Source organism: Phyllobates terribilis, unplaced genomic scaffold (assembly GCF_046119375.1).
Source record: "Phyllobates terribilis strain yellow unplaced genomic scaffold, ASM4611937v1 Scaffold_251__1_contigs__length_2838608, whole genome shotgun sequence".
Lineage (NCBI taxonomy): Eukaryota > Metazoa > Chordata > Amphibia > Anura > Dendrobatidae > Phyllobates > Phyllobates terribilis.
In genome coordinates, this window is record NW_027363011.1 from 39,677 (window position 1) to 183,855 (window position 144,179).

Here is a 144,179-nt window from a genome sequence, read left to right on the forward strand (position 1 = left end):
CCCATGTGCAGCTCACCCCCCCATGTGCATCTCTCACCCCCCCATGTGCATCTCTCACCCCCCCATGTGCATCTCTCATCCCCCCCATGTGCATCTCTCACCCCCCCATGTGCACGTCTCTCATCCCCCCCACCCCATGTGCATCTCTTATCACACACACACACCTCCCATTCCCCCCACTCCTAGTAAATTGTATTTTGAAAAAAATAAAACTTGTTATACTTACCCCCATGCGATCCCTGCAGAATCCTGGCGCTCGTCCAAATCGCTGACACCAGGTTCTCCTGACTTCCGGCCATGTGACGGCGCCGTCACATGACCGGAAGTCAGGGGAATCATGAAGGCGCTGCCGCAGGAGCGCAGCGCAGCGCTGAGATGTAGTGACCCGGCGCTTAGCATGGGGCCGGGGCCCCATGAGGAGAGAGACTCACAAGAGGGGGGCCCCAACGGGGCTCCAAGGGGGCCCCTACCGGCTGGGCCCCACACTGGAGTCAGGGCAGACATACCCTGATGGCGGCCCTGCTGGAGGCTGGAGGGGGCCCCGAGTGCTGGAGGCTGGAGGGGCCCCCTCTCCCTCGGGGCCCCCGTTCAATGAACCGGCTGCACGGGCGGTAGTTCCGCCCCTGCCTAATCCCTATATCCCAGTTATGTACAGCATAATTCCCTATATCCTAGTCCCTATATCCCAGTTATGTACAGCATAATTCCCTATATCCTAGTCCCTATATCCCAGTTATGTACAGCATAATTCCCTATATCCTAGTCCATATATCCTAGTTATGTACAGCATAATTCCCTATATCCTAATCCCTATATCCCAGTTATGTACAGCATAATTCCCTATATCCTAGTCCCTATATCCTAGTTATGTACAGCATAATTCCCTATATCCTAATCCCTATATCCCAGTTATGTACAGCATAATTCCCTATATCCTAGTCCCTATATCCCAGTTATGTACAGCATAATTCCCTATATCCTAGTCCCTATATCCCAGTTATGTACAGCATAATTCCCTATATCCTAGTCTCTATATCCCAGTTATGTACAGCATAATTCCCTATATCCTAGTCCCTATATCCCAGTTATGTACAGCATAATTCCCTATATCCTAGTCCCTATATCCTAGTTATGTACTGCATAATTCCCTATATCCTAGTCCCTATATTCCAGTTATGTACAGCATAATTCCCTATATCCTAGTCCCTATATCCCAGTTATGTACTGCATAATTCCCTATATCCTAGTCCCTATATCCCAGTTATGTACAGCATAATTCCCTATATCCTAGTCCCTATATCCTAGTTATGTACAGCATAATTCCCTATATCCTAGTCCCTATATCCTAGTTATGTACAGCATAATTCCCTATATCCTAGTCCCTATATCCTAGTTATGTACTGCATAATTCCCTATATCCTAGTCCCTATATCCCAGTTATGTACAGCATAATTCCCTATATCCTAGTCCCTATATCCCAGTTATGTACAGCATAATTCCCTATATCCTAGTCCCTATATCCCAGTTATGTACAGCATAATTCCCTATATCCTAAGCCCTATATCCCAGTTATGTACAGCATAATTCCCTATATCCTAGTCCCTATATCCCAGTTATGTACTGCATAATTACCTATATCCTAGCCCCTATATTCCAGTTATGTACTGCATAATTCCCTATATCCTAGTCCCTATATCCTAGTTATGTACAGCATAATTCCCTATATCCTAGTCCCTATATCCTAATTATGTACAGCATAATTCCCTATATCCTAGTCCCTATATCCCAGTTATGTACAGCATAATTCCCTATATCCTAGTCCCTATATCCCAGTTATGTACAACATAATTCCCTATATCCTAGTCCCTATATCCCAGTTATGTACTGCATAATTCCCTATATCCTAGTCCCTATATCCCAGTTATGTACAACATAATTCCCTATATCCTAGTCCCTATATCCCAGTTATGTACAACATAATTCCCTATATCCTAGTCCCTATATCCCAGTTATGTACTGCATAATTCCCTATATCCTAGTCCCTATATCCCAGTTATGTATAACATAATTCCATATATCCTAGTCCCTATATCCCAGTTATGTACAGCATAATTCCCTATATCCTAGTTATGTAGAGCATAATTCCCTATATCCTAGTCCCTATATCCCAATTATGTACAGCATAATTCCCTATATCCTAGTCCCTATATCCCAGTTATGTACTGCATAATTCCCTATATTCTAGTCCCTATATCCCAGTTATGTACAGCATAATTCCCTATATCCTAGTGATGTACAGCATAATTCCCTATATCCTAGTCCCTATATCCCAGTTATGTACTGCATAATTCCCTATATCCTAGCCCCTATATCCCAGTTATGTACAGCATAATTCCATATATCCTAGTCCCTATATCCCAGTTATGTGCAGCATAATTCCCTATATCCTAGTCCCTATATCCCAGTTATGTACAGCATAATTCCATATATCCTAGTCCCTATATCCCAGTTATGTACAGCATAATTCCCTATATCCTAGCCCCTATATCCCAGTTATGTACAGCATAATTCCATATATCCTAGTCCCTATATCCCAGTTATGTGCAGCATAATTCCCTATATCCTAGTCCCTATATCCCAGTTATGTACAGCATAATTCCATATATCCCAGTTATGTACAGCATAATTCCCTATATCCTAGTCCCTATATCCCAGTTATGTACAGCATAATTCCCTATATCCTAGTCCCTATATCCCAGTTATGTACTGCATAATTCCCTATATCCTAGTCCCTATATCCCAGTTATGTACTGCATAATTCCCTATATCCTAGTCCCTGTATCCCAGTTATGTACAGCATAATTCCCTATATCCTAGTCCCTATATCCCAGTTATGTACAGAATAATTCCCTATATCCTAGTCCCTATATCCCTGTTATGTACAGCATAATTCCCTATATCCTAGTCCCTATATCCCAGTTATGTACAGCATAATTCCCTATATCCTAGTCCCTATATCCTAGTTATGTACAGCATAATTCCCTATATCCTAGTCCCTATATCCCAGTTATGTACAGCATAATTCCCTATATCCTAGTCCCTATATCCCAGTTATGTACTGCATAATTCCCTATATCCTAGTCCCTATATCCCAGTTATGTACTGCATAATTCCCTATATCCTAGTTATGTACAGCATAATTCCCTATATCCTAGTCCCTATATCCCAGTTATGTACAGCCTAATTCCCTATATCCTAATCCCTATATCCCAGTTATGTACAGCCTAATTCCCTATATCCTAGTCCCTATATCCCAGTTATGTACAGCATAATTCCCTATATGCTAGTAACTATATCCCAGTTATGTACTGCATAATTCCCTATATCCTAGTCCCTATATCCCAGTTATGTACTGCATAATTCCCTATATCCTAGTCCCTATATCCTAGTTATGTACTGCATAATTCCCTATATCTTAGTCCCTATATCCCAGTTATGTACTGCATAATTCCCTATATCCTAGTCCCTATATCCCAGTTATGTTCAGCATAATTCCCTATATCCTAGTCCCTATATCCCAGTTATGTACAGCATAATTCCCTATATCCTAGTCCCTATATCCCAGTTATGTACAGCAAAATTCCCTATATCCTAGTCCCTGTATCCCAGTTATGTACTGCATAATTCCCTATATCCTAGTCCCTATATCCCAGTTATGTACAGCATAATTCCCTATATCCTAGTCCCTATATCCCAGTTATGTACAGCATAATTCCCTATATCCTAGTCCCTATATCCCAGTTATGTACAGCAAAATTCCCTATATCCTAGTCCCTATATCCCAGTTATGTACTGCATAATTCCCTATATCCTAGTCCCTATATCCTAGTTATGTACTGCATAATTCCCTATATCTTAGTCCCTATATCCCAGTTATGTACTGCATAATTCCCTATATCCTAGTCCCTATATCCCAGTTATGTTCAGCATAATTCCCTATATCCTAGTCCCTATATCCCAGTTATGTACAGCATAATTCCCTATATCCTAGTCCCTATATCCCAGTTATGTACAGCATAATTCCCTATATCCTAGTCCCTGTATCCTAGTTATGTACAGCATAATTCCGTATATCCTAGTCCCTGTATCCCAGTTATGTACAACATAATTCCCTATATCCTAGTCCCTGTATCCCAGTTATGTACAGCATAATTCCCTATATCCTAGTCCCTATATCCTAGTTATGTACAGCATAATTCCCTATATCCTAGTCCCTATATCCTAGTTATGTACAGCATAATTCCCTATATCCTAGTCCCTATATCCCAGTTATGTACAGCATAATTCCCTATATCCTAGTCCCTATATCCCAGTTATGTACAGCATAATTCCCTATATCCTAGTCCCTATATCCTAGTTATGTACAGCATAATTCCCTATATCCTAGTCCCTATATCCTAGTTATGTACAGCATAATTCCCTATATCCTAGTCCCTATATCCCAGTTATGTACAGCATAATTCCCTATATCCTAGTCCCTATATCCCAGTTATGTACAGCATAATTCCCTATATCCTAGTCCCTATATCCTAGTTATGTACAGCATAATTCCCTATATCCTAGTCCCTATATCCTAGTTATGTACAGCATAATTCCCTATATCCTAGTCCCTATATCCTAGTTATGTACAGCATAATTCCCTATATCCTAGTCCCTATATCCTAGTTATGTACAGCATAATTCCCTATATCCTAGTCCCTATATCCTAGTTATGTACAGCATAATTCCCTATATCCTAATCCCTATATCCCAGTTATGTACAGCATAATTCCCTATATCCTAGTCCCTATATCCCAGTTATGTACAGCATAATTCCCTATATCCTAGTCCCTATATCCTAGTTATGTACAGCATAATTCCCTATGTCCTAGTCCCTATATCCTAGTTATGTACAGCATAATTCCCTATATCCTAGTCCCTATATCCCAGTTATGGACAGCATAATTCCCTATATCATAGTCCCTATATCCTAGTTATGTACAGCATAATTCCCTATATCCTAGTCCCTATATCCCAGTTATGTACAGCATAATTCCCTATATCCTAGTCCCTATATCCCAGTTATGTACAGCATAATTCCCTATATCCTAGTCCCTATATCCGTTATGTTCAGCATAATTCCCTATATCCTAGTCCCTATATCCTAGTTATGTACTGCATAATTCCCTATATCTTAGTCCCTATATCCCAGTTATGTACTGCATAATTCCCTATATCCTAGTCCCTATATCCGTTATGTTCAGCATAATTCCCTATATCCTAGTCCCTATATCCCAGTTATGTACAGCATAATTCCCTATATCCTAGTCCCTATATCCCAGTTATGTACAGCATAATTCCCTATATCCTAGTCCCTATATCCCAGTTATGTTCAGCATAATTCCCTATATCCTAGTCCCTATATCCCAGTTATGTACAGCATAATTCCCTATATCCTAGTCCCTATATCCCAGTTATGTACAGCATAATTCCCTATATCCTAGTCCCTATATCCTAGTTATGTACAGCATAATTCCCTATATCCTAGTCCCTGTATCCCAGTTATGTACAACATAATTCCCTATATCCTAGTCCCTATATCCCAGTTATGTACAGCATAATTCCCTATATCCTAGTCCCTATATCCCAGTTATGTACAGCATAATTCCCTATATCCTAGTCCCTATATCCCAGTTATGTACAGCATAATTCCCTATATCCTAGTCCCTATATCCCAGTTATGTACAGCATAATTCCCTATATCCTAGTCCCTATATCCTAGTTATGTACTGCATAATTCCCTATATCCTAGTCCCTATATCCTAGTTATGTACTGCATAATTCCCTATATCCTAGTCCCTATATCCTAGTTATGTACTGCATAATTCCCTATATCCTAGTCCCTATATCCCAGTTATGTACAGCATAATTCCCTATATCCTAGTTATGTACTGCATAATTCCCTATATCCTAATCCCTATATCCCAGTTATGTACAGCATAATTCCCTATATCCTAGTCCCTATATCCCAGTTATGTACAGCATAATTCCCTATATCCTAGTCCCTATATCCTAGTTATGTACAGCATAATTCCCTATATCCTAATCCCTATATCCCAGTTATGTACAGCATAATTCCCTATATCCTAATCCCTATATCCCAGTTATGTACAGCATAATTCCCTATATCCTAGTCCCTATATCCCAGTTATGTACAGCATAATTCCCTATATCCTAGTCCATATATCCTAGTTATGTACAGCATAATTCCCTATATCCTAATCCCTATATCCCAGTTATGTACAGCATAATTTCCTATATCCTAGTCCCTATATCCTAGTTATGTACAGCATAATTCCCTATATCCTAATCCCTATATCCCAGTTATGTACAGCATAATTCCCTATATCCTAGTCCCTATATCCCAGTTATGTACAGCATAATTCCCTATATCCTAGTCCCTATATCCCAGTTATGTACAGCATAATTCCCTATATCCTAGTCTCTATATCCCAGTTATGTACAGCATAATTCCCTATATCCTAGTCCCTATATCCTAGTTATGTACAGCATAATTCCCTATATCCTAATCCCTATATCCCAGTTATGTACAGCATAATTCCCTATATCCTAGTCCCTATATCCCAGTTATGTACAGCATAATTCCCTATATCCTAGTCCCTATATCCCAGTTATGTACAGCATAATTCCCTATATCCTAGTCCATATATCCTAGTTATGTACAGCATAATTCCCTATATCCTAATCCCTATATCCCAGTTATGTACAGCATAATTCCCTATATCCTAGTCCCTATATCCTAGTTATGTACAGCATAATTCCCTATATCCTAATCCCTATATCCCAGTTATGTACAGCATAATTCCCTATATCCTAGTCCCTATATCCCAGTTATGTACAGCATAATTCCCTATATCCTAGTCCCTATATCCCAGTTATGTACAGCATAATTCCCTATATCCTAGTCTCTATATCCCAGTTATGTACAGCATAATTCCCTATATCCTAGTCCCTATATCCCAGTTATGTACAGCATAATTCCCTATATCCTAGTCCCTATATCCTAGTTATGTACTGCATAATTCCCTATATCCTAGTCCCTATATCCCAGTTATGTACAGCATAATTCCCTATATCCTAGTCCCTATATCCCAGTTATGTACTGCATAATTCCCTATATCCTAGTCCCTATATCCCAGTTATGTACAGCATAATTCCCTATATCCTAGTCCCTATATCCTAGTTATGTACAGCATAATTCCCTATATCCTAATCCCTATATCCCAGTTATGTACAGCATAATTCCCTATATCCTAGTCCCTATATCCCAGTTATGTACAGCATAATTCCCTATATCCTAGTCCCTATATCCCAGTTATGTACAGCATAATTCCCTATATCCTAGTCTCTATATCCCAGTTATGTACAGCATAATTCCCTATATCCTAGTCCCTATATCCTAGTTATGTACAGCATAATTCCCTATATCCTAATCCCTATATCCCAGTTATGTACAGCATAATTCCCTATATCCTAGTCCCTATATCCCAGTTATGTACAGCATAATTCCCTATATCCTAGTCCCTATATCCCAGTTATGTACAGCATAATTCCCTATATCCTAGTCCATATATCCTAGTTGTGTACAGCATAATTCCCTATATCCTAATCCCTATATCCCAGTTATGTACAGCATAATTCCCTATATCCTCGTCCCTATATCCTAGTTATGTACAGCATAATTCCCTATATCCTAATCCCTATATCCCAGTTATGTACAGCATAATTCCCTATATCCTAGTCCCTATATCCCAGTTATGTACAGCATAATTCCCTATATCCTAGTCCCTATATCCCAGTTATGTACAGCATAATTCCCTATATCCTAGTCTCTATATCCCAGTTATGTACAGCATAATTCCCTATATCCTAGTCCCTATATCCCAGTTATGTACAGCATAATTCCCTATATCCTAGTCCCTATATCCTAGTTATGTACTGCATAATTCCCTATATCCTAGTCCCTATATCCCAGTTATGTACAGCATAATTCCCTATATCCTAGTCCCTATATCCCAGTTATGTACTGCATAATTCCCTATATCCTAGTCCCTATATCCCAGTTATGTACAGCATAATTCCCTATATCCTAGTCCCTATATCCTAGTTATGTACAGCATAATTCCCTATATCCTAGTCCCTATATCCTAGTTATGTACAGCATAATTCCCTATATCCTAGTCCCTATATCCTAGTTATGTACTGCATAATTCCCTATATCCTAGTCCCTATATCCCAGTTATGTACAGCATAATTCCCTATATCCTAGTCCCTATATCCCAGTTATGTACAGCATAATTCCCTATATCCTAGTCCCTATATCCTAGTTATGTACAGCATAATTCCCTATATCCTAGTCCCTATATCCTAGTTATGTACAGCATAATTCCCTATATGCTTATATCCTAGAACGCACGGAATAAGATTGGACTGAGGACTGGTCCCCAAGAATTATAATTAATAATTGATATACAACCATCAATATAGAAGCACAAGCACTTTAGTAGTTATGGGTTATTTAACCCTTTGCTGAAAGAATTACAATATCCAGTACTGGGTGTTTTTAAAGTGTGTGTGTCCTTCCGTTATATCTAGTAAGTGAAATAAAAGTTATGTTTTATTTTTAGGTCTGTATTCGGGATCTCTATTGGCCTTTGGCAATCTGTGTGTGTATTCAGTAAACCCTAAGCTGACCTCTGAACAGATTTTGTTAGTGTATGGATAAAATCAATGTCAACCCTACAATTCACAGCCACTTCACATAATGTCCGCTTTTATAATGGATATAACTGTTTGTGTCAACTTTTTTAAAAAAGGTTTTCATACATATGGAATATTCCTTAATAAACACATTTATATCCAAAAAATTAATATTTACAAAATCATATAGGGGTGAGAAGGAAATACCCCAATTATTAGAATTTATGTAGCTAATAAAGGATTGTTATTGTTACAATTGTCCCATATAAAGAAAGGGTCATCAATGAAGCTTTTATATAAAGTTATATACTTTTTCTATTTATTATTTTGAATAAAAATCTCCTCAAATACCCCTATGAATAGATTTGCGTAGGTTGGTGCGACCTTTGAACCCATCGCAGTGCCTCGCGTCTGATGGTAATGTTCACCTTCAAATGTAAAATAATTATTTTTTTAAATAAAGGATAGCCCTGTGTAGATGAAGGATTTGTCTACTGGACAATCTGACATCCGTCAAATATTTTTTGAAACATGTCAATCCGATATCATTTAATATATTTGAATATAAAGATGATACATCTAAATGTGAGAAAACCATAATTCGGCTCCCATTGTATCTCTTGTAGAAGTTGAATTAGATGTGTAGAATCTTTTAGATCGTTAGGTAATTTTGACACATGATCCTGCATTAATTTATCAATATATTCTGACAGATTGATAGTCAGAGATCCAATGCCTGATATTATAGGTCTTCCAGGGGGATTGGTAAGACTCTAATGGATTTTTGGAAGGTGATAAAAGAAGGGAGTAGAGGGATTTTTGATTAAGAGAAACGTTTTTTCTTTTAGATTTAATATATTTTCCTCCATTGCTCTGTTGATCAAACTATTATTTATTGGCATCACTTTAGGTAAAGGGCCTGAAGGAATTGTCTGATAGGATTCCACATCTGATATCATCCTGTATGCTTCTCTGCAATAATCTGTGCAGTCATTATTACATAAGGATTGTAGGGCTTTTTTTCTCAGATATTGAAATTTTTTTTTTTGTGTTGGGCCTCTTCTAATTGTAAGTTCTTTTAATTTATCAAGAATTATATCATGGAAGGTGCTAATGTGATGTCCCTTACTCTCGATCGGATAAAAATGGGATTTTGTTTTTACGTTCACTTGAAATTGTAAATCAGTTTGTAATGAAGATAAAACAGGCAGTTCTCTCACTTTATTTATTGTAAAATGTTTTTTTAATCAGTCATTTTCCTCATAAATACCTGAAGATTTAAATAAAGATCAAAGTCTTTGGGTTTGTTTGTGGGATAAAAGGAAAGTTATTTTGATAGCATCATTTGATAAAAGGTAGTCCAACAGATTAAAATATTTGTGGTTATTATTGTTTGGGGCTTGGGGTAGGTTTATTTTCCCTCTTTTCTTCCTCCTCGTGTTCCTCTAGTAGGTTTTTTCTTTCCCCAGGTTTGGGGGAGAAGTATTGGTTAATTGCCCTTTCTTGGGAAACACAGCCGGGGTAAAAAAGGTACCAGACCTTTAGTCCCAGTTGTGGTATTGTCCACTATAATAGTATTGCTTGCTTTTTTAGTAGAGGAAACAATGTATTGAGAGGTCCAGAAGTGGAGTAGAAATGGGATCTGAGAATTTGATTAGAGCAAGAGATTCAATTTCATTAGGTGGAATTAGACTTTTATTTAATTTATTGCCCTTGTCTCAGTTTTATTTTTACTTACACAAGCACTTTCCCTTTCTTCATTTATTCTATTTGTAGTCTAATGTTGTCTAGATGTTTTGTTGCATTAAGAACCAAAATGAAGGTAGAGGTTTTCCATTCAGAAGATGGAAGTATTGTATTTGAATTTTGTATAGGAGGAGTGTTTGTCAAATTTGTTCTCCTATTCATAGTACTTTTTTTAGATTCAACTGTTGCAATTGATAGAGGTTCAATTCTATTTGGTAGGCCTTTCTCAATTATTTTGTTATTTGTTATCTTCGGTTCGATCTTATTATTTTCATTTTTTTTAAATATTTTTTTTTTATTTGTATCAATACATTCATTAGCCTTGTCCTTTAGTTGCATAAGTAGATTTATTCATTTTTTGATTTATTCATTATTGGCTCATGTTCCAATTGTAATATGGATGTGATAGTGTTAGAAATTTTTTTATATTATGGATGAGATTCAAACCTTAACAGGTCCTTGTGAAAAAACAGCTTTTTATCTTAATCAGCCAGAAGTCTACATTTGTTAAGCCAAGAAAAATCCACTATTCTGTTTGTGTTGACTTGTCAATGTATGTGTATTTCTGTGGCTGGTCAAGAAGGACATACGATTATTAGTATAAAGCTGAATGTTAATGTCTCTTTTTTTTTTAAACAATGATGTTTGTTACTATGCTAACTGCATATTGTACTAAAGCCATCTAGATGTTGATTTACAAGAGCCCCCTGCTATACCAACTATATAAATTGATTAAATGCTCAAACAATGAGACATGAGCCCTGTGGAATAATACCCTCCCTAATCCTTGACCTGTGGATGCGTACGTGAATAGTTACAACTGTAACTATTTAGGGGACATATGCCTCTGTAGCAGTGAGAATTGAAAGAGAGAATCAAAAATCAGTCACAGTCTTCTGGGCATCAGCTTGGTAGCACGGCTCAATCCAGAGAGACACAGATTTGGATTCTACACGATTCTGGCCTAAGGATGTACAGCCCTGACTGGAAGGATACGGATCTGCTCCATTGACCATCAGAGAACCCATGAATACATTTGGGGAGACCAGGTTGGGACAATGAAGTCACCTGGCCCCATTGATATGTTATTTGGGGTTGCCAGGTGGGACCTTCTGGTCGCCTGGAACCCATGGAAACTCTCGGAGAGGCCAGAGTGGGACTCTTGGGTCTCCTGGACTTGTACCTCAATGGACTGTCAGCTTCCTAGGCTTGCTGCTACCTCCTTTCTGTGGGCGCCCACCAAAAGTGGTGGCCACTGGTTGAGGTAGTTGACCCTGGAAGTCCCAAAATTACAGTTCTATCCACGACGGGTCAGCGGAAGGAAAGACTGTGTAATGTTGTACCACCTTGGGTATTTGCTTTGACTGTTCTGGTTAATGTCCGTTTGGTGATTCAATAAAATATTGCCACGCTGATTTACCCTCACACTGTGTTGTCTGAGTAGTATTATGCCAACGGAAGACCCCAGGTCTTCAGTCCTTAGCTAAAGATATAAAACTTTTTCAGTTGCAGTTTCATACAATTGTGTTCTCTTTTTATGTAAACATGTTAACATAATGTGCAGACAATTATTTAAATTAGAGTCCCATTCAAGTGTAAACTTATTGTCATTAGGAAATGTTTGTAGAACTGTCCATGTCCATAATGGATCCTCCTGTTTGTCTAATAATTTGTAACATGAGCCGTTCCCTTGATAATAGAGAAATTTCTGGATAATTAGTGCTGCTGGTTTATTGAAGACGTCAATTCAGAAAGGTTTATTAAATATAATTATTGAATATGGAACGTGCAGATCTCTCAGATGTTTTTGATATCAATGAATCTGGCTCTATGTTTCTGCACTTCTATAGAATAATCTGTAAAGATCTAGATTTTGGACCCACTGATTGTTACATCTGGGTGATGCCTTGCCTGTCGCAGGATAATATCTTTGTCCCGGTAGTGTAAAACTTTAGCCAGCACAGGTCTTCGTGGAAGCCCAGGAGGAAGATGAGCACTCTATGAGCTCGTTCTACAGCTTATAGAGGGTTAAGGTTTCAAGCCTGATTATTAATTTCAGCCAGTTTTCAAAGAATTCAGTAGGAAAGGAGCCTTCTATTTTTTTCAGTCACACCAATAAGTGGTATATCATTGAGCCTTGACCTATTTTCAAGATCATCTGTTTCTGCCAGCAGTGCTGATATTTTCTGTTCTGCAAGCCTGTTCTCATTGCTTGCATCAGCTATCTGGTCCTCAATGGCACCGACTTAGCCTTCCACTGCCCCGGCTCTATTTTCTGCAGTTTCTGTCATATACCTGCTACCTCATCTTTAAGACCACCAAAATGTACATTGAAAGCAGAGAGAGAATTTACAATGTACCACTGCAATGAAAACATCTTTTAAAGTAGGTTCCTCAGGTACCTGTATGTCCCATTGGCGCAGATTAGGCCGTGGGGCAGTGAGTATTGTGCTACATGCAAATTTGTGGTCTTTTCATCCCCTTCAAAGCAGCTGCCTCTCCCATCTCCTGCACACCCAACTCCTTCACTTGGAGCCCATGCACAGGTGTGGGGTAGCTGTTATAAGAAGGCCACTGTCACCTGCTGACACCTGTGTTTCTGTGCAGGCAAATTGCTACAGCCTAGCCACCACTTCCCTCCTCCTAGTCTCCCCTGCTCAATCTGTCTCTAGCGTGACAACCATGGTGTCATCTTGGAGCGGAGAGCCTGCTTCTCCCGAAGTCTTTATGTGGCTTTTCCTGGTCATTTTTTTCCCTTGGAGCAAAGTACTTCCACACTCAGACAGTTAACTAGTAGATGTATGCCGATTTTTAGGATGGTCGTCAAGTATTATATTGGATAAATAGCTAGATGCTCGGCAGGAGTTCCTACATCTGCTTGTTTACATATGTCGTCAGGGTTGTTGCCCAAAAGTACTGCTACTTTCTGTGTGAGTGGGATAGTCGTGCAAGAAAATATTGCTACAAAAAAAGGGACTGGCCTCTCCAACATTCACTTCTGCAAGGGAGTAAACTGTCCTGCATTCAGAAGTTGAGGATCCACCTAGGCAATGGTGGTAACAAAATCTTATCAAGTTGGGCCTAATGAAGAACTTTGTAAAGGCTATGGATAAAAATGTAAAAGCATTAATGCATCTGATTGATAACTTTCCAAGGTTAAGTGAAGCAAATATAAAAGAAGGAGTCTTTACTGGACTTCAGATTCGTAAGCTTCTTCAAGATGAGGAGTTTCTTCATTTGTTCCAGGGCAAGAAAAAGGCTGTATGGTTTACATTTGCAGTAACTAACTTTTTGAGAAACTCAAGAGTAGATACAGTAACTATGAAGAGTTGGTGTTATTTCTACTCAAAACATGTAAGGATCTTGGCTTTAACATGTCCTTAATGATTCATTTCTTATATTCTAGACTTTTCTTCTACCAAACTGTGGAGTAGTGAGAGACGAGGATGGTGAGAAATGTAACCAAGATATTGCAGCTATGGAGAAAAGATATAAAGGGAAATTAAATCCATCAATGCTTGCAGATTACTGTTGCATAATTTTAAGAGATGATCTGATACAGGAGTACAAGAAACAAGCAAAAAACAGTTGTCACTGAATAAGGACTAATTTTGTAGTGCAATTTCTGTAACTGTTTAAAATTCGCAATAGGGTTTACACAGGTTTTAGTTATTTGAATTGTTTCTAAGTTTTCTCTAAATAAATATCAGAAAATTGGCATAACAAAATATTCTGCATCTGTATATTTACAAGAATAATAATGTTTCAAAGTACTGGAACCTTTAGTCATTAAATTATATGTAGCAGTAAAAGGAAAACTCGTTGTCCAATTTGAATTCAGGAGGTCAAACTCATTAAGAAATGGCACAGTTCATAACGGAACCTGACAACTTTTAAAAATATGTAAAACAGTGTTACATGATCTGAAAGGTCCATAAGCTAGGTTCTTCAGCTGCTCAGTCAGGACGTCCAGCCTCTGTACAGGTCCCAGTACCTTCCTCTCCTCTTCTGCACCAATCAGTTAGATAAGTGTGGGGCTTGAGAAGAGAGCAGTTCTCTCACTGATCAGGAAGGACACTGTCTCATTGTTCTCAGTCACAGGAAGCTACCTTCAGTCTATAGGACACACTCACATATTAGCACAATTTTTTCTTGCTAAAAGTGTGTCTTTTCAAGTAAAACATTTTCCACATTAAGGATATAAAAAAGACTTCTCCCCGATGTGACTTCTCTGATGTCTATCAAGATAAGCTTTCCGGTGAAAACATTTCCCACATTCTGAACAGGAAAAAGGCTTCTCCCCTGTGTGAATTCTCTGGTGCTTAACAAGACTTGATTTCCTTGTAAAATATTTCCCACATTCTGAACATGAAAAAGGATTTTCCCCTATGTGAGTTCTTTGATGTGTAACAAAATCTAATTTCTGGTTAAAACATTTCCCACATTCTGAACATGAAAAAGGCTTCTCCCCTGTGTGAGTTCTCTGATGTGTAACAAGATATGATTTCATTGTAAAACATTTCCCACATTCTGAACATGAAAAAGGCTTCTCCCCTGTGTGAGTTCTCTGATGTGTAACAAGATGTGATTTCTGGTTAAAACATTTCCCACATTCTGAACAGGAAAAAGGCTTCTCTCCTGTGTGAGTTCTCTGGTGCGTAACAAGACTTGATTTCCCCGTAAAACATTTCCCACATTCTGAACATGAAAAAGGTTTTTCCCCTGTGTGAGTTCTTTGATGTGTAACAAGACCTAATTTCTGGTTAAAACATTTCCCACATTCTGAACATGAAAAAGGCTTCTCCCCTGTGTGAATTCTCTTGTGCTTAACAAGACTTGATTTCTCTGTAAAATATTTCCCACAATCTGAACATGAAAAAGGCTTCTCTCCTGTGTGAGTTCTCTTGTGCTTAACAAGACTTGATTTCACTGTAAAACATTTCCCACATTCTGAACAGAAAAAAGGCTTCTCCCCTGTGTGAGTTCTCTGATGTGTAACAAGATCTGATTTCTTGATAAAAGATTTCCCACATTCTGAACATGAAAAAGGCATCTTCCCTGTGTGAGTTCTCTGATGTATATCAAGTGTCGCTTTCTGGAAAAAACATTTCCCACATTCTGAACAGGAAAAAGCCTTCTCCCCTGTGTGAATTCTCCAGTGCTTAACGAGATTTGATTTCACTGTAAAACATTTCCCACATTCTGAACATGAAAAAGGCTTCTCTCCTGTGTGAGTTCTTCGGTGATTAACAAGACTTGATTTCACTGTAAAACATTTCCCACATTCTGAACATGAAAAAGGTTTTTCCCCTGTGTGAGTTCTTTGATGTGTAACAAGATGTGATTTCTTGTTAAAACATTTCCCACATTCTGAACATGAAAAACGCATCTTCCCTGTGTGAGTTCTCTGGTGACTAAGAAGACTTGCTTTCATGTTAAAACATTTCATACACTTGGAACAAGAAAATCTATTCTTTGCTGTGTGAATTTTTTGATGTTTAAGAAAAAGCTTTTTGAGGGGAAAACTATTTCCATATTCTGACCATGCAAATGGCTTCTTAGCTTTAGGAGCAGTTCGTTTTTTAATCCTTAGTTTGTGACTTTGATTTTCCTTAGTAGTCGGTAATGAATCAGAAGATAGGACCTGTTTCAAAGGATCAGATGACACATCTTTGCTGTAAAGGGATGATGGTATATTTGGAGTAATAGCATTCCCTTCAATTGTATCCTGTGAGATCTCCAGCTCATCTGATTTGAAAATTGAAGATGTCAGCTGTCCCTCTGATCTCCTAGTACAGTCATCTGCCAAGTAAAAAAAATATATTTGAATAAAATATTCTTGAAATTTATATTTTTGAACATTTCTAAACTGTTGGTACAAATGGCAAGTTATGTAAAAATATTGAATTATTCACCAAGACAATGATAGTTCACAGTCTAATAGAAAACCTCATAGCATGATCCAGTAGAGTTTGGTGTTCAACTGTTTGTTCATTCTGCCTCCCAAATATCAAATATGCGAAAATTATACCAATAAAAATTTCTACTCATATCACAAAAAACAAGCCTCCACTCAGGTCCATCATCTATCAACGGAAAAACAGAGGTTTCCACATCATTAGTGGCTCAAAAACTCTTGAAAAGCAACATGGCTTCCATAAACCAATCCAGCAAAATCCGCTCTTCCAAAGTCAAGTATGCTTCCTACTTAACTCAAATGGAAAGCACCACACCCTACTAAAGCTCATGCATAATGCCGGAAGCTGCCTGATACAGCCTTGTTCTCCGCTGGTTAAGTCTTCTGTGTTCAGCTCCCGTGTTGTGTATTTTCTTCTTCGTTTCTTCTTGTGATCCCAGCCCATTTACTGACTACTATTGTGTCTTCTGATTTTGTATTTTCTCTGCCCTCCTGGTTCTGATCAGGCCACCTGACTATTCTTCTTGTCATCTCACACCACAGAACAGCAGGCAACACCAAGTCCAAGCCTAGGGGTCTTTGTGTAAGTACAGATCCATGTACACTGTGTGCAGAATTATTAGGCAAGTTGTATTTTAGAGGATTATTTTTATTATTGATCAACAACTATGTTCTCAATCAACCCAAAAGACTCAAATATCCAAGCTTAATATTTTTGGAAGTTGGAGTGGTTTTTTTTTTTAGATTTGGCTATCTTAGGAGAATATCTGTTTGTGCAGGTAACCATTACTGTGCAGAATTATTAGGCAACTTAATAAAAACCAAATCTAATCCCATCTCACTTGTTTATTTTCACCAGGTAAACCAATATCAGTGCACAAAATTTAGAAATAAACATTTCTGACATGCAAAAACAAAAACCAAAAAAATTAGTGATCAGTATAGCCACTTTTCTTTATGATGACACTCAACAGCCTTCCATCCACAGATTCTGTCAGTTGCTTGATCTGTTTTCGATCAACATTGCGTGCAGCAGCCACCACAGCCTCCCAGACACTGTACTGAGAGATGTACTGTTTTCCCTCCCTGTAGATCTCACATTTTATGATGGACCACAGGTTCTCTATGGGGTTCAGATCAGGTGAACAAGGGGGCCATGTCATTATTTTTTCTTCTTTTAGACCTTTACTGGCCAGCCACGCTGTGGAGTAGTTGGATGCATGTGATGGAGCATTGTCCTGCATGAAAATCATGTTTTTCTTGAACAATACCGACTTCTTCCTGTACCACTGCTTGAAGAAGTTGTCTTCCAGAAGCTGGCAGTAGGTCTGGGAGGTGAGCTTCACTCCATCCTCAACCCGAAAAGGTCCCACAAGTTCATCTTTAATACTAGCCCATACCAGTACCCCACCTCCACCTTGCTGGCATCTGAGTCGGAGTGGAGCTCTCTGCCCTTTATTGGTCAACCCTCTGGCCCATCCATCTGGCCCATCAAGAGTCACCCTCATTTCATCAGTCCATAAAACCTTTGAAAAATCAGTCTTAAGATATTTCTTGGCCCATTCTTGACATTTTATCTTATGTTTCTTGTTCAAAGGTGGTCATTTTTCAGCCTTCCTTATCTTGGCCATGTCCCCGAGTATCGCAAACCTTGTGCTTTTTGATACTCCAGTAACATTGCAGCTCTGATATATGGCAAAACTGGTGGAGAATGGCATCTTGGCAGCTTCACGCTTGATTTTCCTCAATTCATGGGCAGTTATTTTGCGCCTTTTTTGGCCAACACACTTCTTGCGACCCTGTTGGCTATTTGCCATGAAACGCTTGATTGTTCGGTGATCACGCTTCAAAAGTTTGGAAATTTCAAGACTGCTGCATCCCTCTGCAAGACATCTCACAATTTTGGACTTTTTAGAGCCCGTCAAATCTCTCTTCTGATCCATTTTGCCAAAGGAAAGGAAGTTGCCTAATAATTAAGCACACCTTATATATAGGGTGTTGATGTCATTAGACAACACCCCTCTTCATTACAGAGATGCACATCACCAGATTTACTTAATTAGTAGTTGGCTCTCAAGCCTATGCAGCTTGTAGTAGGACATGTATAAAAAGTATCATGTGATCAAAATACGCATTTGCTTAATAATTCTGCACACGGTGTAGAGGGGTTAAAGGGTGATGGGCAAAACTTTGACTATAGACAATAACACATCTAATGAGAAGATCAAAAAAAAGAGTAACTAGTGGTGAAACCTCTCCGGGATAATTAGAGTATGCTTCTTGATAGCTCCTGGCAATTTAAACTATAGTAAGGGCCAATATTTTATGTCAAATGAGTCTCAAAAAGAAATATACATTTAATGAGAACTTTTTATAATAGTGCAGAGCTGAGGTGTCTTAAATTTAGATCTCAGGCATTTGGAAGAGACAATAGAGACCTTTTTTGAAAGACTATCAGGGAATTACAGAGTTAAGTGAGGCAGGCCGATCCCACCACAATCAAACTATCATACAGAATGAACCTGTAAAAAAAAAAGACAGAATAAAAAAAAACACATTACATCCCAAACAGGAATGCATGTTTGTGGGGGAGGGGGGGACTCCAACACTAAACCGGAGTTGCACTTATTTATGGTAGACCGTTGGAGCTACTATGAGTCCTGACCAGAAGAGTAGAGAAAGTATTAGTGCCCCCATTTTAGGATAAATTGTATCTAAATTCTTTAGGATTGATAATATTATTTATGACGTGGAGTGAATCCATGAAACCAGGGCTCGAGTCATGCCAACACATCTCCTGCAGGCGTGAATATATGTATATTACAGCCATCAGCCACGCACAGCTTAGAGATATATCATGGCACAGGTGTAATGTTTTTGTATACTTTATCTATTGGAAGTAATTTGGTTTAAAAAGAAATAGAAAAGTAAGGGTAACGGGAAACTCTGTTATTATACAGAAATTCACACTTGGCCTCACTGCACATTTAATGTTATCGATCATAAAAGTGAGGTTTGGTCATAAAGACTGGACCTGGTCTTGTAGGGACCATATGAGCACATTCAGCAGCACAGAAGGGAGAGAGGGTAGATTCATCCAATAAGATAACAGGAATCTAGGAAGCCAACAGCATCATTACCCTCCGCTTTCTCTTACAGGCCCATCATAATATTTTTCTTCAAGTGATTTTTGTAACTTGTCAGCACATTCTACGTACACTGTTATTTGGATTGGTAGCTTACAAATCTGGGCAGGTAAGAGTCAGGATCTTCCAATTTCAGTTGGTAGGTGGATCTTCCAGGTTGTAAGCTCTATAGAAAAGGAGATTCAATATCCAAAGTCATTTGAGGAGTTTCAATGTCCAAAGTCATTTGAGGAGTTTCAATGTCCAAAGTCATTTGAACAGTTTTAGGTGGAGGACAATGTTTTGGTCTAGATGCAAAATGGTGATTACACAATTGTGATCCAGCTGGACTCTTTGACCGGTAAACCAGCCACAGCCGGTGACGGAGAAGAATCAGTGACTTCTCTGCATTTAGTAGTTACTACTCACCTGGGTAGCCATATGTAGGAATCTCCTCTTTACACCGCTCATCGCCCCTCACATATGTCTCTGTAGTATTAATATGGGTCAGATCTTCCCCCTGAAACAAATGTTGTAAAAGTCACAGACAGATGGAGAAGTCACATCTATGATCAGTAGTGAAGAGCGAGTACCGTAATATTCGTAATCGCTATAATCGTAACGAGCACTTTGTAATAATCGCTCCGAATAGCGAGTACAAGGGAAGTCAATGGGAAATGTGAGTAATTTTCTGATAGACCCTAAAAAGTGGTCTGGGGGCCTGAGGAAAAGGCTGATGGATGGGAAAGTGATGAAACAGAATGAGAAGAGCCTGGAGAATGTGCCTGCATGCATTTCTGACTCACATATGGTTTCTGGGAATAAGTTTGTTGCAGTGTTACGCCACTTTTACAGACACACAAGAACAACTAGCAAACCTAACCTAAATTGCATTTAACAGGCCAAAAAGGTTAAGAAACAGTTTTCCTGCACAATCACTTGTATATAAGGCTAAATAAACCAGAGAAACCAAAAAATATCCCTTTTAGCCTTTGTTCACACATACTGTTGCGGCTTTTTTTCACCTTTTACAATTGAGAGGGTCCTGATACATTTTGTAGGTCCCTCTGTCATACATCATTTTTAGTTCACTATTCCCCAGCACTTTACAAGCACAGCAAGAACGTACTAGTAGGTATGTTGATCTTTGACCTGAGAGGCCTCAGGTGGCTCTGTAACATGCGTTTTGGAGGGACAGCTGTTCCTTAGACATTTGGGCGGTCCCTCCATCATTGACACTCAGATAGTGGAATACATATTCAATAGCAGTTTACAATGTGCCCATTGTAGCGTTGGGCTTGACCCTCCTCCTCCTCCACCACCAGCATGTGATACTGTGGCCCTAAATTCAAATGTTCAGAGGCCCTGCAGGAGGCAGGAATTTTGTGAGAGCCCTCGTGTGGCCCTGTAACATACATTTTGAAGTGCCCTCCTGTAGAGATTTTGGAGGTCCCTCGTGTACATCTGAGAGTGCCCTCACTTACTCATATTGTAAGGCCCTCACTGTATTATTTAACTCATTTAGGGGCAGAAACTACAGAGAAAAAGTCAAGAGACATGGAGTACTAGAAGGTAGCAGTGAGTACGGCCTGCAATCCTCAGGTATGGCTGAACTCAGTGAACTGGAAAAATAAAGCTGCACTAGTCAACTGGATGACGAGCTCAAATATATCACTTGTGCAAGTCAATGGACAAAGGATATATGGTGCCCCAACTCCAGGATGGGTTGGAGAAGCTTCTCCAAATGGCTCCGAGATTTTGATGGTCAATATTTCCCAGATTATATAGGCAGAGAAGACTTCTTGATATTGTACTACTTGGTCCAGTGCAGAATGTGCATTGTATTTCCAAAAATTACTCCTGGGGGCTGTGTCATAAGTGCAGGGAGATTCCTTGACAAGGGCCTCCCTTGTCAAACATTATCTACGATGGAGTACTGTAGTAGTTGTGGCCCTCAATTCAAATTTTCAGAGGGCCATCAGTCGGTCATCAACAGTCAGTGTAAATTTCTATTGAATATGTATCCCCTGTCTCAGTCACAATGTGGCACAAGCCAGGCATGTTTTTTGCCAAATAGGTTGACTGACAGTACATTTCTATTGAATATGTATTATCTACGAAAAAAGACAATTACCCATTAAAAATTTACTTTTAATTTAAACACACTAAAATAATGTACTCAATAGTACAGTTGGGACAAACTAACATATAAGAAAGGAGACAGAGGGATATAAAGATGAAAAAGGAATAGAAATAGTGTCAGCTAGGCCGTAAATAATACGCTATAAGGGATAATAGACTAATCCCTTTCTGGCAGTGGAGTATATCAGCCCCCAATATTCAAATAGTGCCCCCACTGTACCACGGCTATCCTTCACCTAGTCCCCAAGGAACCTTAATAATGCTATTCAACGAGTACACATATGAATTTTGCAAACAGCGTCCTCAGTAGCGTATTCAGCAAATATTCAATAATGACATCAATGGCATATAGAAAGCTAAATGTCCACAGTAATACTAACACCCCAAAAAGTAAAAAAAAAATTGAGGCGTATGGAAATGTAGTCCACCAGCATGCAGAGTCATGCAAGACCCAAAAAAAAAAAAAAAAAAAGGCCAATTAAATCTTGAAAAAAAATATAAAGTCCAGAGATTTTTCAAAAAGCCATATCAGATGACCAGTGTAAAGCAAAATAATAGTCCAGTAATCACCAAAACAGTTACAGGAAATCTAAACGATATTAGAGGTGCTGATGGATACAAAGATGACAATGTCCCAAATAAAGAAAATCCAATGAGAAAAAAACGCTGCTAGTCAGAAAAAAACACGTATACATGTAATAAAAATCAATGACTTATCTTGTTGCATCCAAGAAGTGTTTAGGCTGGTGTAAAGTCAAGTTCCACTTGTTGATCCAAAAATATTCAGTTTGTAGAGATCAAATTCAACGATGCGATCACCAGAGGAAAGAGTTAACATATATCCAAAAAGACATCAGGCTTCACTTCAATATGAAAATATACCAATGGATCAAATGTTCCCATAATCTCTACGCGTTTCGCCCCCCCTCCTTGAATGTGGGGCTCATCAGGGGAAAAAAAGAAAGTTTAAATGAGGGATAGGGTGCATCGATAATAGATGCTACCAAACCGGAATGCAGTCACAGTATTACTGTGGACATTTAGCTTTCTATATGCCATTGATGTCATTATTGGATATTTGCTGAATACGCTACTGAGGACGCTGTTTGTCAAATTCATATGTGTACTCGTTGAATTGCATTAGTAAGGTTCCTTGGGGACTAGGTGAAGGATAGCCGTGGGTACAGTGGGGGCACTATTTGAATATTGGGGGCTGATATACTCCACTGCCAGAAAGGGATTAGTCTATTATCCCTTATAGCGTATTATTTACGGCCTAGCTGACACTATTTCTATTCCTTTTTCACCTTTATATCCCTCTATGTCTCCTTTCTTATATGTTAGTTTGTCCCAACTGTACTATTGAGTACATTATTTTAGTGTGTTTAAATTAAAAGTTAATTTTTAATGGGTAATTGTCTTTTTTGGTAGATAATCTTTACTTACCCTCCTTCCAACGTATGTTGGTTATTTTCTGGTATTTGGTATTGAATATGTATTCCAAATCTCAGTCACAATGTGGCACAACCTGTGACAAGGGCCTCCATCCTCCAATGACAAATATTAGTTTGGTAGGACCACTGTACATTACAGATTTGTCCACTGCACAATGTGCATAGGGTTTGTAAAAATTAGCCCAATGGGCTGAATCATGGTTGACACAAGAAGCCACCATCCCAAGGGCCTCCAATCACAAATAGTAGTTAGGCTGGAGTAGGAATACTGTCCTGGTTTGTCCACTGTACAATGTGCATAGTATGTAAAAATTAGCCCTATGGGCTGAGTCATGATTGACGATGGAAGGAATCTTGTTTTATGGGAAGGGGGTGACGTTAACAGCAGTAGCATGAATCTGCATGTTTGGTGAATTTAGGTTGGCTTGCTGTCATCTGGAGGGATTACAAACTGTGGATATATCCAGTCCTTACTGAATTTAATCAGAGCAAGTCTGTCTGCATTTTCCGTGGAGAGGCGTGTGCGCCTATCAGTGATGATTGCCCCAGTGGAACTGAAAACATGCTGAGACACCACACTAGCAGCCGGGCAGGCCAGCACCTCCAAGGCATATAAAGAGAGGTCGGGCCAAGTGTTCAGCTTAGACACCCAATAATTAAAGGGAACTGAAGCGTCAGAAAGGACACACGTATGGTCACTTAAAGTAACCCTTGACCATGTTCTGCAACTTATCCCTCCTAGGCATTTTTATAGGCAGATAGCCCTTGCTGTTTTGCTGGTATATTGAAAATTGCCCAATTTGGGCACATTTTCCCCCCTCCTCCGTTGGAGCTGGTGTTCGTGTCTCTCCCCATTATCCTTTGATGTTGAAAAGAGCTGGTACCTCTGCTACCAGCATTATCTGAGGGTGATGTTTTCAGCAACTGATCTACAACGGCCCTCTTAAACGATTCCATTGTACAAGCCCTGGCAAAAATTATGGAATCACCGGGCTCGGAGGATGTTCATTCAGTTGTTTAATGTTGTTGAAAAAAAGGAGATCACAGACATGGCACAAAACTAAAGTAATTTCAAATGGCAACTTTAGGGCTTTAAGAAACACTAAAAGAAATCAAGATTAAAAATGTGGTACCCAGTAAGAGTAATTTTTTTCAGACCAAGCAGAGGGAAAAAATTATGAAATCACTCAATTCTGAGGAAAAAAATATGGAATCACCCTGTAAATTAAAATTTCCAAAACTAACAACTGCATCAAATTAGATCTGCTCGTTAGTCTGCATCTAAAAAGGAGTGATCACACCTTGGAGAGCTGTTGCACCAAGTGAACTGACATGAATCATGGCTCCAACATGAGAGATGTCAATTGAAACAAATGGGTGGATTGGACAACCTTTCAGGGTAGGATCTGGTGTCAGTCAGGGCTGTACTCTTAGCCCTTTGCTTTATGCCTTTGCAATTGATCCCTTCCCATCTTGAGGGTAGTGGCCTAAGCAGACGATGTCACCGTCTTTGTTTCTTCGCAAGATGAGGCAATGGTGGTGATGTCAGAAGAGGAGCGCTACTCGGAGGCATCCGGGTCCAAGGTTAACCAGGATAAGTGTGAAAGTCTATGGCTGGGAGGCGGAGATCCCGGGTTTGATCTTCCGGACACCCTCCCCGAACCCCAAGAACACGCCAAAGTCCTGGGCACTGAATTCGGCCAGGGTGATTACCCCATGAAAAACTGGGAAGGCAGAATCAAAAGTGTCGCCCAAAGAGTGGACCAATGGAAGGGTTGGTCTTTGAGCCTGAGGGAAAGGGTTGGCCTGTGCAAAGCTTTCCTGCTCCCCTTGCTAATCTACCTGGGCAGCGTCTGTGTCTTGCCAGAGCCTCTCTGGACACGGGTCTACAGTCTGTTCTTCCAGATGATATAGGGGAATAGACTGAACCTAGTCAAGCGGGAGGTCACTTACCGCACGAGGAGACTAGGGTGGTTGGATATGGTGAACCCGTCGTGTTCCTAGTGAACACCTTCTTGAAAGTTAACGTGGCAAACCTCTGGAAAGAGAGGGCTCCTCCATGGGTATTATCCTGCAAGGGATGGTTTCAGCCATCAATCTTCAGGGGGAAGATTGAAAGATCTTCACACACTGCATGGGCATCTCCCAGCTTATGTTACCCCGGTTCTGAAAATGATCCACCGGTGGGATCTGGGAATGTGGGAGGTGAGGTCCCTCCCGAGGAAACTCCTCGATAGGAGGGTCTTGCTTTCTCATTTCCCACCGTTGGGATCTGGAGGTTGGGGGGAGTTTGTTAAATTCTAGCAGGATCCCCAAGAAGTACTGGGACTTGACTTGGCGCTGCTTCCAAGGTAAGCTGTGTGTAAGGGGCAATTTGAAGTACAGGAGCTCAGAGGACAGGAATTGCCCCCGTGCAGCTTGTGCTAACATGCTGAAAGCATGGAGCCCTTCCTTCTTCATTGTCCCTTTAATACAGAGGTGTACAACAGGGTGGGAGCTTCCATTGGTTGGCCATGGCTGGCTACTCTATCCTATGCCAGGTGGGCCTATGGAGCGTTCGGAGACCTTGGGAGAAGGGACCGAACCACTTTATTCATACTAAGTGTAGTGGTCAGGTATTTCACGTGGAAAGCACGAGTTTTAGTTTTGACGCAGAGTAAAATCCTAAGTGCAAATGAAGTTTGTAGGAACATCCTAGGTGACCTGGTGAAGGCACGTTCTCTGGAGTATGAAAGACTGGCTGACTGGAGGGTGGCCCGTCTCTGGAGGGGCTTTTCCTTCAGGGTGCCTTAGTCTGGTAGTACTCCTATATCCAGGTGGTGGGCTGATGTCTTTTGTTTTGTATTTATGTCTCCTGAATAGGTTTGCAAGCATCGAACTTGAGCCTTGGACGGTGAGCATGTAGGTTGCCTTTGCCCTGGCCTCTGCTTAACTTGGCATGGCAGATGCTACAGACTACAATGTTTTTCTCTGAAGAACTTTCAGAAAAAAAAATTCCACACAGCAGCTGAACGCCCCCTCGCCCTGACTTGGCGCACAGCGGCGGTGCTCTTGGGAACAGTTGACCCAGTTCTCACTCTGGGCAAACCACAACTCCTTGGTGCCTGTTTTGGTGCTACATATCCATCTTCCTCTGTGTTGCTGTCATGGCTATGCATGCCAACGGTCCAGGTCGGATCAGTGGACTCCTAATCGACTACCTCGTCTTCCATCTCATCCTCCTTCCCAGTTGACATTGTAGGCTGACCTGACAGCAACTGTGTCTCATCATCATCAGCCTCCACCTCTGGAGAAAAAAAATGATGTTCCGCCAAGAGTCTTTCTTCTGGCCATAGGTCCTCAAATACATAAGCATAAACGCACGCCAACTCCTCTTGTCCCTCTTCAATGCTGCACAGTGATAGTCCAGAGCCAACCAAAGGATACGTACTAAACAGATCCTCAGAGTGGCCAAGCTTGGGGTCATATGTCTCCTGTGACTGAAAATTGTTGGAGGAAGGAGAACCAGCTTCAGGATTGGATGGGCCAGCCTTCTGTGTATCCACAGTAGACTGTGTGGTCGTGGAAGATTTGTTGCTGCTTGACAAATGCGTAGAGGCCTTGTCTTCTATCCAAGACAGAATCTGCTCTCGCTCTTCTGGCTTCCACACACGTTTACGTTCCAGACAGGGAAATTTTTCCAGGAACATAGTGGATGCATCAAGATTCTTCTGACCTGACACAGACTGAGTGCCTTCTTGCGCACCACTGACACGTCCCTTAACAACAGTCTTTTTTGGCATTTTGGGCTTTGTTGACAGATTTTCAGATGTTGATGGCACAAGTCAAGCTAGCTGTCACAGCCAAAATAGTGGTTAAAATGGCCTGGTGCGTGCTTTGTAGCAGGCAGTAGGAAATGTTTGGACTACTGCTTAGTGTAGGGCACAAAACACTTTTTTAAGTGGACCAATATGGACAGAAGGCAGGCTCTGACCCCTAAAACAGCAGGAAAAATAGACCGGTGGTAAAAAAAAAAAAAAAAAAAAGAAAGGCAGCACAAAAAGCTACTTCTGTGTGTACTGGAAAAATATTGCTTTCCTCTGACAAGAGCTGTTTTAATATGGACGCTGGAAGAACACTACCTAATACACTCCCTACCTAATACACAATCTCTCCCTCCTTGTACTCTGACTTCGTTGTGTGCCTTCAGCTCTGAAAAGAGCTATTTTTTTGAAGGTATTATGGAGCTAGTGAGCGGCTCCTTTAAACACAGAACTAGTTTACATTGCAGGTAGCCCTTAAAAGGGCTTTTGTTTTATCAAGAGGCCTAAACACTCTCCCTAGCAGCTCAGCGATCTCTTCCTATGCTTATAGAATGCAGGCTCCAGATCCAATGTGCACAAAATGGCGGCGGCAGGGCTTAAATAGACCCTATGTTGCTGGGCGGCCAGCCAATCACAGTAATGCCACAATCAAGATGTCTGCGGCATTACTGTGATTGGTTATGAAGCCCAGCATGTTTAGTGGCTGCAAAGGAGGCGCCAAAACTGCAGGGCGGGACATTCGAATATAGCGAAGCGAGTACACAAATACTAGCAATATAATGAGAAACCCGAATACCGTACTATCCGTGCGAATAGCGAATGGCAACGATACACTCACTCATCACTAATGATCAGCTCTAATCCTGCCATCGCCACCATTCTCATTATACAAGTATAAACCATATAATTCTAGTGGATAAAATAAGACCGAACACAAGACCTTCACAGTCGTCTACACATCACAGGAGAGATCTCATGACACCTTCTCTCCATCTACCTGATGATCCTGAGGAATATTGGGGGCTTCTTGTTTACAGTCCTGTGGAAGAAGAGGACGGGGACATCTCTCTGGTGTTGTCCTCTTACTGGATAGATCTAAAGGAAGCACATACAGGGACTGAATTAATTCTTTACATACAGATAATTATAGGTCGTGTGTATTCAGTCCTGTCTGTTACCTGGTGATGTGAGGGGCTGGGGAACCTCCATCATAACGTCCTTATACAGATCTTTGTGTCCTTCTAAATACTCCCACTCCTCCATGGAGAAATAGACAGCGACATCCTGACACCTTATAGGAACCTGACACATACAATGATAGAGTTATCCCTCCAATCCCTTCATAGCTTTACTTTAAAATGTCCCAGCATTCCTCATTCCTAGCAGTGTCACCTCTCCAGTCAGCAGCTCAATCATCTTGTAGGTGAGATCTAGGATCTTCTGGTCATTGATGTCCTCATGTATCAGGGGGTGAGGTGGAGGCCCCGTGATTAGGCTCAGGGGTCTTCCACATCCCTCAGACACAGGGTCCTGACAGCGCTCACTAGAGGTCTTCTTCACTACTGTGTAATCCTGGTTATGGAGAGACACATTAATACATCTCACTACAGACATTTCCAGAGTCCTCACCTCTCCAGTTCTGTCCATCTGTTATTCCCATAGATAAGAATGATGTAATGTGACGTCATCAGAATCTCTCACCTCTCCAGTAAGCCGGAAGAGGATCTCTAGGGTGAGGTGTAATATCCTCTCCACCATCTTGTCTGTGTCCATATCCATCTTTGATGCGTAATTCAGGAAAATTCTCTTATATAGAAGATCTTCACTGAGAGGATCTGATATTGTAGAGACCTGAATGAGAAGATGATGAGCCGATGTAACATCATAAAAATCTTGTGTAATAATACAATTACTGGAGATAATAAGGGAAACATTTGAGGAGATTTAGGTTTTACAGTATTTAGTTTTCTTCTTTACATCTAGTAATAAAACCTATATATTTTAGGCCACAGACAACAAGCAGTTTCTTCCTCAGAATCTGCCAGTGAATACCTTTCTCATAGACTCATCTTCCATAAAGCTAATTCTCATCTCATTTACAGACACTGGAATCGGCATTAGCAATACTGCAGGAGATATTCATTACACGTGACATGAGAAATAACTACTTTATGATGAAGACGAAATCTTCATCTTCCACTACGGCTCTATAAACGTATTTGGCTAGAGTCCGTCACTGACTACATCACCACCGGCCGTCTATATGTTTCCCGTCTTCACCGGACTGTCATCCTCTATCACGTTAGATCTCAGGTCTGATTCACACTTAGAAGTTTGAGGCATTTATAAAAGCTTGTTTGTAAGACCACAAAGACAGGAGTTATTTGATACCACAATTTCCATGTACAGTGTTTTATGGGGTTTCAAAACAAAGTGTGAATCTCAAATTGAAATCATTGTTGTTGAGATTTTCTGCAAATTTCAACGCCTCCTCCTGTGTGCCACCCAACATCAGGAGGAGGTCGTCGATAAATCGACCGTACCATATGATTTTTTGGTCTGTAAATATTGCTCTCATGGTAAATGTATTGCTCCTCCCATTTGGACATTAATCCAATGACTATGAAAATTTGCTGCCCATACTTACTCCCCTCCTTTGTAAAAAAAAAATATATATATATATTGTCAAAGCGGAAATAATTATGATCCAGAAGAAATTTATCTGACATGATAATGAAATCTTTTATTTCTACTGTATACGTGCTATAGGTATCCAAGTGATAGCTCAGGCTAGTTAATGCTACACTGTGTGGTTGAATATAGAGGTACACATGTGGTCAAAATTGTTAATACCCCTCGTTTAACCCTTTACTGGCCTGGAGCATATTAGTACGCCCCAGGCCATCACCCCCGGTTCAGCACAGGCTTCGGCGCTGAGCTCGCACTGAACCGGGCACATTTCAGCTGATTCTTACAGCTGACATGTGCCCGCAACAGCCTCGGGTGGAATCGCGATCCACCCACGGCTGTTAACCACTTAAATGCCGCTGTCAATCTCTGACAGCAGCATTGAAGAGGGCCGCACCGGAAGTGTGCCACTTACCCCGCCCATAGGTGACCCCGTCATGTGATCGCGGGTCACTGATGGGTGGGCATGGCAATCCGGGATCTGCAGCAGACCCCAGTGGTTGTCATGAAAAGATTGCTATGGGCGCCACCTAGTGGTCAGCGCTAATAGCACAGGAGCATTTCTGCTACATAGAGGTGATCTGCTCATCGCCTCTATGTAGCAAAGGCAATCAGACAGTGGCTGCTTCTAGTCTCCTATGGAGACTATAGAAGCAAGCAAAAAGTGTGAAAAAAATGTTTTTAAAAATATTAAAAAATGTAAAAAATATAAAACTTTAAATCACCCCCCTTTTGCCCCATACAAAATAAAATACAAGATAACCCCCCCACACACATATTTGGTATCGCCCGTTCAGAAGTTACCAAAAAAATAATTAATCCGATCAGTAAATGGCGTAACAAGAAAAAAATTCCAAATGCCAGAATTACATTTTTTTGGTCGCCGCAACATTGCAATAAAATGCAATTATGGGCGATCAAAACATCGGATTTACCCCAAAATGGTATCAATAAAAACATCAGGCAAAAAATAAGCCCTCGCCCGGCCCCAGATCCCCAAAAAATGGAGACGCTGAGGGTCTCGGAAAATTGCGCCATTTTTTTCTGGAATTTTTTTTTCACCACTTAAATAAAAAAGAACCTGTACATGTTTGGTGTCTACGAACTCATAATGACCTGGGGAATAATAATGGCAGGTCAGTTTTAGCACTCAATGAACGTGGAAAGAAAAAAAACAACAGTGGAATTGCATTTTTTTGCAATTTCACCGCACTTGGAATTTTTTTCCCCGTTTTCCAGTACACGATAGGGTCAAACTAGTAATGACGTTTAAAAGTAAAACTCGTCCCCCAAAAAATAAGCACTCACATGACCTTATGGACTGGTCATGAAGGGGTTAATGAAAGAAAAACCCACAATTGTCACAGAAATACCTTGAATCTGACAAAAGTAATAAATTAAAACTCTCTGAAAATGAACAAATTAAAGTCAGGATTTTCTTTTCAACACTGTTTCCACAGAATTTTAAAAAAAATAAACTGATGAAATAGGCCTGGACAGAAATGATGGTTCTTCTTAACTTAATATTTTGTTGAACAACCTTTTGAGGCAATCACTGCAATCAAACGATTCCTGTAACTGTCAATGAGACTCCTGCACCTCTCGACAGGTATTTTGGCCACTCCTTATGAGCAAACTGCTCCAGTTGTCTCATGTTTGAAGGTTGCCTTTTCCAGGCAGCATGTTTCAGTTCTTTCCAAAGATGCGCAATAGGATTAAGGTCAGGGCTCATAGAAGGCCACTTCAGAATAGTCCACTGTTTTCCTCTTAGCCATTCCTGGGTGTTTTTAGCTGTGTGATATGGGTCATTATCCTGTTGCAAGACCGATGACTTGCAACTGAGAACAAGCTTTCTGACACTGGGCAGCACATTTCTCTCTAAAATCCCTTCATAGTCTTGATATAGGGAAAATATATATTCTTGTACCGTGTTGGCCAGTAGATAGAAAAATATTTAGATTTGAGAGTCCTCAATGGTTGATACCTTTTAATGGCTAACTGAAAAGATGGTAACAAATTGCAAGCTTTTGAGACTACTCGGGTCTCTTCATCAGGCATAGTATACCACAAAATCTGAAAAGTCACATATTTATACACAATAAGACATACAAAAAATGCAATAGGTAAGGCAGGTGATGAAAAGCATAGTTATTATGGAAGAGATAAACAGTTCTGGCTATAAATATGTTAGCAGTTAATAGATAAGGAGGGTGAAGGTTTTATTGTCCTGTGACTAGGTCCAGTGTAGCGATGACCTCACAAGTCTGAGGAGCAAATTCCTTAGTTGATGTAGAAAGACATAAATCCATGCGACACATTCATTGCTGATCTGAAAGTGAGGCCATCACTACACTGGACCTAGTCACAGGACAATAAAACCTTCACACTCCTTATCTATTAACTGCTAAAATATTTATAGCCAGAACTGTTTATATCTTCCATAATAACTCTGCTTTTCATCACCTGTCTTACCTATTGCATTTTTTGTATGTCTTATTGTGTATAAATATGTGACTTTTCAGATTTTGTGGTATAATATGCCTGATGAAGAGACCGGAGTAGTCTCGAAAGCTTGCAATTTGTTACCTTTTAATGGCCAACTGAAAAGATGGTATCAACCACTGAGTACTCTCAAATCTAAATATTTTTCATAGTCTTGAGATTTCATTGTACCCTGCACAGATTAAAGACACCCTGTGCCAGATGCAGCAAAGCAGCCCCAGAACATAACAGAGCCTCCTACATGTTTCACAGTAGGGACAGTGTTCTTTTCTTGATATGCTTCATTTTTACATCTGTGAACATAGAGCTGATGTGCCTTGCCAAAAACTTCCATTTTTGTCTCATCTGTCCATAGGACATTCTCCCAGAAGCTTTGTGACTTGTCAACATGTAGTTTGGCAAATTCCAGTCTGGCTTTTTTATGATTTTTTTTTCAACAATGGTGTTCTCCTTGGTCGTCTCCCATGAAGTCCACTTTGGATAAAACAACGACGGATGGTCCGATCTGACACTGATGTTCTTTGAGTTTGAAGTTCACCTTTAATCTCTTTTTAAAAGTTATCCTGGGCTCTTTTGTTACCATTTGTATAATCAGTCTCTTTGATTTGTCATCAATTTTCCTTTGCTTGTCAACTCTTTCCTTTGCTTCCTCTAGTCCATGTTGAGTGTGGTGCACAGCATGTCACCAAACAGCACAGTGAGTATCTGTAGCCCTATATACAGGCCCACTGACTGATTACAAGATTGTAGACACCTGTGATGCTAATTAGTGGACACAACTTAATTTAACATGTCTCTTTTGTCACAATATTTTCAGAGGTACCATCATTTCTGTCCAGGCCTCCAGGCTTCATTTTCATAGATTTTCAATTTATTATTACTTTTGTCAAATTCAAGTTATTTCTGTGACCATTGTGGGTTTTCTTTCATTAAACGAGGGGTACTAACAATTTTGACCACGTGTGTATAACATCGCATGATAGCCAATTTTCTTGCTATAAAAAAATGTTCAAATACAGTAGCCACAAATTTAGAGTCCCTAATGTAGCTGGGAATTTCTTGCACTAGTGGTTGAAGATAGAAATCTATCCACACACCCAGTCTCTCTCCCGAGTCCCGTAGAACCTAAGCCCGCTACTATTGGTCTGAGTGGTGGTGGAAATATGTTTTTGTGGATCTTAGGAAATTAATGATATATAGGTATGAAAGGTTGTTCCACATAAAGCTGTTCCGCCAGTTTTTTTATCCAAGGCTCCTGTACTCAAACCTTCTTGTAGTAATCTATATAATTCCATATTGAAATCATTGGTGGGGTCTCTGGTTAGTTCCAAATACACATCAGTGTTTCTTGTTTCTTCAATCAATCAAATTGAGCTTGAGCTAATAGAATTTAATATCACTATTGTGCCCCACTTGTCTGCTTGTCGCACTGTCAAATTCATATTAGTTTTGAGTTCCCTCAGGGCAATTTTTTCTTTTCTAGTTAGATTGTTATTTTTATTTCCATTATGAGTGATTTCATTTGTTTAGAGAAACCAAATCCTTTTCAATAAGATCCTGAACTGGTCTAAAACCATGGAACATGATTGAAGTGGATTAAAGGATGGATTTCCCCTATGAAACAGACTATTCAGAGAGGAATCAGACTTCATAGATTCCCTCTCCAATGATTTCAATTGTAATAACACCTTTTGTTCTGAAAAAGATTTGTTAGGAGTAATATCAGAATTAACTGTTGCAACATCAGTAAGGCTGTGTGCCCACGATGCGTTTTTAATGCATTTCCGCAGCGTTTTTGCAGCTGCGGAAACGCATTAAAAACGCATGGTAGAAGGGCATCAATGTTCCCCAATGATAATCCGCATGTGCTGTGCACATGCTGCGGAAATTTCCGCTGCGGATTATCAGTGTGGAAAAAAACGCAGCCCTACCAATTATTTTGCGGAAGCGCTGCGTTTTCGCCGCCATTGACGTGCATTAGAACGCGCCAATTCCACAAGACTGCATCTGTATTTGCGTAATTGGCACGTTCTAATGTGCGTATGGTACCCGGGTGTAGAGGAGAGGAGAGGAGAGTCTCCTCCACACCCAGCTACCATAGAAACTGTAAAAAAAAAAGAATAAAATAAAAAATAAAAATTATATTTACCTTATGGGGGCCCGCGCTACGCTCCTTCCCCTTTGCCGACAGATCGTGTTGGACTGTAGGACCTGCGCTGACATCACAGTCATGTGACGGCAGGTCTTTCAGTACAGGGAATCGCGATGTGCCGGCAGCCAGGAACGAGCGCAGCTACACACCCCGTGCCATCGGAAGGCAAGTATAGGTTTATTTTTTTATTTTTAACCATTCTAAAGGTCACACTATATAAATCCATGCTGTTTGCAAGGATTTATATAGTGTGACCTAGTTGTCAAGCACTTTCCAAGTGATGTTAAAATCGCCAGGAAAGAGCTTGTCAATCCGCATGCGGAAATGCATGTGAAGTACGCTTCATTTCCGCATGTCCCTGGCAGGAAAAACGCATGAACAATCCGCATGTACAATCCACTTTTGCAATCCGCATGCGTTTTTTTCTGCCAGGGAGATGCAGAAACGCTCAGGAAAAAATCCTGAGCATTTCTGCATCGTGGGCACATAGCCTAATATTTTCATCATCATTATCAGAGCTATCACAATGACATTTCCGCGCCAGTCTATTAACATCCAAAATTGCTCTAAATACATCAAAATCATTGGTAGGGGCAAAACTTAGGCCTTTCGCTAAAAGTGATAATTGTTCCTCTGATAACACAAAACTGGACAAATTCCAAATCAGTAGCTCTAATAAAGGTGGTTTCTGTTCCGGGTGGTATATATGTTTCCACTTGTGTTTGTGGCCCCCCTTCCTCCGTTTTTTGCCATGCTAGTAGATGTATTTTGTGGATGTTCATAATAAAATCTTCCATCTTCGCTAAATTAGCTTTCAGTTTGTCATTATGGCTAGTGAAATCCTCGTTGTGCACAAATTTTTACAATGAGGATTGGATACAAAAACAGAAATAAAAAGTAAGTTCCAGCTCCTCATGTTTCAGGATTAACCCATCAACTTCAATGAACAATCTGTCTCATCATACAGGGCTGTGGCCATTTTTTTTAGCCTTAATCCCCTTGGTATCATCTCGTTTTCACATACATTTCCAATTCTTGTAATAAGAAAAAAACATGCAAAAAGCACAAGACACATGTTAAACATTTGTTTTAAAAGAAATTAAGTCTTTTGAGCACCAGAACAGATGTACACCGCAGGGATGGCACAGGTACGGCTGCTACACCAACCCTGGCAGTCTAACCACTTGCTGCTGTCAAATGCAAACATGGCATCTAAGAATGTTTGACAGAGTTCAGCTCAATGCCGCTCCTCCTCCCAAAGTACTCAATAGTATGGGGCTGCCTAGTTACTACGATACTTAAATGCCTAATAATGGTGTCTGGGCCTGCAATATACAAAAGTCTATTAACACGACTCCAAACACATTAGACTAAAACACACGCCCACAGGAAGAAGCAGGTGCAAAACGCGCGTGGGGGCTTCCGCCTAGCCAGTGGCTGCAACTATCCTAGGTACTAATCCTATACATGTATCTATGCTCTTATATTTTTATATGGTAGTTCTTTTAACCCCTTCAGCTTTTTAGCTGGTATGTCTATTGCACGCAAGGCAGTTTATGCATTTATTTATACGCTGTATTATAAGCATTTACTTATTAATATATACATATTCCTTATAGATTTAATTCTGATTTTTTGTTACTTAAACTACTCTAGTAGTGCATGATCTATTGAACTGGTACCATTGTGGGTCTGATTAATTTTTATATATTTCATTGCACTAGGAGTATGTTGTAATAGAACCACATGTTATATACTATCCACTTGGTGGCTACAATATAATTTTTTATTATTTTTATATCACATAAATTTTTGTAATTGTGACATACACAGGGGTACCATTTCTAATTTATACTGGGTGAGGTGTCACTCTGTCTTGTATCCCCTCCTCTTGAATTTTAATATATTTTTGTCTTTGTAAAATTCTATTAATAAAAATTTACGTTTTACTCTATTGGGTTTATACAGTGCTGGCCAAAAGTATTGGCACCCCTGCAATTCGGTCAGATAATACTCAGTTTCTTCCTGAAAATGATTGCAATCACAAATTCTTTGGTATTATTCTCTTCATTTAATTTGTCTTCAATGAAAAAAAAAACAAAAAGAATTGTCCTAAAGCCAAATTGGATATAATTCCACACCAAACCTAAAAAAGGGGGTGGACAAAAGTATTGGCACCCTTTGAAAAATCATGTGATGCTTCTCTAATTCGTGTAATTAACAGCATCTGTAACTTACCTGTGGCACTTAACAGGTGTTGGTAATAACTAAATCACACTTGCAGCCAGTTAACATGGATTAAAGTTGACTCAACCTCTGTCCTGTGTCCTTGTGTGTACCACATTGAGCATGGAGAAAAGAAAGAAGACCAAAGGACTGTCTGAGGACTTGAGAAACTAACTTGTGAGGAAGCATGAGCAATGTCAAGGCTACAAGTCCATCTCCAAAGACCTGAATGTTCCTGTGTCTTCCGTGCGCAGTGTCATCAAGAAGTTTAAAGCCCATGGCGCTGTGGCTAACCTCCCTAGATGTGGACGGAAAAGAAAAATTGACGAGAGATTTCAACGCAAGATTGTGCGGATGGTGGATAAAGAACCTCGACTAACATCCAAACAAGTTCAAGCTGCCCTGCAGTCCGAGGGTACAACAGTGTCAACCCGTACTATCCGTCGAAATCTGAATGAAAAGGGACTGTATGGTAGGATACCCAGGAAGACCCCATTTCTTACCCCGAGACATAAAAAAGCCAGGCTGGAGTTTGCCAAAACTTACCTGAGAAAGCCTAAAACGTTTTGGAAGAATGTTCTCTGGTCAGATGAGACAAAAGTAGAGCTTTTTGGGAAAAAGCATCAACATAGAGTATACAGGAAAAAAAAAAAAGAGGCATTCAAAGAAAAGAACACGGTCCCTACAGTCAAACATGGCGGAGGTTCCCTGATGTTTTGGGGTTGCTTTGCTGCCTCTGGCACTGGACTGCTTGACCGTGTGCATGGCATTATGAAGTCTGAAGACTACCAACAAATTTTGCAGCATAATGTAGGGCCCAGTGTGAGAAAGCTGGGTCTCCCTCAGAGGTCATGGGTCTTCCAGCAGGACAATGACCCAAAACACACTTCCAAAAGCACTATAAAATGGTTTGAGAGAAAGCACTGGAGACTTCTAAGGTGGCTAGCAATGAGTCCAGACCTAAAACCCATAGAACACCTGTGGAGAGATCTCAAAATGGCAGTTTGGAGAAGGCACCCTTCAAATATCAGGGACCTGGAGCAGTTTGCCAAAGAAGAATGGTCTACAATTCCAGCAGAGCATTGTAAGAAACTCATTGATGGTTACCGGAAGCGGTTGTTCGCAGTTATTTTGGCTAAAGGTTGTGCAACCAAGTATTAGGCTGAGGGTGCCAATGCTTTTGTCCGGCCCTTTTTTGGAGTTTTGTGTGAAATGATCAATGATTTGATTTTTGCTTCATTCTCTTTTGTGTTTTTTCCTTGCAAGCAAATTAAATGAAGAGAATAATACCAAAGAATTTGTGATTGCAATCACTTTCAGGAAGAAACGGAGTATTATCTGACAGAATTGCAGGGGTGCTAATACTTTTGGCCAGCACTGCATACGCTCTGTCTTTTTTGGATGTCTATGTAATTTGGCAGTACCCATTTAATGTATGTGGTCAAATATAAGCACATTAGACTAAGGTTGAATGAAAGCACTGATTTCGGGGGTTTGGTTGACTATATAATGAATTTGGAGGCCTCCCGACAGATAATGTCAGGGCAGAGTAGGATCTGGCATCTTGAATTTCAGAGGCTAATCAGTTTGTTCTTCCTGTAGATAATCCTCCCCTAGAGTAGTCTGGAGGCGACCCTCATACAGATCACAGGAAAGCTGGAATATTTGTGTGTATGGGGGAGTCAGGAGAGATAGCCGTCTGCCAATGACCGTTCAGCCAACACTTAACTCATGTGTATGGGGCCGTTAGTATTACATGACAAGCAGTGATAATGCACTGTACTACTGTAGTGCTGTGTACTATCTGAGCAAGCAGAGGCTTGTATGTTGTATGATCGCACTAAAGAGAGTTGTTTAACCCCTTAGAGCCAATTTTGACCTTATTGACCAAGCCAAATTTTACAATTCTGACCAGTGTCACTTTATGAGGCAATATCTCTGGAACGCTTCAACGGATCCTACTAATTCAAAGATTGTTTTTAGTGACATATTGTACTTCACGATAGTGGTAAAATTTATTCGATATGACTTACATTTATTTGTAAAAAAAATGGAAATTTGGTGAAAATTTTGCAATTTTCAAACTTTGAATTCTTATGCCCTTAAATCAGAGTTATGTCACATGCTTCACAGGAACTGAAGCAACGTGGAAGGAAAAAATAAACATTTAACTTTTTTCACATAAATTTTACTTCAGACCCAATTTTTTTTTTATTTTCACAAGGCTAATAATAGAAAATGGACCACAAAATGTGTTGTGCAATTTCTGCTGAGCATGCAGATATCCCATGTGTGGGGGAAAACCACTGTTTAGGCGCACGGCAGGGTTCAGAAGGGAAGGAGCATTGTTTGACTTTTTGAAAGCAAAAATGGCTATAAATAAGACCGGACACCATGTTGGGTTTGGAGAGCCCTTGATGTGACTAAAAATAGTGGAAACCCCCCTATAAGTCCCCCCATTTTGGAAACTACACCCCTCATGGAATGTATCTAGATATGTGGTGATCACATGATCACATTGAACCCCCAAGTTCAGAGCGTAGAGCAGTGATGATAAAAAATTCAACTATTTCAACAAAAATGTAATTTTAGCCCCAAATTTCTTTGTTTTCACAAGGGTAACAGAAGAAATTGAAGCCCAAAATTTGTTGTTCAATCTCTCGAGTACGCGGATACTACCTATATAGAGGAAAACTATTGTTTGGGTGCATGGCAGGGCTCAGAAAGGAAGGAGTGACGTTTTGGAACGCAGACTTTGATGGAATAGTCTGCGGGTGTCATTTTGCGTTTGGAGAGCCCCTGATGTGCCTAAACAGTGGAAAAGCCCAACAAGTGACCCCATTTTGGAAACTACACCCCTCAAGGATTTTATCCATGGGTACAGTGAGCATTTTGAACACACAGATACTACACATAATTTGATAACATTAGGTCGTCATATGGAAAATTTTATTTTTTTTCACGAAAATATTGTTTTAGCCCCAAATCTGTAATTTTCACGATGGATAATATAGTTGAAAATGGATCCCATAATTTGTTACATAATTTATTCCGAACGCGATGATACCGCATATGTGGTCAAAAACTTCTGTTTGGGGACATGGCAGGGCTAGGAAAGGAAAGAGTGCTATTTATCTGGAATAAATTGTGAATGCCACGTCGCATTTGGAGAGCCCCTGACATGCGAAAGCAGCAGAAACCCCCTGAGGTGACCACATATTTGAAAATTTACTGCCTAAGGAATTAATCTAGGGGTGTAGTGAGTGTTTTGAAGTCATAGGTGCCTCACAGAATTTTAGAACACTGAAACATGGAAATGACATTTTAGTGGTAAAAATATAATTATAGTATTTGCTGCAAATTTTCAGGTACACAAGGGTTAATAGGTGAAAATGGACCCCATAATTTATCGCACAATTTCTTCCGAACACGGTGAGCTCCATATGTCTTTTAGGCCACATGTCAGGGCTGAGAAGGAAGGAGCGCTATTTGGCTTTTGGAGCACAGATTTTGCTAGAATAGTTTGCGGGCGACATTTGCGGAGCCCTGAATGTGTCAGAACAGCAGAAAACCCCCAAAAGTAACCCCATTGTAGACGGCTGCAGTGACTATTTTGTAACATCCACGTCAGGCTTTTTCTGGAGAATTGCAAATCTGTCAGTTTAATGCCCACACATTGTGCCCCCATACAGTGTAGTTCCCCCATATATTGTAGCGCCCTCATGTAGCATCGGCGTCTCTCCCCCCTGCCAGGCAGAGACGCCGTCCCCCTTACCGCCTCGATCCTGCTCCAGCGTCTTCCGGCCTCCCTGCAGCTGCTGCTGGTGCACGCAGCTTCCCTGGCTCTGTGCTTAGGGCGCGCGCGCGCTCCCTCCCTCTTAAAGGGGCCGCGCGCACCGTCCTAAAAAGTCCCCGGCCAATCACCGGAGGGCTTTCCCTATAAGAGGCACCTCCTCCAATATGGAGGTGCCCGTGCAAGGTTGTTGCTTTGTGATTCTTACTTTGCTTCAGCCCCCAGGTCCTCTGCAAGTCAGTCCTGTTTGCCAGTCTGATCTTCTGCTCAGTCCGCTAGCCTGACTTCTCTTCTGCCTGACAGTCTGTCTACAGTCCAGTCCGCCAGTCTGTCTATGGGCTCTGCCCGCCTGCTTACCTGGAAGCACCTGCCTGTTACCTGCCGTGCCTGCCTGCCCGCTTACCTGGAAGCACCTGCCTGTTACCTGCCAGCACGCTTACCTGGAAGCACCTGCCGTGCCTGCCTGCCCGCTTACCTAGAAGAACCAGCCAGCTACCTGTTGTGCCGCCAGCTTGCCTACCCAGAACACTCGCCTGACTATCTGCCTAATCAGCCTGCTTGTCTACCCGGACCACCCGTCAGCCTGCCAGCCGAAGCTTATCCGCTGTACCGGTCAGTTCCTGCCTTCTGACCCGTGGGAGTCACCTGCTCATACATGGTCGGTCCCAGAGTGGCACCTGGTCCCTCTGCTCGGTTCCTCCCTCCACTGAGCCGCCGTGCGACCTCGCCGTGAGAGTTGATACTTACTCACGCCCCTCCTTGCACCGCAGCACAGAGGTTCCACTACTCGGATCCGTAACAGTTTGCACGGGCCATGGAACCCGGTGGCCCCCAGGCTCCTTCGCTTGCTGACTTGTACCAGGAGGTTTCTCGTCAGAGATCCCAACAGGAAACCATCCTGACCTACCTGTGGTCTGTCAACTCCCGCCTGGACACGCTGTCTGTCCCACCTGTGTCCGCCTCAAGCTGAGCGGCACCCGCTCTGGCGGCGCCTCAGCCTACTGGTGCCATGGCATCCAGCTCTGGACCCCGGCTCTCTGCGCCTCCTCGTTTTGGGGGTGACCCCGCCTTATGTCGGGGTTTTCTGAACCAGTGCACGCTGCACTTTGAACTCCTGGCACATCAGTTTCCCTCTGACCGGGCCAAGGTGGCATTCATCATGTCTCACCTCACCGGGGAAGCATTGGCATGGCTAAACCCTATATGGGAGAGAGGGGATCCCCTGGTGTCAGATCTTCCGGCTTTCCTCACTGCCTTCCGGAAGGTCTTCGATGAGCCAGGACGAAGGACTTCTACTGCCTCCTCATTGCTCAGTCTCCGCCAAGGGAGTCTCACCGTGGGCCACTATGCCATACAGTTCCGTATCCTCGCATCTGAGCTTGCCTAGAACAACGAGGCCCTGGTGTCCACCTTCTGGGAGGGTCTTTCTGGACGGAGCAAGGACGAGCTAGCCGGCCAGGACATTCCTACCACCCTGGATGACCTGGTGTCACAAGCTACCCAGATTGACATCAGTTTCTTGGAATGAGCTAAGGAGACTACCCGGGAGAGAAGATTTCCTCATCTTGCTTCTGTTTTCCAGAAACCTGCCTCCCAACCAGCAACTCCCCGGGCACGCTCGCCCGAACCCATGCAGATCGACCAGACCAAGATGGTCAAGTCTCGCCAAGAAACACGCAGAGCCAAGGGGAGCTATTTTTACTGTGGTAGTAAGGAGCATCTGATCCGTTCCTGTCCGGTGAAGCCAGGAAACTCCAGCGTCTAGGACCGCTCGGAGGAGAGGTTGTCCTAAGCAAGAGTAAATCCACTCTGCATTTTCCGTGGAGAGGCGTGTGCGCCTACCAGTGATGATTGCCCCAGTGGAACTGAAATCACGCTCAGACACCACACTAGCAGCCAGGCAGGCCAGCACCTCCAAGGCATATAAGGAGAGGTTGGGCCAAGTGTTCAGTTTAGACACCCAATAATTAAAGGGAACTGAAGCGTCAGAAAGGACGCACGTATGGTCACTTAAGTAACCCTTGACCATGTTCTGCAACTTATCCCTCCTTGGCATTATTACAGGCACAGATAGCCCTTGCTGTTGTGCTGGTTTACTGAAAATAGCCCAATTTGTGCACATTTTCCTCCACCTCCATTGGAGCTGATGTTCGTGTCTCTCCCCATTATCCCTTAGTGTAGAAAAGAGCTGGTACCTCTGCCACCAGCATTGTCTGAGGGTGACGTTTTCAGCAACTGATCTACAACGGCCCTCTTGAACGATTCCATTGTAAAACTCTTTGGTGACTCCAAAAGGAAAGAAGGAAATTTCTCCTTGTACCGTGGATCGAGAAAGGTGGCCAAGCAGTATAGGTTGTTGGATAAAATGTGAATCACGCGAGGGTCTTGCCACAGACACTTACACATGAACTGTGCCATGTGGGCCAAGATGCAAAAAGGCAAATGTTCTGTGTTCCCAAAAGTACCCATCCTCTCCTCACGCTGACTTGCCTTCTCCTCCACCTCCTCGTTCTCCTCTCCAGCCCATCCAGCCTGGACAGACATGAAGCTTGGGTTGGGTGTCCCCTCTATAGCATTACAAGTCCCCTCATCACCCATTGTTGCCTCAGAATATTGAGTGGGCTGGGTAGTAACACCCATTGGAAAATCTGGCTCCATACCAACATGCTGAGCACTCAAAGCTTCCTCTCTGAGATTATGCAGTGATTGTTTCAAGAGACACAGCTGCGGGATGGTTATGCTAATAATAACCTGATCACTGCTCACGAGGTGTGTGCAGTACTCAAAGTTGAAGAGGAAACGAGACTGGTGATTGATGGGCTTAGACCCAAAAAGTCACCAGGTCTGGATGGCTTAACATCCGAGTTCTTTAGGACCTTTAGGGACTATTTAGTCCCTCTCTTGACTCGGGTGTTTAATGAGTGTCTCTCCTCAGGCACTCTGCCGAGATCATTAAGGAGGTCAGCTTTGATCATTTTGTCGAAGGCTGAGGATCCGTCACGCATTGATAATTGGCATCCCATAGCACTTCTCAATGTGAACAGGAAGATTTTGGCTAAGATACTTTTCAACAGGCTGGTGAAGTTTGCACCCCGGCTCCTTTCGAAGGCTCAGCACTGTTGCGTTCCTGGCAGTAGCACTTTTACTGCTGTTCTTGTTGTCCAAGAGGCCATGGAGCAAGGCAGGGCAGGCCTTTGGAAGGGGTTCTTGCTGACCCTGGATCAGGCAAAAGCCTTTGATAGGGTTAACCATGAGTACCTCTGGTCCACTCTTGAGGTATGGTCTGCCTGGAGGGTTTGTGGACTGGCTTAAGACCTTGTATGCAAAGGCTGAGACTTTCCCTCTGGTAAATGGGTGGATTGGACAACCTTTCAGGGTAGGATCTGGTGTCCGTCAGGGCTGTCCTCTTAGCCCTTTGCTTTACGCCTTTGCAGTTGATCCCATTCTCAGAAGGTTCGATTGTGGATCGTTGGCAGGGGTGCGGATGGGCAGGGCGGCGCCGGAGGCTATCCTGAGGGGTGGCCTATGCGGACGATGTCACCGTCTTTGTTTCTTCGCAAGAGGATGCAATAGTGGTGATGCCAGAAGTGGAGCGCTACTCTGAGGCATCCGGGTCAAAGGTCAACCAGGATAAGTGTGAAAGTCTCTGGCTGGGAGGCAGAGAACCGGGGTTTGATCTTCCGGACAACCTCCCCGAACACCAAGAACACGCCAAAGTTCTGGGCACCGAATTCAGCCAGGGTGATTACCCCATGAAAAACTGGGAAGGCAGAATCAAAAGGTGTCGCCCAAAGAGTGGACCAATGGAAGGGTTGGTCTTTGACCCTGAGGGAAAAGGTTGGCCTGTGCAAAGCTTTCCTGCTCCCCTTGATAATCTACCTAGGCAGCATCTGTGTCTTGCCAGAGCCTCTTTGGACACGGGTCTACAGTCTGTTCTTCCAGATGTTATGGGGGAATAGACTGAACCTAGTCAAGCGGGAGGTCACTTACCGCACAAGGAGACTAGGGTGGTTGGATATGGTGAGCTCCGTGGTGTTCCTAGTGAACACCTTCTTGAAAGTTAACGTGGCAAACCTCTGGAAAGAGAGGGCTCCTCCGTGGGTATTATCCTGCAAAGGATGGTTTCAGCCTTTCTTCCAGGAATGGGAGACAGGGGGAAGATTGATGGATCTTCGCACACCGCATGGGCATCTCCCCGCTTTTGTTACCCTGGTTCTGAAAATGATCCACCGGTAAGGTCTGGGAATGTGGGAGGTGAGGTCCCTCCCGAGGAAACTCCTCGATAGGAGGGTCTTGCCTTCTCATTTTCAGAGTCCATTGGTCCTCAAGGACTGCCCAAGTCAGGATCTGGAGGTTGGGTTGAGTTTGTTAAATTCTAGCAGGATCCCCAAGAAGTACTGGGACTTGACTTGGCGCTACTCCCGTGAGGCTTGTGCTAACATACTGGAAAGCATGAATCAATTCATACTTCATTGTCCCTTTAATACAGAGGTGTACAACAGGGTGGGAGTTAACATTGGTTGGCCGTGGCTGGCTACTCTGTTCTATGCCGGGTGGGCCTATGGAGCGTTCGGAGACCTTGGGAGAAGGGACCGAACCATTTCATTCATAGAAAGTGTAGTGGCCAGGTATTTCACGTGGAACACACAAGTCTTAGTTTCGATGCAGAGTAAAATCCTCAGTGTAGATGAAGTTTGGAGGAACATCCTAGGTGACCTGGTGAAGGTACGTTTTCTGGAGTATGAAAGACTGGGTGCCCGGAGGGCGGCCCGTCTCTGGAGGGGCTTTTCCTTCAGGGTGCCTTAGTCCGGTAGTACTGCTATATCCTGGTGGTGGGCTGATGTCTTCTCACCCTAGATTTTTGTTTTGTATTTATGTCTCCTGAATAGAAGGTTTTCAAGCATCGAACTTGAGCCTTGGATGGTGAGTGAGTATGTAGGTTGCCTTTGCCCTGGCCTCTGCTCAACTTGGTATGGCAGATGCTACAGACTACAATGTTTTTCTCTGAAGGACTTTCAGAAAAAAAAATTCCACACAGCAGCTGAACGCCCCCTTGCCCTGACTTGGCGCACAGCAAGGGTGCTCTTGGGAACAGTTGACCCAGTTCTCACTCTGGGCAAATCACGACCCCTTGGTGCCTGTGTTGGTGCTACTTATCCATCTTCCTCTGTGCTGCTGTCAAGGCTATGCATGCCAACGGTCCAGGTCGGATCGGTGGACTCATCATCGACTACCTCGTCTTCCATCTAATCCTCCTTCCCAGTTGACATTGTAGGCTGACTTGATAGCAACTGTGTCTCATCATTAGCCTCCACCTCTGGAGACTAAAAATGACGTTCCGCCAAGTGGCTTTCTTCTGGCCATAGGTCCTCAAATATTTGAGCATCAACGCACGCCACCTTCTCTTGTCCCTCTTCAATGCTGCACGGTGATAGTCCAGAGCCAACCAAAGGATACGTACCAAACAGATCCTCGGAGTGGCCAAGTTTGGGGTCATATGTATCCTGTGACTGATAATGGTTGGAGGAAGGAGAACCAGCTTCAGGACTGGATGGGCCTGTCTTCTGTGTATCCACAGTAGACTGTGTGGTCGTGGAAGATTTGTTGCTACTTGACAAATGTGTAGAGGCCTTGTCTGCTATCCATGACAGAATCTGCTCTTGCTCTTCTGGCTTCCACACACGTTTACGTTCCAAACCGGGAAATTTTTCCAAGAACATAGTGGATGCATCAAGCTTCTTCTAACCTGACACAGACAGAGTGCCTTCTCGCGCACCACTGAAAACACCACGTCCACGTCCCATAACAGGCTTTTTTGGCATTTTGGGTTTTGTTGACAGATTTTCAGATGTTGATGGCACAAGCCAAGCTAGCTGTCACAGCCAAAATAGTGGGTAAAATGGCCTGGTGCATGCTTTGTAGCAGGCAGTAGGAAATGTTTGGACTACTGCTTTGTGTAGGGAACGCTTTTTTAAGTGGACTAATATGGACAGAAGGTAGGCTCTGACCCCTAAAACAGCAGGGAAAATAGACCGGTGCTAAAAAAAAAGGCAGCACAAAATGCTACTTCTGTGTGTGCTGGAAAATATTGCTTTGCCTCTGACAAGAGCTGTTTTAAAATTGACACTGGAAGAACACATAATCTCTCCCTCCTTGTACTCTGACTTTGCTGTGTGCCTTCAGCTCTGAAAAGAGCTATTTTTTGGTGGTATTATGGAGCTAGTGAGCAGCTCCTTTAAACACAGAACTAGTATACATTGCAGGTAGCCCTTAAAAGGGCTTTTGTTTTATCAAAAGGCCTAAACACTCTCCCTAACAGCTCAGCAATCTCTCCCTATGCTTATAGAATGCAGGCTCCAGACACAATGTGCACAAAATGGCGGCGGAAGCAGGGTTTAAATAGACCCTATGAAGCTGGGTGGCCAGCCAATCACAGTAATGCCACAACCAAGATGTCTGCGGCATTACTGTGATTGGTTATGAAGCCCAGCATGTTTAGTGGCTGCAAAGGAGGCACCAAAACTGCAGGGCGGGACATCCGAATATAGCGAAGCGAGTACACAAATACTCGCAATATAACTAGCAACCCGAATACCGTACTATCCGTGGGTATAGCGAATAGTAACGACTACACTCGCTCATCACTAACGATCAGCTCTAATCCAGCCATCTTCACCATTCTCATTATACAAGTATAAACCATATAATTCTGGTGGATAAATCAAGACCGAACACAAGACCTTCACAGCCGTATACACATCATAGGGGAGATCTCATGACACCTTCTCTCCATCTACCTGATGATCCTGAGGAACATTGGGATCTTCTTGTTTACAGTCCTGTGGAAGAAGAGGATGTGGACATCTCTCTGGTGTTGTCTTCTTACTGGATAGATCTGGAGGAAACGCATACAGGGACTGAATTCATTCTTTACATACAGATAATTATAGGCCGTGTGTATTCAGTCCTGTCTATTACCTGGTGATGTGAGGGGCTGGGGAACCGCCATCATGATGTCCTTGTACAGATCTTTGTGTCCTTCTAAATACTCCCACTCCTCCATGGAGAAATAGACAGCGACATCCTGACATCTTCTAGGAACCTGACACATACAATGATACAGTCATCCCCCTGATCCCTTCATAGCTTTACTATAAAATGTCCCAGCATTCCCAGCAGTGTCACCTCTCCAGTCAGCAGCTCAATCATCTTGTAGGTGAGTTCTAGGATCTTCTGGTCATTGATGTCCTCATGTATCAGGGGGTGAGGTGGAAGCTCCATGATTGGGCTCAGGGGTCTTCCCCATCCCTCAGACACAGGGTCCTGACAGCACTCACTAGAGGTCTTCTTTACTACTGTGTAATCCTGATTATGGAGAGACACATTAATAAATCTCACTACAGACATTTCCAGAGTCCTCACCTCTCCAGTTCTGTCCATCTGTTATTCCCATAGATAAGAATGATGTAATGTGACGTCATCAGAATCTCTCACCTCTCCAGTAAGCCGGAAGAGGATCTCTAGGGTGAGGTGGAATATCATCTCCGCCATCTTGTCTGTGTCCATATCCATCTTTGATGCGTAATTAAGGAAAATTCTCTTATATAGAAGATCTTCACTAAGAGGATCCGATATTGTAGAGACCTGAATGAGAAGTTGAGCAGATGTAAAGTCATAAAAATCCTGTGTAATAATACAATTACTGGAGATAATAAGGGAAACATTTGAGGAGATTTAAGTTTTACAGTATTTAGCTTTCTTCTTTACATCTACTGTAGTAATAAAATCTATATGTTTTAGGCCACAGACAACAAGCAGTTCCTTCCTTCGAGTCAGCAAGTGAATACCTTTCTCATAGACTCATCTTCCTTATTGCTAATTCTCGTCTCATTTACCGACACTGGAATCGGCATTAGCAATACTGCAGGAGATATTCATTACACGTGACATGAGAAATAACTATGGCTCTATAAACGTATTTGGCCAGAGTCCGTCACTGACTACATCTCCACAGGCCGTCTATATGAATGTTTCCCGTCTTCACCGGACTTTCATTTTCTATCACGTTAGATCTCAGGTCTGATTCACACTCAGAAGTTTGAGGCATTTATAAAAGATTGTTTGTAAGACCACAAAGACAGGAGTTATTTGATACCAAAGTTTCCATGTACAGTGTTTATGGGGTTTATTTCTGGCCTTAGGCTTTCCTATATTACAAGAAAAACTCCATAAAAAAAGCAGATATTAAAATCAGAAAATAAGAGGAATGATCCAGTGTATCAGGCTATAAACTTAAATAAAACATAGCTTTTATTGAGCCATTAAAAAATGCTGCTACCACCATAATAAGTCTTAGTGCACACAAGGATCACAGCTGTCTCGACCTATGCGTTTCGACGTGCAGTCTTAATCATGGTCTGTCTGAACTGTGGACTAGTGAGCATATAAAGGTAGGTTGTAATTAAAGATAATAGTTATCATGTGCTCACTAGTCTCTGAGGTCAGTATGATTACCATAGACAAAAGGGAAATAAAAAGGTTAGTGACACATTATTACCCTCTAAAATTAATATCATTGACATGTAGAAAAAACAAAAATATTTGTGATTCAAATATAGAATGAATATAAAAACTAGCGATATACCATGTCCAAGGTGTAAACAAAACTGTCATTAATATTGTAGCATTAGATCCTGCCTGAGATTCAATCCAAAGGGTACTCGGGTTTCTAACATAAAAATCCAATATGGTTCCCTATTTAGCAGTTTGCGTCTATGGTCTCCCCCCCCGGATAGGTCTATACACTCTTTCTATGCCTTGAAATTTCAGTGCTGAAACTTCCCATTTATGGAACGTTCGGAAGTGTGTTGACGCTGCTGAAATATTTGTGGCCAAAGGATTAACCACATCAGATATGTGTCCTCTAATCCGTAGTTTTAAAGGGCCGGTAGTACAACCAATGTATTGGATCTTACATGTAATACATTCAACAAGGTATATAAGCCAGAGTGTGCAGCAATTAATAAGGTCATGTATTTTGTATATACGATTATTATGCAGTGAGGTAAACATATCCTTTGTCACTGTGTGTGAACACGCTTTACAGCGGCTCGCTCCGCATTTGAAAAAACCACTAAGGTTTAACCAGGTAGTAGATTCAGAAAGCCTATGGTCTTCACTCAGGAAAAGACTGGGGGACAGGGTGGTACCACAGCCACAAACCGAATATCCTTGGTAAGAATATTATTAAGCCCCAGATCCTGGTGTAACATTGTATGTATTTCTTTATAATGGACACCACTTTGTTATACTGCGGACTATAAGTTGTAGAGAAGTTTCACATCCCAAATCTTTTTTTCGCTCCTTATTTTTGGGAAGATCCTTACGTTCTAGGCTCGATGCCATTTTGTATGATTTTATAAGATTCCAATCAAGATAACATTTTTTTGCCAATCTGTCACAAACTTCTCTGGCTTCCATATCAAACGCAGTATTATCAGTACAATTTTGTTTCGCCCTAATTAATTCCCCATATGGAATATTGCGCGTGATATGCAGCGGGTGGTAAGAATTGGCCTGCAGAATACTGTTACTGGCAGTCTCTTTTCTATAGGGTGCTATTTTTACTGTATTGAGATATTTGTCACCGTTCAATTTAAGATCCAAAAAATGCATTTCTCTAGAATCAAAACAATGTGTGAATCTCAAATTGAAATCATTGTTGTTGAGATTTTCTGCAAATTTCAACGCCTCCTCCTGTGTGCCTCCCCACATCAGGAGGAGGTCGTCGATAAATCGACCGTACCATGTGATTTTTGGGCTGTAAATATTGCTCTCATTGTAAATGTCTTGCTCCTCCCATTTGGACATTAATCCAATGACAGTGAAAATTTGCTAACCATACTTACTCCTCTTCTTCGTAAAAAAAAAAAAAAATGATTGTCAAAGCAGAAATAATTATGATCTAGAAGAAATTTGACATGATAATGAATTATTTTATTTCTACTGTATATGTGCTATAGGTATCCAAGTGATAGTTCAGGCTAGTTAATGCTACACTCTGTGGTATGGATGGATATAGACCTACACATGTGATCAAAATTGTTGGTACCCCTCGTTTAATGAAAGAAAACCCCACAATGGTCACAGAAATAACTTGAATCTGACAAAAGTAATAAATTAAAAACCTTTGAAAATGAACAAATGAAAGTCAGACATTGCTTTTCAGCTTCCACAGAATTTTTAAAAAAATGAAAACTCATAAAATAGGCCTGGACAGAAATGATGGTACTCTTAACTTAATATTTTGTTGAACAACCTTTTGAGGCAATCACTGCAATCAAACAATTTCTGTAACTGTAAATGAGACTCCTGCACCTCTCGACAGGTATTCTGGCCGACTTCTCATGAGCAAACTGCTCCAGTTGTCTCGCGTTTGAAGGTTGCCTTTCCCAGACGGCATTTTTCAGCTCTTTACAAAGATGCTCAACAGGATTTAGGTCAGGGCTCATAGAAGGCCACTTCAGAATAGTCCAATGTTTCCTCTTAGCCATTCTTGGGTGTTTTTAGCTGTGTGTTTTGGGTCATTATCTTGTTGCAAGACCCATGACCTGCGACTGAGACCAAGCTTTTTGACACTGGGCAGCACATTTCTCTCTAAAATCCCTTGATAGTCTTGAAATTTCATTGTACCCTGCACAGATTCAAGACACCCTGTGCCAGATACAGCAAAGGAGCCCTAGAACATAACAGAGCCTCAACCATGTTTCACAGTAGGGACAGTGTTCTTTTCTTGATATGCTTCATTTTTCCGTCTGTCAACATAGAGCTGATGTGCCTTGCCAAAAACTTCCATTTTTGTCTCATCTGTCCATAGGACATTCTCCTAGAAGCGTTGTGGCTTGTCAACATGTAGTTTGGCAAATTCCAGTCTGGATTTTTTATGATTTTTTTTCCAACAATGGTGTTCTCCTTGGTTGTCTCCCATGAAGTCCACTTTGGATCAAACAACGACGGATGGTGCGATCTGACACTGATGTTCCTTGAGATTGAAGTTCACCTTTAATCTCTTTAGAAGTTATCCTGGGCTCTTTTGTTACCATTCGTATTATCCGTCTCTTTGATTTGTCATCAATTTTCCTCCTGCGGCCACGTCCAGGGAGGTTGGCTACAGTCCCATGGATCTTAAATTTCTGAATAATATGTGCAACTGTAGTCACAGAAACATCAAGCTGCTTGGAGATGGTCTTATAACCTTTACCTTTAACATGCTTGTCTATAATTTTCTCTTTCTAATCTCCTGAGACTACTTTTTCCTTTGCTTCCTCTAGTCCATGTTGAGTGTGGTACACACCATGTCACCAAACAGCACAGTGAGTATCTGTAGCCCTATATACAGGCCCACTGACTGATTACAAGATTGTAGACACCTGTGATGCTAATTAGTGGACACAACTTGATTTAACATGTCCCTTTTGTCACATTATTTTCAGGGGTACCATATTTTCTGTTCAGGCCTATTTCATGAGTTTATTTTTTTTCAAAAATCTGTGGAAGCAGGGTTGAAAAGTAATGTCTGATTTTCATTTGTTCATTTTCATGGGTTTTTAATTTATCATTACTTTTGTCAAATTCAAGTTATTTCTGTGACATTGTGAGTTTTTCTTTCATTAAACGAGGGGTACCAACAATTTTGACCACGTGTGTATAACATCGCATAATAGCCAGTGATAATTCTCTTGCTATAGAAAAATCTTCAAATACAGTAGCCACAAATTTAGAGTCCCTAATGTAGCTGGGAATTTCTTGCACTAGTGGTTGAAGATAGAAATCTATCCACACACCCAGTCTCTCTCCCATAGAACCTAAGCCCGCTACTATTGGTCTGAGTGGTGGTGGAAATATGTTTTTGTGGTCCTTAGGAAATTAATGATATATAGGTATGAAAGGTTGTTCCACATAGAGCTGTTCCGCAAGTTTTTTTTTATCCAAGGCTCCTGTACTCAAACCTTCTTGTAGCAATATATATAATTCCATATTGAAATCATTGGTGGGGTCTCTGATTAGTTCCAAATACACATCAGTATTTCTTGTTTCTTAAATTAATCAAATTGAGCTTGAGCTAAATCGAATGTAATACCACTATTGTGCCCCACTTGTCTGCTTGTCTGCTGTCAAATCCATATTAGTTTTGATTTCCCTCAGGGCAATTTTTTCTTTTCTAGTTAGATTGTTATTTTTATTTCCATTATGAGTGATTTCATTTGTTTAGAGAAACCAAATCCTTTTCAATAAGATCCTGAACTGGTCTAAAACCATGGGACGTGATTGAAGTGGATTAAAGGATGGATTTCCCCTATGAAACAGACTATTCAGAGAGGAATCAGACTTCATAGATTCCCTCTCCAATGATTTCAATTGTAATAACACCTTTTGTTCTGAAAAAGATTTGTTAGGAGTAATATCAGAATTAACTGTTGCAACATCAGTAATATTTTCAACATCAATATCAGAGCTATCAAAATGACATTTCACAGTAAGGGTCCGCGCCAGTCTATTAACATTCAAAATTGTTCTAATACAGCAAACTCATTGGTAGGGGGAAAACTTAAAAGTGATAATTGTTCCTCTGATAACACAAAATTGGACAAATTCCAAATCGGTAGCTCTAATAGCGGTGGTTTCTGTTCCGGGTGGTATATGTGTTTCCGCTTGTGTTTGCGGCCCCCCTTTCCTCCGTTTTTTGGCATGCTAGTAGATGTATTTTGCTGGATACTTCTGCTGGTCATAAATTGCTGATTTTCACTTGCCGAGCTTACTGAGGAATCTGAATGTTCATCTGATTTGATGTAGGAAAGGTAGAAGAAAAATCTGTAGAAACAGCCATACCCTTCAAACTTACTTTGGCAGGTTTTGTTGTACGTTAGTAGGGACGTTTTTTTAGAATAGAAAATGGACCTTTATTCCAATCATACACTTTGTTCTGTGAGTAATCCTCACTATCATGTTTGAATTTCGTTTTTTTAAATGTTCATAATAAAATCTTCTATCTTCGCTAAATTAGCTTTCAGTTTGTCATTATGGCTAGTGAAATCCTTGTTGTGCACAAATTTGTCCAATGAGAATTGGATACAAAAACTAAAACAGAAATAAAAAGTTCCAGCTCCTCATATTTCAGGATTAACCCATCAACTTCAATGAACAATCGCTAAGGATGCAGTTCCACTCTGTGTGAAATGTCTCATCATACAGGGCTGTGGCCACTTATTTTAGCCTTAATCCCCTTGGTATCATCTCCTTTTTCACATACATTTCCAGAGTTGTAAAATCCCAGCAGATTATTAATTCTTGAGATTTTTAAATCTCAGGCAGGATCTAATACTACAATATTAATGACAGTTTTCTTTACACCTTGGACATGGTATATCGCTAGTTTCTATATTTATTCTATATTTGTATCACAAATATTTTTATTTTTTCTACATGTCAATGATATTCATTTTAGAGGATAATAATATATGTGTCACTAACCTTTTTATTTCCCTTTTGTCTATGGTAATCATACTGACCTCAGAGACTAGTGAGCACATGATAACTATTATCTTTAATTACAACCTACCTTTATATGCTCACTAGTCCACAGTTCAGACAGACCATGATTAAGACTGCACGTCGAAATGTAGGTCGAGACAGCTGTGATCCTTGTGTGCACTAAGACTTATTATGGTGGTAGCAGCATTTTTTTAATGGCTCAATAAAAGCTATGTTTTATTCAAGTTCAAAGCCTGATACGATGGGTCATTCCTCCTATTTTATTATTCATGAACCAGGCTGCTCTGGCTGGATCTGAGCGAGGCTGAGACTGAGCGGACTTTACTGACCTTTTTCTTTCTCAGATATTAAAATGTTTCAAAAGAAAATTGGCACCAACAATTCTTGTAATAAGAAAAAAAAACCTGCAAAAAGCACAAGACACATTTTGTTGCTTTTTAACAAGTTAAACATTTGTTTTAAAAGAAATTAAGTCTTTTGAGCACCAGAACAGATGTACCCTGCAGGGATGGCACAGGTACGGCTACTACACCCACCCTGGCAGTTTAACCACTTACTGCTGTCAAATGCAAACATGGCATCTAAGAAGGTTTGACAGAGTTCGGTCAATGCCCCTCCTCCCCAAGTACTCGATAGTATGGGGCTGCCTAGTTATTCCGATACTTAAATGCCTAATAATGGTGTCTGGGCCTGCAATGTACAAAAGTCTATTAGGCCGGGCCAGAGGCAGCGTCCAATAAGTTACCTTTTAACGCCTCCAAACACATTAGACTAAAACACACGTAACTTTTTTATTTTTTGGCAAACAGAGCTGTAAGATCGATTATTGTTTGCAGGTCGAGTGGCAGATTTTTTTGGTACCATTTTGCATATATTTTTTTGATCGCTTTTTATGCAGATTTTTCAGACATAAAATGAACAAAAACCAGCAATACAGTAATTTTTTCTATATTTTTTGCGCCATTCGCTGCGCAGTAAAAGTGATCAGACCGATTTGTTCATCGGGTCGGTGCGATTACAGCAATACCAGATTTATAATTTTTGTGCTTTGCTATTTTTACAGACTAAAAATAATATTTTACAAAAATGAATTTGTTTTAGCATTGCCATTTTCTGAGAGTTGAAACTTTTTTATTTTTTTTTGCCGAATGAGCTATATTAGGGCTATTAGCTATATTAGGGCTTGTTTTTTGCGGTTTGGTGGTTTCATTTTTACCATTTTTTTTTTAACACAACTTTTTGATCACTAATCAGTATGATGAATAAGCGATGTTTTGGTGTGCATTTATTTTTATTTTTTTTTACGGTGTCCGCGAAACAGAATAAATAACATGCCAGTTTTATAGAGCGGGTCATTCCGGATCCAGTGATACCAACTGTGTGTACTTTTTTTTTTGTTGTTGTTTATTTTTGTTGCATCACAATCGCTGCGTTTTAAATGGCGAAACGGCTTTTCGTGATGTGTGCGGTTTTTTGTGTCTTTTACATACTTAATTTCACTGTGGGACATGTATAATTTTATTTTTTTTATCACTGCTCTCATAAACTGCAGTGTATGAGAATAGTCAGCTTATAGCTAGATCTCACAGACCACTGTACCCTGGGGTCATCACGTGAAGTCAGGGTACCATAGTAAGCATCGGGACCAGCAATTCTCATTGCGGGGGTCCGGTGGTTACAAAGGGGGTCTTGTGACCCCCTTGTAACAACTTAAATAGTGCTGTCGCGATTAACAGCGGTATTTAAGGGGTTCATCGGTCGCAAAAACGTCTGGGGCCGATACTGCAGGGTGTCAGCTGTCATAATGTTGTTAATGAGCTGACTGCACAATTTTAGTTAAATCACATCCATAACAACTTTATTATACGCTATTATCCTATACACAGCAACGTAGATAGAAATCACAGGTCCCACAGGAATAGCTGTACTTGGGCCCCCAACCTCAAAAGGGCAAAAAATTATCATTATATATATATATATATATTTTACAGACCAAAAGTTTGGACACACCTTCTCATTTAAAGATTTTTCTGTATTTTCATGACTATGAAAATTGTACATTCACACTGAAGGCATCAAAACTATGAATTAACACATGTGGAATTATATACTTAACAAAAAAGTGTGAAACAACTGAAAATATGTCTTATATTCTAGGTTCTTCAAAGTAGCCACCTTTTGCTTTGATGACTGCTTTACACACTCTTGGCATTATCTTGAGGAGCTTCAAGAGGTACTGCATAAGTGGCATAATGGGGGCATTATACTGTGTGGGGAATGATACATACTGCATAAGGGGCATAATGGGGGCATTACACTGTGTGGGGGCATCATACATCCTGCATAAGGTGCATAATGGGGGCATTACACTGTGTGGGGTCATCATACATCTTGCATAAGGGGCAAAATGGGGGCATTACACTGTGTGGGGGCATCATACATCCTGCATAAGGGGCATAATGGGGGCATTACACTGTGTGGGAGCATCATACATCCTGCATAAGGGGCATAATGGGGGCATCACACTGTGTGGGAGCATCATACATCCTGCATAAGGGGCATAATGGGGGCATTACACTGTGGGGGCATCATACATTCTGCATAAGGGGCATAATGGGGGCATTACACTGTGTGGGGGCATCATACATCCTGCATAAGGGACATAATGGGGGCATTACACTGTGTGGGGAGATCATACATACTGCATAAGGGGCATAATGGGGGCATCATACATACTGTATAAGGGGCATAATGGGGGCATTACACTGTGTGGGGGCATCATACATCCGGCATAATGGGGGCATTACACTGTGGGGCCAGTAAAGGGGCCATGTACTATACGTTTCCTCCCTTCCTGTCTCCATAGTTGGGTCGTATGTATCTATTACAGGAAACAGAACAAAAACCTTATGATTCTTATAAAGGGGCAACACAAGACCCCAAAAGAGTCTCCGTGCTGAAGGGGTTAATGCCCCCTGCGCCCAGTAATGGGGTCTCCACATACCTCCACCTGCAGAGCCGCCACCACATATATGGCTGCTCTGTGCGCACAGGAGCTGTGATGAGGTCACAGGAGGGGAGGAGTCAGGGGTCACATGATCAGGGGCCTCAGTGGATGCAGGACTCTGCTGTGCTGGTTGTCATGGTGCTGGATGAGCTGAAGTTTATGTGTGGGGTCAGGAGGGGTTTACAGTGTGGATGTAGCAGAGCCGCGTGTGTACGAGGCGTACGGAGAGGAGCCGCGTGTGTACGAGGTGTACGGAGCGGAGCCACGTGTGTACGAGGTGTACGGAGCGGAGCCGCGCGTGTACGAGGTGTACGGAGCAGAGCCGCGTGTGTACGAGGTGTACAGAGCAGAGCCGTGTGTGTACGAGGTGTACGGAGCGGAGCCGCGCGTGTACGAGGTGTACGGAGCGGAGCCGCGTGTGTACGAGGTGTACGGAGTAGAGCCGCGCGTGTACGAGGCGTACGGAGCGGAGCCGCGTGTGTACGAGGCGTACGGAGCGGAGCCGCGCGTGTACGAGGTGTACGGAGCGGAGCCGCGCGTGTACGAGGTGTGCGGAGCAGAGCCGCGTGTGTACGAGATGTACGGAGCAGAGCCACGCGTGTACGAGGTGTATGGAGCAGAGCCACGCGTGTACGAGGTGTACGGAGCGGAGCCGCGCGTGTACGAGGTGTGCGGAGCAGAGCCGCGTGTGTACGAGGCGTACGGAGCGGAGCCGCGCGTGTACGAGGCGTACGGAGCGGAGCCGCGCGTGTACGAGGTGTGCGGAGCAGAGCCGCGCGTGTACGAGGTGTACGGAGCAGAGCCGCGTGTGTACGAGGTGTACGGAGCAGAGCCGCGTGTGTACGAGGTGTACGGAGCGGAGCCGCGTGTGTACGAGGTGTACGGAGCGGAGCCGCGTGTGTACGAGGTGTACGGAGCAGAGCCGCGCGTGTACGAGGTGTACGGAGCAGAGCCGCGCGTGTACGAGGTGTACGGAGCAGAGCCGCGCGTGTACGAGGTGTATGGAGCGGAGCCGCGCGTGTACGAGGCGTACGGAGCGGAGCCGCGCGTGTACGAGGTGTACGGAGCAGAGCCGCGTGTGTACGAGGTGTACGGAGCGGAGCCGTGTGTGTACGAGGTGTACGGAGCGGAGCCGCGCGTGTACGAGATGTACGGAGCAGAGCCGCGCATGTACGAGGTGTACGGAGCAGAGCCGTGTGTGTACGAGGTGTACGGAGCGGAGCCACGTGTGTACGAGGTGTACGGAGCGGAGCCGCGTGTGTACGAGGTGTACGGAGCAGAGCAGTGTATATATGGAGCCCTGTTTGTATGCTGTATACAGCTGTATACCCCCCAGGTTCGGGCTGACACACCGCGGCTCTTTATCAGACTGTAGAAGAACTGACACTGGACAATCGGTAAAACTGCGCTCGGACGTCTCTTGTTTCTCGCACAGATATTGATAACATAAGATGGAGTCAGACGAACCCTCCTACAAAACCTGATAACAAAGTCATTACTACAGGACTGGATGAGAAAGAGATTTATTCTACAAGAAACGCTGGGGCCACAAATGAGAGAATCCGGGTCCCGTGGCTGAATACTCCGGCCCCCAGCGTGTTAGGAGCAGACGGGGTCTTTGTCCCTGGAGCTTCTCTGCTCGGTATAATGAGACTCTGATCTTGTTCTTATAAAGAGGGTTGGAGTAAAATAGAAGCTGCCTGAATATGAGGACCTTGTCTGATCTCTATGTCCTTGTGTACAGAGCTATGGAGATAGCGCTATTCTCTGTATAATAGATGTGATGTCGCTGGTGCCCTAATATTCCTGTACAATGGTCTCTGTAGAGATAATCTTACCCCAGCATTATGGATTGGGAGAAGGGAAAAAGGGATTGGGGACATTTTATTGTAATTTCCCTTTAAACAAATGTAATAAAAAAATAACTGATTATAGAAAGTGGTTCGTTTTCCCACCATGTTGTCTGTAGGAGAAGTAAAGAGCCGAAGCTGAAGAAGCTTTATCTCCAGAAGTCTACAAAAGAGGGAGGATTGGCAACTCCAAATGTCCTTGTCTAGTTTGGGATTGGGAGTTAGGAAAAGAGGCAGGAGGACATTTTGGGATTTGTTTTGGTGGGTGGGGGCAAGAGATGCAATATTTGTCCGTATAGTGTAAATATATGAATACAGTTAGATCCAGAAATATTTGGACAGTGAATCTTTGTGATTTCAGCTCTGCAGGCCACTAATCTGGATTTAAAGTGAAACAATAGTGATGAGCAAGCACTAAAATGCTCGGATGCAATGAGCCCAATGTAAGTCTATGGGAAACTAGAGCATTTTTCAGGCGGCTCCCTCCGGCGGTCTGCAGGGGGCCTAAAAATTGCCCAAATCGATGGGAACGGTGCTCAAATGACATGGGAACAGCATGGGGAAGACCCCTGGAAGAATTTCTGACTCCCAGGTCACTGCTGTCAACATCGTTGTCAAAGGTATTACACCACTTTTACGGACTCACAATAAAATATACAAAAACGAAACCAAAATGGATTTTCCTGGGAAATATGTTAAGGAACATCCTTTCCAGGGTAAAGACTTGTATATAAGGCAAAATAAATAAGCAAAAACAAAAATACTCCTCCACACCTTGGGCTATGTTCACATGTAGCGTTTTTGATGCGTTTTTGCACTTTTGCATTGCTTTCAACCAAGACAAATGCATTCACTGGGAAATGTCATTTTAACATTTTACAACCTTATCTGGCCATGTGGTGTGTGACACATCATCAGACACATGCATACAGTGCTGAAAAGACATGGGTACAGCATGGGGAAGACCTCTGGAAGCATCTCTGACTCCCAGGTCACTGCGTAAAACCATAGTCATCAGACGTGATCCTATATTACTGCTGTAATAATACAGACATTTTTGGCAACATGACAAATATTAAACGCCATTTAAAATGGGCAAGGCGAGTGGCAAGGGAGGGGGAAGTGGACATGCACGCCAATGCCGTGGGCAACATGAAACTGTGCCTTCTGAGGGAGCAAAACAGGCACCCACATCATGTCGAACTACCTTCCTGTCCCAATTTCTAGGGGGCCGTGTAATACCACTCTTGAAGGCAGAGCAGTGTGAAAAGGTTGTTGGTTGGTGTTAGAAAAACTAACACTTCCTTACTTTAGGTAAGGGTACGGTGAGAATAGAGAGGAAAACAATCTTGAATTGTGTGGATAAAACAAAAGCTTATTTAATGTTCATTCAAAAGTGGTTACAAAAATGAAGAAAATATTTCATAGCACACAAAAAGAAGAATCAGGTTAGAAGAGAGAAAGGAAACAATTATAGGTTCTTACGTATCCAGTATAGAAACATGATCCGTGTTGGAGATACTCGAGGAAGGAGTGATCTCCCCCATTCAATTCTGGCTCTCCTTATATACCATCTCGCCTCATAGACATACATTGGAGAATATTTTTAGTTTCATAACCCAATATGGCGACTTGCTGATATATTAGTAGCTTCTACCATATTAGAACGAAACTAGTAACTCGTGACATATGCATTTTGGCTACGTGAACATCACCTCTTGTTGGTATATTTTAAACATATGGCTAATGACCTTTAAGGATCACTAGTTATCTCCAAATAACCCATATAGACAAGAGTCCTATAGGTTTGACAAACTGAACAGGTTTCTACCAAGGTCCCAGAATAACTGCACATTCTTTCTCTATATTTGAATCTAAGCATGGTTACAGCCCAAGCTTGTTAAAGCTTATGCATGTATCTTTCTATCATAAGAAATTTATATTTTACAGTCCCCCCGATTATGATTTAAAAAATATCATAATCAATCCTAAACTCATTCTCTCACCATTCATATCACATTAATTCTTTATTCTGAAAACCTGGTATCAAAACCTGTATTGAATGTCATCTGAGTTTCCAAAATCTTCTAAATTAACAATAAAAATTCACTCAAAGAGTTATACTTTTTCTTTTTAACATTTCTCTTAAAATATCATCCTCGTTTTTCATTTCTATATCTTTTTGCATATTTTCTTAATTTTACACATAATAAAAATCTGAATAATAATACACAGCGAGACCAAAATAAATATGATTATGATTGGATTTGTTAATACATTTCCTGCAGCCATTTTCGCTGAAGACTGTGACCAACTAGTTACTGATCTTCCTAGATTTTTCCACCAAGATGAGGCTGACATACTTGTCCATTCATGTTCAACATAATTTAAGTTACCTTGTTCATGTCTGAATACAATTTCAGCTTCTTTTAGTTGTTTTGTTAATAAATTTAACAAACCTTTGTCTTTCTTTGTCTCATTTGTCCACATATTCCAAGGGGAATTACATATTTGTGACAAACTGAACTGTATCGGAAGGATTTTCTGATTTCTTGTCCCTATTGACGTAATATTAATACTTCCTTCCTTCTTGGAGATAGTTTTCACATTTCCCTCCATACAAGATGAGAAGAATGCAGAAACAACTTCTTTTTCGGACATAACTTGAAAACAAATTTTGTTCGAGCTTATTGGGGTCAACAAGTCATGTATCGTGTGCACATTGTCAACTCTGGCATGATATGAGGTATGATTATGGAAACACGAGTTATAAATGACTTTATCCTGTCCAGGTAGACACATTACCTTAGAAACAAAATGTAAGCATGAAGAAATGTCTAATTGTTCAGTGTTTGTACCATCAAATGCTAAATCCGTGTACTGTAATAGATAATACAGCAATTGTGTATTAATAACAGGAATGCCCAGAACAGTTATAGGAACCATGGTTTCTTCTTTTCCCGATATTGGGATTAGTGATGTTCCTATACAAATATTCTGTTCACATCCTAACCACTTACTTACCTACAAATCTGTATGATTTAACGCAAAATTATATTCTGCAGGCAAATTTCTCATTATTCCTAAAGGTGTAATTCCACTTTGCAATGCCTGTGCAATCATTTTCAGATTGGTGGAATATTCAATCTGAACTTCTAGACATGCTGTGGCCACTTGGGATTCCTGTTCACTTTCTATTAGAGCTAAAGTAGCATCTTGTAGATGTGACACTGAAGATCCCAGCACAGCAGCCGTGTTCAAAACCAGCTTTTCAAGGAGTTGATTCAAACTTTTCTGAATTTTTACCCCTTTACCTCCAATATACCCAATATTTTCCAAATCTGATTTAAGTGTATGAATGTCCATAGTATTAATTAAACTTCCCACTGTTCCTAATCCCCCAAAATACCTTCTAATATCCCCCTCTTACTTCTAACCTGTGTTGAAGTTCTTTTTCCAAACCATTGTTCTATTCCCATCTCCATGTTAATGAGATGTGATTGACATTGAGGATATCTGGAAGATATTTTCTAATTAGTCATATTGAAAGTCCATATCATAGTCATAAATACTCCATCTCTCAATAGAGGTTTAGATTGGAATTGATTGAATTGGAAAGGAGTAGATGTTTGAAACCTTGTCTGTGTACATACATTATCTACTGCTGACCAAACATTTACATCTTTGCATTGTTTGTAATTATTTTTAGTTAAAACGCAACATTGATAAAGTCCAGAATCCTTAGGGGATGGATTATCTAGAGAAAAAACAAAATTCTTATCCAACCATCTCACATTCCTGGATTGACCTCTGTGTATAACATTTGTTGGACCATTTGAAAAAGTTCCCAAAAATAATTTGGGTGGGAGACGAGACAGGTCCAATGGAGCCACATTCATCACTTTGGAGGGATCGATGATATGCATATGCTCCTCCTCTTGGTTGGAGGACAGGAAGGATCAGGACAAAGCATCGGCTTTAATTTTCTTGTCAGCAGGGCGGTAATGTAGAGTGAAGTTGAAACGGGTGAAGAACAAAGACCATGGAGCCTGACGCGGATTGAGTCTGTGCATTTTGTAGATATGCCAGGTTTTTGTGGTCAGTGTAGATGACCACCGGGTGCAGAGCCCCCTCTAGCAGGGGACGCCACTCCTCCAGTGCTAATTTGATGGCCAGCAGTTCTCGGTCTCCTATGCAGTAGTTGCGCTCGGATGAGGAGAAGAGCTTGGAGAAGAAGCCGCAGGTTACCATTCTCCCGGATGGAGACTTCTGGGTGAGCACCGCTCCTGCTCCGGAAGAGGAAGCATCAACCTCCAGAAAGAACTTTGTTGCAATGCAATCCGGACGGTGCAGCACTAGGGCAGAAGAGAAGGCTTGTTTTAAAGAGCGGAAGGCCTCCTCCGCTTCAGACGTCCATTCCTTAGGATTTGCTCCCTTATGGGTGAGCACTGAGATGTGAGCAGTCCGGGAAGAGAAATGTGGGATGAAGAGGCGTTAATAGTTAGCGAAGCCCAGGAATCGCTGAATCGCCTTCAACCACTCCATTCGGGGCCACTTTAAGACGACAGAGACCTTCTCGGGGTCCATCCGTAGACCAGTCTTAGGGGTAATATAGCCCAGGAATGGAAGAGAGGTTTGCTCGAAGAGGCATTTCTCAAATTTTGCGTATAAGTGGTTCTGCCTGAGCCTAAGCAGAACCTGACGAACATCCCTCCGGTGTGTGGATAGGTCCGGAGAGAAGACCAAGATGTCGTCCACGTATACCACCACGCATGATTATAAGAGATCACGAAAGATGTCATTAACTAGCTCTTGGAAGACAGCTGGAGCGTTACAGAGACCGAAGGGCATCACACGGTACTCGTAGTGGCCGTCCCGGGTATTCAATGCCGTCTTCCACTTGTCTCCCTGGCGGATCCGAACCAAGTTGTACGCCCCGCGAAGATCGAGCTTGGTGAAGATCTTCGCGCCTTTAAGGCGATCGAACAGTTCAGAGATGAGCGGCAGGGGGTACTTATTTTTGATGGGAATCTGGTTGAGTCCCCTATAATAAATACAGGGACGCAGAGAGCCATCCTTTTTCTTTACGAAGAAAAATCCTGCTCCAGCCGGGAAGGTAGATTTCTGGATGAATCCTCTAGCAAGATTTTCTTCGATGTACTCCAACATGGCCCGAGTTTTGGCCAGCGACAAGGGGTAGACACGCCCACGGGGTGGAGAGGCGCCGGGTGCCAGGTCGATAGGGCAGTCATATGGTCTATGAAGTGGCAGTGTCTCTGCTTCCTTCTTGTCGAAGACGTCTGCATAGGACCAGTAAGGTGACGGTAGACCAGGTACATTAGCCGGGGTAGACGGAGGTAGAGCTGGACGAACTGAAACCAGGCAGGACTCATGGCATTTCTGACCCCAACGAAGCACTTCACCGGATCTCCAATTCAGGACGGGCCCATGTTTCTAAAGCCAGGGCAGACCGAGCAGGAGAGTGTGAGAGAGACTGGACAGCACGTGAAAGGAGATCTTCTCAGAGTGCAGCATTCCCACCTGAAGGATTACAGGCTCTGTGACGAGTAGGATGTTTACTGGAAGAAGTCTCCCATCCACAGCGGTGACCGACAATGGTTCAGCCACACGTATAGTAGGAATCTGATACTGCTCCACTACTGCCTGTGAGATGAGGTTCCCCGCGGATCCAGAATCCAGGAAGGCTGTCTCAAAGAAGTGTCTTGCCACTGGAAATATACAAACAGAGTCAATGACTGAGAGGTGTTACTCTTGTCTAGGATGACCCCTCCAAGCGGTCCTAGACACTGGAGTTTCCCGGCTTCACCGGACAGGAGCGGATCAGGTACTCCTTACTACCACAGTAGAAACAGCTCCCCTCGGCTCGGCGTGTCTCTTGGCGGGACTTGACCATCTTGGTCTGGTCAATCTGCATGGGTTCGGGCGAGTGTGCCCAGGGAGTTGCTGGTTGGGAGGCCGGTTTCTGGAAAATAGGAGCAAGACGAGGAAATCTTTTCTCCCGGGTAGTCTCCTTAACTCGTTCCAGGAAACGGATGTCAATCTGGGTAGCTAGTGACACCAGGTCATCCAGGGTGGTAGGAAGGTCCCGGTCGGCTAGCTCGTCCTTGATTTGTCCGGAAAGACCCTCCCAGAAGGTGGACACCAGGGCCTTGTCGTTCCAGGCGAGCTCAGAGGCGAGGGTACGGAAATGTAAGGCATAGTGGCCCATGGTGAGACTCCCTTGGTGGAGACGGAGCAGTGAGGAGGCAGTAGACGTCCTACGTCCGGACTCATCGAAGATCTTTCGGAAGGCAGTGAGGAAAGCCGGAAGATCAGATACCAGGGGATCCCCTCTCTCCCATAGAGGTTTAGCCATGCCAATGCTTCCCCGGTGAGGTGAGACATGATAAACGCCACCTATACGGGTACGCCTATGTTAACAAACAACACGTAGCATTTGAATTTCAGGGGTGTTTTTACCACGGCTGCCCCGTGTGTTATAATGAAAATGACACAAATAAGGTAACAAATACTTCCTATGGGCAGTTATATTCTGCATTTTTAGCTAAAAAGCTTTACTTACAGTGCTGCGGGTACACAGTAAGAGTGATGTGGGAGCATGACTGGAATGAAATGGTTGAAAAAGATTCTAACCTTCAAACATTTCTTCTCCAAATGGAATTCCCAACACCTTTAGACCCACGAGATGCTCTTTATGGCGGCCGAACTAACGCCACTAAACTCTATCATGGCTTGGAGGATGGAGAGACATTGCATTACTACGATTTCACCAGTCTGTATCCCTTTGTAAGCAAAACTAAAACATACCCTGTAGGCCACCCAGATATCATCTATGACCATTTCGGCTTCATTAAAAAATACTTTGGTATTGCTAAAGTCAAGATCTAACCGCCAAGAAATTTGTTTTTCCCTGTGCTGCCTGTAAAACTCAACAAAAAATTAATGTTTCCCCTTTGCTACACATGCGCTGTAAGTTCACAGACCAAGGTTTGCACTCAGTGATGAAGAACGTGCCCTGACCGGTACATGGTGCACTATAGAACTTGAGATGGCTGTAGAAAAGGGGTACAGGATTGCCCACATCTATGAAATATGGCATTTTCCTAACACAACTGATGATCTGCATGCTCTCTACATTAAATTACATCTTTGTGATAAGCAGGAGGCCTCAGGTAATCCTAGCTGGTGCACTGATGAAGTCAAGAAAAAGCAGTACATTGACGTCTTTCTTGAAAAAGAAGGTGTACAATTACAGCCTGAAAATATAGGTGTGAATCCGGCTAAGAGACAGATCTCTAAACTTTTCTTAAATTCTTTATGGGGAAAGTTTGGTCAGCGATCTAATTTATTATGTACCAGCATTGTTAGTGACCCCGATGAGCTTTTTAAGTATGTGTTTATACCTTACTACGACATTTCAATGTTACATTTCATTGATGATGAAACTGCGACCATTAACTAGGAATATGCAAAAGGCCATCACACCGTCAACAAAAACACAAACATTTTTATAGCGTGTCTTACAACCGCGTATGCCCGGCTAGAGCTCTATTCTCTGCTGGACCGGCTGCAGGAGAGGTGTCTTTATCACGACACAGATTCAGTTATTTTTGTGCAGAGGGAAGGTGAGTGGCAGCCGACTTTAGGCGATTACCTGGGGGAACTGACCAGTGAGATACTCGATGACACTCACTTCACAGAGTTTGTATCTGCGGGTCCCAAAACTTACGGATACAAACAAACTCAACACTGGTAAAACAGTCTTAAAAGTTAAGGGCATAACACTAAATGTCGGTAACACTCAATCTATTAATTTTAGCAGTCTGAAAGATTTAATTCTGGACTACCCGCGTAATTCTGACACAGAAACACAGAAGCGTATTGTCGTAGAACAGTCGGGCATTGTGAGAAATAAAAAGTACTAGGACGTTGAAACAAGACCATTGCGCAAAACACAAGAGTGCGTTTACACAAAGCAGCGCCTACTAGACAATTTCACCACCCTGCCATTTGGCTATTAGTTGGGGATTGTGATGGATCCACGGCTACAACTTCCATTCAAATGCATTCTAGCAGGCCCGTCTAATTCTGGAAAGAGCCATTTTGTAAAACAGCTGTTACATAATATTGAAACTCATTTTTCTCACAAACCCGATAGTATTGTTTGGTTTTATTCGTGCTGGCAAAAACTATATGATGAAATCTCTCTCTCTCTTTTCCCCACATCAGATTTGTAGAGGGTCTGCCGCATACATTCGTAGATGATGGTTTATTCCCTCCTGACAAGGTAAATTTGACTATTGTTGATGATCTCATGAAGAGCGCTAGCGAAAACTGTGAGATAGAAAAAGCATTTACCAAGTACGTTCACCACAGAAATCTTGGCATTTTCTACCTGATACAAAACATATTTTGTCAGGGTAAGAAAAACCGCACAATAACTTTAAACACAAAGTACATGGTGCTTTTTAATAATAATAATAATAATTATAATAATAATTTTTATTTATATAGCGCCAACATATTCCGCAGCGCTTCACAATTAAGCGGGGACATGTACAGACAATAAATTCAATACAAGGTGAGACAGTTAAAACAGTTACATCAGGAGTGAGGTCCCTGCTCGCAAGCTTACAATCTACAAGGAAAAGGGGGGACACAATAGGTGAAAAGTGCTTGTTCTTTCAGATCTGGCAATTATAGTAAATCGGGATTTTCATATATAGCTGCATGATCAGGTCATCAACCCATATGTTTAAGTGCAATAATCAAGTATCAAGTGCAGTTATCGTGTGCATGGAGGGTGTAGAGACAGAAACAGTAGGGAGCAGATTCTGAATAGTATTTAGGAGGGAACAGGGGAAGTTAATTTACTGGAAATTTGAGGTGGTAGGCCTGTTTAAAGAGATGGGTTTTTAAAGCGTGCTTGAAGATATGGGGGCTAGGCATCAATCGGATCGTCTGGGGTAGAGCATTCCAGAGAATTGCCGCAGCACGAGAGAAGTCTTGGAGACGGAGGTGCGAGGTTCAGATTATGGAGGATGTTAGCCTTAGGTCGTTTGTGGAACGGAGGGCACGTGTAGGACGATAGACCGAGAAGAGAGAGGAGATATAAGGTGGTGCAGAACTGTGGAGAGCTTTGTGGGTGAGAGCAATGAGTTTATATTGGATGCTGTAGCGAATGGGTAACCAGTGTAATGACTGGCACAAGGTGGAGGCATCGGTGAAGCGGCTGGACAGAAATATGACCCTGGCTGCCGCATTCAGAACGGATTGGAGAGGGGAAATTTTGGTAAGAGGGAGCCCGATCAGAAGAGAGTTGCAGTAGTCCTGTCACGCTGTCTCTGTGTACTGGAGGTAGGGGGCCTAAGCTGACCCTAAGCTGGGGCCCTGACTAATCCCTCTACCTGGAGGTACTGTTAAAGGTACAGAGGTCCAGGCCGCCAGCGTAACCCCTACCTCCTGAGGATCCCTGCACCTAAGTAATCTAGTCCTGAGAAGGACCCCGATCACAACAAAAGGGGACAGGTAATAATATGCCAACACTCAGTACTTAGACAAACGAGACAGTACAAGGGTAAAACCAAAACCACCTTGCATACAAAAACTACACAACTACAACAGAGGGAACACCAACGGAGTAAGGAGATAAATGATAAAGCGAGGAAGGGAAAAATCACTCCAAATACACTTAGCTCTGAAACTCCAAATACCACGATCCGCTCTGTTAGTCTGCATGAAATGCTTTCACCGACAACTTCCCTAACAGAGCAGCAGACATATGAAGGAATCTCACTACTGCAGAATTGATTGCAGCTGGGGGAGGCTGGACCTTGTCTAGCACAGAGAGAGAGTTAACTCTCTCACTGCCAAAAAGCACAAAACACCAAAAACTCAGCTGCGAGAAGTCAGGCTGTGCAATCGTGATGATCTTCGTGGCGACACAACCATGACAAGTCCAGACGAGAGTGAATAAGAGCGACAGTCAGAGTTTTAGAAGTTTCAAAGGTGAGAAAAGATCGGATTCTGGAGATGTTTTAAAGATGCAGGTGACAAGAGCAAGTGAGTGATCGGATATAGGGAGTAAAGGAAAGGTTAGTGTCGAATATGACCCCAAGGCAGCGGGCGTGCTGCTTGGGAGTTATGGTTGAACCCTCCAAGGTAATTTCGATGTTAGGTTAGTAGAGGGGGGAAACACAAGAAGTTCAGTTTTGGAGAGATTCAGTTTAAGATAGAGGGAGGACATGATGTTAGAGACAGCAGACAAACAATCCTTGGTATTTTGTGTTAGGGTAGGGGTAGGGGTGATGTCAGGGGAAGAAGTGTATAATTGGGTTTCGTCAGCATAGAGATGATACTGGAACCCAAATCTGCTGATAGTTTGTCCAATAGGGGCAGTGTATAGAGAGAAGAGAAGGGGGCCTAGAACTGGGCACTCTTCAGTGTATTATTGTAGTGTGACAATGCTATGTCTGGACAGGAGAAGAAGGAGATGGAGGCTAAATATGTGTGCAGATTGTCCATAAGCTGCTGGGTATTAATGGTACGTGTATTCCTATAAGTGTGGTAAGTGGGGGTGTCCCGGGCGAGGAGACAATTCTTGACAGAGAAGGAAAGAAGGTTGTGGTCCGAGAGCGGGAGAGGGGAGTTGGTAAAGTCATCCAGCGAGCAGAGACTGGAAGAAAACAGGTCCAGAGTATTCCCATCTTCATGGGTAGGAGAATTAGTAAACTGTGAGAGACGGAATGAAGAGGTTAGAGAAAGTAGATGAGAGGCAGATTGGGAGAGGGGATCATCGATGGGAATGTTAAAGTCGCCCATGATGAGGGTGGGGATGTCACAGGATAGAAAGTGAGGAAGCCAGGTGGCAAAGTGATCCAAGAACTAGCGGGAGGAGCTTGGAGGGCAATACACGACCGCCACTCGCAGGGAGAAGGGTTTAAAGAGTCTGATGGTGTGCACTTCAAAGGAGGAAACATGAGTGAGGGAAACGGGGGTATGACCTGGAAAGCACATTGTAAGGAAAGGAGCAAACCAACACCTCCACCCTGTCTGTTGCCAAGTCTGGCGGTGTGTGAAAAATTCAGCCCACCAAACGAGAGAGTAGCAGCAGCGGTGGTGTCTGGCCGATGAATCCAGGTTTCTGTGATAGCCAGAAGGTTAAGGGAATTAGAGAGGAAACAATCGTGAATTTAAGTTAGTTTGTTACACACAGACCGTGCGTTCCAGAGAGCACAATGGAAAGCGATAGGAGAGGGCATGCACTGAACGTTAATAAGATTAGCAGGGTTTCTATATGCAGCTGGAGGAGAGTAGTGCATGCTAGTGGACGGGGCCCAGGGTTAGGGGAGATGTCGCCTGCGACTAGTAAAAGGAGAAAAAAGATAAAGAGCAGGTGGTGCAATGATTTGTATGAACGTTTTGAGTGCTGTATGGAGGTAGTGGATGAGAAATGTCAGTAGAGCCTCAGAGTTATACATGGGAGAGGGGAGAAGGGAGGGGTGAATATAGAGAGAGTGCACAGAATGTGTTAAAGGGCAGGTGAGTTGTGAGGAAGCAGAAGTGAAAACAAATAAAAAGCATATTGATAAGACTAATGCATAATGCAGTATGACTGACCGAGAAGCATGTGTTAGGCATGTGCTGGATTCGAAATGGGTCCAGAACCTTCTGTGGTCCCCCATTCCAGTCCAACCAGGGCTGATGCTGCTCAACATCTTCGTCAGTCCCAACGCCTAGCTGGTCCACGAGACGTACAGGTTGTCTCTTGGATTTCTGTGCCTAGCAACATGAAGCATCGGCTGCGAAGGGAGACAGGGCTGCGGCAGCCTAAGTCCAAGATATACCGCACTGAGCATGCCCGTGACTTGGCGGACCGTGATTGGTGGTTTGGAGGCTAGCTGATCCGGTGACCTGGCACCGCCTGATTGGTCGCGGTTGACGTCACCAATGGTGCGACGGTGGGCAGGGCTTAGTCTTTAAAGAGCCCACCTACAAACATGGCGGCGCGCTCTGATCTTTTGAGCAAGTGATGGTGTGTGGACGCTTGGGCGTTTGAGCTCCACGTGTGCTATAGTTGAAATAGGCAGCTTTAGTGGAAATAGGCAGGTTAGTGGAAATAGGCAGGTAGTTTCGCCTCACAGTCTGGCTCTGACAAGGGGGTCGCCATACACCCCGACCAGTCTGTAGACGCCATATTCCCGGTACCGCCTGTGAGCCACGTGGAGCGGTTCTCCTCAGTCCGGTAGCACGTCGGCTGAGAGCACGTATACCCGGCGTGAGTCACACGCATCCTAGCGCCAACTGTGTAGTCCCTTTGAGGTTAACAGGGCTACAGCTACTCCCCCGGTCGCACATCTCCCGTGCAGTTAACGGAGATAGAGTGAACCGCTATACCCATTCCAGTGTGCAGTAACATGGAAGGGTTTAATATTTAAGTTGGTTGTTTTCCTTCTCACCCGGGAGGTGTTCGGCCACAGTCCACCAGGCTGCATTGCGGACCCCGGGGTCGGTTGCGTTCCATTATAATAAAGTTGTTTGCAACCGTCCCCCTAACAGCAGACTCCTGCTGTCAGAAAATCTATTTTGCGCAATGCAAGCAGAGATTTAATTACAGCCATAGGCGAAATTGCTTTAAACATTATAAAAGGCCGAATACCCCTGGAAGAGCGACAAAAAAAATATACTAAAGAAGTGGCGTATAGCTATAAGAACTCTGAGTGATAGATCGCAGCCCATAAAGGAAAAGAAATACCTACTAAAGCAGACTGGTGGGTTTATAGGTCCTCTGTTAGGTTTCGCACTACCGATAATAACAAGTCTGCTCACAGGCAAATAATGGGGCATACAGAGAAAATTTATCTAGTCCCCAAACAGGATCTAGTCAAACTAAGACCCCCTAATACAGATAACATACGAGAGCGTGTTATTCGTGGCCTTGATGATGAAATTAGCGCGGTTTTACAACGTCGTGACATACCCGATGATGTGAAAATTAAAATGTATAGTTCCGTGCTACAACGATACTTGGTACATGCGAGGCACAGCTCAAAAGAAGTAACAACTTTAAATCTCGTTAGCACTCCTGAATCTGATCAGCAGCAATTGCCAAATACAGGCCCTGATAAAAATCAAGAGGTCACTGAAATTGTAAGCCATGTAAACCAACGATAGAAAAAGAATGCTGAATTTTTACTAAACAGGCTGCTGCAAAATAAAAATGTTACATTCTGGAATGATAAAAGCAAATTTATTTTCAAAGGAACTGTAATACCAGGATCTAACTTGCTGGATTTGGTACGTAATACAACACAGAGCCATGCCCTGACCAGCAGGAATCTGCCTCGGGGTTGGGATTCATTTATGCAGGCAATGGCAGAGCTAAATATTTCATCTACAATTGTGGGCAATCGCGCTACTAGACAGCTTTTAGATGGATTAAAAATCTCCATCAGTGAAGGTAGCGATGTATCTACACCCCGGACGCTATCCACACCAACCCGCGCTATTCAGTCTTTACACTCTCCATCATTAGGTATCACACAAGGAACTTCGCTGCCTAAAAAAAGGTCTCTACCAATACTACAATCCATGTGGCTCACGATGTAAGTGATGTATTGGATAAATGATCTGGCTGAATTGTAACACTCTATATTAATCTGCAAGAAATGTAATGATGTATATTATTATTATTACATGCAATTTGGTACATGTGATGTAATACTTTTTATATTATGTTGTAAGAATTGTAATGCTGTATATTAATTGTACTTGTGATACTTTTTATATTATTCTGTAAGGATTTTTATATTATTGAAATGTCTTTGAGATGTATTTATTTTTAGAACAATAAAATCTTTTAATACTTTTACTGTGTCTTTGCTTTTTACATCCGTATAAAACACACACTTTATATACTTGGGGGTAGTTGTAACTTGGCCATATAGATAATATGTCCAAGCAATAAGATCCACACTATCAAATAAACAGTATGGGGATATAAAACTCATATAAAATGATATTTGTAACTTGGCCATATACATAATATGCCCAAGCAATAAGTATCAGCCTATCAAATAAGAACAAACTCTTGGGCTATAAAACTCATATAAAATGAGAATAAAATGTTGAGGCTATAAACTCATATAAACTCATATAAAATGAGAATCTTCATCAGTGAAATGTGATCAGTGCTTGGTGATTGGCAGTGTTGGTTTTTACAAATGTATAAAATATATGACCTAAGAATCACACTATCAAATTAGAGTAAATACTCTGCAGGAACTATGAAAATTCATATAAACTCATACACTATCAAATAAGAGTAAATAATCTGATAGCAACATCAAACTCATATAAAAGTCATATAAAATGCTGAATAAGATACAACACAGGGCCTGATAGGGGAGGGGGAGGAGGGGTGCGGCTACACACTTTGATACACTTTGATAGGGGGCGTGGCACCTGTCAAATTGAGTTTGATGAAAGATAGCACTGCATCACTACTATTGATGCCCAAACTCTTATACATTCTGCATAATGCCCCTATTTGGATCCATAATTCCCATTTTCAGAAAATTCATAGCAAGTTTCGTTCTCTTATATGGAAAAAGAAATCGGCTAGGATAAAATGTGAATAACCACAAAGTGACAAGGAATCTGGTGTTTTGGTGATTCCTAATGCACTAATATACAGTGGGGAAAAAAGTATTTAGTCAGCCACCAATTGTGCAAGTTCTCCCACTTAAAAAGATGAGAGAGGCCTGTAGTTGACATCATAGGTCGACCTCAACTATGAGAGACAAAATGAGAAAACATATCCTGAAAATCACATTGTCTGATTTGGAAAGAAATTTTTTTCAAATTTTGGTGGAAAATAAGTATTTGGTCAATTACAAACAAGCAAGATTTCTGGCTCTCACAGACCTGTAACTTCTTCTTTAAGAGGCACCTCTGTCCTCCACTCATTACCTGTAGTACTGGCACCTGTTTGAATTTGTTATCAGTATGAAAGACACCTGTCCGCAACCTCAAACTGCCAAACTCCACTATGGTGAAGACCAAAGAGCTGTCGAAGAACACCAGAAACAAAATTGTAGCCCTGCACCAGGCTGGGAAGACTGAATCTGCGATAGGTAAGAAGCTTGGTGTGAAGAAATCAACTGTGGGAGCGATAATTAGAAAATGGAAGACATACAAGACCACTGATAATCTCCCTCGATCTGGGGCTTCACACAAGATCTCACCCCGTGGGATCAAAATGATCTCAAGAATGGTGAGCAAAAATCCCAGAACCACACGGGGGGGACCTAGTGAATGACCTGCAGAGAGCTGGGACCAACGTTACACAGGCTACCATAAGTAACACACTACACTGCCAGATGTGTCCCCCTCCTTAAGCCATTACATGTCCGGGCCCGTCTGAAGTTAGCTAGAGAGCATTTGGATGATCCAGAAGAGTATTGGGAGAATGTCATATGGTCAGATGAAACCAAAGTAGAACTGTTTGGTAGAAACACAACTCGTCGTATTTGGAGGAGAAAGAATGGTGAGTTGCATCCAAAGAACACCATACCTACTGTGAGCATGGCGGTGGCAAAATCATGCTTTGGGGCCGTGTACATGAAAGAATGAATGGGGCCATGTATCGTGAGATTTTGAGTCCAAACCTCCTTCCATCAGCAAGGGCATTGAAGATGAAACGAGGCTGGATCTTTCAGCATGACAATAATCCCAAGCACACTGCCAGGGCAACGAAAGAGTGGCTTCGTAAGAAGCATTTCAAGGTCCTGCAGTGGCGTAGCCAGTCTCCAGATCTAAACCTTATAAAAAGCTTTGGAGGGAGCTGAAAGTCTGTGTTGCCCAGCGACAGCCCCAAAACATCACTGCTTTAGAGAAGATCTACATGGAGGAATGGGCCAACATACTATCAACAGTGTGTGCCAAAATTGTGAAGACTTACAGAAAACGTTTGACCTCTGGCATTGCCAACAAAGGATATATAACAAAGTATGGAGATGAACTTTTGTAATTGACAAAATACTTATTTTCCACCCAAATTTGAAAAAAAATTCTTTCCAAATCAGACAATGTGATTTTCTGGATTTGTTTCCTCATTTTGTCTCTCATAGTTGAGGTCTATGATGAGGTCTACCTATGATGTCAATTACAGACCTCTCATCTTTTTAAGTGGGAGAACTTGCACAATTCGTGGCTGATTACCGTATTTTTCGGACCATAAGACGCACTTTTTTTCCCCAATATTTGGGAGGAAAATGGGGGGTGCGTCTTATGGTCCGAACGTTACCTGCGGTGGTGGTAAAGTGGCATCGCAGGGCCCTCCAGGAACGCGGTGGTAGTAGCGGCGGTGGCGTCGTCATCAGTGGCAGCAGAGGTGAGCAGCTGGGGCCAGCCACTGTGCCTGGCTGGTACTGGGGCTGGCACCGGTGTCGGGCTGTGAGCAGCGTGCAGCCTGCGCAGGATTCCGGTGTGCGCAGCCATCTTCCTAGAGCTGTGATCTACAGGAAAAAGGCCGCCCGAGCCGGCGCATGCGTGGACCGGTAGTTCCAGCGGCCATTTTCCTGTAGATCACAGCTCTAGGAAGATGGCCGCGCACACCGGCAACCTGTGCAGGCCGCACTGCTTTGCAGCCTGCACCGACCGCAATCCGGTACTGGCCCCAGCTCGAGACCCCAGCCTCATCCAGAGGCCCCTGCCTCAGTCCCAGCCGGAGGCCACGGCCTCAGTCCCAGCCAGAGGCTTAAGCACAGGAACCAGCCAGGCTAAGGGCCTCAGCCAGGCACAGGCTCCACAGCATCTGACCTCTTCTGCAGCAGCCTCCGACTTCCTGAGGGACCCTGCCTCCTGTGACCCTCACTCCACTGCCCCCCAGGTAAAATGCCGTACCTATTCAGACTATAAGATGGACCCCCATCTTATAAAAAAAAATATTTTTCTATTTTCCACCCCAAAATTTGGGGTGCGTCTTATGGTCCGGTGTGTCTTATATTCCGAAAAATACGGTAAATACTTTTTTCCCCATTGTATTATATGACAGCGCAATTGCAACATTTGGGTGGGTGGCAAAGCGCTGCAAACCCAAATAGTATTAAGGGGTTAATTACCTCAGGAACACCGTGGAATATTCCTATTCATATAGTGCAACTGAATGACCTCGCACACAAGAAATCAATATACCCTACACTTGCTCTACTCTACAAGGTCTGGGATAGGGGTAAAGATATAATGGAAATAGGAGACTGCAATGAATCTACACCTATATGGTTTAATAATAAATATGCAGAGTTCTATAAATTAGAGGGATTCCGGAATTGGGTGGATAAAGGAATATATACGATATAAAACATATTATCTGAAGGGATACTTAAGTCCTTTGATCAATTAAAGGGGGGATTTGGGGTGACAAATAAACAATTGTATAAATATCTACAGTTTCGGCATTCATTTAATGCACAATCAAGATGGACTCCCTTTTGGGTAGAAAATAATACTTTTGTTAAGTTGGTATTAGAGAAGGGAAATCCTAAGGGTCGTATTTCTGATATTTACTGAGTCCTTCTTGATAATTATTTAACAAAATTTCCTTCTCCAGCTAGACAAAATGGATGGAGCTATAGGTCCAATTTCTGAGGATCAATGGAGAGCGGTATTAGAACTGGTACCCCAATTATCTTTACATGAGGCTCAGAGATTTTCCCAGATCATATTAATAATAATCATAGGAAATATAAGACGCCTAGATTCCTATGTAACATAGGATACCGGACTGCCGCTGAATGTCCAAGATGTAAAATGGATGCTGCGGGCCTATTACATACGCTATGGGAATGCCGGGAGTTAGGTAAATACTGGGAAGGCGTTCTGTCTATTATAAAGAGGGTATATAAAATAGATATTCAACCAGACCCAAAAAATGCCTATTAGGTATATTAGAAGATGATATGGAATTTGACCCAATTTCAATAGGGATTTCACATATTTTATTTCAAGCTAGGAAACATATTGCATCCAAATGGATTAACCCCTTACCTCCAGAAATTAGTGAACTCAAAAATAGGATAAATAATATTATCAGATTAGAAAAAGGGGTATATAAAAAACGAAATTCAATTAATACATTAGAGAAAATATGGGGCTTATGGTTGGATACACCTGGAATGCCATCAAGGGGGTTATTGTTGGAGAGACAATGACTTATGGGATTGGCGAGGTCTAATGTTTCATTGCAATGTGTATTGGAATTCCTTAACAAGTGGTATGGGTAATATAGCACACCTATATGTGTATAGGATTATAATGTTTATTACAATATTATGGTTAGATAAGATTTTTCAAAAATGTGAAATGTTAATTGTAAGATATAGTAACTGCAAGTTATCAGACGGGCAAGCTGAAAGGATATACCGGAGAGATGTATGTATGTCATCCCTATGGTATGTTATTTTATTATTGTATGTACTGGTTTCTTGTTTTGTAAAAAAAATAATGAAAAAAATCTCAATAAAAATTTATTGGATTAAAAAAAAATAGAATAGGAAAAAGGCTTCTCCCCTGTGTGGGCTCTCTGGTGCTTAATCAAAACTGATTTTTGGTTAAAACATTTCCCACATTCTGAACAGGAAAAGGGCTTCTCCCCTGTGTGGGTTCTCTTGTGACGATCAAGAATCATTTTACGATTAAAACATTTCCCACATTCTGAACAGGAAAAGGGCTTCTCCCCTGTGTGGGTTCTCTGGTGCTTAATCAAGCCTGATTTCTGGTTAAAACATTTCCCACATTCTGAACAGGAAAAGGGTTTCTCCCCTGTGTGGGTTCTCTTGTGGATATCAAGAATCATTTTACGATTAAAACATTTCCCACATTCTGAACAAGAAAAAGGCTTCTCCCCTGTGTGAATTCTCTTGTGACTATTAAGAATCATTTTACGATTAAAACATTTCCCACATTCTGAACAAGAAAAAGGCTTCTCCCCTGTGTGAATTCTCTTGTGACGATCAAGAATCATTTTACGATTAAAACATTTCCCACATTCTGAACAGGAAAAGGGCTTCTCCCCTGTGTGGGTTCTCTGGTGGCTATCAAGATGCGCTTTCCAGTTAAAACATTTCCCACATTCTGAACATGAAAAAGGCTTCTCCCCTATGTGGGTTCTCTGGTGGTTACTTAGAAACGCTTTCTGGTTAAAACATTTCCCACATTTTGAACATGAAAAAGGCTTCTTCCCTGTGTGGGTTTTGTGGTGCTTAACCAAAGCTGATTTCTGGTTAAAACATTTCCCACATTCTGAACAGGAAAAAGGTTTCTCCCCTGTGTGGGTTCTCTGGTGGCTATCAAGATGCGCTTTCCGGTTAAAACATTTCTCACATTCTGAACATGAAAAAGGCTTCTCCCCTGTGTGGGTTCTCAGGTGGTTAACAAAAACTGATTTGTGGTTAAAACATTTCCCACATTCTGAACAGGAAAAGGGCTTCTCCCCTGTGTGGGTTCTCTGGTGGTTATGAAGATGCGCTTTCCGGTTAAAACATTTTCCACATTCTGAACATGAAAAAGGCTTCTCCCCTGTGTGAGTTCTCTGATGGATACCAAGATGCACTTTCTGGTTAAAACATTTCGAACATTCTGAACATGAAAAAGGCTTCTCCTCTGTGTGGGTTCTCTGGTGATTAACAAAAACTGATTTCTGGTTAAAACATTTCCCACATTCTGAACAGGAAAAGGGCTTCTCCCCTGTGTGGGTTCTCTGGTGGTTATGAAGATGCGCTTTCCGGTTAAAACATTTCCCACATTCTGAACATGAAAAAGGCTTCTCCCCTGAGTGGGTTCTCTGGTGATTAACAAAAACTGATTTCTGGTTAAAACATTTTCCACATTTGGAACAAAAAAATCTATTGTCCGCTGTGTGTATTTTTTGATGTTTAAGAATAGACTTTTCGAGAGTAAAACTATTACCATTTTCTGAACGTGAAAATGATTTCTTTGCTTTAGGAGCAGTTCGTTTTTTAATGCTTATTTCATTTTGATTTTCCTTAGTAGTTGGTAATGAATCAGCAGACAGGATCTGTTTCATAAAATCAGATGATTGATGTTTGCTGTGAAGGGATGATGGTATATCTGGAGTAATGGCATTCACTTCAATTGTATCCTGTGGGATCTCAAGATCGTCAAATTTAAAAATCTCCAGTCCCTCTGATCTCCTGGTACAATCATCTGCCAAGAAAAAAAAACACAATTATTAATTTTGAATAAAATGTCAATGAAATGTATATTTTTGAACATTTCTACTTAAAATGTCTAAACAAACACATCCCTGGGCTACATGCTAATCCAGGGAAATGAAGAGATTTATGCTCAAGTTTAAAAATCTATTTTATGAGACACAAATCTAAAAAATAGAGGATTAAAAATATTTAAAATATTCCTCTATTTTTTAGATTAGTGTCTAATAAAATAGATTTTTAAACTTGAGCATATATCTCTTCATTTCCCTGGATTAGCATGTAGCCCAGGGATGTGTTTGTTTAGATTGATTTAGAAGTGGTATGCAATCTTTATTTATTTTTCTATGGGATTCTTGTGTTAATTGTACTTAAAATGTCTGTAGAAATGGCAAGTTATTGACCGAATGACAGTTCACAGTCTAATAGAAAACCTCATAGGATGAACCAGTAGAGCGTGGTGTCCAACTGTTTGTTCATTCTGCCTCAAAAATACGGAATAAGAAGCCATCAAACAATGTTATGTAGACAAAAATGATACAAATAAAATCTTCTACTCATCCCACAAAAAGAAGCCCCCACTCAGGTCCATCATCTGTCTATGGAAAACAGAGGTTTCCACATTATTAGTGGCTCAAAGGCTCTTGATAATCAGCATGGCTTCTATAAACCAATCCAGCAATATCCGCTTTCCTGAAGTCAGATCTCCCCCTCGCTTCTGAGCCTTGCTGTGCGCCCAAACCACATTTAGCCTCCATGCATTTGGCATTACTATAGTGAGAAGAACCCACTTAATTTACGGTGTGTGTCTCCTGGAGCACAATCTGGGCACTATGTGTTGGGTAAAAAAATGGGCAATGTGCAATTTTTAAGCACCAACATCCATTGTGTGCTAATTTCTGGAAAGTGCCTGTGGAGTCAAAATAGTCACTACTCCTATAGATTAATTCACTGAGGGTTATAATTAGCAATAGTAAGTCACTTTATGGGGATTTCTATTGCCCTGGTTTTCTGACATTTTGTCATATTAGGGCTTCTATAAATGGTGGGTCCCATCTCCTCTGGGATCTGTTCCTGCAACGTTTGCTTCTCTCACCAGGAGCCGCCTTATTCATCCTGCAGGAGGCGCTGGGGATGGAGGAGACGTCAGAACCAGAAGCTCTGGGCGGTGCAGGCTCTGTGCAGCCAGTAAGATTAGGGTGCCTGGGACCAGTAGTACCATCATGTCTAGCAGTATGGGTGTGTGCTGTCCAGCTGAAGTAATCTTCTCCTTGCTTCAGCCAATTGGAAAGCACCGCACCCTACTAAAGCTGGAAGCATATTGCTGGAAGCTGCCAGATACAGCCTTGTTCTCCTCTGGTTCAGTCCTCTGTGCTCAGCTCCCTGCTTGTGTATTTGTTTCTGTTGTGACCTCGGCCCGTTTACTGACTACTCTTGTGTCTTCTGATTTTGTATTTTCTCTGCCCTCCAGGTTCTGACCCGGCTACCTGACTATTCTTCTTCCCATCTCACACCACAGAACAGCAAGTAACACCGTGGCCCAAGCCTAGGGGTCTCTGTGTAAGTCCAGATCCATGTAGAGGGGTTAAATGATGATGAGCAAGATAATCCTGGGATCTGGAAAATGGAGTAAATGTGCCCAGACAGTAGTGTTCAACCGTATATAGGGAATTGTCGGATTCAAGAGAAGTTGGAAAATAATTTGTAAGGTCCATTTGTTTCCTATTATCCTTTGTGAAGAATTCCAAAGATATCACCACATAAAGTGACACACATCAGATTTAAAAATGCCGCTGGCTGTGGGAAGTGGTTAAATCAGAGTATTTTGAGAACTAACTACTATAGTCAAAAACTGACTATAGACAATAAAACATCTACTGAAATGATCAAACTCAACAGTCTCCATCAGTAATAAATGAGTAACTAGTGGTGAAACCTCTCTGGGGTAATTAGAGTATGGGGCTCGGTGGCTCTTGGCAATCTAAACTGTCATAAGGGACAATATTTTCTGTCAAATGCGTTTCAAGAAGAAATATTAGACATTGAAAGAGAACTTTTTATAATAGTGCAGAGATGAGTGTGTCTTAAATTTAGACCTCGGGCATTGGGAAGATGTAATGGAGACCTTTTAAAGACAACCAGAGAGTTACATAGACACATAAGTGAGTCAGGCCAATCCCACCACAATAAAGGTATCATACAAAATGAACCTGTAAAAAAAGATGGAATAAAAGCTATGTTACATCCCCAACAACAACATATGTATGAGGGGAGAGCTCCAACACTAAACCGGAGTTGCAGTCATTTATCGTGGACCATTGGAGCTACTATGAGTCCTGACCAGAAGAGTAAAGTATTAGTTGTCCCATTTCAGGACAGATTGTGCAGTAATCTGAATTCCTTAGGCTTAAAAACATAATAGAATTTATGACATGGAGTGAATCCATGAAACCAGGGCTCGAGCCAACACATCTCCTGCAGGCGGGAATAAATGTATATTACAGCCATCAGCCACGCACAGCTTAGAGATATATCATGGCACAGGTGTAATATTTTCTGTATAGTTTATCACAATCCTGTTTGAAGTTAGTTGGTTTTAAAAGAAATTGAAAAGTCAGGATAAAGGGAAACTCTGTAAGGAAGGAGAAAATATGAGTATCGTGGCATAAAATTTTTATTTTTATTAAATAACCTTAACCTCTTTACCCCCGTGGGTGGTCTGCACGTTAATGACCAGGCCAATTTTTACAAATCTGACCACTGTCACTTTATGAGGAAATACCTCTGGAACGCTTCAACGGATCCTGCTGATTCTGAGACTGTTTTTCATGACATATTGTACTTCATGATAGTGGTAACATTTCTTCAATATCATTTGCGTTTATTTGTGAAAAAAATCGTAAATTTGGCGAAAATTTTGAAAATTTCGCAATTTTCAAAATTTGAATTTTTCTGCCCTTAAATCAGAGAGATAAATCACACAAAATAGTTAATAAATAACATTTCCCACATATCTACTTTACATCAGCTTAATTTTGGAACCAAAATTTTTTTTATTAGGGAGCTATAAGGGTTAAAAGTTGACCAGCAATTTCTCATTTTTACAACAAAATTTGCAAAACCATTTTTTTAGGGACCACATCACATTTGAAGTCACTTTGAGGGGTCTTTATGACAGAAAATACCCAAAAGTGACACCATTCTTAAAACTGCACCCCTCAAGGTGCTCAAAACCACATTCAAGAACTTTATTAACCCTTCACGTGCGTCACAGGATTTTTTGGAATCTTTGGGAAGAAAAAAATGAACATTTAACTTTTTTCACAAAAATGTTACTTTAGACCCCAATTTTTTTATTTTTGCAGGGGTAACAGGAAAAAATAGACCCCAAAATTTGTTGTGCAATTTCCCCTGAGCACGTAGACACCCCATAAGTGGGGAAAAAACACTGTTTCGGCACAAACAGCGGACGCCATGTTGCGTTTTGAGAGCCCCTAATGTGCCTAAAAAGTGGAAACCCCCCACAAGTGACACCATTTTGGAAACCAGACCCCTCAAGGAACTTATCTACATGTATGGTGAGCACCTTGAACCCCCAGGTGCTTCACAGAAGTTTATAACATGGAGCAGTGAAAATAAAATTTTCACATTTTTCCCACAAAAATGTTTTTCAGACCCCAGTTTTGCATTTTCATAAGGGTAACAGGAGAAATTGCACCATGCAACTTGTTGTGCAATCTCTCCTGAGTAAGCTGATACCCCATATGAGGGGGAAAACCACTGATTGGGCGAAGGGCAGGGTTCGGAAGGGAAGGAGCGCCATTTGACTTTTTGAATGTAAAATTTGCTTGAATAATTAGTGGACGCCATGTTGTGTTTGGAGAGCCCCTAGTGTGCCTAAAAAGTGGAAACCCCCCACAAGTGACACCATTTTGGAAACCAGACCCCTCAAGGAACTTATCTAGATTTATGGTGAGCACCCTTAACCCCTGGGTGCTTCACAGAAGTTTAGAACATGAAGCCGTGAAAATAAAAAAATCTAACTTTTTCCACGAAAATTATCTTTTAGCCCTAAATTTTTTAGTTTCACAAGGATAAGAGGAGAAAATGGAACCTAAAAACTGTTGTGCAATTTCTCCTCAGTACGCCAATACCCCATATGTGGGGAAAATACACTGTTTGGGCCCACGTCAGGGTTCAGAAGGGAAGGGCCACTGTGTGACTTTTTGAACACAAAATTGGCTGGAATCAAGAGCGGACGCCATGTCACATTTCGGGAGCCCCTGATGTGCCTAAATAGTGGAAACCCCCACAATTGACTCCATTTTGGAAACTATACCCCTCAATGATTTTATCAAGGGGTATAGTGTACATTTTGAACCCAGAGGTACGACAAAATTTGATAACATTAGGTCATCATATTGAATAAGTTGTCATTAGTCTTGAGCGCAAGTGCTCGCTACTTGAGTTTGCATCGGGTACTCAGTTATGCACCATGTATCACGGGTGCTCGAGTGACATGGTCGAGTCTCTGCCCCGCATGTTTCATGGTTGTTAGACACCCAAAAAAAAACATGCGGGAATTGCTCGTGCATTGCAGGCGATCCCAGCAACGTTTTTTTGGCCGCGAAGCATATGGGGCAGGGACTTGAGCATGTCACTTGACACCCACGATACTCAGTGCATACACGAGCACCCGATGCAAACTCAAGCAGCGAGCACTTGCGATCAACACTGGCCATATCGTCACCATTTTTTTTTTCTTTAATTTTGAAAAAATCCGCCTCTTGAAAAAGCCTCATTTCTAATGGGCAAAATGCGCGTTGAGGCGTGCTATCACCTCCGCACACCCCTCTGTGACACCCAGCATCTGCTTTGGAGCTTAGTGATTTGGTGAGTTTAAGGACACATGTACTTTTAAATTTGACATTCTCTTTGGTTCACATGGGAACCTTGAATGTAATGTGCCTATAATGATATGAATTATGTACTTACTTATCTCCCTTACTACCATCTCATGCTTTTTGGAATATAACATTGAGCTCCCTTTGCACCGCACGGTGGCATGGTGTTTCGATCTATTGCACGCCATGTTAATTATATATATTGGATTTATTGAATCATGTATTTTAAGATTATTTTATAAAAATTATTTTTTTATGCCACGATACTCATATTTTCTCCTTCCTTTCATACCTTTTTGAGTATGCAATTGTTGTGTGTTGGGCTAGTTGTTGTTGGTCTTTGACCGACCTCCCTGGCTAACTATAAAATTATGTGGGCCGTAGTTTGTCTATTAAAGGGAAACTCTGTTGTTATTGTACAGAAATTCACACTTGTCCCTCACTGCACATTTAATTTTGTCGATCATAAAAGTGAACTTTGGCCAGAAAGACTGGACCTGGTCATGTAGGGACCATATGAGCACATTCAGCAGCACAGAAGGGAGAGAAGGTAGATTCATCCAATGTGACTTCTCTGCATTTAGTGGTTACTACTCACCTGGGTAGTCATATGTATGAATCTCCTCTTTACACTGCTCATCACCCCTCACATATGTCTGTATAGTATTAATATTGGTCAAGTCTTCACCCTGAAATAAATATTGTAAAAGTCACAGACAGATGGAGAAGTCACATCTATGATCATCTCTAAGTTGTAGGGCGGCGGTGCAGTAACTGAGGCAGTGACCCAAGTAAGTCCAACATAAGCAGCTTTTATTCAGCAGACTCACGGGTAAACAGAAAAGTACTCCAGTACGCAGCAGGGTTAACGCAAGTCCATAACAATGGTTGCTGGGGGCAACGGCCGCGCCGAGCCGCTCAGAGCCTGACGGGTGCAGAGCCTTCCCAGGCGTGGGTTCAGCTACTCACAGGTCCTCCGGGCTTTCCTGCTATGCTCCTAGAAGGTCCCAACACTGAACAACACTAATCCTTAATGCAGGGGTTTTAAAGGACCTGTGGCAAGAGCCACTGGAAAACCTGGGTTGGAGGGAGGAGGCAGCCCCACTGCCTTCCTGTAGCCACCTCCAAGAAATGAAGGCCCTGCCGTGTTTTACTTAATCTGCCTTAGAGAGATAGCCTGACCAGGTCAATGCTCACCTTCATTCCTGCATTGCAGCCATAGCGGTTGTAACATACCTGGCGGCGTCCTTGCATAGTGGTCCATCTCCCACTGTGCAAGAGCGCGCACTTGATCTCCAGTCCAGAATGTCTCTCTGGCTTCCCTCCATGCTGTCTGTCTGTGTCTGTTTCTGCTGCTTAAGGGCGGCGCCCGATCACTTCCTGCTTTTTGTACCTGCTGTGGGTCACACCCCTTGTGCGTCCTCAGCCTATTGCTGTCTGTCACCTGGTATTTAACCCAGCTGCCCCAATCAATCCCTGCCTGAGCATTGTGTTTCATTCAGTGTTTGCTTTCACTCTGAAGGTGCCAGGTCCCGTTCTGTGTTCTCTTGTCTGCCTATCCTGGAGGCTGTATTTCCAGGCCTGTCTGAACACGCTCCTAGCCTGTTCCTCCCGCCTTCTAGGGGCCGATTACCTAGACCCGCTCCTGTATCTTGTCTGTCCTGTCTGAACACGCTCCTAGCCTGTTCCTCCCGCCTTCTAGGGGCCGATTACCTAGACCCGCTCCTGTATCTTGTCTGTCCTGTCTGAACACGCTCCTTGCCTGTTCGTTCTGCCTCTCTGGGGGCCGTATTCCCAGACCCGCTCCTGTATCCCGCTGCAGTGTCGGTCTCCTCCGTACACTCAGTTCCAGTCTGAACTCTCTTCTATCTTTTACCTGTTTTTTCTGTATGTCCGTTCCTTTCCTTTTTCTGCAGAGTCTGAACTCGTACCTAACTCCTGCTTGTTGTCTCTGTACTCCCGTTTGTGAGTTTGTGGTCCACTCGCTACTTCACTGCAAGTACCCTGTGGGTATCTGGCTCTGCCTTTCCCTTCCTGTCTGTTCCGTGTGTACTGAGCCCTGTCCCCCCTGCTCTGCCTTGCTCACCGCTCTGGCGGTTCTAGCCTGCTCTGCCTTGCTCACTGCTCGGCAGCCTTGCTCCGCTCTGACCCTTTTGCTCACTGCTCCGGCAGCCTTGCTCCGCTCTGACCCTTTTGCTCGCTGCTCCGGCAGCCTTGCTCCGCTCTTGCTCACCGCTCCTGGCGGTCTCGTCCTGCTCTGCTCTTGCTCACCGCTCCAGGCGGCCTCGTCCTGCTCTGCTCTTGCTCACCGCTTCTGGCGGTCTCGTCCTGCTCTGCTCTTGCTCCCCGCTTCAGGCGGTCTCGTCCTGCTCTGCTCTTGCTCACCGCTCCAGGCGGTCTCGTCCTGCTCTGCTCTTGCTCACCGCTCCAGGCGGTCTCGTCCTGCTCTGCTCTTGCTCACCGCTCCAGGCGGTCTCGTCCTGCTCTGCTCTTGCTCACCGCTCCAGGCGGTCTCGTCCTGCTCTGCTCTTGCTCACCGCTCCAGGCGGTCTCGTCCTGTTTTGCTCTTGCTCACCGCTCCAGGCGGCCTCGTCCTGCTCTGCTCTCGCTCACCGCTCCGGGCGGTCTCGTCCTGCTCTGCTCTCGCTCACCGCTCCGGGCGGTCTCGTCCTGCTCTGCTCTCGCTCACTGCTCCGGGCGGTCTCGTCCTGCCCTGCTCTCGCTCACCTCTTTGGGCGGCCTCACTCTGCTGTGTTTGTCCGCCACATCTGTGGTTCTGTTCCAGAGTCCCAGTGTGTACTGGGTCCTATCCCGCCTGTGTTCCTACCTGCTAGTGCCTTCCTGTCTGCACTCTAGCCGTGCTTGCCTGTACCCCCCTGCCTGCATACCCGCCTGCCTGCATACCAGTCGTGCCTGCCTATTCCCACCAGTCTGTGTGCCAGCCTAACCAGTCTGTTCCTGTATTCCCCTGTGTGGGTCAACAGCCGTGTCCGGGGTCTGTCCTGGAGTAGCACCTGGTCCCTCTGCTCGGTTCCTCCTTGGTGCACTGGCGTCGTATGCCGTCGTGCGACCCTGGTCGGATCGGGTGAATACCTAGTTACGCCCCTCCAGGCATTCACTCTCCGGCACGGTCCAGTGGAATCACACGCACACTCCGCTCAGCCAGGGCGTGTGCATTACAGCATGCTCAGGCCATGGTTCCCGTTGAGCCCCACGGCCTTCGCTCTCTGAGACGTTTTCCAGTGAATACGTGCATTAAAAATAAATAAAATTTTTTTTTTCTTTAGCTGAGTTCCAGGCGAAGTACGCACCCGTCCAGATGGATCTTTCTGCACTCGTTCCTGCGGATCCGCCACGGTACTTTGGGGATCCAAAACAAAGTCATGCATTTGTGGAGCAATGCATGCTACACTTCAAGGCCTACCCTCTCTATTTTCCTTCCGATTGGGCTAAAGTGGCCTTTATGATTGACTACCTAGCGGGTGATGCCTTGAAATGGGTCACCCCCCTATGGGAAGCATGGGATCCTGTCGTCCTTGACCTGCAGGCCTTCCTGGTGGCCTTTCGTATGGTCTTCGAGGACCCTAACCCTGAAGCCCCTGCTGAAGCTTCGCTTCCCAATATCCCGGAGCAGCCCCGATGGGTAATGTGTGTGGGTAGCGCACTAGTCCTCCTGCCCGAAGAAACTACTGCCCACCCAGAATCCACACAGGATGACTACGCTCTCTGGAATACTTCTCACAACCTCAAGAGGCAGTCCAGAAGTGCTAGACGTAGAGACAAGCCGTCACGCCAGGGTCTGTCCTCCCTGAGACCTTCTGACCCCAACCTTGAGGTCCCTACTGAAGCTTCATCTCCCTGTATCCCGGAGAAGCCCCAACGGGTAATGTGCGTGGGTAGTGCTCCAGTTCTCCTGCCCGAAGAGACTACTGCCCATCCAGACTCCACACAGGAGAACTTCCTGCACCCGGCATCAGATGCTTCACCCACTTTAACCAGTGTGCATGTCCAAGGATGCTCCGAAGCTGTGATTACCTCCGAGTCTGTGCACCTCTACTACTTGGCGGAGGACCCCCTGTTGCCTCCTGAATCCTCCGGGATACCACTCGATGACAAATGGAGAGAGACTTCTCTACACCCGGTACTCGATACTTTGTCCGCTCCGTCTTGTGAGCCTGACAATGGGTACCCCAAAGTGGTAGTTACCCCCGAGTCTCTACACCCCTCCGACCAGGCGGAGGACCTCCAGTTGTCTCCAGAACCCTTCGGGGTGCTACCTGGTAGCGAAAGGACAGAGACTCTCCTATACTCTGTACCTGATACCTCGCTCGCTTCGTCCAGTGAGTCCAACCTAGTGTACTCCGAAGCACAGGTTACTCCCGAGTCTCTACACCCCTCCAACCAGGCGGAGGACCTCCAGTTGTCTCCAGAACCCTTCGGGGTGCTACCTGGTAGCGAAAGGACAGAGACTCTCCTATACTCTGTACCTGATACCTCGCTCGCTTCGTCCAGTGAGTCCAACCTAGTGTACTCCGAAGCAGAGGTTACTCCCGAGTCTCTACACCTCTCCGACCGGGCGGAGGACCTCCAGTTGTCTCCAGAACCCTTCGGGGTGCCACCTGGTGGTGAATGGACAGAGACTTTCCTATATCCTGGATCTGATACCTCGCTTGCTTCGTCCAGTGAGTCCGACCTAGTGTACTCTGAAGCAGAGGTTACCCATAAGTCTCTACACCCCTCTGACCAGGCGGAGGACCTCCAGTTGTCTCCAGAACCCTTCGGGGTGCCACCTGGTGGTGAATGGACAGAGACTTTCCAATACTCGGTACCCGATACCTCGCCTGCTTCGTCCAGTGAGTCCGACCTAGTGTACTCTGAAGCAGATGCTTTCTCCGAGCCTCTGCACTCTTCTGACCCGGCGGAGGACCTCCAGTTGTTTCCTGAATCCTCCGGGGTACCACCAGATAACAAAGAGACAGTGACTTTTCCTCATCCTGTACCTGATAACCCGTCTATTTCTTCCTGTGAGTTTGACAAGATGTACCTCGAAGCAGAGATTACCCCCAAGTCTCTGCTCCCCTCCAACCCGGTGGAGGACTTCCAGTTGTCTCCTGTACCCTCTGGGGTGCCACCTGAAAATATGTGGAGAGAGACTTCCTTGTGTGCTGTTCCTGGTACTCCACCCGTTTTGTCTGTTGCTGAGGATGGCTGGATAGGAGGTAGCATCCTAGCTAACCAGATGAGACCAGTTTTTCCTGTGGACAGTGGAAGTGATCTCCTTGAAGTGAAGGATTGGCCCTCGAATTCCCTGCGGAAGATTCTGGCCGGCCTGAAGAAGAGGGGGCGTAAGGGGGGGGGTACTGTAACATACCTGGCGGCGTCCTTGCATAGTGGTCCATCTCCCACTGTGCAAGAGCGTGCACTTAATCTCCAGTCCAGAATGTCTCTCTGGCTTCCCTCCATGCTGTCTGTTTGTGTCTGTTTCTGCTGCTTAAGGGCGGCGCCCGATCACTTCCTGCTTTTTGTACCTGCTGTGGGTCACACCCCTTGTGCGTCCTCAGCCTATTGCTGTCTGTCACCTGGTATTTAACCCAGCTGCCCCAATCAATCCCTGCCTGAGCATTGTGTTTCATTCAGTGTGTGCTTTCACTCTGAAGGTGCCAGGTCCCGTTCTGTGTTCTCTTGTCTGCCTATCCTGGAGGCTGTATTTCCAGGCCTGTCTGAACACGCTCCTAGCCTGTTCCTCCCGCCTTCTAGGGGCCGATTACCTAGACCCGCTCCTGTATCTTGTCTGTCCTGTCTGAACACGCTCCTAGCCTGTTCCTCCCGCCTTCTAGGGGCCGATTACCTAGACCCGCTCCTGTATCTTGTCTGTCCTGTCTGAACACGCTCCTTGCCTGTTCGTTCTGCCTCTCTGGGGGCCGTATTCCCAGACCCGCTCCTGTATCCCGCTGCAGTGTCGGTCTCCTCCGTACACTCAGTTCCAGTCTGAACTCTCTCCTATCTTTTACCTGTTTTTTCTGTATGTCCGTTCCTTTCCTTTTTCTGCAGAGTCTGAACTCGTACCTAACTCCTGCTTGTTGTCTCTGTACTCCCGTTTGTGAGTTTGTGGACCACTCGCTACTTCACTGCAAGTACCCTGTGGGTATCTGGCTCTGCCTTTCCCTTCCTGTCTGTTCCGTGTGTACTGAGCCCTGTCCCCCCTGCTCTGCCTTGCTCACCGCTCTGGCGGTTCTAGCCTGCTCTGCCTTGCTCACTGCTCGGCAGCCTTGCTCCGCTCTGACCCTTTTGTTCACTGCTCCGGCAGCCTTGCTCCGCTCTGACCCTTTTGCTCGCTGCTCCGGCAGCCTTGCTCCGCTCTGCTCTTGCTCACCGCTCCTGGCGGTCTCGTCCTGCTCTGCTCTTGCTCACCGCTCCAGGCGGCCTCGTCCTGCTCTGCTCTTGCTCACCGCTTCTGGCGGTCTCGTCCTGCCCTGCTCTTGCTCACCGCTCCTGGCGGTCTCGTCCTGCTCTGCTCTTGCTCACCGCTCCAGGCGGTCTCGTCCTGCTCTGCTCTTGCTCACCGCTCCAGACGGTCTCGTCCTGCTCTGCTCTTGCTCACCGCTCCAGGCGGTCTCGTCCTGCTCTGCTCTTGCTCACCGCTCCAGGCGGTCTCGTCCTGCTCTGCTCTTGCTCACCGCTCCAGGCGGTCTCGTCCTGCTCTGCTCTTGCTCACCGCTCCAGGCGGTCTCGTCCTGCTCTGCTCTCGCTCACCGCTCCGGGCGGTCTCGTCCTGCTCTGCTCTTGCTCACCGCTCCGGGCGGTCTCGTCCTGCTCTGCTCTCGCTCACCGCTCCGGGCGGTCTCGTCCTGCTCTGCTCTCGCTCACCGCTCCGGGCGGTCTCGTCCTGCTCTGCTCTCGCTCACCGCTCCGGGCGGTCTCATCCTGCCCTGCTCTCGCTCACCTCTCTGGGCGGCCTCACTCTGCTGTGTTTGTCCGCCACATCTGTGGTTCTGTTCCAGAGTCCCAGTGTGTACTGGGTCCTATCCCGCCTGTGTTCCTACCTGCTAGTGCCTTCCTGTCTGCACTCTAGCCGTGCTTGCCTGTACCCCCCTGCCTGCATACCCGCCTGCCTGCATACCAGTCGTGCCTGCCTATTCCCACCAGTCTGTGTGCCAGCCTAACCAGTCTGTTCCTGTATTCCCCTGTGTGGGTCAACAGCCGTGTCCGGGGTCTGTCCTGGAGTAGCACCTGGTCCCTCTGCTCGGTTCCTCCTTGGTGCACTGGCGTCGTATGCCGTCGTGCGACCCTGGTCGGATCGGGTGAATACCTAGTTACGCCCCTCCAGGCATTCACTCTCTGGCACGGTCCAGTGGAATCACACGCCGCTCAGCCCGGGCGTGTTCATTACAGCGGTGTCTGTGACTGCAATGCACACCAACGGGTTTAATAGGTCTCTGTACACATTCTGGGGGATATATAACGTCCCTCGTATACGATCCCAGTCACTGCCTCACAAAGTCTGTCATCTCCACCGTCCTCAGTGCACAAGTATAAAACATATAATACTGGTGGATAAAACAAGACTGAACACAAGACCTTCACAAATGTCTACACATCATAGGGGAGATCTCTTGACATCTTATCTCCATCTACCTGATGATCCTGAGGAACATTGGGATCTTCTTGTTTACAATCCTGTGGAAGAAGAGGACGGGGACATCTCTCTGGTGTTGTCCTCTTACTGGATAGATCTGGAGGAAACACATACAGAGACTGAATTCATTCTTTACATACAGATAATTATAGGCCGTGTGTATTTAGTCCTGTCTATTACCTGGTGATGTGAGGGGCTGGGGAACCTCCATCATGATGTTCCTGTACAGATCTTTGTGTCCTTCTAAATACTCCCACTCCTCCATGGATAAATAGACAGCGACATCCTGACACCTTATAGGAACCTGACACATACAATGATACCGTCATCCCCCCAATCCCTTCATAGCGTTACTGTATAATGTCCCAGCATTCCCAGCAGTGTCACCTCTCCAGTCAGCAGCTCAATCATCTTGTAGGTGAGTTCTAGGATCTTCTGGTCACTGATGTCCTCGTGTATCAGGGGGTGTGGTGGAGGCCCCGTGATTGGGCTCAGTGGTCTTCCCCATCCCTCAGACACAGGGTCCTGACAGCGCTCACTAGAGGTCTTCTTCACTACTGTATAATCCTGGTTATGGAGAGACACATTAATAAATCTCACTCCAGACATTTCCAGAGTCCTCACCTCTCCAGTTCTGTTCATCTGTTATTCCCATAGATAAGAATGATGTAATGTGACGTCATCAGAATCTCTCACCTCTCCAGTAAGCCGGAAGAGGATCTCTAGGGTGAGGTGTAATATCCTCTCCGCCATCTTCTTTCTGTCTCTATCCATTCTTCTATAGGAAAATTATATAGATAAATTATTAGTATCTCATATTGTGGGAATCTGAGTGGATTGAAGACGAGTTGGTGTAAAATATATAAAATTTTGTGTAATAAAAAAATTAATAGCATTGTGATGCCGGTATAAAGCAATAATGTGGTAGAGCACTTCATACATCTTGAGGTCACACAGAGATACCGATGTGCTATCAGTTGGGATTATGGAAGTTATAAAATAATTCAGTAATATAACAATATAAAGAAACAGCAGTCTTTGTGCAGCCAATAAAATATGTTAATGGTTTATTTGTATACATCTCACCACTCCACAATAAGTTCTAGAAAGAAGAGGTCTTCTATCTCCACCACCTACTCTACACTGTGTGCACAATTATTAGGCAATTTGTATTTTTGATGATTACTTTTATTATTTAACATCTCCAGTGCTGTTGGTCAATCCAAAGGGTAATAAACCTGAATATTTAAGAAAGTAAAAGTGAGGTGTTATCTTAGGAGAATATCTCTGTGTCCAGAATTATTATGCAACTATATGAAAAATGTAAATTTTCCATCTTAATTGTTTATTTTCATCTGGTATATTGAGAATAAGACCCAAACAACTCAATGTCCAAAAATACATTTCTGACATTTAATAAAAATTTATCAGTGACCAATATAGCCACCCTTCTTCTCAATACCAGTGATAAGCCATCCATCCATGGAGTCCATTAGTTTCTTAATCTGTTGACGATCATCTTTGTGGGCAGCACCAGGCAAACACTTCTCAGAGAGGGGACTGTTCTCCTTCACCATAAATCTCGAGTTTAAGAAAAGCTCAAAAGTTCTCAGGAAGGTTTAGATCCAGTGAGGAAAAAGTCATGTCATTAGTCTTTCATTAAGGCCTTTCCAGGTACTGAGCAGTGAAGACTTCGATGCTGCGATTGAGCATTCTCCCGCAGAACAATCCTGTTGTTTCTTTTTTTAAAGATGCAGATTTTTTCTGTACCTCTGTTTAAAGAAAGCATCATCTAAAAACTGGCAGTAGGTTTGGGATTTGATTTTGAGTCCACATTCAATTAAAAAAAAGTCCAACTAGCTCATCTGTAGTAATACCAGCCCATAGCAATCCCCAACTCCATCTCGCTGGCGTCTGAGTTGAAGTCTAGGTCTGTGCCCATTAATGATTCAGCCACGAGCCATCCATCTGCTCCATCGAGAGTCACTCTCATCAGTCCATAAAACCTTTTTAAAAAAATCTGTCTTCAGCTTTCTTTTGGTTAAGTCTTGATGTTTGCATGCACTTGTGTCTTGTTGGTGGTGATTGATATTCAGCCTCGGTCTTGTCTCTGAGCACTGAACACCTAGTTCTTCTGGGCCTCCAGGGAGGCTGCAATTCTGGAATACGACAGTACTGGAGGATAATATCTTCCTGGTCGCTTCACGTTTGAGTCTTCTGAAATCTTTTGCAGTTAATGTTATGCTGTATATTTTTTTTTCAACCCTGTAGACTTTTGAAGCTTCCGTGGTCACTCCCCAATATCTGAGCAATTTAAGGAGTGCTGCATCCCTCTGTAAGACTTTTAACCATTTTTGACTTTTTAGAGTCAGTTAAAACTCTTTTTGGCCCATTTTGTCTGAGAACAAGAAGCTGTCTAATAACCCCCCCCCCCCCTGATAAAGGGTGTCAATATCCATAGGCCACACACCCCTCATTACACAAATACACATCACCTGATCTACTTTATTTTTCGGACTGTAATACGCACCGGACCATAAGATGCACCTAGGTTTTAGAAAAGGAAAATAGAAAAAAAAATTTAAACCAAAAATGTGGTCATGATGCCCTGTTAAGGGGGAGGGGGTCTACTGCTGACACTGTTATAGGGGTATTGTCCCCCAATTCTGTTAATATGCCCCATCCTGGTATATATGGCCCCCTTTTCCCTGTTATATGTGGCCCTCATCCCCATCCTGATATGCATGGCCCCCTCTTCCCTCTTCCTGGTATGTATGGCACCCTTCATTCTGGTATGTATGGCCCCCCTCACACCCATCCTGGCATGTATGGCACCTTCATCCCTCTTCTTCGTATGTATGGTACCTTCATTCCTCTTCCTGGTATGTATGGCACTCTTCATCCCTGTGTGTATGGCCGCCTTCATCCCTGTATGTATGGACCTCTTCATCTCTGTATGTATGGCCCCGCTCATGCCTCATCCCTGTATGCATGGCCCCCCTTATGCCTCATCCCTGTATGCATGGCCCCCTTTATCCTTGCATGCATGGCCCCCTTCATCCCTGTATGTATGGCCCCCTCATCCTGGTATGCTTGGCACCCCCTGATCTCCATCACGCCGCACAGAAAAAAATAAACAATCATACTCACCTCCTCCCTCCTCCAGCGCTGTGTTCCGCTCTGTGCCGGAATAGTCACTGCTCCCCACGCTGGGACTGCGTGCGTGGGGAGCAGTGACCTTCATTCTCCCTAATAGCGCGCACGCTGTAGCCGTAGCACGGCTCCTGCTGTGCTCGGCTGTCAACATGCCCGCTATCAAAGTCCATTAATATTCACCACACCCATGGGATATTCACTGGGTGTGGGGAGCAGTGAATATTCATTTTCTTTAGTAGCGGGCACAGTGTAGGCTGCAGCAGGCGGCTGCTGCCTCCTGTGCCCCACTACTTCGCCACTGTCACTGTCACTTCCCTCACAGCTACAGTATTTATGTATATCGGACTTTAAGACGCACCTCCGACTTATCTCCAAAATTTTGGAGGAAAAAAGGTGCGTCTTATAGTCTGAAAAATACAGTACTTCATCCAATAACAAATGTTTATATAGCTTGCATTTGTAAAATTTGCATAAAAATGATCATATGGTCAAAATATTCACTGGCCTAATAATTGCGCGCACAGTGTATGTTTCAAAGTGATCAAGAAAACTATTTTTTATTCTCACCTGCTATAATCTATGGGTGCAATGTTCAGGAATCATCCCTCAATCCATAGATCGTGGATTACACATCTCACCCCTGACAAAGCCAAAAAGTGAAAATAGTTGGGCAATAATCTGACACTTGTCTCCATTGTGATTATGATATGTTATAAGCAAGTTTAAATCTCTCAGTTCTTTCAATGTGTATTAGGGGTGCACTGTTTTTCTTATGGTAATACAATAAGAAACACTGGCATGGTGGCAACTAGCAGGGTGCAGTGCATGCTCAGGTGTTACAAAAAATAAATGATTACAAACATATCCTGTAGATAACAGCAAAAGAGGAGAAGAACCCTATTAGTGGTGTGGGCTGTGGGGCACTAAAACTATGGGGGTAACAAAGATGAGGATCATTACTGCATAGGGCTATTACTTTGTAGGGCACTATAGATGGTTATAGCACTATGTGGAAGTGGGGACAAATGGGCAGGACAACTAAGGAGAGTAATGAAAAATATATATATGAAAAAGACAAAATATTAAAAAACACACAAACAATAAATGTTTATATCATTCCCCTCCCCCCAAAGTAAATAGCAAAATGTAATACATTGAAAAAATTATTCGGTATTGCCATGCACGTAACTGCCTGAATTAATAACATTTTGAAATATTTTTTCCCATGTGGTATAAATTGAAACACTAGGAATAATGTTTTTTGATCACTTCAATTCCACATAAAAATGTAATAAAAAGCTATTAAAATGTCATATTTCCTCCAAAATTGTATCAGCAAAAACAAAGAAAACAAGAAATAATCATTGAAACCGGACCATCGATGGAAGAATGAAAATAGTTACAGGTCTCAGAAAATGGCGACACGAAAAAATTGTTAGATACTAAATTTTCAGCCCAGGTGACATCATAGATGTAGCGCATTAGACCGCTGCAGTCAACCACTGATCTCAGAACTGATGACTATTTATTCAGTATGACTCGTTGAGCTCAGTGACTGGCTGCAGTTGTCACACACGCTAAAGACATGACATCACCACTGCAGCCTATAAAGAAGACCCGAGCAGCAGCAGAGAGCCGGCGCTGGAGCAGGGGAAGGTGAGTAATGCTGATTGTAGTATTTGTTACACAGACTTGTAGATTGTGTACAGAAGATTGAAAGGGGAATCCTCTTCTATGATACTCCTCTCTGCTGTTAGTCCAGGGCACATTGTGATGTTCAAAGTTATAATGAGCTTTAGCCTGAGGACAGACAGGAATAATTATGAGATGGCCACATCATGCTGAGGACTTTGCCACACACTTCAAAATAAAGATCTACCAATTAAGGCAAGTCTTTATTTTCCCACCACCACAACCCCTTCGTGTACCAGACCAATTCCCTTTTCCTATTACCTCCCTCTCCAACATCATTGAAGGACAGCTTACTCGCCTCCTCTACAAATCACACCTCACCACTTGTGCACTCCACCCCATCCCACCTCCTCCCCAACCTCACTACCCCACTTATCCCGGCCCTAACCCACCTCTTCTACCTATCAATATTCTGGTACCTTCCTTTCTGCTTTCAAACATGCCACAATCATGCCTGCCCTCAAAAAACCATCCCTCGACCCGCCCGCTATGTCAAACTATCGCCCCATATCGCTGCTACCATTCGCTTCCAAACTCCTTCAGCAACATGTACACACTAAACTTTCTTCCCATCTCTCATCTAACTTGCTCTTCGACAACCTACAATCCGGCTTCAGCCCCCATCATTCCACTGAAACTGCCCTGACCAAAATTGCTAATGACTTACAGCCAAAGCTAACAGACAATTCTCCATACTCCTCCTTCTAGTCTGTCCTCTGCCTTCGACACAGTTGACCACTGCTTCCTACTACAGATCCTCTCTTCCTTTGGTGTCAAAAGACCTCGCCCCATCCTAGAAAGACTCATACCTTTCCAGCTGCACATTCAGCGTCTCCCACTCCCACACTACCTCCTCAGCCCACCCTCTCTGTTGGAGAGGCTCTGTCCTAGGAACCCTACTCTTCTTCATCTATACCCTTGGCCTGTGACAGCTCATAAATCCCATGGCTTCCAGCACCATCTGTACGCTGATGACACCCAGATCTACCTCTCTGGCCCAGACGTCACCTCTCTGCTGTCCAGAGTCCCGGAGTGTCCATCAGCCATATCCGCCTCCTTCTCCTCTCGCTTCCTCAAGCTCAACGGTGATAATAATGTGTGTACAGCGCTGCGGAGTATGGAGGCGATATAGAAGGGAGAGGAATATCCCGATAGAGAGTAATGGGGAATCTCCACATACCTCCACCTGCAGAGTCGCCACCACTTATATGGCTGTTCTGTGCGCACAGGACCTGTGATGAGGTCACAGGAGGGGAGGAGTCAGGGGTCACATGATCAGGGGCCTCAGTGGGTGCAGGACTCTGCTTTGCTGGATTATGGGTGGGGTCTGTATGCCCCCAGTTTGCAGATAATTACAGATTGTTCTCAGTGGGAAACAAGATGATCCTGGAGGTCTGATGTCTTTAATGGCTAACGAAGAGAAATAATGATGTCACCAGCGAGCTGCTGTCAGACATCTTAGGTGTCACCAGTCCATGAGGAAGAGACCGGAGTACCTTATCTATTATCTATCTATCTATCATCTATTATCTATCTATCATCTATCTATTATCTATCTATTATCTATCTATCATCTATCTATTATCTATCTATCATCTATTTATTATCTATCATCTATGTATTATCTATCATCTATCTATCATCTATCTATTATCTATCTATCATCTATCTATTATCTATCTATTATCTATCTATTATCTATCTATCATCTATCTATTATCTATCTATTATCTATCTATCATCTATCTATTATCTATCTATTATCTATCTATTATCTATCTATCATCTATTATCTATCTATTATCTATCATCTATCTATTATCTATCTATCATCCATCTATTATCTATCATCTATCTATCAATCATCTATTATCTATCTATCACCTATTATCTATCTATCTATTAATCATTTATCTATTATCTATCAATTATCTATTTATTATTTATCTATCATCTATCTATTTATCATCTATTATCTATCATATATCTATCCATATATCTATCTATAATCTATCATCTATTTATCATTTCTCTATTATCTATCTATCATCTATCTATTTATCATCTATTACCTATCAGCTATCATCTATATCTATTTATCATCTATTACTTATCATCTATTTATCATCTATTACCTATCATCTATCTATCTGTCATCTATCTATTACCTATCATCGATCTATTATCTCTCTATCAACTATGTATTTATCATATATTTATTATCTATTATCTATCTATTATCTATCTATTATCTATCGTCTATCTATTATTTATCTATGAGGGTCAGTCAATAAGTAATGCCTCCTATTTTTTTTCTCCTTTTAATTGGCAAGAAATTCAAATGCAATTACAGAGGTTGAAAACCACAACATTAACGATTAATTTGTCACTTTTCAATATAATCTCCATCCACTTCCACAGTCTTGGTCCACCGTTTAACAAGGACATGTATTCCAGCATGGTAAAAAGCATTCTTGGGACCCACCGTGCACAAACTTTTCTGTATCCCAGTTGTCCAATAATTTTCATCACACTGCCGTTACTGAGGCAGATAATGGCACACAATTCATCTGCAGTCACCCGGCGGTCACCACGAATGGTGTCATCGACTTGCTGAATGCTGCTTGGAGTCACTGCGGTTACTAGCCTGCCAATCCGCATTTTGTCAGCCAACGGTGATGGCCCTTCAGCTGTGTTACAGCGACGAACCCATCGTCTAACAGTACTGACATCCACTGTTGCATCACCGGACACATTTTTCAGTCTCTCATGAATTCGAATGGGCGTTTCACCTTCTGCATGCAAGAATTCAATCACAGAACGTTGTCTAATACGAACATCGATGTCAGCCATTTTGCAAACGGATACAGTCCTGCCACCTGTTTGTGCAGGAAGTTGCAATTGCTGTGGATTGGAGAAGAAGGTTTGAGGAATTGTGCCAAATTCGAATATTTAACATAACTACCTTATTTAAGGAGAAAAAAAAATAGGAGGCATTACTTATTGACTGACCCTCGTATCATCTATCTATTTATCTATCATCTAACCATATATCTATCTATTATCTATCATCTATCTGTTATCTATTTATCATTTATCTATCTATTATCTATCATATACAGTACAGACCAAAAGTTTGGACACACCTCATTTAAAGATTTTTCTGTATTTTCATGACTATGAAAATTGTACATTCACACTGAAGACATCAAAACTGTGAATTAACACATGTGGAATTATATAGTTAACAAAAAAGTGTGAAACAACTGAAAATATGTCTTATATTCTAGGTTCTTCAAAGTAGCCACCTTTTGCTTTGATGACTGCTTTGCACACTCTTGGCATTCTCTTGATGAGCTTCAAGAAGTAGTCACCGGAAATGGTCTTCCAACAATCTTGAAGGAGTTCCCAGAGATGCTTAGCACTTGTTAGCCCTTTTGCCTTCACTCTGTGGTCCAGCTCACCCCAAACCATCTCGATTTAGTTCAGGTCTGGTGACTGTGGAGGCCAGGTCATCTGGCGTAGCACCCCATCACTCTCCTTCTTGGTCAAATAGCCCTTACACAGCCTGGAGGTGTGTTTGGGGTCATTAAATAAAGATATAAATCACTGCACTCCCTATGAGTGTGCACGAGTAGGGGCCGAACCCTGGTATATCAGATCAAAGAGCCTCGGCACTTAATCGTCCTTTTGCAAGAGAAAATTTATTGACTTTGTGAAATAAATCTGCACACAGAAATAACACCAAAACGTTTCGGTCTTAGCGACCTTCTTCAGTTGACTGTAGAAAATAGGACAATGTCATAGACAATTAGATACAGAACGATATAAATATCATTTCTAGATGACATAGTGAAAAAACAGCATATCATAAGTAGTGAAACAGAAATCCTTCCCATTATATTATACAAGTGTGCACAGTAATGCATAAGCGAAATATATAGCACATAGATACACAGTATACTTTTCCATAATATGTAGGGAAATCACAAAGGAGGGAGGGGGGGGGGGTGGAAGAAGGACAGGGAGAAGGGGACAAAGGTATGGAGCACATAGGTATGGGGGGAAGGGGAAGAAAAAACAGAACACAAGACAGCTGGCAGAAGTGGGCACATACCGGGTAATTCTGCGAGAGATGTGAGCAACAAGTGGGTCCCAATAGGGCTGCCTACAGGTGAGAAGGTGAAAGAAATCAGAGGCAAGGACCTCACAGAGTGCCCCAGAAAGGCGTGCTGTGCCAAAGGCTACCTGCTGAGAAGCGCGTGGGGGCATGGACATCACAACGCGGTCTCCACCGCTAGTTGGAGTAACCATAAGTGCAGAGAGGGAGGTTAATAAAGGGTCTAAAATGCAAAAGACGCGCGAATCTGAAACGCCGGACCGCGCATACCGGAAGTGCCATACTACGCAACCGGAAATGACGTTTGCGGGTCACCGTCTGCGTTCCACAGAGGGAGAGCGCAAACCGGAAGTTCCGGTTTGAAGCGAACAGGAAGTGATGACTGGCGTGTTTATGTAAGTTCGCGTGTGCGCTCTAACTTATGTCTCTTTTGTTGCAGATTCACCTTGTACTGTGGTCCTCTCCCACCTCCCCTTCGTTTTCCATCTATACCTCTCGTTGTTTCCCTCCCCTGGCTATGTACATCGTCCTGGAACGCAAGTGATCCCTTCATGGAACGCACCGGCTTTCATCACTTCCTGTTCGCTTCAAACCGGAACTTCCGGTTTGCGCTCTCCCTCTGTGGAACGCAGACGGTGACCCGCAAACGTCATTTCCGGTTGCGTAGTATGGCACTTCCGGTATGCGCGGTCCGGCGTTTCGGATTCGCGCGTCTTTTGCATTTTAGACCCTTTATTAACCTCCCTCTCTGCACTTATGGTTACTCCAACTAACGGTGGAGACCGCGTTGTGATGTCCATGCCCCCACGCGCTTCTCAGCAGGTAACCTTTGGCACAGCACGCCTTTCTGGCGCACTCTGTGAGGTCCTTGCCTCTGATTTCTTTCACCTTCTCACCTGTAGGCAGCCCTATTGGGACCCACTTGTTGCTCACATCTCTCGCAGAATTACCCGGTATGTGCCCACTTCTGCCAGCTGTCTTGTGTTGTTTTTTCTTCCCCTTCCCCCCATACCTATGTGCTCCATACCTTTGTCCCCTTCTCCCTGTCCTTCTTCTCCCCCCCCCCCTCCTTTATGATTTCCCTACATATTATGGAAAAGTATACTGTGTATCTATGTGCTATATATTTCGCTTATGCATTACTGTGCACACTTGTATAATATAATGGGAAGGATTTCTGTTTCACTACTTATGATATGCTGTTTTTTCACTATGTCATCTAGAAATGATATTTATATCGTTCTGTATCTAATTGTCTATGACATTGTCCTATTTTCTACAGTCAACTGAAGGTCGCTAAGACCGAAACGTTTTGGTGTTATTTCTGTGTGCAGATTTATTTCACAAAGTCAATAAATTTTCTCTTGCAAAAGGACGATTAAGTGCCGAGGCTCTTTGATCTGTTTGGGGTCATTGTCCTGTTGAAAAATAAATGATGGTCCAACTAAACGCAAACCGGATGGAATAGCATGCCGATGCAAGATGCTGTGGTAGCCATGCTGGTTCAGTATGGCTTCAATTTTGAATAAATCCCCAACAGTGTCACCAGCAAAGCACCCCCACACCATCACACGTCCTCCTCCATGCTTCACGGTGGGAACCAGGCATGTAGAGTCCATCCGTTCACCTTTTCTGCGTCGCACAAAGACACGGTGGTTGGAACCAAAGATCTCAAATTTGGACTCATCAGACCAAAGCACAGATTTCCACTGGTCTAATGTCCATTCCTTGTGTTCTTTAGCCCAATCAAGTCTCTTCTGCTTGTTGCCTGTCCTTAGCAGTGGTTTCCTAGCAGCTATTTTACTATGAAGGCCTGCTACACAAAGTCTCCTCTTAACAGTTGTTGAAGAGATGTGTCTGCTGCTAGAACTCTGTGTGGCATTGATCTGGTCTCTAATCTGATCTGCTGTTAACCTGCGATTTCTGAGGCTGGTGACTCGGATAAACTTATCCTCAGAAGCAGAGGTGACTCTTGGTCTTCCTTTCCTGGGGCGGTCCTCATGTGAGTCAGTTTCTTTGTAGCACTTGATGGATTTTGCAACTGCACTTGGGGACACTTTCAAAGTTCTCCCAATTTTTCAGAGTGACTGACCTTCATTTCTTAAAGTAATGATGGCCACTCGTCTTTCTTTACTTAGCTGCTTTTTTCTTGCCATAATACAAATTCTAACAGTCTATTCAGTAGGACTATCAGCTGTGTATCCACCAGACTTCTGCACAACACAACTGATGATCCCAACCCCATTTATAAGGCAAGAAATCCCACTTATTAAACCTGACAGGGCACACCTGTGAAGTGAAAACCATTTCCAGTGACTACCTCTTGAAGCTCATCAAGAGAATGCCAAGAGTGCGCAAAGCAGTCATCAAAGCAAAAGGTGGCTACTTTGAAGAACCTAGAATATAAGACATATTTTCAGTTGTTTCACACTTTTTTGTTAAGTATATAATTCCACATGTGTTAATTCATAGTTTTGATGCCTTCAGTGTGAATGTACAATTTTCATAGTCATGAAAATATAGAAAAATCTTTAAATCATAAGGTGTGTCCAAACTTTTGGTCTGTACTGTATCTATGTAGTGATATTGTGCAACAGGTGGGATATTTTTGCTCTTAGATCTTAAATTTGAAAAAGGAGGACTGGGTGAGTCAGAAGTCATTGAGTAATTTCCCAGGTCTTCTAATGTATTGCCTCTTCCTCCTTCTCCTTCATCAATATGGGTTCTAATGATTTAACCCCTTACCGACGTGGTACGAACTAATATGCACCATGTCAGTACCCCCGGTTTAGTGCGGGCTCAGTGCCTGAACCGGGCACATGTCAGCTGATCTATACAGCTGAAATGTGCCCGCAACATGTCACCCGCGGCTGTTAACCAGTTAAATGCCGCTGTCAATCTCTGACAGCGGCATTTAACATCGCCGCGCTGGAAGTGCGGCATTAGCCCCGCCCATCAGTGATGCCGTCACATGATCGCGGGTCACCAATGGGTTGGCATGACAACCTAGGGTCTGCAGCAGACCCCTGTGGTTGTCATGTAAAGATTACTATGAGTGCCGCCCAGTGGTCAGCGCTCATAGCCAGTGAGCATCTCTGCTACATACAGATGATCTGCTCATCGCCTGTATGAAGCAGAGCCGATCAGGCAAGTGCAGCTTCTAGTCTCCCATGGACTATTGAAGCATGCAAAAAATATTAAAAAAATAAAAAAAATATAAAAGTTTAAATCACCCCCCTTTCGCCCCATTAAATATAAAACAATAAAAAAAACACATACACATATTTGGTATAGTCGCATTCAGAATAGCCCGATCTATCAATCTAAAAAAATAATTAATTTGATCGGTAAATGGCGTAACGAGAAAAAAAATTCTAAACTCCAAAATTAAGTTTTTTTGGTCGCCGCAACATTGCAATAAAATGCAATAACAATCGATCAAAACATCGGATCTACCCCAAAATGGTAGATACGGCCCCAGATCATGAAAAATGGAGACGCTACGGGTCTCGGAAAATGGAGACTTTTTTTTAGCAAACTTTGGATTTTTTTTCACCACGTAAATAAAAAAGAACCTATATATGTTTGGTGTCTACGAACTTGTCATGACCTGGAGAATAATAATGGCAGGTCAGTTTTAGCATTCAGTGAATGTGGTAAAAAAAAAACTGTGGTATTGCACTTTTTTTGCAATTTCACCGTAATTGGATTTTTTTCCCCGTTTTCCAGTACATGATATGATAAAACCAGCGATGGCGTGCAAAAGTACAACTTGTCCCACAAAAAATAAGCCCTCACACGACCATATTGACAGAAAAATAAAAACGCTATGGCTCTGGGAACAAGGGGAGCAAAAAACGAAAATGCAAAAATGGAAAATGCTCTGGTCATTAAGGGGTTAATTGCATGATATTTATGCAAGGCCAGTTTACGGGTGAATAAGTTGACATCCTTCGTCCATACAAAGAGATCAAACCTTGGGGTTGGAGTAAATGACAGCCCTTTCCTTAGAAGTCCTATCTGTATGTCACTAAGTGAAAATCTGTAAATTATCATCATTACCGAGAGACCTATTATTACTTTCTATGTCTATTATTTGTTCCCTAAAAAAGGGAAAGTCTGTCCAGTGGCGCCTATTGATGGCATTGTTGTTGCCATAGTCATGGCGGTTGCAGGTAAAGCTGTCGCTACTGACATTTGGGGGACAATTGGTGTTCCCGTTGACATCATATTTCCAAACACAGCAGGTATAGTGGGCTGAGCTTTCCACTCCCTGAGTTACTGGTTCTGTTCTCATAGTGGTTAATGGAGATGAAAATAAGCAGGAGAGGGGGATTCTGGAAAACAATTTTGAATTGTTCCACAAATTGTCCCCCGCAATGATTTAGAGAAGGACAATTTGCTTTGTCTCTGATTCCTTTTATATCGGCTCTTTCTCTTCATTCCTAACCTAAAATCTCCCTGCCCACTGACAGCGCTATCAGACTCCGATAGATCAGTACGCGAAAGGTCAGTAAACCTGGGTCTTGTTGATCTTTGCTCACTACATTTATTTTTCTATACCTCTCCAGTCTCGAAGTCTTTCAGATCTCATATAAACTTCCCATGCTTCCTTTCTTTGATGTCCCTATTAAATATTTCAAGATTTTTTTGTAATTTTAACTCCAAATTCACAAAATCAGGCTGTGAAGCAAACTGTTCAATTTCTCTCATCTCTTTCTCTAATTTTTGATTCATCAGTAACAGGTTCTTCTCATATTCGAGAAGGTGATTAATCATCCGTAAGGAGCTGTCAGGAGATCTTCCCAACCTTTCATAAACGCCTCATCATCTCTATGTGCATCAGGAAGGACTGGGATTCTCACACCCCCATATACGATTCTCCTCTGAAAATAAGTTTCAAAACTCGCAATTTCCCACCATGTCCTTATCTGCTGCTTGTAAGTCCTGTAGATATTATCAGAGGAGCTATTCAAACTCCCTTGTGAAGAAGAACTGTGTAGAAAAAACTTGTGTTGCTTCCATACACCTCGTACATGCGGCTCCGCTCCGTACACCTCGCACACACGCGGCTCCGCTCCGTACACCTCGTACACACGCGGCTCCGCTCCGTACACCTCGTACACACGCGGCTCTGCTCCGTACACCTCGTACACACACGGCTCTGCTCCGTACACCTCGTACACACGCGGCTCCGCTCCGTACACCTCGTACACACGCGGCTCCGCTCCGTACACCTCGTACACACGCGGCTCTGCTACATCCACACTGTAAACCCCTCCTGACCCCACACATAAACTTCAGCTCATCCAGCACCATGACAACCAGCACAGCAGAGTCCTGCATCCACTGAGGCCCCTGATCATGTGACCCCTGACTCCTCCCCTCCTGTGACCTCATCACAGCTCCTGTGCGCACAGAGCAGCCATATATGTGGTGGCGGCTCTGCAGGTGGAGGTATGTGGAGACTCCTCGTTATTCTCTATGCGGATTATTTCTTCCTCTTCCTTCTATATCGCCGCCATACTCCGCAGCACTGTGCACATTATTATCGCACTCACTATAGTCCTTATTCACACCTGCGATTCCTATCTGTGTGTGCAGTGATTGCGGTTTCCTCCTGTCCTCCAGACAGTAATGTCCTCCCCTCTGTACCGGCCACTGTAATAATTCTCCCTTCTCCCCCTGTGACTCCACATGATAATATTCCCCTATTCACCTGCAGCGGCCACAACTCCTCCTGTGTGCCCCATATATCAGTAATGTCCCCTGTGTGCCCCCATATATCAGTAATGTCCCCTGTGTGCCCCCATATATCAGTAATGTCTCCTGTGTGCCCCCATATATTAGTAATGTCCCCTGTGTGCCCCCATATATCAGTAATGTCTCCTGTGTGCCCCCATATATTAGTAATGTCACCTGTGTGCCCCATATATCAGTAATATCCCCTGTGTGCCCCCATATATTAGTAACGTCCCCTGTGTGCCCCCATATATTAGTAATGTCCCCTGTGTGCCCCCATATATTAGTAATGTCCCCTGTGTGCCCCCATATATTAGTAACGTCCCCTGTGTGCCCCCATATATTAGTAACGTCGCCTGTGTGCCCCCATATATTAGTAATGTCGCCTGTGTGCCCCCATATATTAGTAATGTCGCCTGTGTGCCCCCATATATTAGTAATGTCACCTGTGTGCCCCCATATATTAGTAATGTCAGCTGTGTGCCCCCATATATTAGTAATGTCCCCTGTGTGCCCCCATATATCAGTAATGTCCCCTGTGTGCCCCCATATATCAGTAATGTCCCCTGTGTGCCCCCATATATCAGTAATGTCCCCTGTGTGCCCCCATATATCAGTAATGTCCCCTGTGTGCCCCCATATATCAGTAATGTCCCCTGTGTGCCCCCATATATTAGTAATGTCCCCTGTGTGCCCCCATATATTAGTAATGTCCCCTGTGTGCCCCCATATATTAGTAATGTCGCCTGTGTGCCCTCATATATTAGTAATGTCCCCTGTGTGCCCTCATATATTAGTAATGTCCCCTGTGTGCCCCCATATATTAGTAATGTCCCCTGTGTGCACCCATATATTAGTAATGTCCCCTGTGTGCCCCCATATATTAGTAATGTCCCCTGTGTGCCCCCATATATTAGTAATGTCCCCTGTGTGCCCCCATATATTAGTAATGTCCTCCTGTGTGCCCCCCTATATTAGTAATGTCCCCTGTGTGCCCCCCTATATTAGTAATGTCCCCTGTGTGCCCCCCTATATTAGTAATGTCCCCTGTGTGCCCCCCTATATTAGTAATGTCCCCTGTGTGCACCCCTATATTAGTAATGTCGCCTGTGTGCCCCCATATATTAGTAATGTCGCCTGTGTGCCCCCATATATTAGTAATGTCGCCTGTGTGCCCCCATATATTAGTAATGTCGCCTGTGTGCCCCCATATATTAGTAATGTCGCCTGTGTGCCCCCATATATTAGTAATGTCGCCTGTGTGCCCCCATATATTAGTAATGTCCCCTGTGTGCCCCCATATATTAGTAATGTCCCCTGTGTGCCCCCATATATTAGTAATGTCGCCTGTGTGCCCCCATATATTAGTAATGTCGCCTGTGTGCCCCCATATATTAGTAATGTCCTCCTGTGTGCCCCCATATATTAGTAATGTCCTCCTGTGTGCCCCCATATATTAGTAATGTCCCCTGTGTGCCCCCATATATTAGTAATGTCCCCTGTGTGCCCCCATATATTAGTAATGTCCCCTGTGTGCCCCCATATATTAATAATGTCCCCTGTGTGCCCCCATATATTTAGTAATGTCACCTGTGCCCCCATCTATTAGTAATGTCACGGGCCATATACCAGGATGCACTACATGGGACCATTATACTGTGGTGGCACTATATGGGGAAGACATTATACTATAGTTCACTATATGGGGCCATGATACTGTGGGGCACATTATTCTGTGGGCCACTGTATGGGGCCATTATTCTGTGGGCCACTGTATGGGGCCATTAGACTGTGGGCCACTGTATGGGGCCATTAGACACTGGGGCACTATTTGGGGGGGGGCATTAGACACTGGGGCACTATTTGGGGGGGGCATTAGACACTGGGGCACTATATGTCGGGGGCATTAGACACTGGGGCACTATATGGGGGGGTATTATACTATAGTTCACTATATGGGGTCATGATACTGTGGGGCACATTATAGTATGGTGCGCTATATGGGGCCATTAGACACTGGGGCACTGTGTGGGGCCATTATTGTGGGGCACTACATGGGGTTATTATACAGAGGACTTGGTGACTCTGATGAGCGGTGTAGTTACTGAGGTCACTGCTCATCAGAGCCGCCAGGTCTTGTGGAACGCAGTGGGCCCCGGAGTGGCTGCTGCTACGGCCTATAGAGCGTCGTCCTCTGAACAAGGCTCCATAGCCTTTGGATGTTGGATTCGGGGATCGTCATGGGAATGCCATGGACTACGTCGGACCTGCATGTTTTTTTTTTTTTCAAAAATAAATTGGTGAACCAGGAAGAGTGTCGGGGAGTCTTTCTTCAAATAATTTTTTTTTTTATGTCTGTGTATTTTTTTCTCCATTACTAACCCCAGGGCTTAATGCCAAATGTGTTTTTTGACAATTCACAGCTGACATCAACCTCAACTATCATTACCCCGATTGCCACCGCACCAGGGCAATAGAGAAGAGGTGGGCAAAGCGCGTATTTTCAGGCTGGAAAGGGTCAATAACCAGGATCCTTCTGAGCCTGATATCAGCCCGCAGCTGTCTGCTTCACCTTGCCTGGTTATGAAAAATAGTGGGGGACCCCAAGTGTGTTTTTTTTCATTTATTTATTCGGGTAAACACTCTTTAGTGCCACATGAAAGGCACTTAAGTTTATTATATGTAGGGGCTTGTGAAATTATATATAAAAGCATCAAACTTCTGTGTGTGAATCAGACATGAGATCTAACGTGACATAAGATTACAGTCCGGGGAAGACGGGAAACATTCATATAGACGGCCGGTGGAGATGTAGTCAATGATGGACTCTGGCCAAATATCTTTCTAGAGCCGTAGTAGATGATGAACGTGTCGTCCTCATCATGAAGTAGTTATTTCTCATGTTACATGTAATGAATATCTCCTGCAGTATTGCTAATGCCGATTCCAGTGTCGGTAAATGGGACGAGAATTAGCGTTATGGAAGATGAGTCTTTGAGAAACGTGTTCAGCTCCAGACTCCGAGGAAGAAACTGATTTTTGTTTGTGGCCTAAAATATATAGGTTTTATTACTAGATGTAAAGCAGAAAACTAAATACTGTAAAATAATAAATCTCCTCATGTTTCCCTTATTATCTCCAGGATTTTTATGATGTTCCATCGGCTCATTTTCTTCTTGTTCAGGTCAATATCAGATCCTCTCAGTGAAGATCTTCTATGTAAGAGAATTTTCCTGATTCTCCCATCAAAGATGGATATGGATAGAGACAAGATGGCGGAGAGAATATTACACCTCACCCTAGAGATCCTTTTCCGTCTTACTGGAGAGGTGAGAGATTCTGATGACATCACATTACATCATTCTTATCTATGGGAATAACAGATGGACAGAACTGGAAAGGTGAGGACTCTGGAAATGTCTGGAGTGAGATTTATTAATGTGTCTCTCCATAACCAGGATTATACAGTAGTGAAGAAGACCTCTAGTGAGCGCTGTCAGGACCCTGTGTCTGAGGGATGGGGAAGACCCCTGAGCCCAATCACGAGGCCTCCATCTCACCCCCTGATACATGAGGACATCAATGACCAGAAGATCCTAGAGCTCATCTACAAGATGATTGAGCTGCTGACTGGAGAGGTGACACTGCTGGGAATGCTGGGACATTAGACAGTAACGCTATGAAGGGATTGGGGGGATGACGGTATCATTGTATGTGTCAGGTTCCTATAAGGTGTCAGGATGTCGCTGTTTATTTCTCCATGGAGGAGTGGGAGTATATAGAAGAACACAAATATCTGTACAAGGACATCAAGATGGAGGTTCCCCAGCCCCTCACATCACCAGGTAATAGATAGGACTAAATACACACGGCCTATAATTATCTGTATGTAAAGAATGAATTCAGTCCCTGTATGTGTTTCCTCCAGATCTATCCAGTAAGAGGACAACACCAGAGAGATGTCCCCGTCCTCTTCTTCCACAGGACTGTAAACAAGAAGATCCCAGTGTTCCTCGGGATCATCAGGTAGATGGAGAGATGGTGTCATGAGATGTCCCCTATGATGTGTAGACGGCTGTGAAGGTCTTGTGTTCAGTCTTGTTTTATCCACCAGTATTATATGTTTTATACTCGTGTAGTGAGAACGGTGGAGATGTCAGGATTAGAGCTGATCATAGATGTGACTTCTCCATCTGTCTGTGACTTTTACAATATTTGTTTCAGGGTGAAGATCTGACCTATATTAATACTACAGAAACATATGTGAGGAGTGATGAGCGGTGTAAAGAGGAGATTCCTACCGATAACCATCCAGGTGAGTAGTAACCACTAAATGCAGAGAAGTCACCGATTCTCCTCAGTCACCGGCTGTGGCTGCTTTATCGGTGGTGTAGTCCGGCCGTATCACAATCATGTGATCACCATTTTACCTCTTGACCACAACATTCTCCTTCACCCAAAACTGTTCGAATGACTTTGGGCATTGAAAGCCCTTTTCTATAGAATTTACAACCTGGAGGATCCACCTACCCTCTGTTGGCTTCCTAGAATCCTGATATCTTATTGGATGAATCTCCCTTCTCTCCCTTCTGTGCTGCTGAATGTGCTCATATGGTACCTACAAGACCTGGTCCAGTCTTTCTGGCCAAACTTCACTTTTATGATCGACAACATTAAATGTGCAGTGAGGAACAAGTGTGAATTTCTGTACAATAACAACAGAGTTTCCCTTTATCCTGACTTTACACTTTATTTTAAAACCAACTAACTTCATACAGGATTGTGATAGACTACATAAAAAACATTACACCTGTGCCATGATATATCTCTAAGCTGTGCGTGGCTGATGGCTGTAATATACATTTATTCACGCCTGCAGGAGATGTGTTGGCTCGAGCCCTGGTTTCATGGATTCACTCCACGTCATAAATTCCATTATGTTTTCAATCCTAAGGAATTCAGATTACTGCACAATTTTTCCCATGAAATGGGGGCGCTAATACTTTCTCTACTCTTCTGGTCAGGACCCGTAGTAGCTCCAGTGGTCCACCATAAATGAATAAAGTCCGGTTTAGTGTTGGTGTTCTCCCCCCCCCCCCCCCATACATAAAACTTTGTTGGAGATGTAACATTTTTTTATTCCATATCTTTCTTTACAGCTTAATTCTGTGTGATAGTTTGATTGTGGTGGGATCGGCCTGCCTCACTTATGTATGTCTGTAACTCCCTGGTAGTCTTTAAAAAAAAAAAAAAAGGTCTCCATTGCCTCTTCCAAATGCCCTTACGATAGTTTAGATAGCTAAGAGCAACCAAGCCCCATACTCCAATTACCCAGAGAGGTTTCACCACTAGTTACTATTTACTGATGAAGACTGTTGAGTTTGATCATTTCAATAGATGTGTCATTGTCTATACTCACACTTTTTGACTGCACTAGTTAGTGCCCAAAATAGGGATTGCCTTGCCCATCACCCTTTTACCCCTCTACATGGATCTGGACTTGCACCCCTAGGCTTGGGCCATGGTGTTACCTGCTGTTCTTTGGTGTGAGATGGGAAGAAGAATAGTCATGTAGCCAGGTCAGAGCCAAGGGCTGGACAGAACCTGCATCACCCAGAGCTTCTGGTTCTGATGTCTCCTCCATTACCAGCGCCGCCTGCAGAATGAATAAGGTGACAGTGGCAGATGTCGCAGGAGCAGATCCCAGAGAAAATGGGAGATGCCTTTTGCAGAAGCCCTAAAATAACAAAATTGCTGAAAACCAGAGCAGTAGAAATCCACATAAGTGACTCCATTTTGGAAATTATAACCCTCAGTGATATAATCTATAGGAGTAGTGACTATTTTGACTCCACAGGCACTTTCCTGAAATTAGCATGCAGTGGATGTTGGAGAAAGAAAATTGCAAATATACCATTTTATTACCCAACACATAGTGCCCAGATTGTGCTCCAGGAGACATACACCGTAAATTAAGTGGGTTCTTCTCACTATAGTAATGCCGAATACATGGATGATAAATGTGGTTTGGGCGCACTGCAAGGCTCAGAAGCGAGGGGGAGATTTCAATTTGGGAGAGTGGATATTGCTGGATTGGGTTATGGAAGCCATGTTACCTTTCAAGAGCCTTTGAGCCACTAATGGTGTAGAAACCTTTGGTTTTCCACTGACACATGATGTACCTGAGTGGGGACTTGTTTTTTGTGAGATGAGTAGAAGTTTTTATTGGTATTATTTTCGCCTACATAACATTGTTTGGTGGCTTTTTATTCCATATTTGGGAGGCAAAATGAACAAACAGTTGAACACCACGCTCTACTGGTTCATCCTATGAGGTTTTCTATTAGACTGTGAACTGTCATTGTCTTGATGAATAATTCAATATTTTACATAACTTGCCATTTTTACAGACAGTTTAAGTAGAAATGTTCAAAAATATACAATTCAAGGATATTTTATTCTAAAATAATAATTGGTTTTATTCTTGGCAGATGACTGTACCAGGAGTTCAGAAGAACAGCTGACATCTTCAATTTTTAAATCAGATGATCTTGAGATCCCACATGATACAATTGAAGTGAATGCCATTACTCCGGATATACCATCATCCCTTCACAGCAAAGATCTGTCATCTGATCATTTGAAAGAGGCCCTGTCTTCGGATTCATTACCGACTACTAAGGAAAATCAAAGTCACAAAATAAGTATTAAAAAACAAACTGCTTCTAAAGCAAAGAAGCCATTTTCACATTCAGAATGTGGAAATAACTTTCCCCTCAAAAAATCTATTCTTAAACATCAAAAAATTCATACGACAGAGAATAGCTTTGCATGTTCCAAGTGTGGGAAATGTTTTAACCAGAAATCAGATTTCGTTAAGCACCAGAGAATTCACACAGGGGAGAAGCCTTTTTCCTGTTCAGAATATGGGAAATGTTTTAACTCGACAGCACAGCTTAATTACCACCAGAGAACCCACACAGGGGAGAAGCCATTTTCCTGTTCAGAATGTGGGAAAAGTTTTAACTCGACAGCACAGCTTAATTACCACCAGAGAACCCACACAGGGGAGAAGCCATTTTCCTGTTCAGAATGTGGGAAATGTTTTAACCATAAATCAAATTTTGTTACGCACCAGAAAAGTCACACAGGGGAGAAACCATTTTCCTGTTTAGAATGTGGAAAAAGTTTTGTGAGAGAATCATATCTTTTAAGTCACCAAATAATTCACACAGGGGAGAAGCCATTTTCATGTTCAGAATGTGGTAAATGTTTTAACCAGAAATCAGCTTTGGTTAAGCACCAGAAAAGTCACACAGGGGAGAAGCCATTTTCCTGTTCAGAATGTGGGAAATGTTTTAACCATAAATCAAATTTTATTACGCACCAGAAAAGTCACACAGGGGAGAAACCATTTTCCTGTTTAGAATGTGGAAAAAGTTTTGTGAGAGAATCATATCTTTTAAGTCACCAAATAATTCACACAGGGGAGAAGCCATTTTCATGTTCAGAATGTGGGAAATGTTTTAACCATAAATCAAATCTTGTTACGCACCAGAAAAGTCACACAGGGGAGAAACCATTTTCATGTTTGGAATGTGGAAAATGTTTTAAACTGAAAGCGCATCTTAATAGACACCAGAAAATTCACACAGGGGAGAAGCCATTTTCATGTTCATAATGTGGAAAATGTTTTGTGAAGAAAACAAGCCTTCTTAGTCACCAGACAACCCACACAGTGAAGAAGCCTTTTTCATGTAATTAATGTGGGAAATGTTTTACACGGAATCAACTTTTAATAAACATCAGAGAAGTCACACAGGGGAGAAGCCTTTTTCATGTTCAGAATGTTGGAAATGTTTTAACTGAAAATTGTATCTTCTTAAAGGAGTTGTCCACTACTACTGCCAACTCCAGAACCAGGCAGTAAGAACTAACACTGGCATTACATAAGTGTCAGAGGTGAGCTTATATAGCAGTGGCCAACACTGAACAGCTGAGACAATCCAGGTAGGAAAGCTCCGGGAGCGTCAACTGAACAGATTAACCCTTGCACTGCTAGCAAGGAAAAAACTGCACTTTTGAATATGATGGTGAAGTACTTTTAACCAGTGCAGAAGTACATGAAACCAGGCACCGCAGTCTTCTGACCCCTCTCTGTCGCAGTAACCCAGGGACTCTAACTCTGAAATTGCAATCACTATTAAGCCTCAGCCCTAAAGTACACCACATATTTAAGTTCTGCTGGTATTTTTTTGGGAAAAAGGTAACAATTTTAATGGAAGTGGTCATCAGAACATGATACCTGACCAACCTAGGTGGGGGGATGTGTTAGGGGTCCTATTGCCTTACCCTGGGCTGCAGAATTAAGAATCAACCTTGATTCTTGTTTTAATAATAACATGAAGATTTCCAAATTGTGGAGGGACCTTGACCTTTTCTATTCCTGCAAAACACTTCAGATCAGCATTATCATGCATGTGTCTTCTAAGTGGAGAAGCTCCCTTTCCAGTGATTATAGAGCGATAATGTTCGGAAAAAGGTCATATAGTTTTACCTTTGTTATAGAATTTACATGGGGAGATGACGTATACCACATGCTTAGTTCTACATGACACAAAGTCCTTCACATGTCAGGTCAATGGTCCTAAGCGGAAGCTTTTATCTGTGATCTGCAGGTGGCAGAACGAAGTTTCTCTAGCCAGTTACCTGTATTGGGTTCAGTTCTGTTTCTGACTATTAAATCTCCCAGTTTACTACTTCTACATGAAAATAGGAGTTTATTATTGGCTTTCTCGTTTAGCTCTTTGTCACTTTCTATCAGGTGTCCGTTTTGTCTTATAGCTGTATGGATCACCTTATCCATTGCTTTGTGTTTGACAGTTAAAGTTAACCTCTCTACAGTACTCTGCTTTTTCTTATCTTTCTGTTTTAATAAATCTTTTTGATTTTTTTTTTACTGACTCTGTCTGTTCATTTAGTAGGGGTAATGGATAACCTCGACTAAGAAAATTTATGCAGAAGTTACTTTGATTGAGCACTGCGCATGATCAAAGTACGTTCCTGATGCCTGGTGACTCGGACATCAAGTCACCATGGCAACTACCGGGAGCCAGCACAGACAGCGCGAGATGCCGGAGAGAAGATAAGAGGGGCGTGCTTACCTCCCCTTGCTCCCGGAATGCCGTGATCGACTTCAATCGCAGCATTTTGGGGGTTAATGTGCCAGGAGCGGGGAGGCACCGCTCCTGGCACACAGCACCGGCAGCGATCGCCCTGCACAGCTTGTGTGCGTGCGTGATCACATGGTGCGTAATAGCAGTAGTCCAATAGGCTCAGGACACAGGGACGTACCATTGCTGACAATGTTAGAGAGGGGTTTTAATGTACATTCAATTGCCGTTTTTTTTGGGAATTCTATCAATGTTAAAATAAAATTCTCCTGTCATTCAGTGTCATATAAAGTCTTCAGGAATTCACCAGAGTCTTTTAGATATGGTGGAGTATTTGTTAACAATGGTCTCAGCAGCCAGTCGAGATATTTTGACAGTGGTTCCATTTCAGAACCAATCCCTGAGATTATCGGACTGCCAGGAGATGAGGTTAAGGATTTGTGCACTTTGAGTACATAGTACCAGTATTTTTCAACCTTTTTCTGAAAAACATACGGAGTTGAATTTCATATTTATTAGTAGGATCATCCGGCAAAAGAACATATGTGGAGTCATCCATTAATTGTCTGTGTGCCTCTGAGATATACCATATGATGCCCTGGTATGGGGGAGGTCTGCTGCTGACACTGTTATAGGGTTAATGTACCCCAATTCTATACTAATATCCCCCATCCTGATATATATATGTCCCCATCCAGACATATATGATTCCCATGTTGGTATATATGGTCCCCCATCCAGGTATACACACACAGCTCCGCTCCAGAGCTCCTCTTGCTCGCGCGGCTCCGCTCCGTACGCCTCGTACCCGCGCGGCTCCGCTCCGTACGCCTCGTACCCGCGCGGCTCCGCTCCGTACGCCTCGTACCCGCGCGGCTCCGCTCCGTACGCCTCGTACCCGCGCGGCTCCGCTCCGTACGCCTCGTACCCGCGCGGCTCCGCTCCGTACGCCTCGTACCCGCGCGGCTCCGCTCCGTACGCCTCGTACCCGCGCGGCTCCGCTCCGTACGCCTCGTACCCGCGCGGCTCCGCTCCGTACGCCTCGTACCCGCGCGGCTCCGCTCCGTACGCCTCGTACCCGCGCGGCTCCGCTCCGTACGCCTCGTACCCGCGCGGCTCCGCTCCGTACGCCTCGTACCCGCGCGGCTCCGCTCCGTACGCCCCGTACCCGCGCGGCTCCGCTCCGTACGCCCCGTACCCACACGGCTCCGCTCCGTACACCTCGTACACACGGCTCCGCTCCGTACACCTCGTACACACGGCTCCGCTCCGTACACCTCGTACACACGCGGCTCTGCTCCGTACACCTCGTACACACGCGGCTCCTCTCCGTACACCTCGTACACACGCGCGGCTCTGCTACATCCACACTGTAAACCCCTCCTGACCCCACACATAAACTTCAGCTCATCCAGCACCATGACAACCAGCACAGCAGAGTCCTGCATCCACTGAGGCCCCTGATCATGTGACCCCTGACTCCTCCCCTCCTGTGACCTCATCACAGCTCCTGTGCGCACAGAGCAGCCATATATGTGGTGGCGGCTCTGCAGGTGGAGGTATGTGGAGATTCCCTGTTAGTCTCTATTATTTCTTCCTCTTCCTTCTATGTCGCCTCCATACTCCGCAGTGCTGTACACACATTATTATCACCGTCCCCATCGGGCCTCACTCTCGCCTTAGTCTTTCTTCACACCTGTTCACATTCACCATTTGACATAAATACACTTTCTCCATCTGTGTAATGATGGTTTTCGTCCATTTTTATGAATATTTAACCCCTTGGCATCGGGCGATTTAAAGTTTTTGTGCTTTAGAACTAAATTCATTTTAAAATGTACTGACAAAAGAAAAAAAAAATTCTGCAATTTCTTTAACACCTTAACCCCCGAGGGTGGTTTGCACGTTAATGAGAAGGCCAATTTTTACAATTCTGACCACTGTCACTTTATGAGGTAATTACTCTGGAACGCTTCAACGGATCCCCCTGATTCTGAGATTGTTTTTCGTGACATATTGTACTTCATGATTGTGGTAACATTTCTTCGATATCACTTGCGTTTATTTGTGAAAAAATCGGAAATTTGGCTAAAATTTTGAAAATTTTGCAATTTTCAAACTTTGAATTTTCATGCCCTTAAATCCGAGAGATGTGTCACACAAAATAGTTAATAAATAACATTTCCCACATGTTTACTTTACATCAGCACAATTTTGGAACCAAAATTTTTTTTTGTTAGGGAGCTATAAGGGTTAAAAGTTGACCAGCGATTTCTCATTTTTCCAACAAAATTTACAAAACCATTTTTTTAGGGACCACATCACATTTGAAGTCACTTTGAGAGGTCTTTATGACAGAAAATACCCAAAAGTGACACCATTCTAAAAACTGCACCTCTCAAGGTGCTCAAAACCACATTCAAGAACTTTATTAACCCTTCAGGTGCTTCACAGGAATTTTTGGAATGTGGAAGAAAAAAATGAACATTTAACTTTTTTCACAAAAATGTTACTTTAGACCCAATTTTTTTTATTTTCGCAGGGGTAACAGGAAAAAATGGACCCCAAAATTTGTTGTGCAATTTCCCCTGGGCACGCAGATACCCCATATGTGGGGAAAAAACATTGTTGGGGCGCACGGCAGGGCTCGGAAAGGAAGGAGCGCATTTGACTTTTTGATTGTAAAATTTGCTTTAATAATTAGCGGACGCCATGTTGCGTTTAGAGATCCTCTGATGTGCCTAAACAGTGGAAACCCCCCACAAGTGACTCCATTTTGGAAACTAGACCCCTTAGGGAACTTATCTAGATAGGTGGTGAGCATTTTGAACCCCCAGGTGCTTCACAAATTAATCCATAAAAATGAAAAAGTATTTTTTTTCCCACTTTTTCATTTTTACGAATCAATTTGTGAAGTACCTGGGGGTTCCAAGTGCTCACTATGCATCTAGATAGGTGCCTTGCGTGGTCTAGTTTCCAAAATGGGGTCACTTGTGGGGGAGCTCCAATGTTTAGGCACACAGGGGCTCTCCCAACGCAACATGGTGTCCGCTAACAATTTGAGCCGATTTTCCATTCAATTTGTTAGCGGACACCATGTCGCGTTTGGAGAGCCCCTGATGTGCCTAAACAGTGGAAACCCCCCACGAGTGACCCCATTTTGGAAACTAGACCCCTCAAGGATTTTATCAAGGGTTATAGTGAACATTTTGAACCCACAGGTACAACACAGAATTTGATAACATTAGGTCATCATATTGAATAAGTTGTCATTAGTCTTGAGCGCAAGTGCTCACTACTTGAGTTTGCATCGGGTACTCAGGTATGCACCATGTATCACGGGTGCTCAAGTGACATGCTCGAGTCCCTGCCCCGCATGTTTCACGGTTATTAGACACCCCCCAAAAAAACATGCGATGATCGCTCGTGCATGGCAGGCAATCCCCGCAAAGTTTTTTTTGGCCACGAAGCATATGGGGGCGGAGATTTGAGCATGTCACTCAAATACCCACGATACTCAATGCATACCAGAGCACCCGATGCAAACTCAAGTAGCGAGCACTTGCGCTCAACACTAGTCGCAATATCGTCATCTTTTTTTCTTACTTTTGAAAAAAATCACAACCCCAACCCCAGCCCTAACCCGAGAGTTTATTTTTTACGCCGTTCCTCGTGCGGTATAAGTGATTAGACGACTTTATTCTTCGAGTCGGTGCGATTACTGCGATACTAGAATCATATGGGGTTTTTATGATTGACAGCTGTCACACACTAAAAGACACATTTTTTGTAAAATCTAGTTTTTGCATCGCCATATTTTGAGAGCTATAATTTTTCCATATTTTGGCCGACAGAGTCATGTGATGGCTCGTTTTTTGCGAGATGAGTTGAAGTTTTTATTGATGCCATTTTCAGGCACGTGACATTTTTTGATCGCTTTTTATTCCGATTTTTGGGAGGCAGAATAAACAAAAACCAACAATTCAGGAATTTTTTATTTTTTATTTTTTTATTCTGTTCCACGTGTGGTAAAATTGATAAGGTAGCTTTATTCTTTGGGTCAGTACGTTTACAGCAGTACCACATTTATATAGTTTTTCTATGTTTTCAACTTTTACATAACAAAAGCTATTTTATAGAAAAAATTATTTTTTAGCATCGCTTTATTCTGAGAGCTATAACTTTTTTATTTTTCGGCTGATAGAGCTGTATGGTGGCTTGTTTTTTGCGGGACGAGATGACGTTTTCAGCGGTACCATTTTTATTTATATTCGTCTTTTTGATCGCGTGTTATTCCATTTTTTGTTTGGCGGTATGGTGATAAAGCATTGTTTTTTGCTTCGTTTTTTATTTTTTACCGTGTTCACTGAAGGGGTTAACTAGTGGGACATTTTTATAGGTCAGGTCGTTTCGGACGCGGCGATACCAAATATGTGTACTTTTATTGCTTTTTTTTTTTTTCATAATAATATTTATTGATGGGTACATTATATTTTTATTTTTGGTGGATTATTTTTTGTATTTTTTTTATATTTTTACAATTTTTTTTTTTTTTTTTTTTTCACTTTCTGACAGTTTTTTTTACTTTTTTACTTTGTTCCACTATGGGACTTTCACTTTTTTTTTCTCTGATCGCCTGCATGGCACAGGAATGGAGCACCATCCCTGTGCTGTGCAGTCTGTCAGCGCTGGACAGGGACAAGATAATTTGAAAATGCACTGCGCATGTCCAAAAAATCTTCCTGCTGTCTGGTGACCCTGATGTTGTCATGACGACATTGGGTCGTCATGGCAACACCCTGGAAGCCGCGGCAGACAGCGCTGGAGGCCGGAAGAGGAGGTGAGTATACAGATCACCTCCCCTTAGCCACCGCAATGCTGCGATCGACTTCGATCGCAGCATTGCGGGGGTTAATGTGCCGGGACCGGTGCGGGACTGCTCCCTGCACATAGCACCGGGTGTCAGCTGTGACAATCAGCTGACACCCGGCGGCGATCGCGCCCGCACATCCTGTGTGCGGGCGCGATCGCCATGACGTACTAATATGTCCCAGGCTCTTAAAGCCCAGGGCACAGACGCGTATTAGTGTGTCATCGGTTGTAAAGGGGTTAAATGTCCAGTGTGAATGAGCGGTGTGAAGACACGGGGATCAGTGGGTGCTCTTGTCTGCTGGCCCGGCTGTCTTTAGAAAGACCACATGGACTAGGGCTCAAGACATCTCTGAGTGTTCAGCAATGGTCAATGGAGCCGATCTGTATTCCTCCAGCTGGGGCTGTAGTCCCCTAAGCTGACATGCTGTAGAATGACACCGAATAGAGGCAGAGACCCCCTTTTTATAGATCACAATTGTCCTTACAGCCATCATTCACAGGTCAAGGGTCAGGGTTGAAGGTGGAAAGAGATTGTTTGTTTGAGCATTTAATCCACTTGCATAGTTTGTCCTCCATTCTTCAGCAAATCAACAAATCCCTGGACCAGTATAATACGTAATCAGCATGTTATCAAACGGTATTGCTCCATGACCCTATCTTTTTAAGATTTGCAGACAATAAGTTGTAGTACATCTTAACTCAATTGTTAACATTCAGGATTATTCAAACAATAGTCTGTGTTAATCAACCAAAGAAGAACACAAGTTAAAAAGTCAACATAAAAATAGAGGTATATTGCTCTTGACCATCAGAAAGTATGTCTAGCATAATTAAGAAGAAAAGCTGTGTCGTCACATGCGCCGATTCTCCCAGTTGGTGTGATACCAAATTTAAGAAGAATTTATTATTATTCAGTGGTTAAAATAAAATAAAAGGGGAAGGATTTAAAATGTTTATTGTTTTTTACATATATTTTTATATTTTCAATTATTCCCCATTCGGCAGCTTGCACATCCCCCCCCTCCCCCTCCCACTTCCATAGAGCCATAACCATCCATTGTGGCTTAGATTCAGGGGCTAGCTGGCATGTTATATCCTGGGGTTACAAGCCCTAGCCCATGAGAAGCGGCCTATCGCTAAAGGCCACCATCCACATTGGACTACAGTTAGGCGAATCGATGGGATCTGCCAACAGTCTAATGTGTATGGGCGCTTTCCTATTCTTATGAATAAGATGAGAGAAAAGGATCCGAAACTTTGGATTTCTGAGGGCTGATTCTTTTGTTCACAGGGAGATAAGCGAATGCTAGAGCAGCTCTCTCATAGAGAACACAGAAGCTTGAGGCAGAGACGAATGTTCTAGTGTATGCGATCTGGGCTGCTTTGGCGGCTTCCTTTGGCTCCTGGTCCAGCACAAACTGTCGCACTTCCACAGGGCAAAGATGAAGAAACTGGTCCTTCACCATCAGATCTTTCAGGTCCTCAAAAGTGATGACTGACAGTCCTTGGACCCACATCACTGTAGCTGTCATGTGGTCCACGCTATATGGCTCTGAACTTTTTCCGGTATGCCTCCGGAGTCAGCTGGTACTTTTTAATCAGGGCCTGCTTGATGGCCTCATAGTCTCCATCGTGGGCTCGAGGGAGAGAAGCAAACACTTCCAGAGCTTTTCCTCTGAGTCCTGGAGTTATATCTGGTCCACTGGTCCTCGAGCAACTGGTACTGTCTGCAGGCTTTTTCAAATCTCAGCAGAAATATGTCCAAGTCCCTCTTCTTTTCCATTACAGGAATATGCTCGAGATGGGGTTTAAAGCTGTTGGCACTGTTGCACTCATGGCTATGTATGGGGGATGGCTCCTTCTGAATCCAGGCTAGCTTCAGTGAGGACAGACGCTCGTCTTGGGCGTGTCGCTTAGCAGCCTCTCCGTCAGCTTGGGCCTGTCGCTCAGCAGCCTCTCGGTGAGCTTGGGCCTGTCACTCAGCAGCCTCTCGGTCAGCTTGGGCCTGTCACTCAGCTCTCTCAGCCTCTCAGAATTTCATGATCAACTGCAGTCATCCATCACAATCGTCTGCCGCGAGCTGCTCCCAGGCCATCTGCAGGTGGGGGTGCACACTACCCTGGCTTCGGGTATGACTGTCAATCACAGGTGGGACCCATGCAACAGCCCCGTCTAGGCCTTGGTTGGCCGCCCCATCAACAGGGTTCTGCTGTCGGACTGGCTCTGTGGCACCTTGCAACAGTTCAGCAATCATTTGGGCCTTGGTTTTGCCCGTGAGGTCAATCTGTCCCAGCTCGCAGAGGGCAGTGATAGTGTCCTTTGACTGCTGGTGATATCAGGGCTCTCCACGCATAACCATCATTGCCAAACAAAAGATAGGACAGAAAAACAAGAGAAGGGGGGGGGTTGCAACTGCTGCATGTACAGTAATGTCCCAGATAAAATATATTAAAACACTGAGTCTGATTCCTTAAAACTATGCACAGAATTCTCGCAAGAACCGTGCAAGTGTTCAGTGACAGGAATGATTGCTCAATCCAGCCACTGATGTTCTGTAATATCCCACCATTGCCATGAAGTTGTCAGGGACGACACCGGCAAGATCATACAATATCCCACCGCTGCCCCCAATTTGTCAGGGACTATGCACACGCACGATCCTGATTACTCATTACGTAACTATCGGCAAGCGAGCAGTGAGCGTATGGTGTACACACCTACGAATTCCAGTGCATGGAATATGTGTATATGCCCCCGTATGGTCACTGCCAGCTTCACGATAATCCAATTAAGATTATTCGCTGCCACCACCAATCAGTTTTAAATATTCAATACAGGTCTGATTGGACACCTGCTTTCTGGTAGTGTATATGGCTTCGGGGGAGGAACTATTACAGAGCAAAAGAAACAGGACTATTACATTTTATATTTAATCCAAAAGGGAGGCAGTGTTTATGAAAAAATATACAAACATTCTACAAAGGGGGACAAGACGATACAACATATACAATTACACAAAATAAAAGGGATTAACAGAAAAAACTTACTAGACCGATCGCGGAGACGATTCAGTTTAGCTGGAGGGACACAATCCAATTCTGGCCGTTATGGATGAACTCTTTATGTATCAAATGACCAAGTTCTCCAAAAAATATGACGTACTAGTCATGGGAGATTTCAACTATCCAGACATTTGTTGGGAATCTCTCTCAAGTAAAACTAACAGGTCAAGCTAATTCTTATCCTCCCTTGCTGACAACTTTATCTTCCAAAAGGTAGGGGAGAAAACAAGGAGATCTGCTACTTTGGCTCTAATCCTTATAAACAGGGAGGAAATGGTTGAGGAGGTAAAAGTGGCTGGGACCCCAGGAAGCAGCGATCATGCTATTCTAGAATTTTGGATAACTAGAGGAAGAAGACATGTGAAGACTCAAACTTCAAGGTTAGATTTCAGAAAGGCAGATTTTAAGCGACTCAGAAAGAGAATAGGAGGGATCCAATGGCTGGATGTCCTTAAGGACAAAAATGTCCAGGAAGGATGGGAAATTTTTAAAAATGAGATTCTCAAAGCACAATCGTTAACAATCCTGAAAAGTAGGAAGAATGGGAAGCATTTAAGGAAACCAGGATGGATGAACACAGAACTTAAACACATGCTAAAAAGAAAGGAAGAAATGTTTATCAAATGGAAAGAGGGAGGCATATCTAAAGAAGATTATAATGCAGTCTGCAGAACCTGTAGGGCACGTATCAGGTTAGCTAAAGCTGACAATGAATTAAGGCTTGCAAGAGATGTCAAAAGCAATAAAAAAGGATTTTGAGGGTATGTCAAAAGTAAAAGAAAAGTCAAAGATGCTATAGGATTTTTACAGGATGAAAATGGTGAAATGGTAAGAAAGGATGTTGAGAAGGCCAAACTTTTTAATTCCTATTTTGTATAAGTTTTCTCTCAGAAAGAAAATGTAACATCAACTGATCTTCACTGTCCTATTAAAGGAATAGAAGAATCCAGGTCATCTGTGAACATAAAGATTGTGAGGGAATATTTAGCTAACATAAATGAGTTCAAGTCTCCAGGTCCAGTCCAGATGAATTACACCCCAGAATACTGAAGGAGATCGTAGAAGAAATTTTAGAACCACTCTCCATAGTCTTTGAAAATTCTTGGAGAACAGAAGAAGTCCCAGAAGACTGGAGAAGAGCAAATGTTGTTCCTATCTTCAAAAAGGGGAAGAAGGTGGACCCAGGGAACTATAGGCCGGTGAGTCTGACTTCTATACCAGGAAAGATCTTTGAACAAATTATTAAACAATATGTATGTACTGTAAGTACCTGGATAAGAATGACGTGATTAACCAGAGTCAGCATGGGTTTGTAACTAACAAGTCATGTCAGACTAACTTAATTTCCTTCTATGACAGAATCACTGACTGGGTGGATGAGGAAAATGCTGTAGATATAGTATGTCTTGACTTCAGCAAAGCATTTGACAAAGTATATCACACCATCCTTATTGAAAAAATTACCAAGTATGGAATGGACAAGGCAACTGTTAGGTGGATTCATAACTGGCTTAGTGATCGGACTCAAAGAGTGGTCATAAATGGCTTCACATCCAGTTGGATGAATGTCTCAAGTGGGGTACCACAGGGCTCTGTCCTGGGACCTTTATTGTTCAACATCTTTATCAATGATTTAGATGAAGGAATTGAGGGTAAAGTGATTAAATATGCTGATGATACAAAGCTAGGAGGGATAGCTAATACTAGAGAAGAGAGAGAGAGAGGATTCAAAAAGACCTAAATAAACTGGAGCAGTGGGCAGTAACTAACAATGGTTTTTAACAGGGAAAAATGCAAAGTACTACATCTGGGCAATAAAAATGAAAAAAGCATATACAAAATGGGAGGAATAGAGCTAAGCAACAGTACATGTGAAAAAGACTTAGGTATACTAATAGATCATAGACTGAATATGAGCCAACAGTGTGATGCAGCAGCAAAAAAGGCAAATACAATTCTGGGATGTATTAACAGAAGCATACAGTCTAGATCACGTGAAGTCATTATCGGTCTTTACTCCTCTTTAGTCAGACCTCATCTGGAATACTGTGTACAGTTTTGGGCACCACATTTTAAAAAAGACATTGACAAACTGGAGCAAGTTCAGAGAAGAGCGACCAGAATGGTGACGGGTCTGCAAACCATGTCCTATGAGGAACGGTTACAGGATTTGGGAATGTTTAGCTTACAAAAAAGAAGACTGAGAGGAGACTTAATAGCTGTCTACAAATATCTCAAGGGCTGTCACATTGTAGAAGGATCATCTTTATTCTCATTTGCACAAGGAAAGACTAGAAGCAATGGGATGAAACTGAATGGGAGGAGACACAGATTAAATATTAGAAAAAACTTTTTGACAGTTAGGGTGATCAATGAGTGGAACAGGCTGCCACGAGAGGTGGTGAGTTCCCCTTCAATGGACGTCTTCAAACAGAGGCTGGACAGATATCTGTCTGAGATGATTTAGTGAATCCTGCTTTGAGCAGGGGGTTGGACCAGATGACCCAGGAGGTCCCCTCCAACTCTACCATTCTATGATTCTATGAAATACATTTCTGACATTTACTAAAAATTTATCAGTGACCAATATAGCCCACATTCTTCTCAATACCAGTGATAAGCCATCCATCCATGGAGTCCATTAGTTTCTTAATCTTCTGACGATCATCTTTGTGGGCAGCAGCAGGCACAGTCCCCGACACTGATCACAGAGGGGACAGTTCTCCTTCACCATAAATCTCGAATTTAAGAAAAGCTCGAAAGTTCTCAGGAAGGTTTAGGTCCAGTGAGGAAAAAGTCATGTCATTAGTCTTTCATCTTTAAGGCCTTTCTGGGTACTGAGCAGTGAAGACTTCGATGCTGCGATTGAGCATTCTCCCGCAGAACAATCCTGTTTTGTTTTTTTTAAAGATGTAGATTTTTTCTGTACCTCTGTTTGAAGAAAGTGTCAACTAAAAACTGGCAGTAGGTTTGGGATTTGATTTTTGAGTCCATATTCAACTCAAAAAGGTCCAACTAGCTCATATGTAGTAATACCAGCCCATAGTATTGCCCAACTCCATCTCGCTGACGTCTGAGTTGAAGTCTAGGTCTGTGCCCATTAATGATCTAGCCATGAGCCCATCCATCTGGTCTGTCAAGAGTCACTCTCATCAGTCCATGAAACCTTTAAAAAAAATCTGTCTTCGGATATCTTTTGGTTAAGTCTTGATGTTTGCACTTGTGTCTTGTTCAGAGGTGGTTGATATTCAGCCTCGGCCTTGTATCTGAGCACTGAACACCTAGTTCTTCTGGGCCTCCAGGGAGGCTGCAATTCTGGAATACGACAGCACTGGAGGATAATATCTTCCTGGTCGCTTCATGTTTGAGTCTTCTGAAATATTTTGCAGTTAATGTTATTCTGTTTATTTCTTTTGCAACGCTGTAGACTTTTGAAGCTTCTGTGATAACTCCCCACAGAGGGGGCCATACATACAGGGATGAAGGGGGCCATGCATACAAGGATGAGGGGGCCATGCATACAGGGTTGAGGCATGAGGGGGGCCATGTATACAGGGATGAGGCATGAGGGGAGGCCATACATACAGGGATGAGCCATGAGGGGGACCAGGAGCCGCGCTGCAGGCATGGGTGTGGGCATGGGGAGCAGTGAATATTCATTTTCTTTAGTAGCGGGCACAGTGTAGGCTGCAGCAGGCGGCTGCTGCCTCCTGTGCCCCGCTACTTCACCACTGTCACTGTCGCTTCCCCCGCATCCCCCACCACCCACAGCCACAGTATTTATGTATATCGGACTATAAGACGCACCCCCCACTTTCCTGCAAAATTTTGGAGGAAAAAAGTGCGTCTTATAGTCCGAAAAATACAGTACTTCATCCAATAACAAACTTTTATATAACTTGCATTTGTAAAATTTGCATAGAAATGATGATATGGTCAAAATATTCACTTGCCTAATAATTGCTCACACAGTGTATGTTTCAGTGATCAAGAAAACTATTTTTTATTCTCACCTGCTATAAGCTAGGGGTGCAATGCTCAGGAATCATCCTTCAATCCATAGAACGTGGATTCCACATCTCACCCCTGACAAAGCCAAAAAGTGAAAATAGTTGGGCAAGATTCTTAAGCTCATCTCCATTGTGATTATGATATGTTATAAGCAAATTTAAATCTCTCAGTTATTTCAGTGTGTATTAGGGGTGCACTGTTTTTTTATGGTAATACAAAAAGAAACACTGGCATAGTGGCACCTAGCAGGGTGCAGTGCACGCTCAGGAGTTAATTTTCTGGTGTTACAAAAAATAAATGATTACAACCATATCCTGTAGATTACAGCAAATGAGAAGAACAACACTATTAGTGGTGTCGCTGTGGGGCACTAAAACTATGGGGGTAACAAAGATGAGGATCATTACTGTATATGGCAATGAGAGGGGGGGCTATTACTTTATAGGGCACTATATATGGTTATAGCACTATGTATAATTGGGGAAAAATGGGCAGGACACCTAAGAAGAGTAATGAAAAATATATATATGAAAAAGACAAAATATTAAAAAACACACAAGCAATAAATGTTTATATCATCCCCCCCCCAAAGTAAATAGCAAAAGGTAATACAATGAAAAAATTATTCGGTATTGCCATGCACGTAACTGCCTGAACTAATAAAAATTTTGAAATATTTTTTCCCATGTGGTATAAATTGAAACACTAGGAATAATGTTTTTGATCACCACAATTCCACATAAAAATGTAATAAAAAGCTATTAAAATGTCATATTTCCTCCAAAATTGTATCAACAAAAACGAAGAAAACAAGAAATAATCATTGAAACCGGGCCATCGATGGAAGAATGAAAATAGTTCTAATCCCCACTTCCTCAGTTGCACTAACAGGAGCTCTATGGAACACTCGCTCCATCAGCAACAAACTTTCCTACATCCATGACCTTTTCATTACTAACAAACTTTCCTTCCTCGCCATCACCGAAACATGGCTCACCCCCTCTGACACAGCCTCCCCAGCTGCACTTTCATATGGCGGATTCCACCTTTCCCACACCCCCCGCCCCAACGGCAAATGGCGGAGGCATAGGTTTTCTCCTGTCAGATACCTGCGCTTTCACCCAAATATCACTGCCACCCTCCGTTACACTCCCCTCTTTTGAGGTGCACTGTGTGCGCATCTATTCCCCCTCTGACCTCCAACTGGCCATCATTTACCGACCCCCAGGGCTAGCCACCACTTTCTTAGACCACTTCACCACCTGGCTGCTTCACTTCCTTTCCACTGACATCCCCACTATCATAATGGGTGACTTCAACATCCCCATTGACACTTCCCACTCATCTGTCTCTAAGTTCCTATCCCTCACTTCCTCCTTCGGCCTTGCTCAATGGTCTTCGGCAGGTACTCATAAAGATGGCCACACACTGGACCTCATCTTCACCCGCCTCTGTTCCCTATCTAACCTCTCTAACTCACCCCTCCCTCTCTCTGACCATAACCTCCTCACATTCTCTACCCTCTCCTCTCCAGATGCACAATCCCCACTCCACAAACTTACACACACTCGCCGAAACCTCAAACACCTTGACCTACACTCACTCTCTGAATCCCTCCTCCCTCTTACAGACATAAATTCCTTACACAATGCAGATGTTGCTGCCGCTTCATATAACACCACAATAACTGCAGCTCTCGACTCGATCGCTCCTCTCACACAAACCAAATCTCGCACAATCAACAGGCAACCCTGGCACACCAAACTTACTAAAGAAATGCGACGGGCCTCCAGGGTTGTGGAGCGGAAATGGAAAAGGTCTCACTCCATCGAGCACTTCATTGCATTCAAACAATCCCTCACTATTTTCAAGTCCGCACTCACTACAGCAAAACAAACCTACTTCTCATCTCTCATATCCTCCCTTTCTCACAACCCTAAACAGCTATTTAACACTTTCAATTTTCTCCTTCGTTCCCCAGCACCTCCTCCCTCTTCTCTCATCTCAGCCGAAGACTTTGCCTCATTCTTCAAGCAGAAGATTGACACCATCAGACAAAGCTTTTGCCTAAAGTCCGCACAACCCCTCCTCATATCTACTCAACCTTCCTCCTCCAAACACCACTTTTCCACCATTACAGAAGGTCAAGTTTCCTCTTTACTCTCCAAATCACACCTCACCACCTGCGAACTTGACCCAATCCCATCCCATCTCATCCCTAACCTTACCACAGTCTTCATCCCAACCCTAACCCACCTCTTCAACCTGTCACTAACAACCGGTGTCTTCCCCTCATGTTTCAAACATGCCGCAATCACACCCATCCTCAAAAAGCCCCCCTTGACCCATCCTCTCTGACTAGCTACCGCCCCATATCACTTCTCCCCTTTGCCTCAAAACTATTAGAACAACATGTCCACTTTGAACTGTCCTCCCACCCCTCCTCCTGTTCCCTCTTCGACCGCCTGCAATCTGGCTTCCGACCGCATCACTCGACTGAAACTGCCCTGACCAAAGTCACCAACGACCTATTAAACGCCAAATCCAAGCGACACTACTCCATCCTCCTCCTTCTGGACCTGTCATCTGCCTTTGACACAGTGGACCATTCCCTCTTACTACAGATTCTCTCATCTCTTGGCATCACGGACTGGGCCCTATCTTGAATCTCCTCATACTTAACAGACAGGACATTCAGCGTCTCCCACTCACGCACCACCTCCTCATCTCGCCCCCTATCTGTCAGTGTCCCCCAAGGTTCAGTTCTAGGACCTATGCTCTTCTCCATCTACACCTTTGGCCTGGGACAGCTCATAGAGTCTCACGGCTTTCAGTATCACCTCTATGCTGATGACACACAGATCTACCTCTCTGGACCCGATATCTCCTCCCCACTAACCAAAATCCCACAATGTCTGTCCGCTATTTCATCCTTCTTCTCTGCCAGATTTCTAAAACTCAACATGAATAAAACAGAGTTCATCATCTTTCGACCCTCTCATTCATATCCCCCATCTGACCTATCCATCAACGTAAATGGCTGTTCACTCTCCCCAGTCCCACAAGCTCCCTGCCTTGGGGTAACCATGGACTCTGATCTCTCCTTCAAACCACATATCCAAGCCCTTTCCACTTCCTGCCGACTCCAACTCAAAAATATCTCCCGGATCCGTGCATTCCTCAGCAAAGACTCTGCAAAAACACTAGTGCATGCCCTCATCATCTCCAGCCTCGACTACTGCAACCTCGTGCTCTGTGGCCTCCCTTCCAACACTCTTGTGCCCCTCCAATCTATCCTAAACTCTGCTGCTCGACTAATCCACCTGTCCCCCCACTATTCCCTGGCCTCCCCCCTCTGTCAATCCCTTCACTGGCTCCCCATTGCTCAGAGACTAAAGTTCAAAACCCTAACCATGGCATACAAAGCCATCCACAACCTGTCTCCTCCATACATCTGTGACCTAGTCTCCCGGAACTTACCTGCACGCAACCTCCGATCCTCACAAGATCTCCTTCTCTACTCCCCTCTTATCTCGTCTTCCCACAATCACATACAAGATTTCTCCCGTGCATCCCCCCTACTCTGGAACTCTGTAACCTAACACATCAGACTCTCGCCTACCATGGAAGCCTTCAAAAGAAACCTGAAGACCTACCTCTTCGACAAGCCTACAACCTGCAGTAACCACCACTCCACCACATTACTGCATGACCTCCTCTACCCCCACCTACTGTATCCTCACCCATCCCTTGTAGACTGTGAGCCCTCGCGGGCAGGGTCCTCGCTCCTCCTGTACCAGTCACTGACTCGTTTTAAGATTATGTAAATGTTTTTGCTATGTATATCCCTATCACATGTAAAGCGCCATGGAAAAAATAGCGCTATAATAATAAATAATAATAATAATAGTTACAGGTCTCAGAAAATGGCGACACGAAAAAATTGTTAGATACTAAATTTTCAGCCCTGGTGACATCATACTGTAGCGCATTAGACCGCTGCAATCAACCACTGATCTCGGAACTGATGCCAATTTATTCAGTATGAACCGTTGAGCTCAGAGATTGGCTGCGGTTGTCACACACGCTAAAGACATGACATCACCACTGCAACCTATAAAGAAGACCCGAGCAGCAGCAGAGAGCCGGTACTGGAGCAGGGGAAAGGTGAGTAATGCTAATTATAGTATTTGTTACACAGGCTCGTAGATTGTGTACAGAACACTGAAAGGGGAAACCTCTTCTATGATACTACTCTCTGCTGTTGGTCCAGGGCACATTGTGGTGTTCAAAGTTGTAATGAACCTCAGACAGGAATAATGAAGAGATGGCCACATCATGCTGAGGACTTCGCCACACACTTCAAAAAAACAGATCTACCAATCAAGGCAAGTCTTTATTTTCCCACCACCACAACCCCTTTGTGTACCAGACCAATTCCCTTCCCCTATTACCTCCCTCTCCAACATCACTGAAGGAGAACTTACCTCCTCTCCAAATCACACCTCACCACTTATGCACTCGACCCCATCCCATCCCACCTCCTCCCCAACCTCACTACCCCACTTATCCCGGCCCTAACCCACCTCTTCAACCTATCTCTAACCTCTGGTACCTTCCCTTCTGCTTTCAAACATGCCACAATCACGCCTGTCCTCAAAAAGCCATCCCTCAACCTGACTGCTATGTCAGGCTATCACCCCATATCGTTGCTCCCATTCGCTTCCAAACTCCTTCAACAACATGTTCACGCTAAACTTTCTCCCCATCTCTCATCTAACTTGCTCTTCTACAGCCTACAATCTGGCTTCCGCCCCCACCATTCCACTGAAACTGCCCTGACCAAAATTACTAATGACCTACTTACAGCTAAAGCTAACGGAGTTCTCTATACTCCTCCTTCTAGACTTGTCCTCTGCCTTCGACACAGTTGACCACTGCCTCCTACTACAGATCCTCTCTTCCTTTGGAGTCAAAGACCTCGCCCCATCCTGGATCTCCTCATACCTTTCCAGCCGCACATTCAGAGTCTCCACTCCCACACTACCTCCTCATCCCACCACCTCTCTGGTGGCATCCCCCAAGGCTCTGTCCTAGGACCCCTACTCTTCTCCATCTATACCCTTGGCCTGGGACAGCTCATAAATCCCCATGGCTTCCAGCACCATCTGTACGCTGATGACACCCAGATCTACCTCTCTGGCTCAGACGTCACCTCTCTGCTGCCCAGAGTCCCGGAGTGTCCATCAGCCATATCCTCCTCCTTCTACTCTCACTTCCTCAAGCTCAACGGTGATAATAATGTGTGTACAGCGCTGTGGAGTATGGAGGTGATATAGAAGGAAGAGGAACATCCTGATAGAGAGTAATGGGGAATCTCCACATACCTCCACCTGCAGAGCCGCCACCACATACAGTGGAGGCCAAAAGTATTGCCACCCCTGCAATTCTGTCAGATAATACTCCGTTTCTTCCTGAAAATGATTGCAATCACAAATTCTATGGTATTATTATCTTCATTTAATTTGCTTGCAAGGAAAAAACACAAAGGAGAATGAAGCAAAAATCAAATCATTGATCATTTCACACAAAACTCCAAAAATGGGCCAGACAAAAGTATTGGCACCCTCAGCCTAATACTTGGTTGCACAACCTTTAGCCAAAATATCTGCGAACAACCGCTTCCGGTAACCATCAATGAGTTTCTTACAATGCTCTGCTGGAATTGTAGACCATTCTTCTTTGGCAAACTGCTCCAGGTCCCTGATATTTGAAGGGTGCCTTCTCCAAACTGCCATTTTGAGATCTCTCCACGGGTGTTCTATGGGATTCAGGTCTGGACTCATTGCTGGCCACCTTAGAAGTCTCCCGAGCTTTCTCTCAAACCATTTTATAGTGCTTTTGGAAGTGTGTTTTGGGTCATTGTCCTGCTGGAAGACCCATGACCTCTGAGGGAGACCCAGCTTTCTCACACTGGGCCCTACATTATGCTGCAAAATTTGTTGGTAGTCTTCAGACTTCATAATGCCATGCACACGGTCAAGCAGTCCAGTGCCAGAGGCAGTAAAGCAACCCCAAAACATCAGGGAACCTCCGCCATGTTTGACTGTAGGGATCGTGTTCTTTTCTTTGAATGCCTCTTTTTTTTTCCTGTACACTCTATGTTGATGCTTTTTCCCAAAAAGCTCGACTTTTGTCTCATCTGACCAGAGAACATTCTTCCAAAACGTTTTAGGCTTTCTCAGGTAAGTTTTGGCAAACTCCAGCCTGGCTTTTTTATGCCTCGGGGTAAGAAGTGGGGTCTTCCTGGGTATCCTACCATACAGTCCCTTTTCATTCGGACGCCGACGGATAGTACGGGTTGACACTGTTGTACCCTTGGACTGCAGGGCAGCTTGAACTTGTTTGGATGTTAGTCGAGGTTCTTTATCCACCATCCGCACAATCTTGCGTTGAAATCTCTCGTCAATTTTTCTTTTCCGTCCACATCTAGGGAGGTTAGCCACAGTGCCATGGGCTTTAAACTTCTTGATGACACTGCGCACGGAAGACACAGGAACATTCAGGTCTTTGGAGATGGACTTGTAGCCTTGAGATTGCTCATGATTCCTCACAATTTGGTTTCTCAAGTCCTCAGACAGTTTTTTGGTCTTCTTTCTTTTCTCCATGCTCAATGTGGTACACACAAGGACACAGGACAGAGGTTGAGTCAACTTTAATCCATGTTAACTGGCTGCAAGTGTGATTTAGTTATTGCCAACATCTGTTAGGTGCCACAGGTAAGTTACAGGTGCTGTTAATTACACAAATTAGAGAAGCATCACATGATTTTTCAAACAGTGCCAATACTTTTTTCCACCCCCTTTTTTAGGTTTGGTGTGGAATTATATCCAATTTGGCTTTAGGACAATTCTTTTTGTGTTTTTTCATTGAAGACAAATTAAATGAAGAGAATAAAACCAAAGAATTTGTGATTTTAATCATTTTCAGGATGAAACTGAGTATTATCTAACAGAATTGCAGGGGTGCCAATACTTTTGACCACCACTGTATCAAAAAACGTCCAATATCACCAAGAATTTAAATTCAGTGGTGTCACCCTACATGCGGAACAGCATAAAAAAAGCTATTCCTGAACTGTTGGTTTTTGTTTATTCTGCCTCCCAAAAATTGGAATAGAAAGCGATCAAACAATGTCATGTGCCCGAAAATGGCACCAATAAAAACGTCAATTTGTCCTGCAAAAAACAAACCTTTATATGACTTTGTCGGTCGAAATATGGAAAAATTCTAGCTATCAAAATCAGACGGAACCCCCGGCGGAAGACTCCCTGTAATGAGTCAGATGGAGGCACTGTGGACGCAGTCTGGCCTGTGATCCCACGGTGTCTGTCTTTTAATTAGATTTGCATAAAAGTGCCGTTAGCCACAGTTTTGTGAAGCTCTGAAAAAAAGGACACGGCTAAACAGAGGCCAGATAGAGTCCAGAGTAACTCTGCTGCCTCTTTATAGTGAATGGATCCCTCGGGGTAGGGTTAGGGTTGTGTTAGGATTGGGGTTAGGATTACGGTTAGGATTAGGGTTGTTTTAAGGTTAGGGTTGTGTTAGGGTTGGGATTTTTTCCAAAGGAAAAAAAAAAGTGAGGAGGATATGGCGACTAGTGTTGAGCGCAAGTGCTTGCTACTTGAGTTTGCATCGGGTGCTTGGGTATGCTCCGAGTATCGTGGGTACTCGGGTTACATACTCAAGTCTCCGCCCCGCATGTTTCACGGCTGTTATACAGCAAATAAAAAAACACATGGGGATTGCCTACCATACACGAGCAAGCTCCGCATGTTTTTTTTGGGTGTTTAACAACCATGAAACATGCGGGGCGAGGACTCATGTCATGTCACTCGAGCACCCACGATACTTGGTGCATACCCGAGTACCCGATGCAAACTCTAGTAGCAAGCACTTGCGCTCAAAACTAATGACAACTTATTCAATATGATGACCTAATGTTATCAAAATTCTGTGTCGTACGTCTGGGTTCAAAATGTTCACTATACCCCTTGATAAAATCCTTGAGGGGTCTAGTTTCCAAAATGGAGCTCTCCAAACGCGACATGGCGTCCGCTCTCGATTCCAGCCAATTTTGCGTTCATAAAGCCACACAGTGCTCCTCCCTTTCTGAACCTGCCGTGCATCCAAACAGTGTTTTTTCCCCACATTTGGGGTATCGGCGTACTCAGAAGAAATTGCATAACAGTTTTTGCTGTCCATTTTCTCCTCTTACCCTTGTGAAAATAAAAAATTTGGGGCTAAAAGATCATTTTTGTGGAAAAAGTTTTGTTTATTTTCACGGCTCGTCTGTGAAGCACCAAGGGGTTCAGGGTGCTTACCACACATCTAGATAAGATCCTTCAGGGATCTAGTTTCCAAAATTTGGCAGTTTCCACTGTTTAGGCACATTAGTGACTTCCCAAACACGACATTGCATCAGCTAATTATACAAGCAAATTTTACATTCAGAAAGTCAAATGGAGCTCTTTCCCTTCCGAACCCTGCCATGCGCTCAATCCGTGGTTTTGCCCCACATATGGAGTATCGCCTTACTCAGGAGAAATTGCACAACAAATGGTATTGTGCATTTTATCCTGTTACCTTTACGAAAATGTCAAATTGGGGGCTGAAAAACATTTTTGTGGGAAAAATTTGAAAATTTTATTTTTATGGCTCAATGTTATAAACTTCTGCGAAGCACCTGGGGGTTCAAGGTGCTCATCACACATCCAGATAAGTTCCCTAAGGGGTCTAGTTTGTAAAATGGTGTCACTTATGGGGAGTTTCACTGTTTAGGCACAGCAGGGGCTCCCAGAACGTGACATGGCATCCACTAATTATTCAAACAAATTTTACATTCAAAAAGTCAAATGGCGCTCCTTCCCTTCCGAGCCCGGCCATATGCCCAAACAGAGGTTTTTCCCCACATATGGGGTATTGGTGTGCTCAGGAGAAATTGCACTACAAATTTTATGGTCCATTTTTTCCTGTTACCTTTTCAAAAATAAAAAAAAATTGTTTCTAAAGTAACATTTTTTGTGAAAAAAAGTTAAATGTTCATGGTTTTCTTCCACATTCCAAAACTTCCTGTGAAGCACCTGAAAGGTGTCACTTCTGGGTATTTTCTGTCATAATGGCTCCTCAAAGTCACTTCAAATGTGATGTGGTCCCTAAAAAAAGGGTTTTTTAAATTATGTTGGAAAAATGAGAACTCGCTGGTCAAATTTTAACCCTTAAATTTTGGTTCAAAAATTTTGCTGATGTAAAGTAGACATGTGGGAAATGTTATTTATTAACTATTTTGGGTGACATAAATCTCTGATTTAAGGGTATGAAAATTCAAATTTCGCCAAATTTCTGATTTTTTCACAAAGTAACGCAAGTCACATCGAAGAAATTTTAACACTATCATGAAGTACAATATGTCACAAAAAATAATCTCCGAATCAGTGAGATCCTTTGAAGCGTTCCAAAGTTATTACATCATAAAGTGACAGTGGTCAGAATTGTAAAAATTGGCCTGGTCATTAACGTGCAAATCACGTTAGGGGGTAAAGGGGTTAACACAACAAAAATAAAAATTGAACGAAGCAAATAATATATATCAAACCAAAGGAAAGTATCTACGTAACAGACAATTGTCTAGTACCAATAAGATGGTGACATATCTATGCTAGGATATGAATGGCAGACCATTTGGGAATAATCAGAAACCCAAAGCAGAAACACCAAACATGAGTTTGGTCAAAAACCTTTATTTCACCAGCAATTGGTTACATGGTGGCACTGCAGAAGTGGGTGCCCACACTACGTAAAATACAGTGATTGTATAATACACAAACAGTTATATATGTACAGTAGGTGATATACAGAAGTCTATTGATCCTATTCTGAACATTATTGGAGAGTTTGGTGAATGGTCAGGCCTGTCCATTAATTGGGATAAGTCGATTATTCTACCATTTGAGGATATCCCTGATTCCAGCATATTAGAACATACACGAATACAAACGGTTGAGAAATTCTAATACCGGGTATAAATATAACAATAAGATCTCCGGATTACATTGTACTGATTCTATATCTTCTTCTGGAAAAGTATAAAAAGAAAATAGATGTGTGGTAGAGATTACCATTATTGGCTGTAGGAAGAGGGAACTTATTAAAAATGATATTGATGCCCCAACTCTTATACATTCTGCATAATGCCCCTATTTGGATCCATAATTCCTATTTTCAAAAAATTCATAGCAAGTTTCGTTCTCTTATATGGAAAAAGAAATCGGCGAGGATAAAATTTGAATAACTACAAAGTGACAAGGAATCTGGTGTTTTGGCGATTCCTAATGCACTAATATACAGTGGGGAAAAAAAGTATTTAGTCAGCCACCAATCGTGCAAGTTTTCCCACTTAAAAAGATGAGAGAGGCCTCTAATTGACATCATAGGTAGACCTCAACTATGAGAGACAAAATGAGAAAAGAAATCCTGAAAATCACATTGTCTGATTTAGAAAGAATGTTTTTTCAAATTTTGGTGGAAGATAAGTATTTGGTCAGTTACAAACAAGCAAGATTTCTGGCTCTCACAGACCTGTAACTTCTTCTTTAAGGGGCTCCTCTGTCCTCCACTCATTACCTGTAGTACTGGTACCTGTTTCAACTTGTTATCAGTATAAAAAACACTTGTCCGCAACCTCAAACAGTCACACTCCAAACTCCACTATGGTGAAGACCAAAGAGCTGTCGAAGGACACCAGAAACAAAATTATAGCCCTGCACCAAGCTGGGAAGACTGAATCTGCAATAGGCAAGCAGCTTGGTGTGACGAAATCAACTGTGGGAGCATTAATTAGAAAATGGAAGACATACAAGACCACTGATAATCTCCCTCGATCTGGGGCTCCACACAAGATTTCACCCCGTTGGGTCAAAATGATCTCAGGAACGGTGAGCAAAAATCCCAGAACCTCACAGGGGGACCTAGTGAATGACCTGCAGAGAGCTGGGACCAACGTTACACAGACTACCATCAGTAACACACTATGCCACCAGGGACTCAGATCCTGCAGTGCCAGACGTGTCCCTCTGCTTAAGCCATTACATGTCTGGGCCCATCTGAAGTTTGCTAAAGAGCATTTGGATGATCCAGAAGAGTATTGGGAGAATGTCATATGGTCAGATGAAACCAAAGTAGAACTGTTTGGTAGAAACACAACTTGTCGTGTTTGGAGGAGAAAGAATGCTGAGTTGCATCCAAAGAACACCATACCTACAGTGAAGCATGGGGGTGGCAACATCATGCTTTGGGGCTGTGTCTCTGCCAAGGGACCAGGACGACTAATCCGTGTACATGAAAGAATGAATGGGCTCATGTATCGTGAGATTTTGAGTGCAAACCTCCTTCCATCAGCAAAGGCATTGAAGATGAAACATGGCTGGGTCTTTCAGCATGACAAGCACACTGCCAGGGCAACAAAGGAGTGGCTTCGTAAGAAGCATTTCAAGGTCCTGGAGTGGCCTAGCCAGTCTCCAGATCTAAACCCTATAGAAAACCTTTGGAGGGAGTTGAAAGTCCGTGTTGCCCAGCGACAGCCCCAAAACATCACTGCTCTAGAGGAGATCTGCATGGAGGAATGGGCCAACATACCAGTAACAGTGTGTGCCAACCTTGTGAAGACTTACAGAAAACGTTTGACCTCTGTCATTGCCAACAAAGGATATATAATAAAGTATTGAGATGAACTTTTGCAATTGACCAAATACTTATTTTCCACCAAAATTTGAAAAAAAATTCTTTCCAAATCAGACAATGTGATTTTCAGGATTTGTTTTCTCATTTTGTCTCTCATAGCTGAGGTCTACCTATGATGTCAATTACAGGACTCTCTCATCTTTTTAAGTGGGAGAACTTGCACAATTGGTGGCTGACTAAAGACTTTCTTGCCCCACTGTATTATATGGCAGCGCAATTGCAACATTTGGGTGGGTGGCAAAGCGCTGCAAACCCAAATAGTATTAAGCGGTTAATTACCTCAGGAACACCGTGGAATATTCCTATTCATATAGTGGAACTGAATGATCTCGCACACAAGAAATCAATATACCCTACACTTGCTCTACTCTACAAGGTCTGGGATAGGGGTAAAGATATAATGGAAATAGGAGACTGCAATGAATCTACACCTATATGGTTTAATAATAAATATGCTGAGTTCTGTAAATTAGAGGGATTTTGGAGTTGGGTGGATAAAGGAATATATATGATATAAAACATTGTCTGAAGGGATACTTAAGTCCTTTGATCAATTAAAGGGGGGATTTGGGTTGACAAATAAACAATTCTATAAATCTCTACAGTCTCGGCATTCATTTAATGCACAATCAAGATGGACGCCCTTTTGGGTAGAAAATAATACTTTTGTTAAGTTGGTATTAGAGAAGGGAAATCCTAAGGGTCGTATTTCTGATATTTTATTGAGTCCTCCTTGATAATTATTTAACAAAATTTCCTTCTCCAGCTAGACAAAAATGGATGGAGATATAGGTCCAATTTCTGAGGATCAATGGAGAGAGGTATTAGAACTGGTTCCCCAATTATCTTTAAATGAGGCACAGAGATTTTCCCAGATCATATTAATACATAGGAAATATAAGATGCCTAGATTCCTATGTAACATAGGATACCGGACTGCTGCTGAATGTCCAAGATGTAACATGGATGCTGCGGGCCTATTACATCCGCTATGGGAATGCCGGGAGTTAGGTAAATACTGGAAAGGCGCTCTGTCTATTATAAAGAGGGTATATAAAATAGATATTCAACCAGACCCCAAAAAATGCCTATTAGGTATATTAGAGGATGATATGGAATTTGACCCAATTTCAATAGGGATTTCACATATTTTATTTCAAGCTAGGAAACATATTGCATCCAAATGGATTAACCCCTTATCTCCAGAAATTAGTGAACTCAAAAATAGGATAAATAATATTATCAGATTAGAAAAAGGGGTATGTAAAAAGCTAAACTCCGTGAATACATTTAAGAAAACATGGGGCTTATGGTTGGATACACCTGGAATGCCATCAAGGGGGTTATTGTTGGAGAGACAATGACTTATGGGAGAAGGGCAGTATTGGCGAGGTCTAATGTTTCATTGTAATGTGTATTGGAATTCCTTAACATGTGGTATGGGTAATATAGCACACCTATATGTGTATAGGATTATAATGCTTATTACAATATTATGGTTATATAAGAGATTTCAAGACTGTGGAATGTTAATTGTAGGATATAGTAACTGCAAGTTATCAGATGGTAATGGGCAAGCTGAAAGGATATACAGGAGAGATGCATGTATGTGATCCCTATGGTATGTTATTTTATTATTGTATGCACTGGTTTCTTGTTTTATAAAAAAACAAAAAAAACAACTAATGAATAAATCTCAATAAAAATGTATTGGATTAAAAATAAGATTAGAAAAAAGGCTTCTACCCTGTGTGGGTTCTCTGGTGCCTAATCAAATTGGATTTCTGGTTAAAACATTTCCCACAATCTGAACATGAAAAAGGCTTCTCCTCTGTGTGAGTTCTCTGGTGCTTAACCAAATCCGATTTATGGGTAAAACATTTCCCACATTCTGAACATGAAAAGGGCTTCTCCCCCGTGTGGGTTCTCTGGTGCGTAACCAAAGCTGATTTAAGGTTAAAACATTTCCCACATTCTGAACATGAAAAGGGCTTCTCGCCTGTGTGGGTTCTCTGGTGGTTATCAAGATGCTCTTTCCGGTTAAAACATTTCCCACATTCTGAACAGGAAAAGGGCTTCTCGCCTGTGTGGGTTCTCTGGTGGTTATCAAGATGCTCTTTCCGGTTAAAACATTTCCCACATTCTGAACAGGAAAAGGGCTTCTCCCCTGTGTGGGTTCTCTGGTGGTTATCAAGATGGTCTTTCCGATTAAAATATTTCCCACATTCTGAACATGAAAAAGGCTTCTCCTCTGTGTGGGTTCTCTGGTGATCAACAAAAACTGATTTCTGGTTAAAATATTTTCCACAATTGGAACAAAAAAATATATTGTCCGCTTTGTGTATTTTTTGAGGTTTAAGAATAGACTTTTCGAGGGTAAAACTATTTCCATTTTCTGAACATAAAAATGATTTCTTTGCTTTAGGAGCAGTTCGTTTTTTAATGCTTATTTTATTTTCATTTTCCTTAGTAGTTGGCAATGAATCAGAAGATAGGACCTGTTTCATAGGATCAGATGATTGATGTTTGCTGTGAAGGGATGATGGTATATCTGGAGTAATGGCATTCACTTCAATTGTATCATGTGGGATCTCAAGATCATCCAATTTAAAAATCTCCTGTCCCTCTGATCTCCTGGTACAATCATCTGCCAAGAAAAAAAAAAACAATTATTAATTTTGAATAAAATGTCCTTGAAATTTATGTTTTTGAACATTTCTACTTAAAATGTCTAAACAAACACATCCCTGGGCTACATGCTAGTCCAGGAAAATGAAGAAATATATGCTCAAGTTTAAAAATCAATTTTATTAGACGCAAATCTAAAAAATAGAGGAATATTTAAAATATATTTCTTCATTTTCCTGGACTAGCATGTAGCCCAGGGATGTGTTTGTTTAGATTGATTTAGAAGTGGTATGCAATCTTTATTTATTTTTCTATGGGATTCTTGTGTTAATTGTACTTAAAATGTCTGTAGAAATGGGAAGTTATTGACAGAATGACAGTTCACAGTCTAATAGAAAACCTCATAGGATGAACCAGTAGAGCGTGGTGTCCAACTGTTCATTCTGCCTCCAAAATATGGAATAAGAAGCCATCAAAAAATGTTATGTAGGCAAAAATGATACCAATAAAAACTTCTACTCATCCTACAAAAAACAAGCCCCCCACTCAGGTCCATCATCTGTCAGTGGAAAAACAGAGGTTTCCACTTTATTAGTGGCTCAAAGGCACTTGAGAATCAACATGGCTTCCATAAACCAATCCAGCAATATCTTCTTTTCCGAAGTCAAATCTCACCCTCACTTCTCAGCCTTGCAGTGTGCCCAAACCACATTTATCATCCATGTATTTGGCATTACTATAGTGAGAAGAACCCACTTAATTTACGGTGTGTGTCTCCTGGAGCACAATCTGAGCACTATGTGTTGGGTAATAAAATGGCCAATATGCAATTTTTACTCTCCAACATCCAGGGCTAATTTTCGGAAAATGCCTGTGTAGTCAAAATAATCAATACTCCTATAGATTAATTCACTGAGAGTTGTAATTTCCAAAATGAAGTCACTTTATGGGGATTTCTACTGCTCTGGTTTTCTGACATTTTGTCATATTAGGGCTTCTGCAAATGGTTTGTCCCATCTCCTCTGGGATCTGATCCTGTGAATCGGCTTCTGTCACCAGGAGCCGCCTTATTCATTCTGCAGGCGGCGCTGGTGATGGGAGTAATTAGAGTATGGGGCTCGGTGGCTCTTGGCAATCTAAACTATCTTAAGGGACAATATTTTCTGGCAGATGAGTTTCAAGAAGAAATATTAGGCATTCAAAGAGAACTTTTTATAATAGTGCAGAGATGAGGTGTCTTAAATTTAGAGCTTGGGCATTTGGAAGAGGCAATGGAGATCTTTTTGAAAGGCTACCAGGGAGTTACAGAGTCACATAAGTGAGGAAGGCCGATCCCACTACAATGAAGCTATCATACTGAATGAACTGGTAAAAAAAAAAAAAAAATATATAAAAACATGTAACATCCCCAACAACAACGTATGTATGAAGGGAGAAATCCAACACTAAACCGGAGTTGCACTCATTTATGCTGGAGCATTGGAGCTACTATGAATTCTGACCAGCAGAGTATAGAAAGTATTAGTGCTCCCTGTTTCAGGAGAGATTGTGTAGTAATCTGAATTCCTTAGGATTGAAAACATAATGGAATTTATGACGTGGAGTGAATCCATGAAACCAGGGCTGGAGCCAACACATCTCCTGCAGGCGGGAATAAATGTATATTACAGCCATCAGCCACGCACAGCTTAGAGATATATCATGGCACAGGTGTAATGTTTTTAGTGTAGCTTATCGCAATCCTGTTTGAAGTTAGTTGGTTGAAAAGAAATTGAAAAGTCAAGATAAAGGGAAACTCTGCTGTTATTGTACAGTGTCTTGTAAGGACCATATGAGCACATTCAGCAGCACAGAAGGGAGAGAAGGTAGATTCATCCAATAAGATATCAGGGTTCTAGGAAGCCAACACCATCATTACCCTCCGCTTTCTCTTACAGGCCCATCATAATATTTTTCTTCAAGTGATTTTCTAACTTGTCAGCACATTCTACGTACGCTGTCATTTGGCTTTGTAGTTTACAGATATGGGCAGGTAACGGTCAGCGTCTTCTAATCCTAGGGAGTAGGTGGATCCTCCAGGTTGTAAGTTCTATAGAAAAGGTCTTTCACAATTTCACAAAGTAATTTGAACATTTTCGGACAGAGGAGAATGTTGTGGTCGAGCGGCAAAATGGTGATCCACGATTGTGATACGGCCGGACTACACCACCGATAAAGCAGCCACAGCCGGTGACTGAGAAGAATCTGTGACTTGTCAGCATTTAGTGGTCACTACTCACCTGGGTAGTCATATGTAGGAATCTCCTCTTTACACCGCTCATCACCCATCACATATGTTTCTGTAGTATTAATA

The 144,179-nt window shown here is 42.9% G+C and overlaps 4 protein-coding genes and 1 long non-coding RNA gene across 7 annotated transcripts in view; 1 reads left to right on the forward strand and 4 right to left on the reverse strand.

Annotated features, from left to right (window-relative positions):
* Positions 1 to 13,955: 13,955 nt before the first annotated feature.
* Positions 13,956 to 92,078, reverse strand: LOC141218918 (uncharacterized). The gene is made up of 31 exons (XM_073665973.1): positions 91,959 to 92,078; positions 91,752 to 91,875; positions 91,571 to 91,668; positions 84,534 to 84,624; positions 77,372 to 79,023; positions 72,317 to 72,455; positions 72,071 to 72,190; positions 70,797 to 70,867; positions 67,672 to 67,692; positions 67,051 to 67,131; positions 66,645 to 66,718; positions 66,452 to 66,506; positions 66,154 to 66,178; positions 65,943 to 65,987; positions 65,781 to 65,849; positions 65,568 to 65,681; positions 64,330 to 64,505; positions 64,107 to 64,230; positions 62,349 to 62,533; positions 62,186 to 62,306; positions 61,878 to 62,006; positions 61,299 to 61,760; positions 61,008 to 61,202; positions 53,899 to 53,944; positions 52,950 to 53,238; positions 52,057 to 52,284; positions 23,024 to 23,109; positions 22,845 to 22,910; positions 22,321 to 22,339; positions 20,038 to 20,128; positions 13,956 to 16,368 (listed from the first exon to the last, which is right to left on the reverse strand). The coding sequence occupies exons 1-31, from the start codon at positions 91,980 to 91,982 to the stop codon at positions 14,759 to 14,761; spliced, it is 6,630 nt and encodes a 2,209-aa protein (XP_073522074.1). The 5' UTR covers positions 91,983 to 92,078; the 3' UTR covers positions 13,956 to 14,758.
* LOC141218895 (gastrula zinc finger protein XlCGF66.1-like) lies at positions 27,939 to 48,159 on the reverse strand. Of its 2 annotated transcripts, XM_073665944.1 has the most exons (4): positions 47,863 to 48,159; positions 47,554 to 47,733; positions 47,347 to 47,470; positions 27,939 to 28,102 (listed from the first exon to the last, which is right to left on the reverse strand). In XM_073665944.1, the coding sequence occupies exons 1-4, from the start codon at positions 47,938 to 47,940 to the stop codon at positions 27,981 to 27,983; spliced, it is 504 nt and encodes a 167-aa protein (XP_073522045.1). In that variant the 5' UTR covers positions 47,941 to 48,159; the 3' UTR covers positions 27,939 to 27,980. The 2 variants fall into 2 exon arrangements, with proteins under 2 accessions (XP_073522045.1, XP_073522046.1); XM_073665945.1 differs by lacking the exons at positions 47,347 to 47,470; positions 47,554 to 47,733; positions 47,863 to 48,159 and adding exons at positions 28,186 to 28,309; positions 28,400 to 28,722.
* Positions 92,079 to 92,215: 137 nt separating the features above from the next.
* Positions 92,216 to 97,681, reverse strand: LOC141218933 (uncharacterized). Its single transcript, XR_012287582.1, has 3 exons — positions 97,600 to 97,681; positions 95,295 to 95,367; positions 92,216 to 92,349 (listed from the first exon to the last, which is right to left on the reverse strand). It is a non-coding gene; the product is annotated as an uncharacterized lncRNA (long non-coding RNA).
* Positions 97,682 to 105,935: 8,254 nt separating this feature from the next.
* LOC141218934 (uncharacterized) lies at positions 105,936 to 115,234 on the forward strand. 2 transcript variants are annotated; one of them, XM_073665988.1, is made up of 7 exons: positions 105,936 to 105,996; positions 109,466 to 109,610; positions 109,740 to 109,919; positions 110,003 to 110,126; positions 110,210 to 110,307; positions 110,506 to 110,596; positions 112,773 to 115,234. In XM_073665988.1, the coding sequence occupies exons 1-7, from the start codon at positions 105,971 to 105,973 to the stop codon at positions 113,960 to 113,962; spliced, it is 1,854 nt and encodes a 617-aa protein (XP_073522089.1). In that variant the 5' UTR covers positions 105,936 to 105,970; the 3' UTR covers positions 113,963 to 115,234. The 2 variants fall into 2 exon arrangements, with proteins under 2 accessions (XP_073522089.1, XP_073522088.1); XM_073665987.1 differs by lacking the exon at positions 105,936 to 105,996 and having other exon boundaries at positions 109,407 to 109,610.
* Positions 115,235 to 140,809: 25,575 nt separating this feature from the next.
* The window catches only part of LOC141218935 (uncharacterized), a 4,352-nt gene continuing 982 nt past the window's right edge, over positions 140,810 to 144,179 (reverse strand). The window contains exon 2 of the mRNA XM_073665989.1: positions 140,810 to 141,845. Within this exon, the coding sequence (XP_073522090.1) occupies positions 140,941 to 141,845 (905 nt within the window). The 3' untranslated portion in view covers positions 140,810 to 140,940. The remainder of the gene's footprint in view (positions 141,846 to 144,179) is intronic.

Bases quoted from the DNA above. Each gene is read 5' to 3' on its own strand.
- LOC141218918 (XM_073665973.1), bottom strand. From the start codon at position 91,982: ATGATTGAGCTGCTGACTGGAGAG. The intron at 66,719-67,050 runs GTATGCGGCAGA...TCAACGTCCTAG, and splicing joins ATAAACCATCATCTACGAAT to TACTTTTTATTTCTCACAAT. The intron at 66,507-66,644 runs GTAGTCCAGAAT...TGGGACCCGCAG, and splicing joins TCTGTGTCAGAATTACGCGG to ATACAAACTCTGTGAAGTGA.
- LOC141218895 (XM_073665944.1), bottom strand. From the start codon at position 47,940: ATGGATATGGACACAGACAAGATGGCGGAGATGATATTCCACCTCACC. The intron at 47,734-47,862 runs GTGAGAGATTCT...CTCCATAATCAG, and splicing joins TCTTCCGGCTTACTGGAGAG to GATTACACAGTAGTAAAGAA. The intron at 28,103-47,346 runs GTAATAGACAGG...TGCTTCCTTTAG, and splicing joins CCAGCCCCTCACATCACCAG to ATCTATCCAGTAAGAGGACA.
- LOC141218934 (XM_073665987.1), top strand. From the start codon at position 109,431: ATGATGTTCCATCGGCTCATTTTCTTCTTGTTCAGGTCAATATCAGAT. The intron at 109,611-109,739 runs GTGAGAGATTCT...CTCCATAACCAG, and splicing joins TTTTCCGTCTTACTGGAGAG to GATTATACAGTAGTGAAGAA. The intron at 110,308-110,505 runs GTAGATGGAGAG...TATTTGTTTCAG, and splicing joins GTGTTCCTCGGGATCATCAG to GGTGAAGATCTGACCTATAT.